Genomic DNA, 139,130 nt, shown 5'->3' with positions numbered 1-139,130 from the left:
GAGGCAGAGGGGACGGGGACGCTCAGCGCCCACCCACTCCCGCAGGAGCAGCGCACGCCATCAGCAGGGATCTCTGACCCGCTCCTTGCTGCCCCAGCGCCACAGAAACCAGCCGCTCTTCCCTCCTTTGCTGGGGCACGCACACCAGGGCGCCTGGCTAGCAGGGCCTCATCTCACAGCAGCAACAGCAGCTCAGGGAAAGCACACAATGGCCACTGCAGGCATCTCTGACATTGCCGCCAGCACAGCCTCCCCGCTCCAGCGCAGCCACATCCCTCGGGGTGTTACCCTGAAACACAGCAGCGGCCAGAGGAACTCATGGCAGCACCCAAAGGCTTCCTCCCAGCTCTGTCACCTGTGCCAGGGCTCAGACCAAGCCAGCTAGCCTGCAGGACTGACCGTGAGCAGAGCCACACACCACCTGCAAACACCCACTCTGGCCCAATATGCCAAAAGCCAAGTCCCACACAGCCCACAGAGGTGCCAGCGCTGCCCTCAGAAGGGGCCAGCTGCTCTTCTCTCCGGCACGCTTGGTGATAACTTGGACCCTGCTTCAGCCCGCTGCCCTGCTCTGCTGGCACCTCGCACCTCCCAGCCTGCCCGTGGCAGGGCTCTGGGCACAGGCTGACACCCACGCGCACAGCCCAGCACAGCCGGCCCTGTCGCTCTCACGAAGCACCCCGAGAAGCACAGCCTGACACACACAGCTCTCCACTCTCTCCTGAACCCAGGCTCCCCCTGACTCCCTCACCCAGGAGCTCCACACGGCCTCCGCGCTCCATCGCTCTGCGCACCGGGGCTCCCTTCAAACGGATGCGTTTCACCCGAGTGCCCCTGCCCAGGGCTCTTGGGCAGGCTCTGGCACGGGGCTCAAGGGAGGTCAGTGCCTGCTGACTGTGGCTCAGATCCCTCATCTTCATCTCACGGCCAGAGATGCTTCTGCAGCTAAGGAAACAGAACTGCTTGGCTGGCCGTCACGAGCACAGCGGGAAACTCCAGTTGCATAAGATGGCAAACCAGAGCACTTCCAAACCAGGTCTCTGCAGATTAACTTCTGCTTCACAGGGAGCATCGCCGCTATTTCAGTAAGACTCCATCTATAGGATAGCAGAAGCGGGGCGGTAGGGAGGCGGGACAAAAATTGGGAAAGCCAAACAGGGGCGAGAGGGGGCGGGCTAGGGAGGTCACGGGGTTCCGGGGCAGTCGGGTGTCTAGGTGGCGTGTGGTACATAAGGCTGTGTGACGCAGCAATAAATCAGCATTTGGAGCTAGATGCAATGTGTCCGTCTCTGCGTGTCCCTGTCCTGGGAGGGCAGATGAGACGGGTCTGAGCCCTAGTATTCGGGACCTCCTGAGGAGAGCAGCCCACAGAAGAACGCTACAAGTGGTGACCCCGACGTGATAAAGGCCCGGCTGGGTGAAGGGGTCTTTGAGGTAGCTGTGTGCTACAAGAGAAGAAGGACGGTTCCAGAGGAAGAAAGGAAGGGTTCTCGAAGTGGGTAGCGCGTGCTCTTCGGGAACGCGTGTGGCACCCGGGATAACCATGGCATCCATGGAGGCGGTGGTGAGCACGTTAAAGACATTAGCATCTCGTGCAGGCACGGAGGTGCATGGGAAACAGACGCGCGCGCTACTCCAGTGGATGATGCGGCGTGGTCTGGCTTCGAGTCCAGGGGGTGCCTGGACCGGAGCGTATTAGAAAAGGCGGGGGAGGAGTTGTTTCAATCGGCTTGTGCGGGAAACAAGGAGGCTGCAGGGCTAATCTCGGCATGGGGAGCTGTGCGAGATACCTTTAAGGCGCCAAGAGAGCACCGCGACACGCTAGCTGCCGCGGTCGTGGACCTCGCTGACCCGGGGGAAGGGACGGGAACACCCGCGGAAGGAAAGGAGAGCAAGAAGGGCGAGTCGGAGGACAAGTCGGGGAAAGGGGGGGTGGTCGAGGAAAACCCCGGAGAGCAGGAGACACTGTTAGCGCCGGCTGAAAAGGAAAAACACGCTCAGTATAGGGGTTCAACAAAAATAACTCTGTCGGGGGAATAGCAGGATTCCCAGGGTGGACGCACCCCGTTGCGGAGGGAAGGGGGATGGGGGGAGGCCCATTCCCCACTCCGTTCCCCACGCCGCCATTCTCCTCTTGGAGTCAGAGTCAGAAGGAGGGAACAAATCAGCCGTTAGACGCCTCGGCGCCACCGGCGTATTTGGGCCGGGGGGGGGAACAGGCGGATAAAAAGGGGGAACAACAGGAGGGAGAAGCGGGTGGGGGACAGGACTTGGTGAGGAAAATGATAGATCTTATGGGGCAACCGAGCGAGATGGTGGAAAAGGCCGAACAGGCAGCCCAGAGTGTCCAGCAAGCGGCTCAGAGAGCAGAAGCAGCAGAGGGGGTAAAGTTGGGGGAATTAGGGGATCTTGCAGAAAATTGGCGTTTGCGAGCGCGGGAATGCATTTTGGCGGGCTGCAGACTGGAAGCGGGGGGAGGGGACCTTCCCTTGTTATACCCGATTACCATGGGCCCGGGGGGGCCGGTGTGGAATCCTATAGATTATAAAATTCTGGTTCAGCTGCGAAAAGAGATAAAGGAGGGGGGCATACAAGGGGGGCCGGCTCAACTGCTCCTAGATAGGGTATTCCAAAACTGTCCGAGTGCTTTTGACTGCAGACAGATGGCCAGAGCAATATTCTCCCCGGCACAATGTATGCTTTGGGAAAACGCCTTCCAAGCAGCTTGTGAGGGCGCTTTCTTAGAGGCACAGCATAATCCTGCGCACCCCGCGTGTGGGGCCACGAAGGAGCAGCTAGCGGGGAGGGGGGCCTTCACAGACCCGCAGGTCCTGTGCCATCTGCCGGTGGGTACTTTGACGGCGACGGCGACTGCCGCTCGCAAGGCTTTTGACAAAATGGGAGCGCTTATAAGTAGTTGCCCTGCGTATACCCTGATGAAACAAAAACCGACGGAAAGTTTTGGGGCTTTCGTTGATCGGCTGTCTGCGGCTATAGAGGCGAGTAATTTAGATGATGGGGCAAAAACACAGTGCTAAAAGATCCCGTAGGAACAAACTGCATGCAGAGTTTTAAACAGGCACCGGCTCGTCTCCCATGGGAGGCAAGTCTCGGGGAATTGTTACAAGCTGGGGTAGATTTCGAAAAGCTACAAGAGGCAGCGCCGTTGGCGGCAGCCATCTCTGCAGCCTCTCAGCAGGGGGAGGAGGACCAAAGTGCTTTGGGTGTGGGGGAGAAGGACACCTGCAAAGAGAACGCCCCAACAAGGAAAGGTCGGGGTGCGATCGCCTGCCCGCTGCGGGGTCTGCGGGGGGCAGGGCCATCTGGCCCGGAGCTGCAAACAACGAAAGCAGGCCTCGGCGGTGGGGAAAGGTGCAGAGGGAAGGAATATCGTGGCAGGAAACGGGAGCCGCAGCCAACCGCGGGCCCATGTGGCTGCGACAAGATCACGGGCCCAGAACCGAGACCAAGCTACGACTCTGACGGCACCGCTCATTCCCTGGAGGGGACCCTGGCCGGGGCCCAACCAAGAGGAAAACTAACATGTGCCCCTATCACGGTCGCGCCCGGTGAAATTCGACTCGCGCGAATAACCTCTCCCATGGAGCCTGGATCAGTGGTATATGGGGCGGGAGCACACGCTTGGGGGGTGGACATCCCTCGTCAAATAACGAATGGACACACGGTGGTAGTAGAATCAGTAGGGCTAGAAGGGGAAATACCGGGAGAGTGCTTGTTAGTAGGCCTAGCCATGCAGGTGAAAGGCGCCCGACCCATGGTATTCCTACAGCTGACGTGCTCAGCGGGGCCTTGTAAGGATCCAACAACACGCGTTGCAGCAATGATCGACACGGGTGCGGACATCACCACGGTACCGGACAGTGTTTGGCCAAAACACTGGCCCCTGAGCACAGCACGACAGCTGGGAGGGTAGGCGGGATGGCGATTGCTAGGCAATCAGAGGTAATGATTACAATTCAGATAGAAGGAGAAAAGGGACAGGGCCGATGTCGGCCGTACGTCCTCCCGAGTTTGTCCATTTCGTTGGTGGGAAGGGATGTCCTCTCACAAATGCAAACACAAATTGTCACTGGGGAACATTTTTGTTAGGGGCCACTGGAGTGAGTTGCCAGCGGATGAAATGGGTTTCCGATAAGCCGGTCTGCATGGACCAGTGGCCCCTCACAAAAGAGAAGCTGGCAGCTTTGCACGAATTAGTGGACAGAGAAGTAAAAGCAGGACATTTAGTCCCTACCACGAGTCCATGGAACTGCCCGGTGTTCCTTATAAAGAAAAAGTCAGGTCAGTGGCGATTTTTGCATGACCTGAGAGCGGTAGCGCTGTGTTAGAAGCCATGGGCCCTTTACAACCTGGTCTTCCCTGGCCTTCCCTGTTACCGGATAATTGGCACACCCTAGTAATCGATCTAAAAGATTGTTTTTCCAGTATTCCGTTGCACCCAGATGACGCTCCAGGATTTGCGATGAGCATCCCCACTACCAATAATGCGGCACCCGCAAAAAGGTATCACTGGGTGGTGCTCCCACAAGGGATGACAAATTCACCCACCTTATGCCAGTTATGCATTGCTGCGATACTAGAGCCGCTCCGCCAGAAACATCCAGAGTGGGCTGTGTATCATTACATGGATGACATCCTGACAGCAGCCGACCCTTGGCCTAGCACTCTGCGTGCTGAGGTTGTAGGGACCTTGGAGTCAGCAGGACTCCAAGTAGCCCCCGGAAAAAGACAAGAGGGATGTCCCACGAACTACTTGGGGGCCCGCATTCAACAACGCTTTATCTCTCTGCAAAAGATAGTAATAGAAGACCCTAAAGTGCATACCTTAAATGACATGCAAAAACTGGTGGGGGCAATCCAATGGCTGCGGCAATTCGCCCTCTTTTCACCTGAAGAGATGAAGCCGTTCACAGACGAACTGGCAGGGACTCAAGATCTTGCAGCCCCGCATAGCTCGGCATAAAAACCTGCTGTCCACCTTGTTCCGCTGACTACAGGAAGGCGGACTACGGCGGTGGGACCCGCAAAAGGAGATGGGACGCCACATCATTCTGCAAAAAGAGGGAGCAATCGTACTCATATTTCAGGGTTTGCCGGAAGCACCCCTGATGTATGGGTATGTGGGAATTCCAAGAGTGGCGTTACCCCAGTGGTCAGCAGTACTGGCCGGAGCCATCTCCTGGGGCTGGAAAAAGATCACACAATTATGCGGGGAGGAACCTCAGAAAATCCAGGTAGAAATGGAGGCAACATCCCTCCACCATGTTATACAACATAGTACGGCAGTGCAAGCCGCCTTAGCCGACTGTCCTGGCCTGCTAATCGGCTCTGCGCCCACAAAAGTAGGCACAATCCTGGCGGTGGTTCGTGTCTTACCAAAAATACTCATTGCAACTCGGCCGGTAAATGGGCCGACGGTATTTACAGACGCCGCAGGAAAAACAGCAAAGTATGGGGTCGTTTGGTTGCAGAGGAAGCAATGGCAACAACGTGTGGTACATTCACCTGAAACCCCCTCAGTACAGCAGCTGGAACTCGCGGCAGTGTGCGCAGCGCTCCAGCAGTTCGCTGCCTGCCCGGTCAATACAGTGACAGATAGCCAATACTGCTTTTGCATGGCACAACTGTGTAAAGACTGCTGTGGGGCTCGCACCCCCACGGCGCTACGACTGTATCAGGCGCTGAGTGAACGTGCATGCCCCGTGTTTATCATGCACTGCAATAGTCACACCTCCTTACCTGGGTTTATAACAAAAGGAAACCGCAGAGCCCACAAAGCCTGCGCCATGGCCGTGGGAATCTCGTCCTTAGATCTCGCACGCGCCTCGCATGCTCAATTCCACCAGAGCGCAATTGCATTGCAAAATTTGTTCCATATTCCTTTAGCGCAAGCACGGCACATCATTCAAGAATGCGAGGCCTGCACGTCACTCCCCACTTTCCCTTCAGGAGTAAATCCCCGTGGCTTAAAACCGGGAGATCTCTGGCAAGGAGATGTCACGGAATACCCCATATTTGGTCGCTTTCGTTACCTTCATGTAGTGGTAGATACCTGCCGTGGAGCCATTTGGGCAACGGCCGAAACAGGGCAAACGGCAAGATGTTGGAGAAGGAGTTGCAGAAGGTCCAGAGGAGGGCCACAAAGATGATAAAAGGGCTGGAGCACCTCTCTTATGAGGACAGGCTGAGAGAGTTGGGGCTGTTCAGCCTGGAGAAGAGGAGGCTCCGGGGAGACCTGAGAGCGGTCTTCCAGTACCTCAAGGGGGCCTACAAGAAAGATGGGGAAAGGCTGTTCAGTAGGGCCTGTTGCGATAGGACAAGGAGTAATGGTTTTACAATAGAGGGGGGTAGATTTAGATTAGAAATTAGGAAAAAAATTTTTTACAATGCGAGTTATAGAACACTGGAACAGGTTGCCCAGAGAGGTGGTGATGCCCCATCCCTGGAAACGTTCAAGGCCAGGCTGGATGAGACTCTGAGCAGCCTGATCTAGTCGGGGATGTCCCTGCTCCTTGCAGGGGGGTTGGACTAGAAGACCTTTGAAGGTCCCTTCCAACCCTAACCATTCTATGATTCTATGATTCTATGACATTGTGTTTGAGGCCTCCGCGCGGCATTCGCGGTACTGGGAGTTCCAGTAGAAGTAAAAACCGATAACGGCCCCAGCTACCGCAGTCAGACCTTTGCTGCATTTTTGGCCAGGTGGGGGATACGACACTCTTTCGGTATCCCAGGTAATAGCCAGGGACAAGCAACAGTAGCAAGAGCCCATCGAACACTCAAACAGCGTCTACAATGCCTTAAAGAGGGGGGAGGACTAGAGAGGGAGGAGGGGTGTCCTCACGCAATGCTACATAGAGCACTGTCCTCGTTAAATCATCTGGAGGGACGCATTAAAGACCACTTTGGTGGCCCACAGCACCCTATAGGGATAGTGCGGGTAAGAGACCCCCTCTCAGGAATGTGGGACAAGAAGCCGGTGCCTTTGCTGGTAATGGGACGCGCTTATGGTTGCGTACAAACAGCATCAGGACCGAAACGGTATCCGGCCAGATGCATCCGGCCAGCTCTTGTGAATGCAACACCCAGCGACTAAGAAAACCTGTGAACGCATTTGTAAAAGCCCTAATAATGAAAGCCAAGAGTGTGTTTTGTCTTGACAGGTGAGCAGCCAACGCCTTCTGCTGGGACTGCCAGCAATCATGATCGTCCCAACAACAGCGACAAATTTCTGGGAGGAGTTTGCATCGTACACTCATGAGCATTAGGTTTGCCTGGCGCTGAAAAGCGTGGGAGCACCTTTCACCACTTGTGCCATCGGGGTACGCTTTAGCAACATCTCAGACCGACTAGGCAACGCAAGTCAATGGCTTACTTCACCACAGATACAAGTACGGAATATCAGAATGTCGGAGAGTGGAAATATGTCTGACCGGTACAGCAAAGACAAAAATGTCAAATGGTTCGCTAGCGTTTGGAAGATGAAAAACGAAAACTGCAATCATAACGACATATGTATATTCAAAGACTCGGATCGCTGGATTCAGAGGACTAAAGGCTGGATCGATAGGAGTGGATGGACTGATTATAGACAATTCAGTGGATTCGCTACGGCTGCCTTAATCCTCAGTGGGAAAGAGGTGCCAACAGGAGAAAACATCAGATGGCAGACCCTAGGGACGATGCGCCCAAAAGGTTCCACGGTGGGCTGGCTATGGTTCAACAGCACATAAGCGAAAACAACTCTCCCCATCAGTGAAGACGCCCGTTGGGAAGACATTGGCCCCAATGATTTAGAGTTTCTCGGCAGAATTGAGGGAATCTACAAAAACAGACGCTGTGCCACCATAATACAACTGACACTAACTAACGATCGGCCATTAAGACTGCCGGAAGGGATGTTCCTCATTTGTGGATCAGGCATGGTGTATCCGACCATTCCGCTGAGGCCTCGGGGCGGACCCTGCAGCAGCGGTTTCCTGGCCATAGCCCCAACAACCATAAGGGCGACCAAAAGCGCCGCAAGCAACAGAACAAGACGAGAAAGCATTCCATTAGACCCAACTTGCAACAACCAGATAAGCCTGACCGGAACGACACAGATGGTCTTCGAGACATTCTTCACGTGGCCGCAAATTGTGCGTAACACGGGCAACCTGAAAAACTCAGCGTGCTGGGCTTTGAAGAATGCCAATCGCACGGCCAGTGCGGTGAGCGCGCTAGCGGATGTCCTGGAAGGGCACAGCGAGGCGCTCATGACTCTAAAACTAGCTATGGACTATACACTGTCCAGACTGGGTATCGGTTGTGAAGACACAACAGAAGAAATAAAAAGAGAATACTGCTGCCTGGACTTTGACAAGAACGCCTCGACAGCCATCGAAAAGGTGCGGGAACAAGCAAAACAGATAGCAGAGTCAGGCAACAAAGCAAGAATCCAAAAAGACTGGGGGTGGTTCTCAGGGCTGTTCAGCCTGCCTGGGTGGTTGTCAAACGTAACATCTATGGGCTTGACGATTTTAGTAATCACCTTAACAGCAATGTGTTTACTGCCATCACTCTTAAAAATGCTGATGCGCGTGGTGGAAGGAGTCGCTATTAAAGTAGCTATGACCACTTATGCTATGGCAAATTATCAACCGCTACAGCAGAAGGACCAAGCATAAAGAGGGGGGAAATACAGGATAGCAGAAGCGGGGCGGTAGGGAGGCGGAACTAAAAGGGGGAAAGCCAAACAGGGGCGAGAGGGGGCGGGTTAGGGAGGTCGTGGGTTTTTGGGGCGGTCGGGTGTACAGGTGGCACGCGGTATATAAGGCTGTGTGACGCAGCAATAAATCGGCATTCGGAGCTAGATGCAATGTGTCCGTCTCTGCGAGTCCCTGTTCTGGGAGGGCAGACGAGATGGGTCTGAGCCCTAGTATTCGGGACCTCCTGAGGAGAGGAGCCCAGAGAAGAACGCTACAGGTATCAGATTGTCTCCACACAGGACACATCTCACTCCACAGCAAATGCTTTGGCATGACACTTACCCTGGCCTGCAAAGGAGAGCTCAGATGCAATGACCAATCCTGTACTCCCTGGGGGTTACAGCACACGAACCTCTGCTCTGCTGACACGCAAGGATTTGTTAATCTACCAGGGAACTGCACAGCCATGCTGGGACAAGGGGCACTGCCAGCACCCTGAAAAACCACCCTCTCTCCCGTTCTGAACTGTCTCTTCGCTTCTGCAGCATCAACTCGACGTGCACAGCACAGCCTGCACGACGCACACATCCTGACCAGCTGCCTTCACCAGCCAGGACCCTGAGAGCTCAGGCATCAGCCCCGTTGTCTGAAATGGTCCTGTGAACCTCCACCCAAGCCAAGCTGGATCAGCCTCCAGCTTCAGAACCTTCCCAGTGAAACAGTTCTGCCTGTTCATGCCCAGCTCTCACAAAGGCCTTTCAGCCTCTGGAAGAACAGAACCACGCATTGCATCCAAAGGTGCCAGACTGACGACAGGGAACCCACCGGAAGCAGAGGCAGGAATACCACCCCCCAGCCCCACCTTGGCTGCCTCCAGCCTCGCACCCAGTTCTCCAGCACACACACACTACTGGCTGCCAGGACAGGAAAAATCTTGGATGTACGGGATTACTGCTGTACTGCTACAGCACTGGCTGTAAGCCCCAGGTGTTACAGAGCACACTTTGGCTTCACTGAGTCCTTTCCCACCCTTCAGTCGGGGGGCAAGGCTGGACAACCTGGTACGAGCAATCTGCACCCTCCTGGAGCAGTCCAGCCTTGCTGTTTTCCCTAGGTGTACGCAGGAACCGCTCCCCAGAAAACCACCCACGGGTTTAAAACGCAAGGGGAGTCGCGGTGAGTCAGCTTTGCAGTCCCTTCCAGCTGGGCCAGCTGTTGCACTTCTCATCATAAGCCTTCACCGCATTTTATAGACAGAGCAAGCACAAATAATCTCACCCCTCATTGACAGGCTGAGCCAGAACATGCAAAAGGCCATGTGCAAGATGAGGAGGGCAACAGCAGCAGCAGCGAGGCAGGCAGCCTCTGTCCCCTCCACGTTTAACCCACAGCCTGGATGCAGTCACAAGGGCATCCCATGGGAAGAAAGGAAGAAGTTTTGGCAGTTTGTCTTTTGGGGAGCAAAGCTTGCTCCCTGTCCAGCTCTGCGGGGGAAGAAGGGGCTCCAGCTCCCAGGCCCTGACACGGAAAGCGCTGCCGCCCCCAGGTGCCTCTCAGGCAGCAGCAGAGCCCCCACTCTGCTCCACAGGCCACCTCACCCCTCAAATCCTCCCCCAGAAAAGCAGCTTGGTCGCAGGGGAAGGGATCCCACAGGAGGGGAGCACAACCTGCTCCCAGGAGAGCTCTGTCAGGCCCGAGGTGGCCCTGGCCCAGGCGCAGCCCTGCCTCTCTCCCCCCTCTCACACAAGGGGTGCCCCCACACCGCTGCGTGGGACAGGGGGTGTCAGCCCTCCGCGAGCTCCCCCACAGCCCTGGGTCTCTGCCCAGCTGCGCTCCCCAGCCCCTCCTCCCGACCCTCAGCAGCCTGGGCTCAGCGGCACCGACGGCTGCCCTCCCTCTTTCAGAGGGGACAAGATGCAGCCACGTCAGCACGGGGGTGCTCACCAGCATCCCTCACCTTTCCCACGCCGCGGGGACACCGAGGCACACTCACCCGCTTGATCCCAGCTCTCAGCCGGACTGTTGTCCTCGTTCCCGTAGCAACAAGGGCATCCCAACACCGCCATGGCGACAGCAGGGACACAGAGGGGAGGAGGTGGGTTTGGAACACCATGGCGGACACGGAGGCAGAGGGGACGGGGACGCTAGCGCCCACCCACTCCCGCAGGAGCAGCGCACGCCATCAGCAGGGATCTCTGACCCGCTCCTTGCTGCCCCAGCGCCACAGAAACCAGCCGCACCTCCCTCCTTTGCTGGGGCAGGCACACCAGAGCGCCTGGCTAGCAGGGCCTCATCTCACAGCAGCAACAGCAGCTCAGGGAAAGCACACAATGGCCACTGCAGGCATCTCTGACATTGCCGCCAGCACAGCCTCCCCGCTCCAGCACAGCCACATCCCTCGGGGTGTTACCCTGAAACACAGCAGCGGCCAGAGGAACTCATGGCAGGACCCAAAGGCTTCCTCCCAGCTCTATCACCTGTGCCAGGGCTCAGACCAAGCCAGCTAGCCTGCAGGACTGACCGTGAGCAGAGCCACACACCACCTGCAAACACCCACTCTGGCCCAATATGCCAAAAGCCAAGTCCCACACAGCCCACAGAGGTGCCAGCGCTGCCCTCAGAAGGGGCCAGCTGCTCTTCTCTCCGGCACGCTTGGTGATAACTTGGACCCTGCTTCAGCCCGCTGCCCTGCTCTGCTGGCACCTCGCACCTCCCAGCCTGCCCGTGGCAGGGCTCTGGGCACAGGCTGACACCCACGCGCACAGCCCAGCACAGCCGGCCCTGTCGCTCTCACGAAGCACCCCGAGAAGCACAGCCTGACACACACAGCTCTCCACTCTCTCCTGAACCCAGGCTCCCCCTGACTCCCTCACCCAGGAGCTCCACACGGCCTCCGCGCTCCATCGCTCTGCGCACCGGGGCTCCCTTCAAACGGATGCGTTTCACCCGAGTGCCCCTGCCCAGGGCTCTTGGGCAGGCTCTGGCACGGGGCTCAAGGGAGGTCAGTGCCTGCTGACTGTGGCTCAGATCCCTCATCTTCATCTCACGGCCAGAGATGCTTCTGCAGCTAAGGAAACAGAACTGCTTGGCTGGCCGTCACGAGCACAGCGGGAAACTCCAGTTGCATAAGATGGCAAACCAGAGCACTTCCAAACCAGGTCTCTGCAGATTAACTTCTGCTTCACAGGGAGCATCGCCGCTATTTCAGTAAGACTCCGTCCACGACACTGCAAACCCTGAGCCCTGGGCAAATCCCACGGGACGTCCAAGTGGCAAATACTTAAAAACAGCGCGTCGGCTATTCATCTTCCCCACGTTTCCTCTCAGACAAAAAGGCCTTGCCTCATGAACTGGCCCTGAGAAGCACCGCAGTCATTAACGCGCTTCCCCTGGGAGCGTGTGCACTGCGATCCTGAGCACGGCCTGAGCTCATCCTCCGCCCACCATCCTTTCAGCTCAGAGTCAGATGTTACCTGTGGGCCAATCCGTTTTTCCTTCTCTTCCCTACGCTGCTGCAGAGATGAGCCAGACACAGGGAAACACAGGGCTCCCAGGTCGGGTCAGCAGGGCAAGATATGACCTGCAGTTCTTCCCAGCCACTGCTTTCCGTCCGTCAGCCTCAGAGCAGCAGACAAAGGACAGCGCCTTCAGCCCCGTTTCACCAGGCAGACATTGCCATCTGGATACCACGGCCTGGTTATTTCCCTGCATGTTCTCATCCAGATGAAGACCCCGCAAGACCTGACAGAGGTTGCAGCAGCTTGAGGCAGGTCAGTCTTTCTGGCCGGGAGCTACATTAGCAGCAGAGAGAAGCACCTTCACCTCTTCTCTTCAGGGCAGCAGTATTCCCCTGGGAACTCCTCCTGGCTCATGACATGGGGCAGGGTCACACAGCCAAAGGATCTGTAGGCACAAGGCAGGGCTTCACACAAGGGCAGTTGGGCCAGGACCTGGAGAATTCAGATGGCTCAACAGCACAAATCCAGACCCAGAGGGGCCCTTCGGGGCCCACGAGCTTGGCAGAAGCGGCCGTTTCAGCCACAGGCACAGCTCTGTGTCCCCACAGACGCCGTGGCTGGCACTGCCCACACGCCAGCGCTCTCATTTCAAGGGACCCCACCTCCCTGGGGCTGAAGCAGCAGCAGCGGCCTCTGGCCTGGTCTGACACCAACCGACGGCGCTGCAGACGGAAAGGCTGGGGACGGATGGGCACACTGTGCGCTGCAGAGCACTGCGCCCAGCTGTTCTTGCAGGAGCACAGGCCAGCGGGTGAATTTGGCCTCAGCGCGCAAGAAATCCTCTTTCTTCTGCCGGCCAGGCCGCTGCGCTGCACAGCTCGGCCTCCATCTGATTGGCGGCCCGGGCTGTCACTCTCTGCAGGCACAGTGCCCGCCCTGCCCCGGGGCGATGCTTCCTGGGATTGGCTCTTTGCTCACTGTCAATCACGTGACTTGGCCCCGCCTACTCAAATGGCACTGGCTGTCCTGGGCCCACTGGCGCCCCCCTGACTTCTGGGCGGGCGTTGCCAGGCAACGGGCAGGGCCTCCCGCGTTTAGGCCCTCAGGATGGAATTTGGGCCCCCAGAAAAGGCCGGGGGTCAGAGCAGACGGGTTGGGACCCGAATAGTGAGGATTTTGGCCCTAAAAGTGGGGCGGTGGGCACTGACAGGATGGGCTGGTGCTACAAATGGCGCTTTGGGCCCTGAAAACGAGGGGAACCTCTTGGTTCCGACCCGAGCTGGCTTTGGTGCCCAATGGCTCCGCGCCGTGCACCACCCAGAGCCCTCAGCTGCTCCTCTGGGACACGCCTGCCAGCCCCGCCACCAGCTTTCCTGCCCTCCTTTTGACACCGCGGGTACGGGACAGCGAAATAAATTGCTGTGGGTAATGAAAGACACATTGTCCCTTAAAAATGAGACTTTCCAGATCACGACTCGGGGAGGCTGTGCCAGCCCAGAGCACACAGGAGGTGCCCACCTCTGTGCACGGGGACAAACTTGGCAGGATGCGAGTGCTTTTTCGTGCTGTGGGCTGTCTCAGGAGGGGGCAGGTTGCCTAACGCGCCTCTCCCCTTCCTCCCCTCCGGGTTCTTGTGCTCCAGTGGGGCAACGGGGGCTTTGCTGCAAGGACACCCCGGGTCAGCGTGACGCGCGGATCAAACTCTACAACTCGGAGTGAGTTACAAAGCAGGCATGTTTATTTGGCGCCGGGTGCGTGGGGGACCGCTCCTCCAAAAGCACGCACACCGACAGCACATTTTATCCAAAATTTATCTGGTGCAGGTACACACATCCATAGGATTGCACAATACAGACATACATGTGCCTGAGCGAGGCGGGGCTATTAAAAAACCACTTGCGTTAGCATTTCAGAGCTGTCTCTGGTGGTCGTTCCCTTCTCCAGGGGTCTGATCTTCCTGGAGATGAGCTTCAGTCGTTCACCCACGCTCTCCTTTCACTGGGGCATTTCAGCAGTTTCCCACTTCTGACCGAATCTGAACTGACATTCTGTCCGTTGCTAGACATATCAGTCCTTGACAAATACCAGTTTCTTGACAAATTCCAGTCCCTGACAAGCTGAAGTGAGTTTCAAGGCAAACAGGATTGCTAGGCATTGTCTAGCAGTCTCCCAAATCAAGCGATATTTCGCAAGCTGTCAGTCTCCCAAATCAAGCGATATTTCGCAGGCAGTCTCCTAAATCAAGCGATATTTCGCAGGCAGTCTCCTAAATCAAGCGATATTTCGCAAGCTGTCAGTCTCCCAAATCAAGCGATATTTCGCAGTCAGTCTCCCAAATCAAGCGATATTTCGCAGGCAGTCTCCTAAACCAAGCGATATTTCGCAGGCAGTCTCCTAAATCAAGTGATATTTCGCAGTCAATCTCCCAAATCAAGCGCTATTTCGCAGTCAGTCTCCCAAATCAAGGGATATTTCGCAGGCAGTCTCCTAAATCAAGCGATATTTCGCAGGCAGTCTCCTAAACCAAGCGATATTTCGCAGGCAGTCTCCTAAATCAAGTGATATTTCGCAGTCAATCTCCCAAATCAAGCGCTATTTCGCAGTCAGTCTCACAAATCAAGCGATATTTCGCAGGCAGTCTCCTAAATCAAGCGATATTTCGCAGTCAGTCTCCTAAATCAAGCGATATTTCGCAGTCAGTCTCCCAAATCAAGCGATATTTCACAGTCAGTCTCCCAAATCAAGCGATATTTCGCAGTCAATCTCCCAAATCAAGCGATATTTCGCAGTCAGTCTCCCAAATCAAGCGCTATTTCGCAGTCAGTCAGTTCCCTGTGCCCGCCCCGGGCACCCTCCTGCGGCCAGAAGGAAGGACGGAGCCCTCGCTCTCCCCAGGGGGGCCGACCACGGCCCCTCCCTTCTGTCCCGGGGGCTCCCCAGCGCTGCCAGGCCCCGCGGGGCTGCAGGGCCCAGCGCAGGCCGAGGCGCCAGGGCCTCCTGGGGCTCAGGGCAGCTTCAGGCGTCTCTGGAGCGCAGGCGCAGCTGCCCCCGGGCTCCTGCAGATGCACTTGTTTGCCTATTTGAGGGGAGGGCCCGGGGCTCTCAGGGAGGGAGCGTGGCCGAGGATGCGGCTCTCGCCGCGGGGAGCCAGGGGGTACAAAACCCAAACGCCCGCTCAGGCTGGGAGGCCCACAGGAAAGGTGGGAACAGCCAGGAGAGCTGGGCCGCCTGCCGGGGCGGGGCGTGCCGGCGGCACCAATCACGGCTGGCGGGAGAGCAGCACGCGCACGATTGATAAGCTGCCTGACCCATCACTTGATGGGAGGGGCAAGGGGCACATCCCACGCAGCCAATCAGAGGACGCAGCGCCTCAGGTGAAGGGCGGGCACTGCAGCCCAGCAGCCTGACCCCCCCCGGGGGCCAATCAGAGGCAGCATCCACACAGGGAAGGGCAGGCCCAAACCAGGGCAGAGTGACAGCCAAGGATCCAATCAGAGCAAGACGAGGGCAGAGTGACAGACCTAGGCAACAATCAGAGACAGAAAAGAGAGGAGTGACAGCCGAGCGAACCAATGAGAGGCAGAGGAGAGCAGAGTGACAGCCCAGCAGACCAATAAGAGCCAGCTAAGGGCAGAATGACAGCCCCGGGTACCAATCAGAGGCAGATGCGGGCAGAGTGACAGCCCAGGGCACCAATCAGAGCCGGCACCCCCGCAGGTGCAGGCCCGGGGCTGTGGCCGCCCGCTCCCCGACGGTGGCTGCGTGCCCCAGGCCGGCGCTGGCTCCTCAGATCCCCGCGGCCAGGGCGGCTCTGGGCGGAGCCTGGGCTGTGGCGGCGGCGCCAGGCCCGGCTGTGGGTGCTGCTGCGCGGTGCCCGGCCCGGGGAGGGCTGCTCGTGTTGGGGGGGCTGCCTGCTCTGGCCAGGGGGGCGCAGCTCGGGCTGCTGATGGCTCAGGCCCACGTTTGGGCACGCGCCACGGGCTCTCTCCTCGCCCGCAGCGTCCGAAACCAGGACAGCGAGTGTGTCCGTGGGTTCCAGAGGGGACAGCCAGGACAGCCGCTGCTCCTTGGGCTGGATGCTGGGACAGCGGGGTTTGCTGCAGCGGGGCTGGAGCAGAAGGTACCGGCTTCTGGTGGCTTCCCCAGGGTGACCCTGACTCACCAGTGCGCTCAGTCAGTGCAGCAGAGCTCAGAAGCGGTTTGGCTCTGAGCGCGTGTCGCGGCTGAGACTGCCTATTTACGTTTCAGCCGCTGCCTTGACTCATCCCGTCGCTCTGTGCGGCTGTGAAGTGACCTGAACGGCTTCCTGAAGGAAAGAGTGGCAGCAGCGGTCTCCGCAGCGTGAGGGGAAAGAATGAAGCAGCAGTTAGCAATTCCTAGAGTGCGATGAAGCTTAAAATGAATAACGACTGGCCTGGCCTGGTGGCCTGGCGCTGGAGTGAAGCAGTCCTTGGAAATCTACAGCTCTGAAGCTGAATTCCTGTCATTTCCTTTAGGCACCGCCTGCGCTTACAGCCCACTTGTAGATTTGTGTTGTCCCCCGGAAAGTGCAGGAGGTTTTGAGGACCCCACTACTGGGCCTTTTCACAGCAGAGATTAAACTGAAGCTGGGCTGACGATGTTTGAAATGGCCCGGACACAGCGTTTGGTTTGTTGAGCTGTTAACGCGGGTGCAGCAGGCGGTATGAATGGATGCACAGACACCTCCTTGCTGCAGGGTGAGCACCTCAAGTCCCAGAGGGGTCGGTCCTACTCTCAGGGCTACAGAAGAATTTTCCTGCTGCAAGGCTCAAGTGGCATCTGCTGTGCAATGGTCTGTGGTTCCATGGGAGCGGACAGATTTTTAAGAGCTCTTTCTGGTTACCTTACCCCAAGTCTGGGCATTAAGGTTCTGACGAAGCGTCTGCATGCGGACCCACGGGGTTTCCTCCTAGGCTGGGGGCAGAGGTGGAGGGTCAGAGCTACTCGTGCGGCAGGGACTGCGTTAAGCCCCTCCCCTCCTGTTGCAGGAATGGCCGCAGACAGAGGTGCTAGGAAACAAACATCCAACCTGTAACGAGTTAAGAAAGAAGAAGAGGTCTGGGAGAGGGCTGGGGCTGAAGTGGGTGAGTGCAGGTGACGTGTTGTGGGGGATTCGTGCTCCTCTCATTCTCTGTCCAGGTACCAGCAGCGGTCAGGGGGGCGTGGGGCACCTTTCCCCCCGGCAGCCCCCTGGGTTCTGGCTGGCTTGTTGGGCACGTTGTTGCCATCCATTGCTTTTTGCTTGTTGCTGCCCGCTTGCTGCCTGCTGCTCCTTGCCACCACCCCGTCCTTGTCTGGCTTCCCCTCCCACGGGGCTTCCGAGCGTTTTCCCACGTGGCACAGCCTCCTCTGCTTGGGTGAGCTGTTGTCCCACGGGGAGGTCTCTTGTGGCTTGGAGCCGCTGGCTGGCGCGGGGCGCTTGGCCTTCTTGCCGCCCGCCTGTCCTGCTGTGGGTGCCAGCTGGCAGGAGATGCTGGCCGGCAGCCGTAGCAAGCGAATTTGGGGCTTCCTCCGCAGCGCCTCCTCCAGCAGCTGGACCAGGCATGGCGGGTGATGCTGGGAGGAGCCGGGGGGGCTGGGCAGGGGACTCAGCAGTGGGATGCGCAGGGGGCTTAGATGGGGACCCTCTGAAAGGTACTTCAGAGGAGCCTTCCGGGGACTGTCCCCAGCACTGTCCTCTGAAGTCTCGGCGGAAATCTCTGGAGACCTCTCTGGAGAGCTCTCCGCAGAAGTCTCTGGCCAGCTCTCCCGGGAAGTCTCCCAGGGGCTCAGTGGCAGCCAGCTGGGAAGGTCTGCCGCCAGCCCGCCCTGCTTCCCCTCAGGGTCCTGCGAGGGGGAGGCCGCCACTCCCCAGAAGGGGTCGGTATCCCCCAGCATGGCTTTCGCCAGGCGGTCCTTGGGGCAGCCCCCCTCCAGCCTGGACTCCAAGAAGTCAGGGACTTGGTTGAAGGAGGTGCTGCTGGCCGGGCTGCCGGAGACATCGGGGAAGGTGGTTTTGCTGTCTGTCAGTGTCGCCTCCCGATCGGCAACACGGCTTAGGCGCCCGTCCATCTGCACACCTCCCTACGCAGGGACACAAGAGACGGACACATGGTGTCTAGCTCTGAATGCCAATTTACTGCTGCGTCACAAAGCCTTATATACCCCCCGCTACTCGTACACCCGACCGCCCCCTGACCCTGTGATCCCTAGATCCACCCCCTGGTGCTCGCAGGCACCTCCCACCCGCCTGGCCCTGTATCCCGCATCTCCCCCCTCTTTATGCCCTGCGGTGTACCCCCATTACCGTTTCATAATCTCTACATTCTTGTTGCTAGTTCCCAATTGAGCAAATTGCCTTTATTAGAGCTGCTTGTATGTGAGCGTTATCTCGGGTTTTTGTGCCTCTGACTCTTCACGCTCTTTATTTGTGTCAACATCTACCGGAAGCATCATAGAATGAATGCCTACAACGTGTTTGCGGATCATACCTTCCAGGAATCGGAGAAGCATAGGCAAAAGGCAAATAGTGAGGAGGCCAATGATAACCCACGTCAGTATGGTATCAATGAGTCCTGTGAGCCAGGTCCAGCTCCAAGAGAATCCATTTAGGTACCTAATTTTTTGTGAGGTATCGCCCAGTTCCTGGCCCATTGCCGTAGCACGAGCTAAGAGATTTTCGACTGTGCCGTTAGCGCGAACACAGCAGTAGGAAGCCAGGGCTGGCGGCAGCGATGCAGAGCAACCAGAGCCCAATGCAGTAAGAGCATAATCAATAGCCTGTGTATGTGCATCTTTCCAGATTTGCAACGCTGTCGTGAGCACATCAATAACTTCTTTCGTACGGTTTGCGTTCTTTGCCACAATGCAGGCAAGGCTATCAACATTATTGGCGGTCCAGGCCGAAAGGAGAGGAGGCAGAAACATGGAGAGGAAAATACGGAGGCCGGACTTCGGCAGGTTGACGCGCTCTTGGCAGTCTGCCGCGATGCTTGTTGTCTGTGTTGTAATCTCTCGCTTTTTTTCTGGCCGCCGTACGCTCGTCGGGCCAAAGTAACAGCCCAAGAGAACAGAGGCCGTAGGTTGTGTTCTTCGCTATCGTCTTCCAGCCAGTGCCGTTTGCACAGAATAGCCACCATGGCTCTGGGAGGCGGATGTTCTGTGGGGGTTGGTACCCAGGCACAAGCATAGAAGTCTCCACCTCACTGCCTTTGCTAGAGCTTTTCATCGGAAAAGACCATCTATGTACGCCGTCTGTCAGTAAAAAGTCTATAGGGCACTTCGACAGACCAGGCGGTCCTATCCAGAGCCATGGTACCGAGCGATTCTGGATCATGCCTTCCGTGATCCAAGGTGGTTGGAGCTCCGCGGCTGAAATGGGAGTAGCGTTCCTTAGCAGCTCAAAGGTGCCGCACAGATAACAGCCGCCCATGACACGTTTTTCTGACCTGGTCCATTTGCTGGCTGTACTGTTTACGTCACTGTGAAGTGTGATGTTGAAGCTGTTTGAATTTTCCCAGAGGACCGTGGCATTCCAGTTCGTTGAGAAATTGACCTGAACGTCCACCGTTGTGAAATTGTATTTGCAGTTCCAGAGGCTGACTCCTTTGGATATGTCAGCCAATGTGCATTTCTTGTAGCTGGCATCGCCTTCGATGCAGGTGCCATTAGGGGACGTGCGGAAACCTACTGCACAGGTGATGATTGGGTCAGCCAGGCCATGCATCAGAATACAGATGTCCGAGTGCCATTGCTCGGCATACCTCTGCCAATAACCCGCTTCCAGATCCCCACCACTTAAGAGCAGGAGTGGTATCATCTGAAACGACAGGAATATATGTTAGTAGCAAACAGCCTTGTTCATTATGAGTGGCTGTCGTGGTTTTGTTTAGGGAGGGGGGCCTAAGGTGGCAGCTTCTGTAGGAAACTGCTAGAAGTCGCTCCCCTTTGTTCAGTGGACTCAGCCGGGCCTAGGGCAGACCCGCTGCTGGCCAAGGCCGAGCCGATTGGTAGCAGAATGTTCCCTGATAACGCCTCTTCGATAACGTATTTAAGTAGGGGAAAACAGAACAAAAAGGGAGAAGAGAAGATGTGAAGAAGCTGAGCGGGGGGCAGAGAGGGGGAGGCGCGAGCCTTGTGGGCCTTGCAGGCCTCACCCTCTGGCCTCCCGCCAGGCAGCCGACTGGGCCCAACTCGGCCTGGCCTGGGTGCAAGAAGTGGAGAGGAGATGAGAAGTGAATAAGATGTAAAAAGATCCTGAGAGACATCTGCCAGCCTGTTGTGAGGAACGGCTGCAGACACCAAGGTCAGTGAAGAAGGAGGGGGAGGAGTAACGCGGCTCCTGGCCAAGATTCCCCTGCAGCCTGTGGTGACGACTATGGTGGAGCAGGTTGTCCCTCTGCAGCCCGTGGAGGTCCACGGAGGAGCAGAGATCCACTTGGAGCCCATGAAGGACCCTATACCGGGGGAGGTGGATGCCTGAAGGTGGCTGTGGTCCGTGAAGGGCCTGCTGGGACAGCCGTTCTGGAGAGACTGCACCCGTGGAAGAGATGACCCACGCCGGAGCAGTTTCACAAAGGACTGTGGCATATGGGAGGGATCCCACAATGGAGCAGGGGAGGAATGTGAGGAGTTCCTCCCCCGACCATGAAGCAGTGGCGTAAAACAACGTGTGGTGAACTGACCGCAACCCCCATTCCCTCTTCCCCCCTATGCTGCTCGCGGGGCGGGGGCGGGGGGCGAAGGTAGTAGAGATAATGTTAAGCTTGGGAAGAGGGAGGGGTGGAGGGAGGTTATCTTGTTCTCTGTCTCATTCTCCTGCTGTTTGTAGTAATAAATGAATAGTTTTCCCCAAGTTGAGTCTGTTTTGCCCGTAACGGTAAGTTTAATGATTTCTCCCAGTCCTTATCTCAAACCTCGAGCCGTTTTTCTTATATCATCTCTCCCTGTTCTCTCGGAGGGTGGGGGGAGTGAGAGAGAAACTGCGTAGTCTGGTCCCACTCGGGGCTGAACTACGACAGTGGCGGTCACCCAGTGCCGGCTTAACCCATCGAGCAGGATACCACCGTGGCCCCGCAGGGGTCTGCACACAGGCATATCCTCGTCCTAGGACCAGCAGGGGAACAGGGTCTGTGGTCCACGACCCGTCCTCTTTGAGGACAAAGACCATGCCCATGGGAGCCCTCTCCGTCAACTGATGGTCTTGGGCACGGCGTTCTAGGTGATTGAGACTGTACAGGGCACGTAGCAGTACCGCATGGGGACAAAGTTCAGGTCCCGTCAGGTTTCCCCCCTCTTTAAGAGCCCGTAGCCGTGTCTTCAGGGTCTGATGTGCCCGCTCAACATAGGCCTGACCCGTGCTGTTTCCAGGAATGCCAAACACGTGCCGGATTCCCCATGCAGTGCACCAATTCTCAAAGGTGGCACTGCGGTACCCGGGCCCATTATCCATTTTCAGTTCTTGTGGTGCTCCCAGAACCACGATGGCCATGCGAAGAGCCTTTACACAAAGATGCGCTGTTTGCCCTGTCAAGGCGGACGCCCATATCACTCCACTGCAAGTGTCTACTGCTACATGCAGATGGCGAAAGCGGCCAAATTCTGGGTAATCTGTGACGTCCATCTGCCATATCTCATTGGGGTGTAATCCTCTTGGGTTAACTGCCGGGGCAAATGCCGGTGCCATAGGGCATCCTGGGCATGCCTGTACTATTTCCCGGGCAGCAGGCAGGGGGAGGCCAAACATGCGGTGTAAAGCAAGGGCCGACTGGTGGAACTGAGCATGCGACTGCTTGGCTACCTGCAAGTCACAAAGGGCCACATAACAGACTGCATCGGCCTGAGCATTCCCTGCTGTAATGTAACCTGGGAGTTGGGTGTGGCTGTTGACATGCATAATAAAGACAGGATGTCGCCGGCGCGACAAGGCATTGTATAGCAATACTGCCGTCTGTGTTCGGGGTTCAGTGCAGGAACAACAGAGACGAGCAGAGCGAAGACAATACTGGCTATCGGTAACAAGGTTAAGGGGTTCATCCTGAAAAGCCTCCAAAGCTAAGCATACTGCTTTTAGCTCAAGCTGCTGCAATGAACAGGAAGGGTCTTCTTGTACCACAGATCTCCACTTGCCGCGGTCGAGCCAGGTAACAGCATAGCGTGCTGTTTTCCCTGCAGCGTCAGTGAACGCCGTGCGGCCTGCCACCGGTTGGTCTAAGACAGGCAGTATGGGCATCACCGTCGCCAGGGAGAACAGGTCTGCATAAGGTGTGCGTGGTGAGGCAGCGAAGCAGCCCTGATATCCCGCAAGAGCGGTTTGCACAGGCAAGGAGTATCGCAGCATGCTGTCTAAGGAGATCGGGTCTACCTCTACGGTGATTCGTTGAGGCTCTGACCCTGCAACAGCAAGTACCCGATCCCTAGCCCAGCGAAGCGCTAAGGCAAGTAGCGTATCCCACTGAGGCAAAGCAACTTTAGGTGCAGCGACATAGCCAAACAACAATGCGGCTTGAACCTCCCCCTGATGCAGCTCAATGACAGCTCCCGCCGCCTGTAGTAGGAGATGCGCTGGGATGCCCCGTGTGGCATCCCGCCACCGTAAGGCACTGCGTTGTAGGCGTTCAAAGAAAACAGCTAACAACTGTCGGTGTTTTGCTGTCAGTCTTCGTGGAGCTGCCAGATCCGTGTCACCTTTTAGGAGATCTGTCAATTCACGCATTTCCTGCGGACTTAAGGGAGCAAACTGCCGCAACCACTGTATACCGCCCACCAGTGTTTGTAGCTGATGGAGGGAGGTCACAGTCGTTGTAGGTACTAAGAGCTTTTGTGGTTTTACTATGCGGGGAGAGAGCTCAGTACCCAAATATTTAAACGGTGGCACTGTCTGCGTCTTTTCTTCTCCTATTGCAAGGCCAAAATGGGCCAAAACCTGTCTGATTGTGGTCAACAGGGCCGGAGGCAGACAGGCACTTGCGAAGAGGAGGTCATCCATATAATGGATGATAACTACATCAGGATAACGCTCTCTCACCGGCTGCAAAGCAGCATGTACAAACATTTGACAAATAGTTGGGGAATTTTTCATGCCTTGTGGCAGCACCACCCATTCGAAGCGCTGAGCCGGCGTCTGGTTGTTCACGGCAGGAATGGTCATGGCAAACCGCTTCATCTCTTCCGGATGTAGAGGAATGCTGAAAAAACAGTCTTTCAGGCCAATCACAAGACATTGCCAATCTTGGGGTAACATTGATGGAAGAGGTAAGCCTGGTTGCAATGCCCCCATTGCCTCCATGGTGGCATTGACCCCTCTCAAGTCGTGGAGAAGTCGCCACTTACCAGATTTCTTTTTTATGACAATACCGGGCTGTTCCAGGAGCTAGTTGATGGTATTAAATGCCCCTGCTGCACTTCTCTTTGTACAAGGTCCCATAGGGCAGTCAATTTTTCTTGGGGTAGGGGCCACTGAGGAATCCACAGAGGGTCATCCGATCGCCATTGCAGACGCCAACAAGGGATGTCCCCAGCGGCCCCCACTAAAACCCTGCGGAGGACCAAGATGTATGACAGTGCCAGCACCGACCATGGCGTCCTTGCCCAAAAGGGTGATCGGTATGCTCAGAACATAAGGACGCAATGGGCCGGAGGTGCGTGACACCCCGCCATCCTCCCACCGCAGGGTGAGGGGCAGAGCACTATGATGAGCCACGGATTTTCCTCCCACGCCCCCCACCGTTACTGATCCTGTGTCCAAAGGCCCATCTCGGGGCCAGTCAGTAGTTGAGATGGTAGTCACGTCAGCCCCAGTGTCTACCAAGAAGGTGATCGTAGCTTGAGCAGGTTTGTGGTGTCGTGAACCTACCAGAGAAACCTGAACCTGTACCTTGGGTCGAGTAGTCATGTCAAATGTCAGTGCAATCAAGGGTAAGGGTTTTTTCTCTTGAGTCTCTGTATGCAGGGATGTAACTGCCACCCTCTGTCCATCGGTTTTTTGTGGTGGTATTTCATACCACTGTTCAAGAGCCGTATGTCCCGCCACCCATGCCCTGGCCTCAACTTGATTGGTGAGGGGCCCTAGTGTAGAGGAGCCACCCCCCACCTGGGCTGCCTTTGTTGCTATTCTTGCTCGGGTTCGGGCCCCGCCCACGGGCCCGTCCATGCGGCTGCTTGTGGGGTCCAGGCGTTTTGCCGGGCAGGCGACCCCTTGTTCCGTCCGGCCCCCCCATTTCCCTGATCACCTCGGAACCTCTGCGGACACTCTCGTGCTCGATGAGGGCCTCCACACACCCAGCAAACGATGTTTCCTCGTCCTTTCTTCTTTGGGCACTCCTTTACTCGGTGACCTGCTTTTCCACAATTAAAACAAGTACCCCCCCCCCGCTGGAGCCAGTCAACTGCACTGCAAAAGCTTGCAAGGCCTCAGCTAGTGGTGCTGTTTCCTACGTGCGACCAAATTCGCACCCTCGCTGGATGATATCCCTCACACTAGCCGTAGCCAGGAGTGCTGCAAGAGCTTGCGTGTACGCCGCTAAGCAGTTTGTACGCAAGCAGTCTCGCACTAGCACTTCCTGTGCAGCTGCTGGGAAAGAGGACCCTGCTATTGCAGTTTGCACTCTGTCTGCGAAGTGGCCGAAAGTCTCATTTGAGCCTTGTCTTATATGGAGATAACTCGGTGTCCCTGAGAGCACAGGATTCATACGCTCAAAGGCTTGTCGCCCGAGCCCAGCTGCAGCAATCAGCACAGGAAGTGGCAACTCAACTTGATCTTGCGGAGCGAGCCAGGGTCCCGTGCCTAGCAACATATCTATGTGGGCCCCATAAATGGGATGGTCTGGCTCATCTCTCGCCTGCAATAGCAGCTTTTCCCCTTCCTCTCGCAGCATCTGCTCCCAGATGGGGACTTGAGCAGGAGTAAGGCAAGCACGAGCGCATTGTCGCCAATCAAATATTAATGGGCCGCCCATGGCGATGGTGTCCAACAGCAGTTGTGCAGAGGGTCCCATGATACGCCCTTCTGTCACACCTTTCCGCAACTGCATTAAAAGCTTGTAATCAAGCGGATTCCAAGCACGGTTTCCCCCTGGTTGGATCAGCCCTGGATATGCCGTTCGCGCTGGCCCCTCCTCAGGCTGCAGCGTGCAATCAGCAAGCACGCACTCCCGTGCGGTGATCGTCCAGCGTTCTGCTGCTGCTCGCTTCCTGTCCTTATTCGGTGCCCCCTCTTTGCACACCAAGCGCTTCATTTCTTCTCGTAACTCCTCTACCTTTTCCTCAAGCCTTTTCTCTCTTCCCTCTTTCTCCTGTATTTCTTCCCTTGCTCGCTCTGGGAGCAGCGCCTTATCCTCTCGCCCTGCTATCGGTACCCCATATGGCGGGGGCACTGAAGAGGGGACTCGTCCCCTTGGCTCCGGAGCCGGTGCCCTCTGGAGGCGCCTCGGGAATCTGGACCAATCCCCCTTTTCCCAAACCCCAGTACGCACCACCACCCTCTCTTCCCCACATCTGACACTCAGACGGCGCTGAAGGGCCAGAGGGGAGCGTGTGGAGCGGCACTGTAAATGGCTCCAGTAACGGCTCTCCGGCCCCCCTCCCGCCATCTTCTTCCCCGCCGCCATTTTCTTTTCCCTCCACGACTTTAGCTGGGACGCAAACCTTCTCACAATTTGTTCCCCCACCCTGTCCCTCCCCGCACCCTTGCCCATTGCCCGCCTTCTCGCTCGGTCGTCCTGCAACCGAGTGGGTGCTGGGGAGCGGTGCCTGGCGCCCGGACCCACTAACCCCTTTGGGCACGGCTCCTGCTGGTCCTTTGTTAGAGGGGTGGGAAGGGACATTCCTGGGCGGTTCCAAGCCTCAGGCCGCAGCAAAGCACATGCCGCCTGCCACGCACCCCTGCAGTCTTTTGCTTTCTCCAGCATGGCCCGGAGGGAGCCTAATGCCGGCAGAAGACCGGAGAGAGCCTCTTTGTTCCCAACACAGGCTCTCTGGAATAGTTCCTCTGCTGTTTGTTCGAGGGCCCCCTTACTCACACAGTGAGAAGGAGCGGCCGCTATACCTGTCCGCACCATCCAACGGAAGAGCGGGTCCAGGTCCTTCTTATGCACAGGGCTCTCCACCTGCTGCCCCACGCCTTTCAGCATACTCACCACTTGCTCCATCAAAGCCATATCGAGCAGCTGAAACAGAGACGCCTTACTGCGCGCCTCCCTCACCAATGCAGGCCTGCCTTATCACGTCGGGGTCACCAATTGTCACCTCTCGATCGGCAGCACGGCTTAGGCGCCTGTCCGTCTGCGCAACTCCCTACGCAGGTACACAAGAGACGGACACATGGTGTCTAGCTCTGAATGCCAGTTTACTGCTGCGTCACAAAGCCTTATATACCCCCCGCTACTCGTACACCCGACCGCCCCCTGACCCTGTGATCCCTAGGTCCGCCCCCTGGTGCTCGCAGGCACCTCCCACCCGCCTGGCCCTGTATCCCGCAGTCAGCATCGCCGCCACCACTTGCTCCTTGTTGCAGCCGCCTTCTGCCCTGCACTCCAAGAGGTGGGGGAGCTTGTTGAGGGAGGTGGTCAAGCGGGGGACACTGGCAACATCGGGGACAGCGTCCTCAGCATTCCCCAGCCCCGCTGCCCCCACTCACTCCTTGAGGCAGCTGCCCTCCGCCACGTACTCAGAGAGGTCGAGGAGCTCAGCAAGGGCCTCAGCAGTCAAGCTGGCGACATTGGCGGTCAAGGCGGTGTCCTGGCCGTCCCCTCGCTGCGTCTCAACAGCTTGGTCCTGGGGGCAGTCGCCAACCACCACGTCCCCCGAGAAGTTGTGGTGCTCAGGAAGGAAAGCAGTGCTGGCGAGGCTGTTGGGGAAAAGCAGGACGTGAGGGACGGTGCCCTGGCTGTCCCCCAGCCCTGCCAGTGCCACTTGCTCCTGTGGGCAGCTGCACTCAGCCACATACTTGGAGAGGTCGGGGAGCTCCTTGAGGAAGGCGGTAAAGTCGGGGACATGAGGGATGGTGTCCTTGCTGTCCCCCAGGCCTGCCAGCACCACTCCTTCTTGATGGCAGCCGCCCTCCGCCCCGTACTGGGAGAGGTCGGGGAGCTCGTGGAGGAAAGCGGCCAAGCTGGGGCTGTCGGGGACACTGGGGCCAGTGTCCTCAGTGTGCGCAGCGTGGGGTCGGCTGAGAGTGTTGTTGCTGGTGGCGTGCGCTGGCTGCTCCAGAAAGGGCTGGGTGAGAGCGGCTGGCCCCTTCTCGGGCACATGAGCAGGCTTGCCTGGAACTTCCAGCGTGCTCAGTGCTGCAGGAAAAGCAAACACAGCCGAGCCAGCCGCGGGGCGATGCAAGCTTTCCTCGGCTTGGCCACCCGCCTGCAGGCTCCGTCACCCCGCAAAGCTCAGCCTGGGGCTTTGCTGTGGTTCTGCCAGTGGGCAGAGCGAGGACAGGCTGGCGTGGGCTGGTGGCAGGGACGCTGTTCTTGGTGGTCTCCCCGTCCTCGCTGGAGGCCTGTGATGGCTTCTGGGTGCTGCCGGGCAGGGTGCGGAGCGCAGGGGGGCCCTGCACCCAATGCTGAGCTGCAGGGCGGCAGGGTGGCGGGGGCCCGTGGCAGGCAGCGATATGCAGCGGGCAGGAGCCTGTGGGGTAGAGGGGCTCACCCTGCACCACAGCCCACAGCCCCAGCCCCGTCGGCTGGTGGGACACCAGTGTCCCCCTCACCACCTGCTGTTCCCAGCCATGGGCACGGGGACAGGAAGCAGGCATGGAGGGGAGCTGCACCACGGGAGGGAGCTGCCAGCTTTCGGGGAGCTGCTGCAACTTCCCCGCGGCCCCCAGGGGCCCTGGCACCCCGTGCCAGACGCTGGCCTGTGGCACCTGGTAGGTGACGGGGTGGACCTGGGCAGGCTTACAGGACCCCGGCAGCTCTGGAACAGAGGGCAGCACACAGGCGGGGACCGGCGGCGGCACGCCCGGAACCATGAAGCTCACACCGGGCACCTTGGGCGGCATCGACAGCTGGAGAGGGAGCTTCTCTGTGGGGGAAGCAAAGCGGGGCGATGGGGTGAGCTGTTGGCAGGTGGGTCCGACAGGGGGTTACCTGGAGGGCAGGAGCCCCAGGAGGAGCTGGAGCCTGCTGCTGTACCTGCCATGGCAGCTGGTCAGAGTCAGGTTTCTGGGGGACAACCAGCCTGCGTCCCCATGGCGAACACTGCGCCAGCACCTGCTTCAGCCAGCCTTGCCAGGGTTTGACTTTTCCTACCACAGCAACTTCCCAGCTCAAGGATTTCCTGTCCCGCTGATGATTTCCTGTCCCCAGTGCTCATTTCCCATCCCCACAATGGATTCCCAACCTAGCCATGACTTCTCAGCCCTGTCACGGTTTCCTACTCCAACAGTCTCCCATCCCCACCATTTCCCACCCCAAGTGTGATTTTTGCGGGGAGGTGAATTTTCTGTCCAAGGGGAAGGGATGGGGCCAGCACCCGTGGCCTGGCCATGCCCACCTTTGTGTGCTGCTCCCTCCTGCCCTGGCAGTGGGGATGGGGCTGGTTTTGGCACTTTTGAGGTTTTGTGACCCTGTCCCTCTCTGCCCCAGTGGGGCAACTGCTGTTCACAGCTGTGGTGGAACTGGTGCCGGTACTGTGCGGACACGATGGGAGCTGTCACAAAAATGCGACAGCTGGCCCGTGCCATCCAAGCAGAGAGGCTGGGGCGCAAAGTACGGCATCACAAGAGGAATTCTTGCAGTTGTGCATCTGAATGCGCGCCCACACTCTGCTTGTTCTGCAAAGCAACTCCAATTCTGTGGCATCGTCAGCTGATTCTTTCTTGATCCAGGCATCCCTGGAGTCGCTCTTGCTGCAGTTCCCTGTCTCTGCTGCCAGAGAAGGGCTCAGGCACCTGGGAGTTGTCCTTGTCTCTCTTCTGGTAGAGACCTGAAGCAGCTTGCCCCCAGAACAGACCTTCTGGTGCAGAGAAAGCCCTAAAAATGTAGAGCAAGTGCTTGGACCCTCTTGGACCCAGAGAATGAATTGTCTGGCTCCTCTGAGAACCTCGTGCTGCAAACATTTCTGAACCTAACAAGGATGTGTATCCTGAAGGATTGTTTGTCCTGGCCAGAGTAACAGGGTTGCTTAAAACTGGGACCCTCATGCAAACAAGTAGAGGAAGTTGTCGGTCCTTGGTTTTTACTTTTTTGGGCAGGTGAGTGTCTGCGTTCCTTCTTGTCCTCATCTCCCTGACCTTTACCGGTTTTCCATAAAATATGTCAGAATATAGATGTGGAGAGCTGACTGACCCTACTCTCTTCTTGCTGTCTGAATCCCATCCTGACCTCCTGAGGCATTTATTTAGCAGGCTGGAACAGTCTCATGGCCTAGCTGCAGCTCCCCGGCCATGCCTTGACCTGCAGCCGTTCCTCTCACAGAAATCCTTCACAACAGGCAGGCAGACGCCTCTCAGGGTCTCTTCACATCTCATTCCCATCTCATCTCCTCTCCGCTCCTTGCAGCCGGGCCGGGCCGAGTCAGGCCCAGACGCCGCCCGACGGGAGGCCAGAGGGTGAGGGGTGCAGGGCTCGTGCCTCCGCCTCCCTGCCCCCGCTCAGCTCCTTCACATCTTCTCTTCTCTTTTTTTATTTTTTTTTTCCCCTTCTTAAATACGTTATCGCAGAGGCGTTATCACGGAACATTCTGGTACCAATTGGCTAGGCCCTGGCCAGCAGCAGGTCCGCCCTAGGCCCGGCCGAGTCCACTGGACAAGGGGGAAACTTCTAGAAGCTTCTTAGAGCAGCTGCCAGCGTAGTCCCCCCTCACTAAACAAAACCAGAACAGAACGTGGCACAGCACGGGAAGAGAGAATTTGCTCAATACCTGCTCAGGCAGAGAGAGAGCTGAGTTGCTTTGTGCTCAGTGGTTTGGCTTGGCTTTCAACACCAACTATGGACACTCAAAAACGGGCAAGCAGGCTAGCATCATAGGATCTATCCAAATTCAAATAAGGTTTATCATCACCAGCGGGCAGTGTCTAAGTTGACTGGAAGGACTGAAGAAGTCCGTTTTTAAGGTCTGTAGCAGCAAAACGCAGACATCCACATTTTCCCTTTCCTTTCTAACCTGCCCTTCCCGATGTTTTAGGCGCTGTTTTTGTACGGTTATATTGGGAACACAAACATTTCATAGAACTGTTTGTGAGTTTGAATACAATTCTGAGCATTGCCATTTCCCTGTCATTCAGTAAAACCACATTCAAGGCTATTTCCACCAAAAGCAACCTGACAGTCCTTCTCACAGGCCCTTCCAACCCAGCCCCTCATGTCAAAGACCTTTGAATGAGACTTCCAAACTCCTTGCACCAACAGCCAATGCGGACAGTCTAGAGCATCTCTAAAATCAGCTTCACTGAACACCGCCTGCAGTGTAAAGACTTCCCCAACAAAGACCTTCCAGCTGGAAGGAAATTCAGGTATCTGAGCAGTATTTCTTGCGTCATCTCCTACGTCTGTGTCCTGGTTTCAGCAGGGATGGAGTTAATTTTCGTCTCAGTAGCTGGTGTGCTTCGGATTTCATCTGTGAAGACTGTTGGCAAAAACACTCTGATGATAGGAGCTGTTGTGAAGGAGACCACGGACACTGTCTGGCTTGCCAAGTCTCGTTAAAGTCTCGTTAACGTGCAGATGTGGGAAGCTGGGCAGAAGACAGACAGAATAACTGGCCCAAGCTGGCCAAAGAGAGTATTCCATGCCATGAACGTCATCCTCAGCATAGAAGTGGGGGTTGCCCATGGGAGGGGGCATCCATTTGGGCATTCCATTCTGGCATGCACCCTTGGCATCCATCTTCTTTCCATCTCTCTTGCTTGCTGGCATCGTTCCCTCTCCCTTGCTGGCTTGCTCTCCCCCTTTGCTTGCTGCTCGGTGTCCTTTCGTGATCGCTGCTCGGGACGGGCTGTGTTGGTCATTCGGACATCGGGTGGTGAGAAATCCTACACTGTCCATTTTGTATATTTTGTAGATATTAATACCCTTATATTCTGTTATCCTTGTAGTTTTTAGTATTTCAGTAAACTGTTTTTATCTCAACCCACAAGTCTTCCTTTCTTCCCAGCTTCTCTCCCCCATCCCACTGGGCAGGGGGAGGGTGAGTGAGAAGCTGTGTGGTGACTTGGGCTAAACCACCACACTCTAGGACACAGAAGGGTTTCCCCCAGCTCCCGAATCTGGAGCTCGCTTCCAAAGCAGAAAGGCAATGAAAAAAACACTTGGCATGAATAATTGCAATCAAAATTCGTTAGCAAGCAGTCTCAAGATAGATCAGAAAGCCGAGCCACAGCCCATCAGCTGGAACCCTTGTCAGTGCAGCAGAGCCAACCCTGAGGAAAAAGGCACACAGCTTCTTCTGAAGAATACCAATCCGTGACGGCAAGCGCTGAGAATGAAAACGTTTGGGTAAGGATTAATAACAGGCTAGCAGATAAAAGTCCAGTGTGTGACAGGCTTGTCCTACCAGAGTGGCTGTCACGGCCAGGAGAAACTGCAGATCCTCCAGACAAAGCCCTTGCTGTTCAAGGAGCTTACAGCCACCGCACAAGGGGACCTGGATTGTCACACACGGTGACAAGGCCAAGGGAGCTGCGTGCAGGCCTCCCACGCGCGGCTTGGACCACGTTTGCAACTGAAGTCTCTCTCTGAACCAGGAAACAGCAACGGTAAAGACCGTCCAAGAAGGTGGGAACCCAGCACCACTCCCGCTGAACAGGCTGTTCCCGTGCCCCTGTAGCTGTCGCTCAACAAGGACGGACCCTCACGGCAAGACGAGGGAGCCGTGGCTCCGGAGAATGAACTCTCAAACCTCCCCAGACTTCTCCCTCCTCTGCCTCACACGTTTGTTCCATGTTTGGTACAGAAACCCAGAAACAGAAACATGTAAAACCTGCACTCATTTGCCGGCCAAATGAAAATATGCAATGGCCAGGCAAAACAACATCCCTTCATCTACTCAGAAAAATACAGATATCCTTCAAAACAAAAGCGCACTTGGATGAGCTGCACAGCAAAAGCTGTTCGATCCTGGGGATTTCCACACACGCAAACATGAACACACCCGTGTGCACAAGAAAGGCGGCACACAACTGGTGAACTGCTTGTTGGGGTGGCTGTGCCCCAAAGCCTTTTCTAAAGGACTGTTAGCAAGGAACGGCTGGCACACCCCGTCAGCTGCGTGTTCTGTTGGCCTCTCCTGGCTGGTGGAAAGGGTTCCTGCGCTTGAATGTCTCCTGAAGGTCCTGCTGGGTATAAGCGTCTACAGCCACCGGCTCATTCTGTTAGCAAATTTCATTCTTAAGAGCTGAAGCCAGCTCTGCTCCCATCAGGAGTCACAAGAGAGGGCTCGATGGCAATCCAAACTCTTGCCTAACGAGTGAGCACTGAACAGCCGCGGGCTGAGCGCAGCGCTGGCAGAAACGGCTCCGTTTGATCCTTCTGTCAGTGCCTGAAGGGCACAAAGAACTGGAACTCGGGAGATCAGCACGGCATTCGTGGGGATAGTTGCACAAATGAGATGGGAAAACCATTACCAGCCTTTGGCAAGGAAATTTGATCTCAGTCTTCACTCAGTAACGTGCTAAAAACCCCTGAAGAGACCGACACGCAAAGGCTACAAGTGATGTTGAGAGGCTGTGTTTTCAACTGGGAAAAGGGGGCAAGTGCTGACAAACAAACCCATTTCATACCACCCAGAACGGTAAGGCAAGGCACCCAGGATTGGCCCCGCTTCACCATGAAGGACTAACATGCTGAAAAGCAACCATAAATCAACGAGATCTCAAAAGACAGTTTTTCGGGATGGTCACAGGAAGCAATAGGGCTCTGGGGCTTCCGCTACCGGTCAACCCTTGCTGCCAGGGAGTCAAGGACTTGGTGTTATTCTGCATCCCAGCGCACCCAGCTCAGCTGCCAGAAATCAAGGTGTGTTTTTCTTTGCTCTGATTTTCTACATGGGCAATATTAATCTCTGGCCGCTAAGTCCCAAATTGTTTCTCTATTAGAATGCAACTCTGCAACATACTCTACTTTTACAACCACTAATTTGATGGATCCAGCTTAAATTAAGATGAATAGACACCAATGAGAACTCTTTTAATAGACTATGGGTGAGGGGCAGCTTTGTCCAGGGACCTCCCAAGGGGACACAGGTCACTGGGGAGGGGGGAGGCCCCTGAGGTGGTAGACCCAGGAGATGCCTGCCCCTCCCCGGGCAGGAGAGCAGCACCTTGCTGGTGAAAGGGGCCTCGTCAGCGTACAGGCCGCCCTCCAAGGAGATGGTGATGGAGGCGGTCTTCCTGGCACGCCAACTCTCAGGGCCCCTGATGGTGAAGGCCAGGTGCTCCACTGGGTCTGGAAAGGCCAGGGGCTGCGGGAAGAGGTTTTTGAAGGGGACGGAGGTAGTGGTGCCGCCGGCTGTGATGGTGAGGGGTCCCTGTGCCTTGAGCAGGAGGATGAGGCCGAAGAGGGATACGCAGGACTCCCCACCAAGCCGGATAGAGAGCTGCAGCCCGGCCCTGGCTCTGCACACTTGGTGGGGCTTGGAGGTCACCTCCATGCTCTTCTCTGACCTCCTCTGGCTGGCACGGGCCATGCTGATGGTTTTCGCTGACTGGAAGTTGGCCCAGTTGTTCTGCAGAGGAGAGAGAAGAGACAGTGGAGGGGCCGATCACCAAAGCAGAGCCAGCAGCTCGGGAAGGAACCGCTGGTCCCCTGCCATCATGCTGGCTGGGGTCCCTTTCCCTTGCCCATCACCCACCTGTACCCTCCCACCCCTCACACCACAGCCCTGGGGAGTGCTCGTGATGAATGGCCATAGGGGCTGCTGCCCAAACGTGCCCAGCAGGGACAACCCCGCACCCAAACGCTGGGGGACCTCAGCGCCCAGCTCTGGCAGCAGTGGAGAAGTGCTTTGGTTGCCCATCTGCAAAGGCACTGCCATGCACCCGCATTACTTTGTTTCGGGGGCACCCCCTGACCTTGAGAAACGCTGGTGCTCAGAGCAGGCTCGCAGGCCTCTGCGGAGATCTTGATGTTTTCGGTCTGAACGACCCCCAAGATGTCTTCTGCATCTGAAACCTGAGGTGACAAGAAACAAGCACTGCTTAGCCCCTTCTCCTCCATTCTTTTGCTAGACAATATCTGAGTCCTTGTCTCTACAGGCTGCTTCCCCCATGGCCTCCCCTGCGTGACAAGCGCTGTGAGCACACAAGCTTTCCTAACCTGTTCATCTCCCGGGCTGACCCTGCGGGGTTCTGCCGCAGTAAGAAACCCTGTCAGCCCAACTCTTCTCTCCGCCAGCAGCCGCGTGGCTGCTAAAGCACCCTGGGAAGCAAAGGGATCTTAAAGCCACCACAGGCGTGAGGTGTCCCAGAGCAGGGGGCATCGACAACCAACCCTCTCCTCTTCAATCACCCAGCGTCCTCACTGAAATGCATCCCCGAAACCATGGGGAACAGCCTCCCAGGGCGAGAGTTTGTCGCTCTCTGTCAAGAGCCCCAGACAGAGGCCAGGACGGGTGCAGCGAGCATGCCAAAGTCTGGACAACCCAAGGACAGCGTTCAACCTGGCACAGCAGCAAGGTGGTTGTAGCGCGGGCTCAGGGCGCAGCCTCATAACCCAGCCGTAAGCCCTGCAGAGGCAGCGGCTGGTTTTCTGGGGTGACGTGGATGCCCGGGGATGCAGCGCGTGTGCTGGCAAACCCAGCTGGAGGCAGCAGAAGCTGGGGTCGTAGCACCCCTGTCCCTGTCAGGCCCATCTCTTCCTGACTCCCCAATATACTTGCCCCATGGAGCTCAGCTACCAGGGCACCCGAGCAGTCACTTCGTCCCCAAGAGCCCCTTGCTGCTAAGGGCACGGCCCCCCAGCAGTGCAGGAAGGAAAGAATCTCTGGAAGCTCATCCTTTTGCCCTCTTTGCAGGGTACCCTTCAAGCAGCCTCCATCCCTAAGAGCACAGGGCTGATCACTCTGCCCTGCTCTGCCAGGGAGGGCACAGTCCCCCTCACCTCCAGCTGGATGGTCTTCAGAATGCTGAGAGCCTTTGTGGCCTTGAAATGCAGCTGCACAGCAAACTCCGTGTGGGGACCCACGATGCCGCTGTCTTCTGACACCGAGAAGTCCTCGCCCAGGTCTTCCAGCCCAATGAGCCGCCAGGCCACGGGCAGCGGTGTGCGGTTTTGCAGGGCCAGGGTCTCATTGTCCTTCCTGCAGACAAAAAGAGACACTCAGCACCAGCTGCTTGATGGGCATGTTAGTCTTGCAGTTGAATGGAACTTGGAGCAGCCCTGGCTGACAGCTCTCGTCCCCGGCGAGGGGCTGTGGGGTGACTGACCTGGGCAGAAGCAGCGTGTTGAATGACAGCTCCTTGGGGCTGACCCCCAGCTCCACCTGCACCCCCTGGCAGCACAGGCGGAAGACCACCGGCTCTGGGTTCCCCTGAACGCAGCAGATGAGCTTGTCTTCCACCAGGCCGGCTGAAGTGGGGTACGCCCAAACGCTCAGCTCCTAGCCCCGTCCCCGCAAGAACAAACACACAAGAGCATTCAGTCAGCAAGAGAAACAGCTCCTGGGCACTGCCACCGCTGCCTGTCCTACCTGCCTGTCTCCTACCTGCTTCTCGTTCGGTTGCAGCCTCATGCTGGGAGGCTCTAAAAGGAACGTGCTCTCCTGGAGATCGCGCTCAAAGGAGAAATGCACCTCTGCTTCCAAGGGGCTGACGTTCAGGATGGTTATCTTCTCGCAGTTGCTGGGATAGCGCAGCTCCTTGTACCTGTCCACAAAAGGGGAAAAGGCTGCAGAGGAGATGCCAGGACCACAGCCTTGATCACATCTTGAGGAAAGCACCGTGTCCGGGCAGCGGCAGGCTGCACTGGAAGACCATGTTCCCACGAGCAGGCTAAGAAAAAGGATCACTTTGGGGCACATTGCACGGAATATGGGTTCATCCTTGCGTTGCTTTGATGTCTGCCCCTATACTTGGTGCCTCCATGCCAGAGGTGTGACGATGCAGTCACGCACTCAAAGAGCGTTTTACAAAATCTAAATGGAAAGGCACCTGGAAAAATAACAGTATGCCAGGCACATGGCTTCTTCCACCTTCTGTGTGAGCATCAGCTGCTAACTCAGGGCTGGGAGCACGTACCCGTCTCTTGGCTTCCCACACAGCAGCGGTCCAAAGTGGAAAACACCCGTGTCCATGACATACTTCTTGGAGATGATGTCCTCATCCTCCTTGCTCTCCCTCTGGTGGGGAAACACCAGCCTGGGGAGAGAAACAGGGAATGAGGAGCTGTGAGATGCTCCTAGGTAGGAAACCTGGTCAGAAAGCCATAACCCTTCTGGGTGGCTGAGGTACCAGGACTGGTTCCCAGCTCCAAGCACGGGAAGATGCTGGGCTGCTCAGGCAGCACGCTGTGCCCAAGCCAGAAGGTCACAGGGGTACAAGGGGCAGCCCTGGCTCTGAGTTCAGGGGGAGCCATGCGTGAGGGCTCCCACGCGCCAGCCTTACCGCGGGTCCTGGCTGATGGCGGGATACAGGCAGGTGCCCCTGCAGGGCAGCTGGTACAGACGCTTTGTCCCCAGGATCTCAAAATGCAGCGTCTGCTCAAACTGGCCCGGTTCCGTGGAGCTGAAGTGGACCTTCAGTTGCACCTCACCGTGGGCAGGCACTATCCACCGACAGCTGCTCAGCCTGGCAATTAAAAAGGAGATTTCAAACACTGGGAAGAAGCAAATGAGGAACGGAGGGTTGTGGACTTGCCATGCCATGGAGGCACCGGCCGAGGGTGCCTGCAGAGCTGGAGATGAGGGACCTTGTCTGGCGAGATGGCTGCGAAGCAGAGGGGTCACCTCCTGCCTCACAGCTCGCCTGACAGGTCTCCCTGGGGATGGAACCGTGTCCACATCACTTTGGTCCAACCTGGGAGGACATGTGGGTGCTCCTGTGTCCGGCCTCTGGAGATCTCTGCTGCCCCGGCTGGAGCTGCGCTTCTTCCTCAGAGTCTTCGGGCTACCCACAGCTTTCTCCTTCCTCGACCGCCCCCTTGTTGGAGTGACCTGTTTCTTGGAGGTCTTAACAGCAAGGGGAGAGAGAGAAGAGAGAGAGAGGTCAGACCTGCCTGGAGACATCCCACCCTGGAAAGAAAGCTGTGGCTCTTTTCTCTCATGATAAAGAACCATCCTATTTCTCAGCAGAGAGACAGCACAGCTGTCTCTTTTGGACAGACAGAAGGGATGCCTGCAGACACGTGGCCCCGTCATGATTTGACCGCCCTTCCACAGTGATTCTTTTCCATCTCGCCTGCCCCCCGTGCCCCCATGCAGCCTGGCCCCTGTCCTGAAACCTTCACTGCGGGCACAGCGGGGGCATCCACGACACTTACAGTCGCCGCCTGTTCTCCTTCCGCAACAGCACCTTCTGGCACAACAAGCTGGAAGTGCTGGAGGGCTTCTCCTGCTGCAGGGGCCGTTCGCTTCTCCGGGTAGCGGATCACGGAGTACAAAGCAGGAGGGGGAATGGGAGGCCCAGAGGGACCCAGTCCCAGCTCATCCAAGATCTAAAGCAGAAGAGAAAACTCTCTTTATACTCCCGTCACCTTCAACCTCCCACTTCCTTAAAGGCACTGAGCTTTTGGCAATGGGGTTTTTAAAATTATTATTTCTAGGGAGTACAGTGCTTTTTTACGCCCAGTGGGGTGGGCAGGCTCCAGAGCAGTGCCAGGACCTACAGCTGAGACCTAGAGAGAAATCTCTCCTCTGAGTGACTCAGCTGAAGGCAACACCGACCATGAGCTGCCCTGCCCTGGAACCATCTGGAATGATTTCCACACTGGGAAACTGAACGGACAGGATGCTTGAAGAGAGAGCACTCCCGCTTTGCACCCGTCTGAGGGATGGTGAGAACCTCTCCAGCCACGGGGCTGCTCCGGAGCCGTTGTGGAACAGTGGCCTGGACAAGGCTCTGTGCCCTTGTCCGTGGGACGCAATGCACCAGGGCAGAGCATGGCAGGCTCAGCACCTGAGCTTCACAGGGCTTTACCTGCTCTGCCACTGGCAGCTTGCTGCTCTCCAGGATCTTCCTGGTCACATCTTCTGAGCCCAGTGCTTCGATGGTCAAGCAGGGCACCCTGCCACGCTGGCCTCTGCATGACCCTTCTGCACCTTCCCCTTCCAGCTCAGATAACGCGGAGTCCTCAAGAGCCTCCAGATTTTTTAGCCGCTCCTTCTTCGTGCGCTTCTTCTCCACGCGCTCTTTCTTGGAGCAATCCTTCTCCAGGCGCTCTTTCTTCACACCCTCTTTCTCCAGGCGCTCTTTCTTGGTGCTCTCCTTCTCCATGCGCTCTTTCTTCACAGACTCCTCCAGGCGCTCTTTCTTCCTGCACTCCTTTTCCAGTGTCACCTGATGCTCTTTCCCTCTGTTTTGCTGGCTCCCGTGGCTCAAGGCAGGCTGGCGCCGGGCTTCTGCTTTGTGCCGCACCTCCGCTTGGTTCAGAGGGGACAGCAGGATACCCTGAACCCTGTCCCAGAATGACAAGATATGCGCCACATACTTCTGCGATGCCTCATAGATCTTAAACCTCAGGGCCAAGTTCTCGCTGTCACTCAGAGCCCCCTGTTCTGCGTCTGAGTGTTGCACACGCACGGCTGGGCAGGCATCCATCAGGGAAACCTTGCTCTGCTTTCTCTTCTCTTCCTTGTCACTCCCAACAGCGCCTGAGTGCTTCTTTACAGATCCTCTCTTGTCTACCCCTTTGGTGGCATCCAACTGGTTGCTGGTGGAAATGCTGGTGTTGCTGGCGGATGCGTTCGTGTTCTGGGCAGGAGGAGCAGGAAAAAGCAGTGAGCATTTCAAAGCACCAACTCAGATGCTGCAGGGCAGTGATGATCTTTGCAACAGCACCCCAAGCCTCGCCTGAGACCTGTGCTGGGTGCTCCACAAATCCCAATCCAGAACACAGCTGGTACCCAGGGTAGCTCAACTGAAACCAAACTCCCCAGTGCCAGACTGATGGGGAGTCCTGCCCACCAGATGAAAAGTAGAAAAGCTTCTCCGAACCAAAGCGGGAAATTAAAACACCTCCGTACCCCTGTGCAGTCCTCTGGGCTCCATTCTGGTGTGCTGAGCGTCCCTGTGCCTGGCTGACACTTGAGGAAGTCTGGTTGAATACCTAAGGCCTGGCGGGATCTCCTGCCAGGCATGTAGCAAAAGACACCCCATCCCAGACGGATCATGGCCCAGAGGTGTAAGTCATGTGCAGAGTGGGGAGAAATGCTGGACTAAAACTATCTAGGGCTTCACAGTGAATGTCTGGAGTTATGTGAAGCCAAGACTCAAAGGCAGCATGATCCCACAAATGCAGCTCCCCAGCAAACCCATGGGAAAACATCCCTGGCGAAGCAGCAGCATGAGCAAACACCGGCTCTTGTTTCCCAGCACAACCCCACGTGTTACTCACTGAGGCCCATTCCTGGGCCCAGCGCCGCGTGTGGCTGCTGGCTTCTCGGGGAATGGTACAGCTCCGTGGGAAGAAGCTCCCCAGGGCTTTTACTCATCTCTACAAACACAGCCACCCACCTGTCTGACTCCAGGCTGCATTTTCTTCCCTGAAGCGTTAACTTGGTCTTTTCCAAGCTCGCTCCTACTCCTCTTGGAATTCTCCAGCTCTTGTTCCTTCTTCAGGGGTTCCAGCTCCTGACGGTGCTTTTCGTCAGGCTGCTCCATCGCCCTTCAGGAAGCCAAACAGAAAACAGCCCTGTGAGTCACCACCAGAAATGTGGGCTCGCTGCAATCCCAGCTGGCCCTGCACGCCATTCATTGACCCTGAGGCCAGACAGAACTCTTAGGCCATCGCCATGGACTTCCCTCAACCTGGGGAGCCTGGCAACATCCAAAGGGCGGCAAGGTGAGAGGGGTCCTCCAGGGCCAGCCAAATCTAGGCTTTGCTGTCCTAAAGTCTAAATTGTGCTGCTTCTCCAATCAGGTCCACCTGGACCCCTCCAGCACACTGCCAAGGACGGATCCACCATCTCTGCGCACTGATGCCAGAAGCCCTCTCTTGCTCTCCCAGTTTCAACCAGCTCACAAATCACTAACGCCTCCTTATCCCTGCGCCAACACCTACGAGGCTTATCCAGCCCTTCTCCCTGGGCATAGCCTGCTCCTTACTGAGGACACTCACATCAGTCAGAAAGCAAAGGTAACTCCCCTCCTGCAAAACAGGCTCTCATCAACCAGGCTTCCTGCTGGAACCCAGCCGTCACCACGGGAAACTTGTGCCGTCTCTCCTGGAAATCAAGATTGGAAGCAGCCCTAGCCATCTCCTCCCAGAGCAACAAACTGGGGCCTGTGCTGACAGAAAAGCTGAAACGCATGCTCACTTGAAGCAGGTCCCCCTCCCAGTTTAACACTTCCCCTGTGCATCCTCCTGGACAGGGCTGCTTTGCTGGGTCACAGCTTCTCCCAGGCTCCCCTGCTGCTGCAGGCGAAGGGGAGCCGAAGAGACACCAGCTTCTATGGCTGGCGGCGCTCAGTCAGGAAAACCCTGGGAGATCAGCGTTGCACGGGCTTCACCTACAGCAGGACTGCTCTCTACACCAAGGCAGCACAGCTGCACCTCACACCAGCCCACACCACAGCCCCTCTGGTTTGGTGAGGAAGGGGGATGAAGAAGATGGCCATCCACAGCATTAACTCAGAGACACTTGTGGGTGCAGCGGCAAGGCAAGCACAGAGCCCAGCTGCCTGCAGCCAGCGTCTATGCCAGAGGGCTCACTGCTGAATCGGAGAGAAGATGTTCTCTTCTCTCCCAGCGCAAAGTCCCTCCCCTGTCGGGAGCCAGGGAGGTGGAACTGGCCATCCTTGTGCGGCTTGGAATAGACACTTTTGGCGTTTGCTCTGAAAGCCCTCTTAGCTCAACCAAGGTCTCTGGAGCAGGGAAGGCCCTGAGGGACACTATCCTGGGGAGTTGTCCATGGAAGGCTTACAGACCTCCTCCTCCTCTTACGCCGGGCTTGTAGGAGCCTCTGATTAAATTGAGTTTTCTCTTCCTCCATGAGGGCATCGTACTCCTCCTCATCCATCTCCCAGAGACGTGCTTCCTCCCTCCTGGCAGCTTCTTCCCGCTCCCGTTCTTCAGCACAGACCAGAGGTGAAACCATTAGCCACTGCAAGTTCTGGAGGAGCTGCAAGGATTCACAGCTCTGTCCCGACCCAGCCTATCATCCTGCCAGGCCATCCTGGGGAGCTCATATCCCTGCTCCAGCGTTCAGAGAATCCCCCAAACTGTCGCCTGTACCTTGCCTGGCTCACGTGCACCAGCGCTGTGGACAGCTGGAGGGTGGGTAGTTACTGAGCCACAACAGCTTGCACTTGTGCCCAAGCTTTAATGGCAGAGACCAAGGGGAATCTTACAGCCTCAGCTCTGCTGTGTTTAAGCAACTGTGAGCTGAGTGCTGGCTACACTGAGGCAAAAGGCGGAAGGATTCATAAAACCGTTTCTTACAAGCTCTGCTGGTGACACAGATACACACGGGTAAGGTTGAGGGCTTGAGAGAAGATTGGAAAGGCGCGGAGATGAAGATTCTTACCTTCCTGCTCTTTCGCGGCTGTCTCCCTGGCTTTCAAAGAAGCATAATCCCGGAACAGGTTCACAAAATAGATGTGAGGCCGATTTCCCACAGCTTTGAGCAGGCAGAGGAGCGCAGATGCCGTGCTGCATGCAAAGCAGGTCTCCAGGCCATCAAACACCACTCCCTGGAAGCAGTCGCTCAGCTGTGAATCAAGTGGCAAAGGAAGAGAAAGTCAGCGATGGCACGCGTTGGGCTCTCAGCTACTCAGTCAGCCCAAACGGCAAAGGGCAGCGCGTCGTCGTTCCAAGAGCATCGGCTCAGACAAGCTCTGATCTTTCCCTGCGCTCTGCCGGCTTCTAGCATCTGCAGCTTGACCCAGGCGTGCCTGCACGCAGCCCAGGACTTCTCCAACAGCAGATACAGATCCCCTCCTCTGCAAACTGTACCTCACCGCCTGTCTCTCTGTAGCAGGAACGTATCATTTGCCCCCACCCCACGTACCTGCAGCCTTTCCGAGAGGATGGCCACCAGCAAGTCCTCAGGCAGCACGCAGCTCATCAAGCCCAGCTCTCCCGCTGCGCTGTCACTGATGCTCAGCCATCGCTGCGCAGGAACGCAGGGAAGGGCTGAGCTGAGCTCAGAACTCAATGAGCCCTGCAACATTGAACACCACGAGAGAAATAAACCACCTTGGAACCCCCTGAACATTTCCAGCTGCTGGGCTTGCAGCTCAGGTCTCTCGCTCGCAAGACAATAGACCCAAAGGGCAGGCCAGCAGCTCCAGGGGACAACCCTGGGGGTCACATCCCTTGGCCACAAGAGACCCAAGCTTGCAAGCCCCTGGCACAGCGTCCCACAGCTTTGCTCACCACCTGCAGCCACTTTGCCAACAAACCATACGACTCAGTCGAGTTTTTCTGGCAGAACACAGGTTTTTGTTCCCACCCCACGCCATCCCCAACCTGCCCAGCTGCCTCTCTGCACTATCGTTCCCCACACCAGGCTCTGGGTGACACAGAGCCCCGCCACGGTAAGCAGCCCCTGCACTTTTAACAAGGCCTGTAGCGACAGGAAAACACGTAACGGTTTTACACTCAAAGAGGGGACATTCAAACTAGACAGAAGGAAGACATTTTTCATGATGAGAGCGCTGGAACATCGGAACAGGTTGTCCAGAGAGGTGGTGGATGCCCCATCCCTGGAATCATTCAAGGCCAGGTTGGACGGGGCTCTGAGCAACCTGATGTGGTTGGAGATGTCCCTGCTCCCTGCAGGGGGTTGGGCTGGGTGGCCTTTAAAGGTCCCCTCCCGCCCCAACCCCTCTAAGATTCTATGATTCTCAAAGGCAACAGAAAGGTGCCATGCACTAAGCTGTGCCGATCACGCTTCACCCGGGAGCCTGTCAGGTCCATTACATGCTGTTTCTGGGACAGGCGCTCCTTTTTCTTTGTCTTGGCCGCTGCAGAGCTTTGGGAACCTACAGACTGCAGGCTGACTTTGTTGGCAGAGGGCGACTGGCTCCTGTCTGGGCTGCGCTTGCCATGGGCCCGGAACTGCCGGCGGCGGGAGGCATCTGCGTTTTGACCTGTGGAGGGGACAAACGGCTCAGTGGGGCTGGCGACGGGCGCTGTGGGGAGCAAGCAGGCACCTCGCACCTCCATGAGCACAGCCTTGTGCCCTGGTAGGGACACAGCACTTGTCCCCCAGCCTGCCTGGCACTGGCAGCACTGCTCCCAGAAGCAGCTCCCTCCCTGCTTCTCTTATTAGCACGAGAAAGCACACCACCTGAAACTAGATTGGAAAGCTAGAGAGCTTTTAATTCACAGCCCCGTGTCCGTCCCAACAAACGTGCACACAAGTAACACCTTTTCCACAGTCACTCCCCCTATGGGTCAAGCCAAGGATTTGTCCTCCAGGACTATTGTTTCTGTACCTTGCCCCCATCCTACATTCTCAGATAGAGACCGTAACACGCAGCCCTGCCCCAGCTGCATCACCCATCTCTGCTGGAGCTAAATCCTCCACATGGGATAACCCCACCGGGGACCCAGGCCCTTCTTCCTTCCACCAGCTCCCAACCCAGCCAAGTTCAAAGCTGAGCAACGCAAAACTGCCCCCACCACAGACAGGGTCTGGCCTCACCCTGCAGAGCTTGGGGCACCAGCTGCCCAATAAAGTTTCCTTAAAGTCTCCGGTCTCACAACGGAGAACAGCACAACTGGCACGAGCTGCCTAACCTGACAGCCTGTATAGGAACATCTCTGGAGAAAAGAGCTCATCTGCAGCATCTCTCTCATCTGAAACTGCCCCAGAAGGTGATCCTTCCCTTCCTCTCATGTTTGTGAAGCCACACTCAAAGTCAGTCGTCTAATGCTTCATGAGCCACTTTAGAGACCTTTTTCCTTCTTAAAGTGGGCAGCAGTTCTGCCTGACGGCCCTGAGGAGCAAGCTGGATTCAGCTTTGAGGAAACAGGAGAACTCTCAGTAAGACACAAACAAGTGTGCTTCACTGCTCCTAGAAAAAGGAACCCGTGCCAAGAAGCTCAGGAGCAGGAAAAGTGCCCCTGCCGGATCCCGGAAAATAGAGAATTTTTTTAATACCCAGAGATGTTTGAAGAAACGGCTTTGCATTTCTACACGCTGCAGCCATGTTCCCCAAGAGACCCAAGGGCTGTCAAGCTGCTTCTCTGGAGCAAGGGAGGTGGATGGTCATGGTGGGTTTCTGAAGCGCTGCTGGGGGTCCAGCGTTTCTCCTTACCCGCACGCTCTGTCTCCTTGCGGCTCTTCTGCTCGATGGCAGCCCTGATGCACAGCTCCCGGGCACACAGCCCTGCTGAGCTGCTCCTCTTCGAGATGGCTTCCTCCACCACGGCATCGATGGACAAGCAGGCAGCGCCATAGTATTTGGACAGCGCGACCGCTGCCGTGGTCTTGCCTTGAGAGAGAGGAAGACTGCTTGGTGACACTTGCACATGAGGCATTGTCAGGGACAGGCTCTGGAAATGCCCCAAAAAGTATTTCACATTTTCAAGGGCAGGGGGAAAGCACGTGCCCCTTAAGGAGAGACCATGAGGGAGGCAGCCTGAGCATGGTTAGAAATGTGGATCATCTCCACCTCATCTTCAGCTGAGGACTTTGTCCCTTGTGGTGACCTCGACCCTGGGCCAGAACACTGCTTCCAGCCCTGTCCCACCACCACTCAGACTATTATTCGCTAGCCTGTGCTGCTCGCTGCTGTCTCAGGCAACCTCTGGGCACACTTTGAGGGTCAGTGTGGGCTAGGGACTGCTCCCACGAGGCAACATGGACCCGAGGCAATGTGGTCCCACAAAGCAACAGGAACATGGCCACACTGCTTGCGGGAACGAGAGCCCAGCTCCTAGCAGGGACACAAGATGAGCCACACCACCTGCACCAGCTAGGTGAAGGCCTGAGGCTGCTTCATGTACCAGCAGAGCTGTGGCTCACCTTGCTTCACTTCACTTGGTCAACCAAGCACCGTGGTCCACCAGGAGATATATGTCTCTCCTGCTGCCCCCCATCCTGGCAGCCACGGCCTGCCGCTCACGTACCTGTCAGGGGTGCCCCATGGACGATGACGACGATCCCTCTCCGGTTTCGGGCTGCGCGCCCTTCTGCAGAGAGATCGATGCCAAGGTGGTGGGCAATGGCCTTAGTGACAGGGCTGTTGTCCAGTTCTCCCGCTGCCTCCTTGCTGCTGGCGGTGCTTTGCTGATGCTCTCCTGTGCAGAAGCAGGTAGAAAAGTCGGTCTCCTGCCTACCTGTCATCCTGATCATCCTCCCATCCCCTCAGGTCCTGGGAGAGGAGACTGCTGAAACCAACGTCACACCCAAGATCTCACCATGCCCTTCCTTTAGACTTGTGCAGATCAGGGTCAGCCCTAGATGCTGGTGAAGGTGCCTCTTCAGGGTACAGGAAATGGGGTGGCAGAATGGGGTGGCAGAAAGAGAACAAAGCAAGCAGCCAGCAATGCCTGAAAGGCCTGGGCCAAATCTTTCATGAACTGTCGTCATGGGAGATTGGTCTCAGGTCCTGCTGAGTAAGGGGACACAGGCAGAACCAGGCATCTTACTCAGTCCCAAGGCAGATCGCAAGCTGAGGATCAAGCCATTATCCAAAAGCCGGATGCTTGAGGAATATTACTAGCAGGACATCTGGCCGGGCTCTGAATTCACCAGAACAGCATTTACAACGAGTTCCCACCTTTGACCTCAGGAGGTCACCAAAAGACAACTCAGCTTGCAATGCCACGTAGGACAGCGAGCGCCCTGCCCTGCCCTGCCTAGCAAAGGGAACAGCATCATCCTGATCCCAGCAGCTCCTGGGGGCAAACATGCTCATGTGGCAAAGCTGGGGAAAACCTCCCTGGCCTCTCCCTTGTCCCTGCCCCAGACTCCTCCCGGGATCCTGCAGACTTCCCAGAGAAGAGCGCATTCCGGGCCTACAGGAGTGAAGGTGGCCCCAGGCTGCAGGGAAGTGATGGAGCTGACACTCAAGTCCTCCACTGAGACCCCTTTGCCACAATGGACATAAACCAGGTGACGAGCTTAGGGTTGTTATCTGTCCCGCATCTTTTCTCAACGCCTTCCTCCTCCTCTTCTCCACATTCAGCTTTAGAGTCCACCTTGTTGGACTGGCTTTCATCAAAAATGGAGGAGGGAACGACCGAGCTGTGGGATGAGATGGTGTGAATGATCCCAGCAGAGTGCTTCCCTCCTTGAGCTGACAGAGACCGGACACTTTCAAAGTTTGCTCAGCAGGAAGGACACAGGGAGGGAAGAAGAGAGTGAACATGCTCAGGCATCTGCTCTTTGCCATTTGACACTTTGCGCAGCCACATGCAAAAGACACAAAATTGCCCAAGGAGGGAGACTCCCAAGGCACAGGGAAGTCTGTCCAGGCTCTGGCTGCCCTCAGGGGAATTTTGAGCTTGTGCTTTTGTTGCTGGGAAGAAACAAATCGGACATAGCCAGTGGTATTAGACCTGGTCCGACTGTCTGAAGAACTCATCCCATCCTACTCTTTGTGGATGAGGGACACAAGGGGACATCCTGACTACTGCCCCAGTCCACGGCAGGCAGATACGAGCTTGCTTTGGCTGCACTCAGGGCTGGCAGAGGATGCGTGTTACAAGCCACAGATTTCCACCTGGAAATTCCTCCACCAAGCTAGGGAATGGGAAGCTGCTAAAAGCATGGGCTTTCCATGGACAACGAGGTCATGGGGAGCTCAGGGTGTGTGGGCTGAGCTCCCTGCTGTGGCCACACTCAGGAGAGCCAATGCCAATCCCTCACCGTTGTCCTGGCCTGCTGCTTCCCCAGTCCTGGACTGTGCCTGCTCCTCTTCCAGCCTCTTCTGGTCCTCATAGTACTCCAGCACCTCTGGGGGCAGCTTCTCACCCAGGGCACGTGGTGGCAGCAACAAGGTGTTGTGGCGATCGTAATCCTTCAGCGTCCGCAGGATCTGTGTGCATAGGGAAAAAAAAACGTAGGTGGGATGTGATTCTTGACCTTCATCACACGAATAGACTCCCCAGCCAACCCATCTTCTCCCTCATTCCTTCCTCCCAACGGCACGGACTATCCAAGCCCCTACACACCTGCCAGCAGAGGTGGCCAACCCTGAAATGCCACCAGGCTTTGCCCTGGGGACTGCCTCCACCTCCCTGGCACGAGCCTGGGAAGGCTGGAGCGCTAGGAAGCGACGGGAGTGTGCGCATGGGACCAGACCTTCCCTCTCACCTGCTCCTCAGCAAGGTACTGCTGGTCGAACTCCAGGGAGTAAAACTCGATGGGGAAATCGCACGGGTTCTTCACCACCACTGTCCCCTCTGCCCCGCGGCTGCACGGCAGCGATGGTCCCAGCTCCAGCACCGAGGGGCTGAACTCCAGCTGTGGCTGCAGCCCATGCCCCGACATCTGCAGCTCGAGCTGCTGGCTGCTCTGGCAAATGTTAATCTTCACCTTGCTTCTGTAGGATTTCTGCAAAGAGAGAAGCACAGAAAGCTCCTCCATGAAGCCCCAGGTGACAGGGCCTCCCATTCAAGCCCTCCCCAAGGTCAGACTGCCTGGGAACATGCAGACAGGCTGGGCCAGGGCCATGGGGACTGCTGGCAGCACAGCACTGCAGGTGACTGTCCTGCCGTGCCCAGGAGGGTGTCTGGCGGCTGTTTTGTCTGCTGGTACCAGCAGCGGGATTAGCCTCGATGGGCCCTTCCAGCGTTATCCCCTGTGAGCACGCCACGTGCTCTGCACCAGGGCAATGCAGCCTGCAAATACGTCCTGGCAAGGGGGAAGATGATGGGAAAGAGGCAGAGTTCCCCATCATGCACCCACAGGTAGCCACACTGCAGTGCCCTGATGCTCGCTGTGCAAGCTCCCCATGGGGATTTCAAAGCCCCTCTCAGAAGGCTGTGCTGCAAGGGAAACCGAGGCACAGTGGGGACGGGGCTTGCAGAAAGCTCCATGCGGAGGTAGACCTCATCTCCTCCTCCCCACGCTGGGCTCTCGTTACCACACTGCCCTGACAGACCTCCTGGGGGTGAGTGAGCAGGATGAGTCCTGGTGTGCAGGGGAACCGCATATTTGTTTATCAGATGGACCTAAATTGGTCTATCAGGTGTTTCTGCCTCGCCAATCTCACCTCTTCCACAGGTGAAAACCTGACTTGCACGTGGCATCGCTGTCCTGGAGCGAGGACTCCAGCTGGGGGCAGCACCTCGAAGACACAGGGCTTGGCCTTCAACTCCTGGAGCAGCTTCCGATGCATGCGCACCGACAAACGTTTGTCCACCTGAGCACAGAAACCAATCGTGTGAGGTCTCCTTGGTCTGTGAGGACAGACTCTCGGTTCCTGCAGTGCTCTGAGATACTGTCATGGTGCTGCGAGCACCCACGTCCAAACCAGCCACAGCCACCACTGGCCTAGAACTGGAGGGAAAATGTGCAGGCAGGGTGCGCAGATGCACTGTCAGAAGAGGAGCAATGGGTGAAGCTGGCAAAGAAGTGAAGCATCAGCTAGTGAACAGGTGCAGGCAAACCAGATTTGCTCTGTACCTCTAAAGCTTCCTCAGGTGGGCTGTAGCCCAAGGGCTCAGGCAGCCACAGGCGCAGAAAGGGCAAGAGGGGCAAAGAAAGCCCAACCACGACGTTACGCGTTCCACGGAGTCTGTGCTTTACCTTCTTAACAGGCTCACTCCTGGTGGTGAACCATTTGCAGGGGACCTGGAGTGGATTGTGGAGCTGGATGGTTTCTTCCTGGCACTGTCCGCACTGGACAGTGGAGAACTCCACTGTATCCTTGGAGAGGCAGAGGGACGGCACAGCAACGTTGGCACGGAGACGGACGTGAAATGTGGGGCCCCCTGTTACCTAGTGAAGGACAGAGCATCCCGCTGAAAGCCCAGGTGACATCTGCTGCTGTCCCAAGCTGCCACCTGCCCTGAAAGGTGGTGAGGGAGGTGAGGAAGCATGCGATACCTTGATGGGCAGGAGCATGTCCACCTCTCCCAGCGGCAGCTTGGCACTTTGTGGGTCGAAGCGCACCTCAAAAGTCTCTGTCTCCCAGCAGGGCAGACGTTTCACACGGGCAGGCTCCACACTGAAACCTTGAGCAGATGAAAATAAAGCAGCTGAGAGGCACAACCCACATCAATGTGTCACAAGCGTGTTAAGGCCATTCGAGTGTCCTGGCTGCTGGCTCTCTGAAGGACCCCTTGGCTTCTCCGGAGAAGCCTGCCACTCTTTCTCCCTTCTCACCACACACGGACAAAGGGTTTTCACAGCCAGAATCCAAGGTCCACACGGTAAAAAGGAAATCTATCATTTCAGGACCTCCAGCAATTTCTTCTTCAGGCATCCCACGGAAGGATGCACAGACCTCTCCAAAGGGGAATTTCCAACTAAGATCCCTCCATGCCATGGTGCTCCCTGGAAAACAACTTAGAGGAGACACCTGACCACCCCTCAGACACAGCGAGTCACCGTTGGATGGCAGTGCAGCCTTACCTCAAAGGCCTGCTTCAGAAGCCTGTTTCCATACAACACAGGACCTCACAGGCCACGTTCTCAATAAAGGCTGAACACAAGCGTGACATCTTTATGAACTCTAAGCAATGCACTTCCAAACCCCAAAGAGTCCGTCTGCTTGTAACACAAGCCCAGAGTGCACAAAGAAACTCAGATGACACTCCTGGCAGTCAAGAGCAGAGGTTGCTGAGAGGGGACCACGCTGATCAGCCCATCTAGCCCCCAGGGAAGTGTTAGGGCAGTCACAGGCAGGCCAGGTCTCTGGGTCCTGCTGGCCAGGAGAAGTCAGGCTCCAAAGCAGCAGGTAGAGAGGGTCGCAAGGAGGAAGAACTAGACAAAGAAGCACTCAAAAAACTCCCCATGGCCAGCAGCTGAAGCTACTTTGTCAGACAAGGCTCCTTCAAGCCCACGAGAAGTCTCTCCAGCACTGGTTACCTGTGTCACGCAGGACCTGTCCATCGGCGTGGAAGGACACAGGGAAGTGGCCAGTGTTGGTGATCTTCACGCTGTGCGTGTGGATGTCACCAGGAATGACGGAGCCAAGGTCCAGGATGTACTCGGGCAGCTGAGCCCTGAAAGGACGAGTAAGGACAGTTCTTAAACCACAGCCTGGCTACGTTTCCAAGTGGGTGGACGATGCAAAAAATGTGGGTATTTCTGTGTCCACTGCTGTAGAAACTCAGCTCTAGTCAGTGAATCCCAAGGCCTGACTATCTGGTAGTAAGACTTTGGCAAGTCCCAGGGAGTGTAGGTTCTAGGCTTCCTCAACTAGCAAAGGGACCTTAAAATAAAGTTACTTTAAAATGGATACTGGTCACCGCTCATGTGCTATGAAAAGCCACTGCAGACAAGTTCACTGGACCTCCACTGGTCTCCGTGGAACTGCTGAGCCAGGGGTACAGCCCAAGCCTGAACTTGCTTCAGGACCCTGAAATAGGATTTGCCCCCACCGCTCTGCAATCAGATCTGTCCCCAAAACAGCAGCAGCAGGGCTGCGCCTCTGGCTGTTACCCTCGGGGTGCCTGGAGATAGGCTATGGGAGTCCCCACTGACTTGAGAAGGCTCTGACGAGCACGCTGGTCAAAGGCTGTCTCCTCCGGGGGATGGGAGGCAAGAGCTTTCTGCTGTGCCAGGGCGTGTTCCTCTACCAGCATCTGCTCCATCTGCATCTGCAGCCGAGTGTCCAACTGATGACAAGGAAAGACAGTGGCTGGTTAGCAAAGGTCCTTCCCAAGGCACAACCCTGTCTCTGAAACAGGATCCCAGCCTGCTCTTGTGGAGAGGGGTGATGGGGTCCTCCTGGCTCACTGCTCAGTGTCTGTGACACCTCCTGCTCTCTTAGCCAGGACCTTATCTCTAGGGAAATGAACTCCAGCGCCTTCGCCTGCCCGTCACTGTTACAAAAGCTGATCTCGTCAGAGAGGCAGACGGACAAGCCAGGAACCTTCCAGTGCTCCGAGTGCCTACGCACAGCCGGTGCCAAAGCAGCTTGGACAAAAGCTCTCTTGAAAAGGGAACCTTTTGTTGGGCCGGTGCCACTTGGAGCTGAGCACCGACAGCACAACCCCAGGGCACAAGTCAGGCTGCTGCGATTAACTCTGTAAACCTGGCAGGGCTTGGGTTCAGAGAATCCTAGAATCCTGGAATGGTTTGGGTTGGAAAGGAACTTCAGAAATCATCCAGTCCAACCCCCTGCAGCGAGCAGGGACATCTCCAACCAGATCAGCTTGCTCAGAGCCCTGTCCAGCCTGACCTTGAAGGTCTCCAGGGATGGGGCATCCACCACCTCTCTGGGCAACCTGGGCCACTGCTTCAACACTCTCATCATAAAAAAAATTCTCCTTATTCCTGGTGTGAATCTGGCCTCTTGTAGTTAAAAACAATGACCCCTTGTCCTGTCATGCTGCAGGCCCTGTTAAACAGATTGTCCCGATTGTTGTGAGCCACAGACACCCCAGCCATGACCTGCAGCGCCAGCACAAAGAACCATCAATTCGATGCCTTGAGCAGGGTCTTCAGGATCCCTCCCTGGGGCAGTCAGGAAGCTGGTGCATCTATGGGAGGGACAATGCCCCGAGGTGGGCAGCCCATGGGCAATGCTGAGTTGATGCATGACCATGGGCAGGTGTGGGCAGGGAGGTCCCAAGTGCCAGCAGGACCCCAGGAAGCCTGCTGTGGGGTGCAAGGGGCCCAAAGGACACAGGGGGAGCACCGTGTGCCAAAGAGGGAAGCAGTTGTTCCTCACCAGACTCTGCGAGTTGTCCATGGGTGGCTCCGCTGCCGCAGCCTCCCTCAGAACAACTGCTTCGTCCCTCTGGCTGTCTTTTTCCACCTTTTCTTTCGCCTCTTTGAGCAGCTTCTCATATTTTTCATTTCCTGAAGGAAGAGAACATCCACAAATACAAGTGTGGGCACAGCGCCATTCCCATTCAAGCTGGGAAGCCCCATTCCCCTAACGCTGGCCTCTCCCAGAAACACATTCCTCAAGCAAGATGCCCTAGGGACATATAACATGGGGGAAAAAAACCCCAGGGCCTTCCTGGGGAGCAGACGGGCAGTGCTTACCTTTGACGTTCCTGGGCAGGTCCAAGCAGATCCTGGGAAAGCTCCCCTCTCCTTTCAGGGAAATTTCTTCTGGCTCCAGGTGAGCCACTCGGATCTGGAAAGTCCTGCAGAAGCCTCCAGGCACTCCCGGCAGGTAATAGACTTTGAGAACTTTCCGCGTGCCAGGTCCAACATAACCCTGCAGAGCGCGGGAGAAGAGGGAGGGAATGCACCAAAGAGGCTTTGGTGGAGGGATGGCTCAGACGATAGACATGCTGCCAAGAGAAGGCATGTTCTCCAGGCTGAGAAAGGGTCAGACAACATGGCCTTCTGGCCTTCTTCTGTCCCAAAGCTCACATCTCCTGCACCAGGATGCACTGTGTCCTTCAGAGGGCTCCTAAGGCTGCATCCCCACAGCACTGCCTGCCCTTTGCTCAGCGTGAGCACAGCTCTTCTGCTCACGAGGTGTGCCCTCTGCCAGCCAGAGCCAAGCTGAGGGAAGAAAGGCTCTTTTGCCAGCCGCTACGCAAGATGAGGGAAGTGCCCGCACTCTCAGACGGGCCGGCAGCTCCTGTCCCAGCACGTCAGTGGTGCCCAGGCTGGTGTTGAGCGCCGACGTATTCACAGATCCCAACCAAACGTCTCCTGCCTGTGTGGTTGCACCCAGGGTGCTCGAGTCTCTCCAGACTCACAGTGATCTGCAAACGTACATCTCTGGAGAAGCAGGAGCCCAGTGCAGGAGGAGATCCAGGGAAGAAGGTGCTGCCAGGAAGGCCACCTCCTCTCTGGGCTTCCAGAAGGGCTGTCGGAGTCCCGGGCTGGGCTGACGCCAGCCAGGTCAGGAGCAACTACAAGCAGACAGCACCACTGCTCGAGGTGACAGGACATGGTCTCAGCTTTTGCAGGTCGCCCTCTACACACTGGGCTGGACCCTCAGCTCCCGGCTCCCCTCCACGCTGCAGGGAGAAGCTGCTGAGCGGGACACATCCTGCCACTTGGTCTCCTGTGCCCTTACTGCAGCACACAACACAGCTGCAGCGAAAGCCAGCCCTGCCAAGCTGCCCGGGCCCATGAAGCAACTACAGCAACCACTGCCCGGGCCCAAGCAGAGCTGTGCTTTCGGGAGCTCGCGGGAAGGGGGCATCAGCGTCTCAGCCCTTTTCGGAGACAGGCATGAGGAAATGTGAAAGCCATTTGGCTTCCTCTTCCCATTGCACAAAGGGACATAGATAGGAACACTGCTTCAGCTCAAAGACACCCACGCAGAACGGAGAAGCTGGGATGGTGGGGTGCTGCAAACTCCTCTCCTTGCTATTCCACAGCCCCGCTCCTCCCTGGCCCCCCTCACTGCCCCACAAAGCTGCTGCAGAGCAGCAAAGCTGGAGCAGTGAGGGACCAGTACAGGGGCTGTCACCATTTCTGGCAAAGGACCTTCACGCCCAAACAAGAAAGTATTTCAGTCTCCCCTGCTTAGTGCTGGCAGGGGGCAGGCAGGGTTTGTGCAGGCTCGCACCAGGAATAAGTCCTGTCCAATCACACAACCGGGGGAAGGCGACCCTCAGCAGAGTCTGCGCCATCCGGCTCCAGCGCCAGCATGAGCAGAGAGCTCAGCAGCTGGGGGCCAGAGAGCTCCCCAAGCACTCGTGCCTCCCGCCGGTGGGTGCTGTGTGACAGCAGGGCCACCCGCCAGCAGCGGCCGTTAAGGAACTCTCTCAGGCCCGCACCTGCTTGACCCTCTCTGCCCCCCAGCAGCAGTTGCTTACAGCCCTGTCTCTCCTGGCTGCTTCTGTGGGTCTTGTCTTTTTTCCCTTTTTTCCTTCTCACCCTCTCCTGGGCAGCCTGAGACAGGCCCAGGGTTCATCGCTTGTGCTACTCACCGTGCTGGGCACAACCAGGGGCACGCCGGGCAGCGGGCTGTCTGCAGTGGCCGTGCTGGGGCTTAGCACCGCGTAGGTGATTCCCACCTTGCCGCTGTTCTGCAGGGTGAGCTCTGCTTCCGCGACTTTGTGAAACGGCTGAAGAGAGGGCAGAGGAGCGGGAAGTTACACACACCAGTCTGCTGCTGGGAGTCTCCTGCTGCTTGCATTGGGATGAGAGCAAATGAACACAACGCAAGAGAGAAGCAGGGACTGCAGAGAAGATACAGGCACTTGACTCTCCCAGGTCAGGCTGGGGAGCCCACAGCCACAGGGTAGCTCTTAGCCCTGCACAGGAACAGAGAGTGATGGCGGCATGCAGAGGGGCAATACCAACCATAGACAGATCAGTAATCAAGAAACCAAAGAGGATGCCAGCCCTCTGCACTTCAAGGTGTCATCTAACAGCTGGCTGAAAGAAAGGAGGAGGCACCAAGACATTTCAGAAGAACAGGCACCCGCACGCAAGTATTTGCAGAGCTTGCAGTGACAGCGACAAAGGGAGATGGACGTGCAACATGTACAGGGCCAACAGCTGGAAATATCTGGGGGGTTTTGAGCTGAAAAGAAGCAAAGCAGGGATCATTGTGGGACATTCTCTCCAGCTACAGTGACGGAAGCCCAAGTTCACTTCCTCCCTGGTTTACTGTGTTGGTTAATCAAGAGCATGGAAAGAGAGCATCTCCTTGGACCTCAGGCTTTAGGAGCGGATCAGTGGATGGATGTCTTGGGGCATGTCCCCCTGGAGATCACCTCTGGGATCCTGCCTGCCCCAGGAGGCAGCATGAGTGACCTTGAAGAGGAGGAACTGCCAATTTTGGGGGAGCAGGTGTGGAGATGGCCATCAAAACCCAGCCTGGATGCAGGACATATCACTCAAAAAGTAGCTGGGAAGGGGAGAGAGCCCTGGACCTAGGTGGGCAGCAACGCGCTGGTGGTGGTTTCGTGACAAGGACCTCTGCCAAGAAAAGTGCACGGTACCTGCAGCCCGTAGTAAATCTCCATGACGTCTAGGTGGTAGCTGATGAGCGAAGCCTCCCCACTCAACGCCATCTTGTAGGTCGGGCCTCCCTCCACCCTGCACAGCGCCATGGCGCGGGCAACAATGTTGGCGTGGCCAAAGAAAGTGAAGGTGACTCGCTGGCTCTCGCCTGGCTGCAGCACACCGTGCAGCGGCAGGATGTCGAAAACCTGGAAGCGAGGGAGGAGAGATCAAGATGTCGAGCACTGAAATGGGTGCAGAAGGGGAGCCGTGGCTTGGAGAAAAGGACAGACATGGCTGGAGGGACCTCTCCCTCAAACACAGGCAAAATCATCCTCATCTCAGCCTGCATCCATTCCACTTTCCAGCACAGTAACCACGGGAAAAATTTTCTCCCTTGCTCACTCATTAAGGCATTCATTAATACACTACACTGAAGTACTTTGGAGGTCTCCTGGCAGCAACAAATTCTCTCTGCTGCCTTTAGAAACAGGTTTTACTGCCTTTAGAGAAACACAAAGACTTGGAGGTGAGAGCCCTAGGAGCCCCTAGGAAGACTCCAGCCCAGCTCCTCTGACTCCTGATGCTTTGCACTCTCTCTCTGATTTGCATGCTGCTCTGTCTCAAGACGCTACAGCAAAATCTACTGCAGAAATTTCCTGCTGACCACTCGATTAGAGACAAGATGGATAATGCCCTCCATGGGTGCAGCAGAGGTAATGCCCTCCATCAATCCTATGACACGTCCCGCACAGCCTCTCCAGTGACCAGTCGCTGCAGCAGTGCTGTGGGATGTGCTTGGAGGGGTGCAAAGCTGCTCTGTGAGCAGCATCGAGAGCCACCCGTGGGAGCGGGAGCTGCGTAACTGCTTGCCACACTGGAAATGCAGGAGAGAGACACATTCCTACTTACATCCTCCGCTCTCAAGGCGAGGGGCTCTGCCTCCCCCAGCTGCGTCAGTTCCTTCATCCTCACCGGGCTCTGAGTCTTGATCCTCGCCACGCTGCCCGGGGATGACGTGCCTCGCTGCTGGAATAGCGCTGGTGCGGGCAGCTGGTAACTGGTTGCAAGGAGAAGTGGAAGAGGACAGAGGTGAACGCCTTGTGGGGAGGTAAGAAGCGCAGCAAGAAAAGACACATGAACTGTGCAAAAAGGTGACACTGAGACACAAAGGGGCAGATCTGGACAGCGATGAGCTACAACAGACCCCCCAGTGCCCTCCTGAAAGCACCCACCCCTGCAGACCGTGCCTTCCACACCCAGAGGGCCTAAGTGAGAGAATCTGCAGCTCTACTGGATATTTCTCCTGAAATTTCCCTTGACAATTACCCACAGCTGTAGGTCCGTCCAAACAAGCAGCAGTGCTGGTAGCGTTCTCTAAGTGCGATCAGGCCGGAGCAGGGATGGAGCCCGCTTGTACTTAAACCCTAGTCTAATTCAGCAGGAGATGGCAGGGGCCTCCAAGCAGAGCTTACAGCCCTGCTCCTCCTTCCCTGCCCACGTCCCTCCACCTGCTCTTGCAGACTTCCCTCTGCCTTTTAGGGTCTGTTCTTGAAGGCGCCGTGCATCAAGAAGGGCCACACTGAAGACTTGTTGTTACTTGGTAAGGCTCAGCTGTGAACGGGCTACCCCAGTTCCCAGGACTTCTCCCCCAAGCCCTGCTCGGAGCAACAGCTCATTTCCAGGTCCAACAGCTCGTCTCCTCCGGGCCAGATCCCAGTTCCCTCAACAAAACTGTTTCGTGGTGATCTCTTGTATTTGGAATAGCAGCACTTCCATGTCCAATGGTAAACTTGGCTTCGTTTCCTACAGCGTTACAGCAACATCGTTTGCTGCTGTAATTAAAACTGTCCAGACCAGACGTTTGCTCTGTGCAGAGAGGCCACAGCGGGAGGAACTGCTAGCAATGTGTTGAGAAATAGGCTCCAGCGCAACTGGAAGACTGGTCCTGGGCTTGGAACCCACAGGCCAGCGCTGGACAGCCCTGCTCGCCAGGGATGCTCAGACAAGTCCTCCCGCCAACATCTACAGCTGTACCCGAAGCCACAGCAGAACCTGCCGTTTGCTGTGAAACACTCAAGAGCTGGTTCGTGAAGGTGACGTGCACGTTAACAGATGGAAACTCACTTCACCAAGGTGCTGTTTGCCTCAGGCCACCAAGCTCTGAGAAAGCAGCTTTCCACGCCAGCTTTCCTTCCCAGGGGAACCAGTACAGAGGCTACAGCCAAACAGCAGCAAGAGGCTGGGACAGCAGCACAGCGTGCTGGTGGCAGTGCCGTTGTAGCTTCTTAGTACGGGACGACAACAAACAGAGTTGGCCGGGAAGGAAAAGAGGCCACATGATACATCTGCTTGTCCAAGTGCCTAAGCATGGCTTTGTAGCTCCAGAAATAAAGCAGGATTCTAGCTTACGGCTCTGCAAAACGTGCTGGTAGTATCTACAGCCCCAGCTTGGCTGGAGAACATTGTCTCCTTCCCAGCATCAAACTGGTGAAGATCACCTGTTTGCTGAGCATCTCCCCTGACCACAGCTGGCAGGTGTTATTTCCACAAGGCAAAGTGGAAAGCAATTTGTCAGGTCCCAGGCAAACAGCCTTGGTCTTTGCCAAGGACAGGCAGGACATCAGGAAGAAGAGCTTCAAGGAGAGGGCAGAGGTGCACATACCTCCTCCGGCTCACGTGGCTGTTTGGCAGGAGCATCCAGTGGTACCGGACAGGAAGCGGGCTGCAGTTGGTCGTCTCGACGTAACGCTCCTCTTCGGTGTCATTCAAGATGCCGCCAAAGTCCAGGGCCGTGGTCTGGATGCGGAGACTGGGAAAGTAGACCTCTCCCCTAACGGGGACCAGCTCCACATGCGGGTGCTCTAGAAACTGTATCTTCAGAGTCTTCTCTGCTACCCGGCTATTCAAATCCTTTTCATAAGCAGGGTTAAAGCCGATGAAGAGATGAAGCTCCTCCCCTACCTCCAGCTTCATGGGCTGCAAGGAGATGAAAAGCATTCACCACCAGCTGATGAAGTCCCAAGGTCTGAGGGCATAAAACGTGTCAATGCTCAAAGTGTGACCCCTGCGTGGGCTTCAGGTCATGCTTCATTTTCTGGACAGTGTGCACCTGACCGCAAGCACCACAGCAGTCTTCTCTGAGACTGCCTCAGGCTCACATCTCTGTGCTCTGCATCGATAGCGATACAAGGGGGAAAGAAATATTGTTCTACTGTACTCGGAACCCACCAAAGCTGTATGCTGAGTACATCACCAAAGGAGCACTCTAGCAAGCCAGGGCCTTTTCCCCTGACTCTAGAAAAACTTCTTTATCCTCACACTCAACACAAGCACAACAGCACTGCGTCCTCACCCTTGCCGGGGCTAGTCACCAGCACGGCACAGAAGTGGTGGCCGTGCCTACAACAACACGTGTTTAGCAGGGTCCACGTCCCACACCTTCCACTAACAGCAGGGCAGGCACCAGGCTGAAGGCAGAGCTGCCCTCCAAGAGAGCAAGCAGCTCCAGAAGTGGTCTGAGGATGGCGGCTGGAGAGCTGGGACGGCTTCCAAGAGACGCCTTTACTACCCAGCTTGCCCAGACCTAGTTGCCTGCTGCCTTCTCTCCATGTCTTAGAGCCAGGTGTGTTTCCCCAATTCAGATGATATTCTGTTTCCTTCAGCAGCTCGTCTCAAATCTGATTTAGTTCAGGCCAGTCTACTGCTGACTCTAAAGTATCAACTTCTCTACTGGAGGGCCTCCCACCAGAAACGCGCCACCACACTCCTCCCTCTCCAACACCCACCAGCAGGAAGGTCCACGGCTGCTCACCTGGACATCTGCAGGGAGGGGCTGCCGGTGCGCATCGCAGATGAAGAAGGGTTGCTCTAAGGCCAGGACAAGGCTGACTGGCAGGGAGGAGTCGTTTTTTAAAGAAAGAGACTTGTACTGAAGGCAAAGGACATCACTGGGTTGCTACAGAAACAGAAGACAAGGGGAAAAAGTCAAGTTCAAGTGGCCATGGACCTCCTTCCCTTTCTGACGCATTGCAACTTTTTCAACCCCAGACATGCATACATCTCTATTTACGATTTTCATTAGTTTGTATCCTTCCAAAAGTTTTTCCTCTAAGACTATCAGATGCTCTCCATGTTCAGAAACTGCAGCATCCCGTGTGGGGACAGCGGAGGGAATAGGATTTACCCTGTAGTGGAGAGCCTGCAGTAGCCTGAGGTTAGTTTGGAACATTTACACGCACACACAGTCAGCGAGAAACCTCAGCTGCCCGGTAGCAACCTGTCTCCTGAGGCCCCTGCTACAGGGGGCATTGCTCTGGGTTTCCTGCATGGTTTATAGAAACCAGACAGTGTCTGGGAAACTAGTGCTGTGCGTGCTGATATCAAACAGCTGCAGTGCCATAGCCCTCCATAAATCGGAGCGCGTGGCGTCAAGCACACCACAGGCAGACATCAGGGAGAGCTGAAAAGCTTCTCATTAAATCTGCCAGCTCACAGGATTTTGTGCTTCTCAGGATGCCTGGGAACCAGAGGAGACACCTGAAAACACAGAAACTAAACACTGAAATATCTTATCTTTGTCAGACACCTCATGGGAGAGGGAAAGTTCACGCAGGAGTTGGGATCCAGAGACTAAAGGGCACCTGCTTTGGGTTGTTCTCAGCGCTGCAGCTGAAGACGTCTGCAGGTCCTTTGAAGAAGGTGAGTGTTGGGGAAATGCGAAGAGCTAGCATCCATACCAACGTCAGAGAAGGCAAAGAGAGACAAGAGATGACAGGTTTTGCTCATCACCCTGAGGAGCTGACAGCAATCTCAGTTTTCCTCTGCTTCCCTACAGGACTGCTGTTCAGACTTCGCCGTGCCTTGGAGGATCCTCAAGAACCTCCCTTCACACTGACTGCAGAACCTTGTGTCTCTCTGGATGTGGCCATGATCCCCTTCAGCGCAGCAGCTGTCATCTCAGTTTTACTTGGCTGAAGTTAAAAAAAAGTCCCGTCTCTGACTTGGAGAAGCTCTTTCATTTCCTCCTTGAGCACAAGCACACGCACCCCACAGGCTTTCAGGCCTCGGCCACGCTATTAAATGCCAGGATGCAGTCCCGAGACTTACCTTCTCCACCCGGAAAGTGATTGCCCTGGAGGACATTTGCAGGACGGGAGCAATGAACTCGCACGTGACGTCCATGTGCATTATCTGCCTCTTCCTTCCCTCCCTTCCCACGATGGCGTGACACAGCAGCCGCTCCTTCACCACCTGTGTGCAAGAGTCGCAGGTCACCCGGCGGGTGCTAGCACGGCATCCAGAACACACCCTGCATTTACCATCACCCAGCCACGGACCGTACTGCTGCCATGAAGTGACAGCCACTGGTCTCCTCAAGAGCCCCCTTTTCTTTTGATGCTGCTTCCTATTTATTCTGCACGCCAGTGTCCATAATGCTACACCCCAACGTCCACAAAAGGCACCTGTGAGTCACCTGCTGCCTACAGCCGTAATAATCCCTGCCACAAAGGATTATTGCTTTGATGTGCCCCCTTGCTAAGCACAATACGTACGGAGAGCTGTTGGAGCTGATTAAAAATATAGAACCATATGAAGGGAAGGAGGTGCTGGAAGGGCCAACGCCAGCAGACCCTGCCTTGGAAGCTTAGTGGAAAGGATCCATGGAAAAACCCAAGGAGCCAGCCTGCTTTCAGGTCAAGAGGGGATCACTCGTGTACTCTGCCCTCCTAAAGCACCCCAGGAAAGAGAGGTCTTGGCCTTCACAAGAAAAGCCTCTGCTTAAGCCGGATGCTCTTACATTCAAGACTTTTTCCTCATTTCCCATGGTTTCACTTCTCCAATTCCTCCTTTCATTTCTCACTCTTCCCTCTTGTACAACACCACAACCCAACTCCTCCTCTGAGCCTACAGCCTTCCAAATCATCTGTGTCGCACGGGCAAGGCAGGGAGTTGGGCTTCTGACCAGCCTGAGGAGTATTAAGTTCTCAAGACCCAAGGAAGGTGGAAAGCCCACTCCCAGAGTCTTGGCTTTGACTGCAGGAGCCACAAAGCCACAGCTGTGCCCACAGATGCCCTTTCAGCTTTCCAGGCAAGACACCCTCACCAGTGCCCTGAGCACTTTATTTCCTTTCTGGTACCTTTGTCTCCTCTTCAGCTAAACCTGTGGGCTCAGAGCTGCACTGGGACAGTCTCATCACAGTCAGCGAGGGGAGTAATCAAGTCTTCTTCAAGCTACCACTGAGGCAACGCTTTCAAACAACCTTCAAACCACTCATACCAGCAGGAGCTTAATGCAGATTTAGTTCCCATTCCCTTAAACATCTGTGCCCAGGAATGCTGCAGGCAGGGAATGCGCAGCAGGGTTAGCCGGCAGCTTCTCTGCGGAGCTGGATTTCCCCTGGAAAGAAGGGGCCTGGGAGGAGAACAGCCAGCAATCCTGCTGACATTTCCCTCTCTGAGCTGCCATCCAAGGGTGCTGCAAGACCTGGCTGCCCTTGGGACAGCGGGGCTGGCTGCGAGACTGGGGCAGGCAGTTATGGAAACACTGACAAAAGTCAAGCTGTCAAATACAGTGATCCCTGGGAACAGTTTCCCATGTGGGGACCGTCACTGTGATCACCAGAGCTGGCACAATGTGCTTGTTTTTCTCCTCCAGGACTTAGAGCTAGAGCAGCCCTCTGTCCATCTTTGTCTACAGAGGAAAAAAATGTCGTTCCCAGACACTCCCTCCCTTCACCGGTGTTTTGTTTTATTCGCTGCTTCCCCCAGAAGCTTTGCATTTTTTTTTTGCATTTTTCTTTACTTTCTGCCTGTGCTCCTAGTCAAAGTGTAGCATCTTTTCTCTGCCTTTCCCTTCCACCTCAGCACGTGACACCTCGTAACCTGCCGTTTGCCCCTGAGCTAGTAATGCTTCCTTCTGCCCATCTTTTGCTAGCAGCAAGGTGGGTTTATGGTAGCTACAGAAACATGAAAAAGCCTTAGCAACTGATGGTGGCCAGCAAGGAAAGCAACTGGTACCGCCATGGTGGCAGCTTGCTTGTGCCACTACAACAGTTCCTTGAAAGCACTTGCTCATTTTCTCAGGGAAATGTCAAGGGGCTGCAGAAGAAGTCCCAGCGCAGGTGATCTGATGGGAAAGGCTCAGCCCTCGGGGCAACCTCACCTGGGGAGTGCTGGAGAAGCCTTCCAGCACCATCTCCATGCTCTGGCCTGGCATCAGCTCCATCCTCAGAGGATGGAGCTTAAACACAGGGCAGGCAGGCTTGCGGCTCTGCAAGGAAGCTTTGCCCTTGGTGTCTGTGATGGCAGGCAGACGGTCACACTGGTGAGATGGGGCAAAACCTTCCATTGTCCCACAGAGATGATGAGTGTGTCCTCCTTTCTTCATTGTCTTGAAAGAGTAACAGCAGCACGGAACCAAGCTAGAAGAGAAGCAGAGATGGAAAATGTCATGGGAGCTGCCATTTCCAAGGAGTCCCTCAGCCTCAGCACCCCCACGGCCTTAGCGCACTGCACACTGCGCAATAAAGCCACCTCCAAAAAGGCTGACCCAGCTCAGAGCTTCAGCAAAAGCCAGACCTTGGCTGCCCCTAAGTTCATCACCATCCACTAGCTGGTCTGTTTGCCTCACGGAAGGAAAGCTGCGTGAAGAACATCATCTCAGTTGCTGTGGACAGAGCAACACCAGCCTTTGGCGCTTGAGACCCAGAGCATTTTTCCAAGGTGCTTCCTGCAGGTCTCGCTGCTTCGGATGCCGAGCTGGCCTGTCCTGGCTGCCTGGATGGCGGAACAGCTTGGCTGCCATTTCACCTTCCCCTTGGGAGCTGCTGCCTCAGCTGGCTTCCTCTGAAGATGCTATTTGGGAGCTGCAGGGTTTGCAGCCTCATCTGCCCACCTGGATGCTGGGCTGGCCCCCGTGGTGGGGTCCCTGCCCTGGCACCAATGTTATCCACATCGGCCCCCCATCCCTTAGGGAACAGCCAACCGCCACTGCCCCACACCTACCGCCCTTTGCCTCAACAGTGCAGCTGCTTTGAGCTTTAGGAAGACGCACTGTGAGAACACAGGATCAACAGACGTTTCCCCGAGATTAACGCTGCAGTGACATTGTAAGATAAATAACTACAGCTAGACAGAAAGCAAAATGAATATGCAATGGAAATGGATTCCTTCGTGTACAAGAAACACTCACTGTGTCTTTTAATAGATTCACCTCAATAACCCGGTTTTGCCCACCCAAGGGATGCCCATCCTCAGGAGAAGGTTATTTCCCCCTCCAGTCTCTCTTCTGGAGCGCGCGCCAAGGGAAGCTACTTTATCGCTGCTGGCTCCCCAACAAGGGTGGCCAGGTTTGCACAAAGGCTCAAGGGCAGAGGAAGCCAGGACTGCTCAAATCCCACCGCAGCAGCCACGTGGCCGGGCGATACTGCTGAGAGCATGAAGAACAGCTCTGCAAAACCGGTTGATCAAAAGCACCAAAGTCTTCTTTCCCAAGAGTTAGGTAGCGCTTCTCAACAGCCCCTGAAGGACTGAAGCACTCACTTCTGTTTCTGGAAGACGACAACCAAAGCAAAACCTGTCAGCAGAGCTCTGCCTGCTCCCCCAGAGACCACAGCCACTGAGCCTCCTGAAACCACCCAACCATCAGCACCAGATGCAGTTTTGTCTCAGAGGCCAGGGATCCACACAACCCCAGGAAGGCAGACAAGAGAAGTGGCCTCAGCGACCACGTAGGATCCCACCAACCCTCTTCTCTTGTCTCTGCATCCCGTGCGGAGCCCATCACTAGCCTCAGAGGCACCCACTGCTCTGCCATCAGCCAAGGGCTACCCAGCCAACACCTTCATACCCAGCTGGCAGCTGGCAGGTTTTCATTGACATTAATGTACAACTTCTCCTGGGATTCATGCTGACACAGGGGAGCTCGCTTGAAAAGGAGACCTGATGGCTCTGCTCCGGAGGTGAATCTGCAAGGCTGCTAACTGGCAAAGCTCATTTATCAAAGCTTGCCAACGAGCCACGCAGGACGTGGCACCCGACAAACTCTTACAGAGGAATGGTGCTAGGCTGTCTGGATGGAGCCAGGCGTTGCATTCCCCAGGGGGACCCAGCGCAGACCACCATGCCCTGCCAGGCCAACGGCCCACTCCACAGGAGCACGATTTCCCTTTTGTTATCACCTTTTATTCCAGTTCCTCTGTGCTTTCTCCCTGCGGCACTGTCACCCTGCAATTCAGTGCAAAAGCTCCAGCACAGCTGAGAGAATGACCAGGAGCCTGGTGTTAAACCTTCCTGCTCGCTCTTTAAACAAACGCCGACTCTCAGCTGACACTGAGGTGGACCAAGCTCCCTTCCAAGAGGCTGCTGGAGATCCACAGCTCCACATGCTGTCATGTACAGCTATGGCTCCTGCCTTAAGGCCTTACACTACGACTGTCTCTTCTCCCAGCATTTCCCTCTGCTCTCCTGCCTTCCCAACTTGCACAAGCTCTGCCTTTTTATTCACTCTTGGCCGGGCATCTGGCCCACATTTCATTTTGGGTCACAATGCATCAGAGCTCCCACGCAGCTGGCGACTTTGGAAGGGAAGAGCAGAACCCAAAGGACTATGAGTGGATCCCCAGGGCAGCAGCCAGCAGCCAGACGCGCGGTCAGAGCTGACTGTGCATGGCTGAATCCAGAGCAGCAGGTGAGCGAAGCCGTACCACTCCTGAGGGGCTCCTGTCAAGAGCCCATTCCAAGTTCCTGGAAATCACAGGAAGACTCCTGTGGGGATCAGATTGTCTGAGAAATCTGCACCCTCCTGGAGCAGTCCAGCCTTGCTGTTTTCCCTAGGTGTACGCAGGAACCGCTCCCCAGAAAACCACCCACGGGTTTAAAACGCAAGGGGAGTCGCGGTGAGTCAGCTTTGCAGTCCCTTCCAGCTGGGCCAGCTGTTGCACTTCTCATCATAAGCCTTCACCGCATTTTATAGACAGAGCAAGCACAAATAATCTCACCCCTCATTGACAGGCTGAGCCAGAACATGCAAAAGGCCACGTGCAAGATGAGGAGGGCAACAGCAGCAGCCGCGAGGCAGGCAGCCTCTGTCCCCTCCATGTTTAACCCACAGCCTGGATGCAGTCACAAGGGCATCCCATGGGAAGAAAGGAAGAAGTTTTGGCAGTTTCTCTTTTGGGGAGCAAAGCTTGCTCCCTGTCCAGCTCTGCGGGGGAAGAAGGGGCTCCAGCTCCCAGGCCCTGACACGGAAAGCGCTGCCGCCCCCAGGTGCCTCTCAGGCAGCAGCAGAGCCCCCACTCTGCTCCACAGGCCACCTCACCCCTCAAATCCTCCCCCAGAAAAGCAGCTTGGTCGCAGGGGAAGGGATCCCACAGGAGGGGAGCACAACCTGCTCCCAGGAGAGCTTTGTCAGGCCCGAGGTGGCCCTGGCCCAGGCGCAGCCCTGCCTCTCTCCCCCCTCTCACACAAGGGGTGCCCCCACACCGCTGCGTGGGACAGGGAATGTCAGCCCTCCGCGAGCTCCCCCACAGCCCTGGGTCTCTGCCCAGCCGCGCTCCCCAGCCCCTCCTCCCGACCCTCAGCAGCCTGGGCTCAGCGGCACCGACGGCTGCCCTCCCTCTTTCAGAGGGGACAAGACGCAGCCACGTCAGCACGGGGGTGCTCACCAGCATCCCTCACCTTTCCCACACCGCGGGGACACCGAGGCACACTCACCCGCTTGATCCCAGCTCTCAGCCGGACTGTTGCCCTCGTTCCCGTAGCAACAAGGGCATCCCAACACCGCCATGGCAACAGCAGGGACACAGAGGGGAGGAGGTGGGTTTGGAACACCATGGCGGACACGGAGGCAGAGGGGACGGGGACGCTCAGCACCCACCCACTCCCGCAGGGGCAGCGCACGCCATCAGCAGGGATCTCTGACCCGCTCCTTGCTGCCCCAGCGCCACAGAAACCAGCCGCACTTCCCTCCTTTGCTGGGGCACGCACACCAGGGCGCCTGGCTAGCAGGGCCTCATCTCACAGCAGCAACAGCAGCTCAGGGAAAGCACACAATGGCCACTGCAGGCATCTCTGACATTGCCGCCAGCACAGCCTCCCCGCTCCAGCACAGCCACATCCCTCGGGGTGTTACCCTGAAACACAGCAGCGGCCAGAGAAACTCATGGCAGCACCCAAAGGCTTCCTCCCAGCTCTATCACCTGTGCCAGGGCTCAGACCAAGCCAGCTAGCCTGCAGGACTGACCGTGAGCAGAGCCACACACCACCTGCAAACACCCACTCTGGCCCAATATGCCAAAAGCCAAGTCCCACACAGCCCACAGAGGTGCCAGCGCTGCCCTCAGAAGGGGCCAGCTGCTCTTCTCTCCGGCACGCTTGGTGATAACTTGGACCCTGCTTCAGCCCGCTGCCCTGCTCTGCTGGCACCTCGCACCTCCCAGCCTGCCCGTGGCAGGGCTCTGGGCACAGGCTGACACCCACGCGCACAGCCCAGCACAGCCGGCCCTGTCGCTCTCACAAAGCACCCCGAGAAGCACAGCCTGACACACACAGCTCTCCACTCTCTCCTGAACCCAGGCTCCCCCTGACTCCCTCACCCAGGAGCTCCACACGGCCTCCGCGCTCCATCGCTCTGCGCACCGGGGCTCCCTTCAAACGGATGCGTTTCACCCGAGTGCCCCTGCCCAGGGCTCTTGGGCAGGCTCTGGCACGGGGCTCAAGGGAGGTCAGTGCCTGCTGACTGTGGCTCAGATCCCTCATCTTCATCTCACGGACAGAGATGCTTCTGCAGCTAAGGAAACAGAACTGCTTGGCTGGCCGTCACGAGCACAGCGGGAAACTCCAGTTGCATAAGATGGCAAACCAGAGCACTTCCAAACCAGGTCTCTGCAGATTAACTTCTGCTTCACAGGGAGCATCGCCGCTATTTCAGTAAGACTCCGTCCACGACACTGCAAACCCTGAGCCCTGGGCAAATCCCACGGGACGTCCAAGTGGCAAATACTTAAAAACAGCGCGTTGGCTATTCATCTTCCCCACGTTTCCTCTCAGACAAAAAGGCCTTGCCTCAAGAACTGGCCCTGAGAAGCACCGCAGTCATTAACGCGCTTCCCCTGGGAGCGTGTGCACTGCGATCCTGAGCACGGCCTGAGCTCAGCCTCCGCCCACCATCCTTTCAGCTCAGAGTCAGATGTTACCTGTGGGCCAATCCCTTTTTCCTTCTCTTCCCTACGCTGCTGCAGAGATGAGCCAGACACAGGGAAACACAGGGCTCCCAGGTCGGGTCAGCAGGGCAAGATATGACCTGCAGTTCTTCCCAGCCACTGCTTTCCGTCCGTCAGCCTCAGAGCAGCAGACAAAGGACAGCGCCTTCAGCCCCGTTTCACCAGGCAGACATTGCCATCTGGATACCACGGCCTGGTTATTTCCCTGCATGTTCTCATCCAGATGAAGACCCCTCAAGACCTGACAGAGGTTGCAGCAGCTTGAGGCAGGTCAGTCTTTCTGGCCGGGAGCTACATTAGCAGCAGAGAGAAGCACCTTCACCTCTTCTCTTCAGGGCAGCAGTATTCCCCTGGGAACTCCTCCTGGCTCATGACATGGGGCAGGGTCACACAGCCAAAGGATCTGTAGGCACAAGGCAGGGCTTCACACAAGGGCAGTTGGGCCAGGACCTGGAGAATTCAGATGGCTCAACAGCACAAATCCAGGCCCAGAGGGGCCCTTCGGGGCCCACGAGCTTGGCAGAAGCGGCCGTTTCAGCCACAGGCACAGCTCTGTGTCCCCACAGACGCCGTGGCTGGCACTGCCCACACGCCAGCGCTCTCATTTCAAGGGACCCCACCTCCCTGGGGCTGAAGCAGCAGCAGCGGCCTCTGGCCTGGTCTGACACCAACCGACGGCGCTGCAGACGGAAAGGCTGGGGACGGATGGGCACACTGTGCGCTGCAGAGCACTGCGCCCAGCTGTTCTTGCAGGAGCACAGGCCAGCGGGTGAATTTGGCCTCAGCGCGCAAGAAATCCTCTTTCTTCTGCCGGCCAGGCCGCTGCGCTGCACAGCTCGGCCTCCATCTGATTGGCGGCCCGGGCTGTCACTCTCTGCAGGCACAGTGCCCGCCCTGCCCTGGGGCGATGCTTCCTGGGATTGGCTCTTTGCTCACTGTCAATCACGTGACTTGGCCCCGCCTACTCAAATGGCACTGGCTGTCCTGGGCCCACTGGCGCCCCCCTGACTTCTGGGCGGGCGTTGCCAGGCAACGGGCTGGGCCTCCCGCGTTTAGGCCCTCAGGGTGGAATTTGGGCCCCCAGAAAAGGCCGGGGGTCAGAGCAGACGGGTTGGGACCCGAATAGTGAGGATTTTGGCCCTAAAAGTGGGGCGGTGGGCACTGACAGGATGGGCTGGTGCTACAAATGGCGCTTTGGGCCCTGAAAACGAGGGGAACCTCTTGGTTCCGACCCGAGCTGGCTTTGGTGCCCAATGGCTCCGCGCCGTGCACCACCCAGAGCCCTCAGCTGCTCCTCTGGGACACGCCTGCCAGCCCCGCCACCAGCTTTCCTGCCCTCCTTTTGACACCGCGGGTATGGGACAGCGAAATAAATTGCTGTGGGTAATGAAAGACACATTGTCCCTTAAAAATGAGACTTTCCAGATCACGACTCGGGGAGGCTGTGCCAGCCCAGAGCACACAGGAGGTGCCCACCTCTGTGCACGGGGACAAACTTGGCAGGATGCGAGTGCTTTTTCGTGCTGTGGGCTGTCTCAGGAGGGGGCAGGTTGCCTAACGCGCCTCTCCCCTTCCTCCCCTCCGGGTTCTTGTGCTCCAGTGGGGCAACGGGGGCTTTGCTGCAAGGACACCCCGGGTCAGCGTGACGCGCGGATCAAACTCTACAAGTCGGAGTGAGTTACAAAGCAGGCATGTTTATTCGGCGCCGGGTGCGTGGGGGATCGCTCCTCCAAAAGCACGCACACCGACAGCACATTTTATCCAAAATGTATCCGGTGCAGGTACACACATCCATAGGATTGCACAATACAGACATACATGTGCCTGAGCGAGGCGGGGCTATTAAAAAACCACTTGCGTTAGCATTTCAGAGCTGTCTCTGGTGGTCGTTCCCTTCTCCAGGGGTCTGATCTTCCTGGAGATGAGCTTCAGTCGTTCACCCACGCTCTCCTTTCACTGGGGCATTTCAGCAGTTTCCCACTTCTGACCGAATCTGAACTGACATTCTGTCCTTTGCTAGACATATCAGTCCTTGACAAATACCAGTTTCTTGACAAATTCCAGTCCCTGACAAGCTGAAGTGAGTTTCAAGGCAAACAGGATTGCTAGGCATTGTCTAGCAGTCTCCTAAACCAAGCGATATTTCGCAAGCTGTCAGTCTCCCAAATCAAGCGCTATTTCGCAGTCAGTCTCCCAAATCAAGCGCTATTTCGCAGGCAGTCAATCTCCTAAATCAAGCGATATTTCGCAAGCTGTCAGTCTCCTAAATCAAGCGCTATTTCGCAGTCAGTCTCCCAAATCAAGCGATATTTCGCAGTCAGTCTCCTAAATCAAGCGATATTTCCAAGTCAGTCTCCTAAATCAAGCGATATTTCGCAGTCAATCTCCTAAATCAAGCGATATTTCGCAGTCAGTCTCCCAAATCAAGCGCTATTTCGCAGTCAGTCAGTTCCCTGTGCCCGCCCCGGGCACCCTCCTGCGGCCAGAAGGAAGGACGGAGCCCTCGCTCTCCCCAGGGGGGCCGACCACGGCCCCTCCCTTCTGTCCCGGGGGCTCCCCAGCGCTGCCAGGCCCCGCGGGGCTGCAGGGCCCAGCGCAGGCCGAGGCGCCAGGGCCTCCTGGGGCTCAGGGCAGCTTCAGGCGTCTCTGGAGCGCAGGCGCAGCTGCCCCCGGGCTCCTGCAGATGCACTTGTTTGCCTATTTGAGGGGAGGGCCCGGGGCTCTCAGGGAGGGAGCGTGGCCGAGGATGCGGCTCTCGCCGCGGGGAGCCAGGGGGTACAAAACCCAAACGCCCGCTCAGGCTGGGAGGCCCACAGGAAAGGTGGGAACAGCCAGGAGAGCTGGGCCGCCTGCCGGGGCGGGGCGTGCCGGCGGCACCAATCACGGCTGGCGGGAGAGCAGCACGCGCACGATTGATAAGCTGCCTGACCCATCACTTGATGGGAGGGGCAAGGGGCACATCCCACGCAGCCAATCAGAGGACGCAGCGCCTCAGGTGAAGGGCGGGCACTGCAGCCCAGCAGCCTGACCCCCCCGGGGGCCAATCAGAGGCAGCATCCACACAGGGAAGGGCAGGCCCAAACCAGGGCAGAGTGACAGCCAAGGATCCAATCAGAGCAAGACGAGGGCAGAGTGACAGACCTAGGCAACAATCAGAGCCAGAAAAGAGAAGAGTGACAGCCCAGCGAACCAATGAGAGGCAGAGGAGGGCAGAGTGACAGCCCAGCAGACAAATCAGAGCCAGCTAAGGGCAGACTGACAGCCCCGGGTACCAATCAGAGCCAGAAAAGACAAGAGTGACAGCCCAGGGCACCAATCAGAGCTGGCACCCCCGCAGGTGCAGGCCCGGGGCTGTGGCCGCCCGCTCCCCGACGGTGGCTGCGTGCCCCAGGCCGGCGCTGGCTCCTCAGATCCCCGCGGCCAGGGCGGCTCTGGGCGGAGCCTGGGCTGTGGCGGCGGCGCCAGGCCCGGCTGTGGGTGCTGCTGCGCGGTGCCCGGCCCGGGGAGGGCTGCTCGTGTTGGGGGGGCTGCCTGCTCTGGCCAGGGGGGCGCAGCTCGGGCTGCTGATGGCTCAGGCCCACGTTTGGGCACGCGCCACGGGCTCTCTCCTCGCCCGCAGCGTCCGAAACCAGGACAGCGAGTGTGTCCGTGGGTTCCAGAGGGGACAGCCAGGACAGCCGCTGCTCCTTGGGCTGGATGCTGGGACAGCGGGGTTTGCTGCAGCGGGGCTGGAGCAGAAGGTACCGGCTTCTGGTGGCTTCCCCAGGGTGACCCTGACTCACCAGTGCGCTCAGTCAGTGCAGCAGAGCTCAGAAGCGGTTTGGCTCTGAGCGCGTGTCGCGGCTGAGACTGCCTATTTACGTTTCAGCCGCTGCCTTGACTCATCCCGTCGCTCTGTGCGGCTGTGAAGTGACCTGAACGGCTTCCTGAAGGAAAGAGTGGCAGCAGCGGTCTCCGCAGCGTGAGGGGAAAGAATGAAGCAGCAGTTAGCAATTCCTAGAGTGCGATGAAGCTTAAAATGAATAACGACTGGCCTGGCCTGGTGGCCTGGCGCTGGAGTGAAGCAGTCCTTGGAAATCTACAGCTCTGAAGCTGAATTCCTGTCATTTCCTTTAGGCACCGCCTGCGCTTACAGCCCACTTGTAGATTTGTGTTGTCCCCCGGAAGGTGCAGGAGGTTTTGAGGACCCCACTACTGGGCCTTTTCACAGCAGAGATTAAACTGAAGCTGGGCTGAAGATGTTTGAAATGGCCCGGACACGGCGTTTGGTTTGTTGAGTTGTTAACGCGGGTGCAGCAGGCGGTATGAATGGATGCACAGACACCTCCTTGCTGCAGGGTGAGCACCTCAAGTCCCAGAGGGGTCGGTCCTACTCTCAGGGCTACAGAAGAATTTTCCTGCTGCAAGGCTCAAGTGGCATCTGCTGTGCAATGGTCTGTGGTTCCATGGGAGCGGAAGATTTTTAAGAGCTCTTTCTAGTTTCCTTACCCCAAGTCTGGGCATTAAGGTTCTGACCAAGCGTCTGCATGCGGACCCACGGGGTTTCCTCCTAGGCTGGGGGCAGAGGTGGAGGGTCAGAGCTACTCGTGCGGCAGGGACTGCGTTAAGCCCCTCGCCTCCTGTTGCAGGAATGGCCGCAGACAGAGGTGCTAGGAAACAAACATCCAACCTGTAACGAGTTAAGAAAGAAGCAGAGGTCTGGGAGAGGGCTGGGGCTGAAGTGGGTGAGTGCAGGTGACGTGTTGTGGGGGATTCGTGCTCCTCTCATTCTCTGTCCAGGTACCAGCAGCGGTCAGGGGGGCGTGGGGCACCTTTCCCCCCGGCAGCCCCCCGGGTTCTGGCTGGCTTGTTGGGCACGTTGTTGCCATCCATTGCTTTTTGCTTGTTGCTGCCCGCTTGCTGCCTGCTGCTCCTTGCCTCCACCACGTCCTTGTCTGGCTTCCCCTCCCACGGGGCTTCCGAGCGTTTTCCCACGTGGCACAGCCTCCTCTGCTTGGGTGAGCTGTTGTCCCACGGGGAGGTCTCTTGTGGCTTGGAGCCGCTGGCTGGCGCGGGGCGCTTGGCCTTCTTGCCGCCCGCCTCTCCTGCTGTGGGTGCCAGCTGGCAGGAGATGCTGGCTGGCAGCAGCGGCAAGCGAATTTGGGGCTTCCTCCGCAGCGCCTCCTCCAGCAGCTGGACCAGGCATGGCGGGTGATGCTGGGAGGGGCCGGGGGGCTGGGCAGGGGACTCAGCAGTGGGATGCGCAGGGGGCTTAGATGGGGACCCTCTGAAAGGTACTTCAGAGGAGCCTTCCGGGGACTGTCCCCAGCACTGTCCTCTGAAGTCTCGGCGGAAATCTCTGGAGACCTCTCTGGAGAGCTCTCCGCAGAAGTCTCTGGCCAGCTCTCCTGGGAAGTCTCCCAGGGGCTCAGTGGCAGCCAGCTGGGAAGGTCTGCCGCCAGCCCGCCCTGCTTCCCCTCAGGGTCCTGCGAGGGGGAGGCCGCCACTCCCCAGAAGGGGTCGGTATCCCCCAGCATGGCTTTCGCCAGGCGGTCCTTGGGGCAGCCCCCCTCCAGCCTGGACTCCAAGAAGTCAGGGACTTGGTTGAAGGAGGTGCTGCTGGCCGGGCTGCCGGAGACATCGGGGAAGGTGGTTTTGCTGTCTGTCAGTGTCGCCTCCCGATCGGCAACACGGCTTAGGCGCCCGTCCATCTGCACACCTCCCTACGCAGGGACACAAGAGACGGACACATGGTGTCTAGCTCTGAATGCCAATTTACTGCTGCGTCACAAAGCCTTATATACCCCCCGCTACTCGTACACCCGACCGCCCCCTGATCCTGTGATCCCTAGGTCCACCCCCTGGTGCTCGCAGGCACCTCCCACCCGCCTGGCCCTGTATCCCGCATCTCCCCCCTCTTTATGCCCTGCGGTGTACCCCCATTACCGTTTCATAATCTCTACATTCTTGTTGCTAGTTCCCTAATTGAGCAAATTGCCTTTATTAGAGCTGCTTGTATGTGAGAGTTATCTCGGGTTTTTGTGCCTCTGACTCTTCACGCTCTTTATTTGTGTCAACATCTACCGGAAGCATCATAGAATGAATGCCTACAACGTGTTTGCGGATCATACCTTCCAGGAATCGGAGAAGCATAGGCAAAAGGCAAATAGTGAGGAGGCCAATGATAACCCACGTCAGTATGGTATCAATGAGTCCTGTGAGCCAGGTCCAGCTCCAAGAGAATCCATTTAGGTACCTAATTTTTTGTGAGGTATCGCCCAGTTCCTGGCCCATTGCCGTAGCAGGAGCTAAGAGATTTTCGACTGTGCCGTTAGCGCGAACACAGCAGTAGGAAGCCAGGGCTGGCGGCAGCGATGCAGAGCAACCAGAGCCCAATGCAGTAAGAGCATAATCAATAGCCTGTGTATGTGCATCTTTCCAGATTTGCAACGCTGTCGTGAGCACATCAATAACTTCTTTCGTACGGTTTGCGTTCTTTGCCACAATGCAGGCAAGGCTATCAACATTATTGGCGGTCCAGGCCGAAAGGAGAGGAGGCAGAAACATGGAGAGGAAAATACGGAGGCCGGACTTCGGCAGGTTGACGCGCTCTTGGCAGTCTGCCGCGATGCTTGTTGTCTGTGTTGTAATCTCTCGCTTTTTTTCTGGCCGCCGTACGCTCGTCGGGCCAAAGTAACAGCCCAAGAGAACAGAGGCCGTAGGTTGTGTTCTTCGCTATCGTCTTCCAGCCAGTGCCGTTTGCACAGAATAGCCACCATGGCTCTGGGAGGCGGATGTTCTGTGGGGGTTGGTACCCAGGCACAAGCATAGAAGTCTCCACCTCACTGCCTTTGCTAGAGCTTTTCATCGGAAAAGACCATCTATGCACGCCGTCTGTCAGTAAAAAGTCTATAGGGCACTTCGACAGACCAGGCGGTCCTATCCAGAGCCGTGGTACCGAGCGATTCTGGATCATGCCTTCCGTGATCCAAGGTGGTTGGAGCTCCGCGGCTGAAATGGGAGTAGCATTCCTTAGCAGCTCAAAGGTGCCGCACAGATAACAGCCGCCCATGACACGTTTTTCTGACCTGGTCCATTTGCTGGCTGTACTGTTTACGTCACTGTGAAGTGTGATGTTGAAGCTGTTTGAATTTTCCCAGAGGACCGTGGCATTCCAGTTCATTGAGAAATTGACCTGAACGTCCACCGTTGTGAAATTGTATTTCCAGTTCCAGAGGCTGACTCCTTTGGATATGTCAGCCAATGTGCATTTCTTGTAGCTGGCATCGCCTTAGATGCAGGTGCCATTAGGGGACGTGCGGAAACCTACTGCACAGGTGATGATTGGGTCAGCCAGGCCATGCATCAGAATACAGATGTCCGAGTGCCATTGCTCGGCATACCTCTGCCAATAACCCGCTTCCAGATCCCCACCACTTAAGAGCAGGAGTGGTATCATCTGAAACGACAGGAATATATGTTAGTAGCAAACAGCCTTGTTCATTATGAGTGGCTGTCGTGGTTTTGTTTAGTGAGGGGGGCCTAAGGTGGCAGCTTCTGTAGGAAACTGCTAGAAGTCGCTCCCCTTTGTTCAGTGGACTCAGCCGGGCCTAGGGCGGACCTGCTGCTGGCCAGGGCCGAGCCAATTGGTAGCAGAATGTTCCCTGATAACGCCTCTGCGATAACGTATTTAAGTAGGGGAAAACAGAACAAAAAGGGAGAAGAGAAGATGTGAAGAAGCTGAGCGGGGGGCAGAGAGGGGGAGGCGCAAGCCTTGTGGGCCTTGCAGGCCTCACCCTCTGGCCTCCCGCCAGGCAGCCGACTGGGCCCAACTCGGCCTGGCCTGGGTGCAAGAAGTGGAGAGGAGATGAGAAGTGAATAAGATGTAAAAAGATCCTGAGAGACATCTGCCAGCCTGTTGTGAGGAATGGCTGCAGACACCAAGGTCAGTGAAGAAGGAGGGGGGGGAGTAACGCGGGTCCTGGCCAAGATTCCCCTGCAGCCTGTGGTGACGACCATGGTGGAGCAGGTTGTCCCCCTGCAGCCCATGGAGGTCCACGGAGGAGCAGAGATCCACTTGGAGCCCATGAAGGACCCTATACCGGGGGAGGTGGATGCCTGAAGGCAGCTGTGGCCCATGGAGGGCCCGCTGGGACACCCGTTCTGGAGAGACTGCACCCGTGGAAGAGATGACCCACGCCGGAGCAGTTTCACAAAGGACTGTGGCCCATGGGAGGGACCCCACAACGGAGCAGGGGAGGAATGTGAGGAGTTCCTCCCCCGACCATGAAGCAGTGGCGTAAAACAACGTGTGATGAAGTGACCGCAACCCCCATTCCCTCTTCCCCCCTATGCTGCTCGCGGGGGTGGGGGCGGGGCGAAGGTAGTAGAGATAATGTTAAGCTTGGGAAGAGGGAGGGGTGGAGGGAGGTTATCTTGTTCTCTGTCTCATTATCCGGCTGTTTGTAGTAATAAATGAATAGTTTTCCCCAAGTTGAGTCTGTTTTGCCCGTAACGGTAAGTTTAATGATTTCTCCCAGTCCTTATCTCAAACCTCGAGCCGTTTTTCTTATATCATCTCTCCCTGTTCTCTCGGAGGGTGGGGGGAGTGAGAGAGAAACTGCGTAGTCTGGTCCCACTCGGGGCTGAACTACGACAGTGGCGGTCACCCAGTGCCGGCTTAACCCATCGAGCAGGATACCACCGTGGCCCCGCAGGGGTCTGCACACAGGCATATCCTCGTCCTAGGACCAGCAGGGGAACAGGGTCTGTGGTCCACGACCCGTCCTCTTTGAGGACAAAGACCATGCCCATGGGAGCCCTCTCCGTCAACTGATGGTCTTGGGCACGGCGTTCTAGGTGATTGAGACTGTACAGGGCACGTAGCAGTACCGCATGGGGACAAAGTTCAGGTCCCGTCAGGTTTCCCCCCTCTTTAAGAGCCCGTAGCCGTGTCTTCAGGGTCTGATGTGCCCGCTCAACATAGGCCTGACCCGTGCTGTTTCCAGGAATGCCAAACACGTGCCGGATTCCCCATGCAGTGCACCAATTCTCAAAGGTGGCACTGCGGTACCCGGGCTCATTATCCATTTTCAGTTCTTGTGCTCCCAGAACCGCGATGGCCATGCGAAGAGCCTTTACACAAAGATGCGCTGTTTGCCCTGTCAAGGCGGACGCCCATATCACTCCACTGCAAGTGTCTACTGCTACATGCAGATGGCGAAAGCGGCCAAATTCTGGGTAATCTGTGACGTCCATCTGCCATATCTCATTGGGGTGTAATCCTCTTGGGTTAACTGCCGGGGCAAATGCCGGTGCCGTACGGCATCCTGGGCATGCCTGTACTATTTCCCGGGCAGCAGGCAGGGGGAGGCCAAACATGCGGTGTAAAGCAAGGGCCGACTGGTGGAACTGAGCATGCGACTGCTTGGCTACCTGCAAGTCACAAAGGGCCACATAACAGACTGCATCGGCCTGAGCATTCCCTGCTGTAATGTAACCTGGGAGTTGGGTGTGGCTGTTGACATGCATAATAAAGACAGGATGTCGCCGGCGCGACAAGGCATTGTATAGCAATACTGCCGTCTGTGTTCGGGGTTCAGTGCAGGAACAAGAGAGACGAGCAGAGCGAAGACAATACTGGCTATCGGTAACAAGGTTAAGGGGTTCATCCTGAAAAGCCTCCAAAGCTAAGCATACTGCTTTTAGCTCAAGCTGCTGCAATGAACAGGAAGGGTCTTCTTGTACCACAGATCTCCACTTGCCGCGGTCGAGCCAGGTAACAGCACAGCGTGCTGTTTTCCCTGCAGCGTCAGTGAACGCCGTGCAGCCTGCCACCGGTTGGTCTAAGACAGGCAGTATGGGCATCACCGTCGCCAGGGAGAACAGGTCTGCATAAGGTGTGCGTGGTGAGGCAGCGAAGCAGCCCTGATATCCCGCAAGAGCGGTTTGCACAGGCAAGGAGTATCGCAGCATGCTGTCTAAGGAGATCGGGTCTACCTCTACGGTGATTCGTTGAGGCTCTGACCCTGCAACAGCAAGCACCCGATCCCTAGCCCAGCGAAGCGCTAAGGCAAGTAGCGTATCCCACTGAGGCAAAGCAACTTTAGGTGCAGCGACATAGCCAAACAACAATGCGGCTTGAACCTCCCCCTGATGCAGCTCAATGACAGCTCCCGCCGCCTGTAGTAGGAGATGCGCTGGGATGCCCCGTGTGGCATCCCGCCACCGTAAGGCACTGCGTTGTAGGCGTTCAAAGAAAACAGCTAACAACTGTCGGTGTTTTGCTGTCAGTCTTCGTGGAGCTGCCAGATCCGTGTCACCTTTTAGGAGATCTGTCAATTCACGCATTTCCTGCGGACTTAAGGGAGCAAACTGCCGCAACCACTGTATACCGCCCACCAGTGTTTGTAGCTGATGGAGGGAGGTCACAGTCGTTGTAGGTACTAAGAGCTTTTGTGGTTTTACTATGCGGGGAGAGAGCTCAGTACCCAAATATTTAAACGGTGGCACTGTCTGCGTCTTTTCTTCTCCTATTGCAAGGCCAAAACGGGCCAAAACCTGTCTGATTGTGGTCAACAGGGCCGGAGGCAGACAGGCACTTGCGAAGAGGAGGTCATCCATATAATGGATGATAACCACATCAGGATAACGCTCTCTCACCGGCTGCAAAGCAGCATGTACAAACATTTGACAAATAGTTGGGGAATTTTTCATGCCTTGTGGCAGCACCACCCATTCGAAGCGCTGAGCCGGCGTCTGGTTGTTCACGGCAGGAATGGTCATGGCAAACCGCTTCATCTCTTCCGGATGTAGAGGAATGCTGAAAAAACAGTCTTTCAGGTCAATCACAAGACATTGCCAATCTTGGGGTAACATTGATGGAAGAGGTAAGCCTGGTTGCAACGCCCCCATTGCCTCCATGGTGGCATTGACCCCTCTCAAGTCGTGGAGAAGTCGCCACTTACCAGATTTCTTTTTTATGACGAATACCGGGCTGTTCCAGGAGCTAGTTGATGGTATTAAATGCCCCTGCTGCACTTCTCTTTGTACAAGGTCCCATAGGGCAGTCAATTTTTCTTGGGGTAGAGGCCACTGAGGAATCCACAGAGGGTCATCCGATCGCCATTGCAGACGCCAACAAGGGATGTCCCCAGCGGCCCCCACTAAAACCCTGCGGAGGACCAAGATGTATGACAGTGCCAGCACCGACCATGGCGTCCTTGCCCAAAAGGGTGATCGGTATGCTCAGAACATAAGGATGCAATGGGCCGGAGGTGCGTGACACCCCGCCATCCTCCCACCGCAGGGTGAGGGGCAGAGCACTATGATGAGCCACGGATTTTCCTCCCACGCCCCCCACCGTTACTGATCCCGTGTCCAAAGGCCCATCTCGGGGCCAGTCAGTAGTTGAGATGGTAGTCACGTCAGCCCCAGTGTCTACCAAGAAGGTGATCGTAGCTTGAGCAGGTTTGTGGTGTCGTGAACCTACCAGAGAAACCTGAACCTGTACCTTGGGTCGAGTAGTCATGTCAAATGTCAGTGCAATCAAGGGTAAGGGTTTTTTCTCTTGAGTCTCTGTATGCAGGGATGTAACTGCCACCCTCTGTCCATCAGTTTTTTGTGGTGGTATTTCATACCCCTGTTCAAGAGCCGTATGTCCCGCCACCCATGCCCCGGCCTCAACTTGATTGGTGAGGGGCCCTAGTGTAGAGGAGCCACCCCCCACCTGGGCTGCCTTTGTTGCTATTCTTGCTCGGGTTCGGGCCCCGCCCACGGGCCCGTCCATGCGGCTGCTTGTGGGGTCCAGGCGTTTTGCCGGGCAGGCGACCCCTTGTTCCGTCCGGCCCCCCCATTTCCCTGATCACCTCGGAACCTCTGCGGACACTCTCGTGCTCGATGAGGGCCTCCACACACCCAGCAAACGATGTTTCCTCGTCCTTTCTTCTTTGGGCACTCCTTTACTCGGTGACCTGCTTTTCCACAATTAAAACAAGTACCCCCCCCCCGCTGGAGCCAGTCAACTGCACTGCAAAAGCTTGCAAGGCCTCAGCTAGTGGTGCTGTTTCCTACGTGCGACCAAATTCGCACCCTCGCTGGATGATATCCCTCACACTAGCCGTAGCCAGGAGCGCTGCAAGAGGTTGCTTGTACGCCGCTAAGCAGTTTGTACGCAAGCAGTCTCGCACTAGCACTTCCTGTGCAGCTGCTGGGAAAGAGGACCCTGCTATTGCAGTTTGCACTCTGTCTGCGAAGTGGCCGAAAGTCTCATTTGAGCCTTGTCTTATATGGAGATAACTCGGTGTCCCTGAGAGCACAGGATTCATACGCTCAAAGGCTTGTCGCCCGAGCCCAGCTGCAGCAATCAGCACAGGAAGTGGCAACTCAACTTGATCTTGCGGAGCAAGCCAGGGTCCCGTGCCTAGCAACATATCTATGTGGGCCCCATAAATGGGATGGTCTGGCTCATCTCTCGCCTGCAATAGCAGCTTTTCCCCTTCCTCTCGCAGCATCTGCTCCCAGATGGGGACTTGAGCAGGAGTAAGGCAAGCACGAGCGCATTGTCGCCAATCAAATATTAATGGGCCGCCCATGGCGATGGTGTCCAACAGCAGTTGTGCAGAGGGTCCCATGATACGCCCTTCTGTCACAGCTTTCCGCAACTGCATTAAAAGCTTGTAATCAAGCGGATTCCAAGCACGGTTTCCCCCTGGTTGGATCAGCACTGGATATGCCGTTGGCGCTGGCCCCTCCTCAGGCTGCAGCGTGCAATCAGCAAGCACGCACTCCCGTGCGGTGATCGTCCAGCGTTCTGCTGCTGCTCGCTTCCTGTCCTTATTCGGTGCCCCCTCTTTGCACACCAAGCGCTTCATTTCTTCTCGTAACTCCTCTACCTTTTCCTCAAGCCTTTTCTCTCTTCCCTCTTTCTCCTGTATTTCTTCCCTTGCTCGCTCTGGGAGCAGCGCCTTATCCTCTCGCCCTGCTATCGGTACCCCATATGGCGGGGGCACTGAAGAGGGGACTCGTCCCCTTGGCTCCGGAGCCAGTGCCCTCTGGAGGCGCCTCGGGAATCCGGACCAATCCCCCTTTTCCCAAACCCCAGTACGCACCACCACCCTCTCTTCCCCACATCTGACACTCAGACGGCGCTGAAGGGCCAGAGGGGAGCGTGTGGAGCGGCACTGTAAATGGCTCCAGTAACGGCTCTCCGGACCCCCTCCCGCCATCTTCTTCCCCGCCGCCATTTTCTTTTCCCTCCACGACTTTAGCTGGGACGCAAACCTTCTCACAATTTGTTCCCCCACCCTGTCCCTCCCCGCACCCTTGTCCATTGCCCGCCTTCTCACTCGGTCGTCCTGCAACCGAGTGGGTGCTGGGGAGCGGTGCCTGGCGCCCGGACCCACTAACCCCTTTGGGCACGGCTCCTGCTGGTCCTTTGTTAGAGGGTTGGGAAGGGACATTCCTGGGCGGTTCCAAGCCTCAGGCCGCAGCAAAGCACATGCCGCCTGCCACGCACCCCTGCAGTCTTTTGCTTTCTCCAGCATGGCCCGGAGGGAGCCTAATGCCGGCAGAAGACCGGAGAGAGCCTCTTTGTTCCCAACACAGGCTCTCTGGAATAGTTCCTCTGCTGTTTGTTCGAGGGCCCCCTTACTCACACAGTGAGAAGGAGCGGCCGCTATACCTGTCCGCACCATCCAACGGAAGAGCGGGTCCAGGTCCTTCTTATGCACAGGGCTCTCCACCTGCTGCCCCACGCCTTTCAGCATACTCACCACTTGCTCCATCAAAGCCATATCGAGCAGCTGAAACAGAGACGCCTTACTGCGCGCCTCCCTCACCAATGCAGGCCTGCCTTATCACGTCGGGGTCACCAATTGTCACCTCTCGATCGGCAGCACGGCTTAGGCGCCTGTCCGTCTGCGCAACTCCCTACGCAGGTACACAAGAGACGGACACATGGTGTCTAGCTCTGAATGCCAATTTACTGCTGCATCACAAAGCCTTATATACCCCGCGCTACTCGTACACCCGACCGCCCCCTGACCCTGTGATCCCTAGGTCCGCCCCCTGGTGCTCGCAGGCACCTCCCACCCGCCTGGCCCTGTATCCCGCAGTCAGCATCGCCGCCACCACTTGCTCCTTGTTGCAGCCGCCTTCTGCCCTGCACTCCAAGAGGTGGGGGAGCTTGTTGAGGGAGGTGGTCAAGCGGGGGACACTGGCAACATCGGGGACAGCGTCCTCAGCATTCCCCAGCCCCGCTGCCCCCACTCACTCCTTGAGGCAGCTGCCCTCCGCCACGTACTCAGAGAGGTCGAGGAGCTCAGCGAGGGCCTCGGCAGTCAAGCTGGCGACATTGGCAGTCAAGGCGGTGTCCTGGCTGTCCCCTCGCTGCGTCTCAACAGCTTGGTCCTGGGGGCAGTCGCCAACCACCACGTCCCCCGAGAAGTTGTGGTGCTCAGGAAGGAAAGCAGTGCTGGCGAGGCTGTTGGGGAAAAGCAGGACGTGAGGGACGGTGCCCTGGCTGTCCCCCAGCCCTGCCAGTGCCACTTGCTCCTGTGGGCAGCTGCACTCAGCCACATACTTGGAGAGGTCGGGGAGCTCCTTGAGGAAGGCGGTAAAGTCGGGGACATGAGGGATGGTGTCCTTGCTGTCCCCCAGGCCTGCCAGCACCACTCCTTCTTGATGGCAGCCACCCTCCGCCCCGTACTGGGAGAGGTCGGGGAGCTCGTGGAGGAAAGCGGCCAAGCTGGGGCTGTCGGGGACACTGGGGACAGTGTCCTCAGGGTGCGCAGCGTGGGGTCGGCTGAGCGTGTTGTTGCTGGTGGCGTGCGCTGGCTGCTCCAGAAAGGGCTGGGTGAGAGCGGCTGGCCCCTTCTCGGGCACATGAGCAGGCTTGCCCGGAACTTCCAGCGTGCTCAGTGCTGCAGGAAAAGCAAACACAGCCGAGCCAGCCGCAGGGCGATGCAAGCTTTCCTCAGCCTGGCCACCCGCCTGCAGGCTCCGTCACCCCGCAAAGCTCACCCTGGGGCTTTGCTGTGGTTCTGCCAGTGGGCAGAGCAAGGACAGGCTGGCGTGGGCTGGTGGCAGGGACGCTGTTCTTGGTGGTCTCCCCGTCCTCGCTGGAGGCCTGTGATGGCTTCTGGGTGCTGCCGGGCAGGGTGCGGAGCGCAGGGGGGCCCTGCACCCAATGCTGAGCTGCAGGGCGGCAGGGTGGCGGGGGCCCGTGGCAGGCAGCGATATGCAGCGGGCAGGAGCCTGTGGGGTAGAGGGGCTCCCCCTGGACCACAGCCCACAGCCCCAGCCCCGTGGGCTGGTGGGACACCAGTGTCCCCCTCACCACCTGCTGTTCCCAGCCATGGGCACGGGGACAGGAAGCAGGCATGGAGGGGAGCTGCACCACGGGAGGGAGCTGCCAGCTTTCGGGGAGCTGCTGCAACTTCCCCGCGGCCCCCAGGGGCCCTGGCACCCCGTGCCAGACGCTGGCCTGTGGCACCTGGTAGGTGACGGGGTGGACCTGGGCAGGCTTACAGGACCCCGGCAGCTCTGGAACAGAGGGCAGCACACAGGCGGGGACCGGCGGGGGCACGCCCGGAACCATGAAGCTCACACCAGGCACCTTGGGCGGCATCGACAGCTGGAGAGGGAGCTTCTCTGTGGGGGAAGCAAAGCGGGGCGATGGGGTGAGCTGTTGGCAGGTGGGTCCGACAGGGGGTTACCTGGAGGGCAGGAGCCCCAGGAGGAGCTGGAGCCTGCTGCTGTACCTGCCATGGCAGCTGGTCAGAGTCAGGTTTCTGAGGGACAACCAGCCTGCATCCCTATGGCGAACACTGCGCCAGCACCTGCTTCAGCCAGCCTTGCCAGGGTTTGACTTTTCCTACCACAGCAACTCCCCAGCTCAAGGATTTCCTGTCCCGCTGATGATTTCCTGTCCCCAGTGCTCATTTCCCTTCCTCACAATGGATTCCCAACCCAGCCATGACTTCTCAGCCCTGTCACGGTTTCCTACTCCAACAGTCTCCCATCCCCACCATTTCCCACCCAAGTGTGATTTTTGCGGGGAGGTGAATTTTCTGTCCAAGGGGAAGGGATGGGGCCAGCACCCGTGGCCTGGCCATGCCCACCTTTGTGTGCTGCTCCCTCCTGCCCTGGCAGTGGGGATGGGGCTGGTTTTGGCACTTTTGAGGTTTTGTGACCCTGTCCCTCTCTGCCCCAGTGGGGCAACTGCTGTTCACAGCTGTGGTGGAACTGGTGCCGGTACTGTGCGGACACGATGGGAGCTGTCACAAAAATGCGACAGCTGGCCCGTGCCATCCAAGCAGAGAGGCTGGGGCGCAAAGTACGGCATCACAAGAGGAATTCTTGCAGTTGTGCATCTGAATGCGCGCCCACACTCTGCTGTTCTGCAAAGCAACTCCAATTCTGTGGCATCGTCAGCCGATTCTTTCTTGATCCAGGCATCCCTGGAGTCGCTCTTGCTGCAGTTCCCTGTCTCTGCTGCCAGAGAAGGGCTCAGGCACCTGGGAGTTGTCCTTGTCTCTCTTCTGGTAGAGACCTGAAGCAGCTTGCCCCCAGAACAGACCTTCTGGTGCAGAGAAAGCCCTAAAAATGTAGAGCAAGTGCTTGGACCCTCTTGGACCCAGAGAATGAATTGTCTGGCTCCTCTGAGAACCTCGTGCTGCAAACATTTCTGAACCTAACAAGGATGTGTATCCTGAAGGATTGTTTGTCCTGGCCAGAGTAACAGGGTTGCTTAAAACTGGGACCCTCATGCAAACAAGTAGAGGAAGTTGTCGGTCCTTGGTTTTTACTTTTTTGGGCAGGCGAGTGTCTGCGTTCCTTCTTGTCCTCATCTCCCTGACCTTTACCGGTTTTCCATAAAATACGTCAGAATATAGATGTGGAGAGCTGACTGACCCTACTCTCTTCTTGCTGTCTGAAGCCCATCCTGACCTCCTGAGGCGTTTATTTAGCAGGCTGGAACAGTCTCATGCCCTAGCTGCAGCTCCCCGGCCATGCCTTGACCTGCAGCCGTTCCTCTCACAGAAATCCTTCACAACAGGCAGGCAGACGCCTCTCAGGGTCTCTTCACATCTCATTCCCATCTCATCTCCTCTCCGCTCCTTGCAGCCGGGCCGGGCCGAGTCGGGCCCAGACGCCGCCCGACGGGAGGCCAGAGGGTGAGGGGTGCAGGGCTCGTGCCTCCGCCTCCCTGCCCCCGCTCAGCTCCTTCACATCTTCTCTTCTCTTTTTTTTTTTTTTTTTTTTTCCCCTTCTTAAATACGTTATCGCAGAGGCGTTATCACGGAACATTCTGGTACCAATTGGCTAGGCCCTGGCCAGCAGCAGGTCCGCCCTAGGCCCGGCCGAGTCCACTGGACAAGGGGGAAACTTCTAGAAGCTTCTTAGAGCAGCTGCCAGCGTAGTCCCCCCTCACTAAACAAAACCAGAACAGAACGTGGCACAGCACGGGAAGAGAGAATTTGCTCAATACCTGCTCAGGCAGAGAGAGAGCTGAGTTGCTTTGTGCTCAGTGGTTTGGCTTGGCTTTCAACACCAACTATGGACACTCAAAAACGGGCAGGCAGGCTAGCATCTTAGGATCTATCCAAATTCAAATAAGGTTTATCATCACCAGCGGGCAGTGTCTAAGTTGACTGGAAGGACTGAAGAAGTCCGTTTTTGAGGTCTGTAGCAGCAAAACGCAGACATCCACATTTTCCCTTTCCTTTCTAACCTGCCATTCCCGATGTTTTAGGCGCTGTTTTTGTACGGTTATATTGGGAACACAAACATTTCATAGAACTGTTTGTGAGTTTGAATACAATTCTGAGCATTGCCATTTCCCTGTCATTCAGTAAAACCACATGCAACGCTATTTCCACCAAAAGCAACCTGACAGTCCTTCTCACAGGCCCTTCCAACCCAGCCCCTCATGTCAAAGACCTTTGAATGAGACTTCCAAACTCCTTGCACCAACAGCCAATGCGGACAGTCTAGAGCATCTCTAAAATCAGCTTCACTGAACACTGCCTGCAGTGTAAAGACTTCCCCAACAAAGACCTTCCAGCTGGAAGGAAATTCAGGTATCTGAGCAGTATTTCTTGCGTCATCTTCTACGTCTGTGTCCTGGTTTCAGCAGGGATGGAGTTAATTTTCGTCTCAGTAGCTGGTGTGCTTTGGATTTCATCTGTGAAGACTGTTGGCAAAAACACTCTGATGATAGGAGCTGTTGTGAAGGAGACCACGGACACTGTCTGGCTTGCCAAGTCTCGTTAAAGTCTCGTTAACGTGCAGATGTGGGAAGCTGGGCAGAAGACAGACAGAATAACTGGCCCAAGCTGGCCAAAGAGAGTATTCCATGCCATGAACGTCATCCTCAGCATAGAAGGGGGGGTTGCCCATGGGAGGGGGCATCCATTTGGGCATTCCATTCTGGCATGCACCCTTGGCATCCATCTTCTTTCCATCTCTCTTGCTTGCTGGCATCGTTCCCTCTCCCTTGCTGGCTTGCTCTCCCCCTTTGCTTGCTGCTCGGTGTCCTTTCGTGATCGCTGCTCGGCTGTGTTGGTCATTCGGACATCGGGTGGTGAGAAATCCTACACTGTCCATTTTGTATATTTTGTAGATATTAATATCCTTATATTCTGTTATCCTTGTAGTTTTTAGTATTTCAGTAAACTGTTTTTATCTCAACCCACAAGTCTTCCTTTCTTCCCAGCTTCTCTCCCCCATCCCACTGGGCAGGGGGAGGGTGAGTGAGAAGCTGTGTGGTGACTTGGGCTAAACCACCACACTCTAGGACACAGAAGGGTTTCCCCCAGCTCCCGAATCTGGAGCTCGCTTCCAAAGCAGAAAGGCAATGAAAAAAACACTTGGCATGAATAATTGCAATCAAAATTCGTTAGCAAGCAGTCTCAAGATAGATCAGAAAGCCGAGCCACAGCCCATCAGCTGGAACCCTTGTCAGTGCAGCAGAGCCAACCCTGAGGAAAAAGGCACACAGCTTCTTCTGAAGAATACCAATCCGTGACGGCAAGCGCTGAGAATGAAAACGTTTGGGTAAGGATTAATAACAGGCTAGCAGATAAAAGTCCAGTGTGTGACAGGCTTGTCCTACCAGAGTGGCTGTCACGGCCAGGAGAAACTGCAGATCCTCCAGACAAAGCCCTTGCTGTTCAAGGAGCTTACAGCCACCGCACAAGGGGACCTGGACTGTCACACACGGTGACAAGGCCAAGGGAGCTGCGTGCAGGCCTCCCACGCGCGGCTTGGACCACGTTTGCAACTGAAGTCTCTCTCTGAACCAGGAAACAGCAACGGTAAAGACCGTCCAAGAAGGTGGGAACCAAGGGGCACCCCCGCTGAACAGGCTGTTCCCGTGCCCCTGTAGCTGTCGCTCACCAAGGACGGACCCTCACGGCAAGACGAGGGAGCCGTGGCTCCGGAGAATGAACTCTCAAACCTCCCCAGACTTCTCCCTCCTCTGCCTCACACGTTTGTTCCATGTTTGGTACAGAAACCCAGAAACAGAAACATGTAAAACCTGCACTCATTTGCTGGCCAAATGAAAATATGCAATGGCCAGGCAAAACAACATCCCTTCATCTACTCAGAAAAATACAGATATCCTTCAAAACAAAAGCGCACTTGGATGAGCTGCACAGCAAAAGCTGTTCGATCCTGGGGATTTCCACACACGCAAACATGAACACACCCGTGTGCACAAAAAAGGCGGCACACAACTGGTGAACTGCTTGTTGGGGTGGCTGTGCCCCAAAGCCTTTTCTAAAGGACTGTTAGCAAGGAACGGCTGGCACACCCCGTCAGCTGCGTGTTCTGTTGGCCTCTCCTGGCTGGTGGAAAGGGTTCCTGCGCTTGAATGTCTCCTGAAGGTCCTGCTGGGTATAAGCGTCTACAGCCACCGGCTCATTCTGTTAGCAAATTTCATTCTTAAGAGCTGAAGCCAGCTCTGCTCCCATCAGGAGTCACAAGAGAGGGCTCGATGGCAATCCAAACTCTTGCCTAACGAGTGAGCACTGAACAGCCGCGGGCTGAGCGCAGCGCTGGCAGAAACGGCTCCGTTTGATCCTTCTGTCAGTGCCTGAAGGGCACAAAGAACTGGAACTCGGGAGATCAGCACGGCATTCGTGGGGATAGTTGCACAAATGAGATGGGAAAACCATTACCAGCCTTTGGCAAGGAAATTTGATCTCAGTCTTCACTCAGTAACGTGCTAAAAACCCCTGAAGAGACCGACACGCAAAGGCTACAAGTGATGTTGAGAGGCTGTGTTTTCAACTGGGAAAAGGGGGCAAGTGCTGACAAACAAACCCATTTCATACCACCCAGAACGGTAAGGCAAGGCACCCAGGATTGGCCCCGCTTCACCATGAAGGACTAACATGCTGAAAAGCAACCATAGATCAACGAGATCTCAAAAGACAGTTTTTCGGGATGGTCACAGGAAGCAATAGGGCTCTGGGGCTTCCGCTACCGGTCAACCCTTGCTGCCAGGGAGTCAAGGACTTGGTGTTATTCTGCATCCCAGCGCACCCAGCTCAGCTGCCAGAAATCAAGGTGTGTTTTTCTTTGCTCTGATTTTCTACATGGGCAATATTAATCTCTGGCCGCTAAGTCCCAAATTGTTTCTCTATTAGAATGCAACTCTGCAACATACTCTACTTTTACAACCACTAATTTGATGGATCCAGCTTAAATTAAGATGAATAGACACCAATGAGAACTCTTTTAATAGACTATGGGTGAGGGGCAGCTTTGTCCAGGGACCTCCCAAGGGGGCACAGGTCACTGGGGAGGGGGGAGGCCCCTGAGGTGGTAGACCCAGGAGATGCCTGCCCCTCCCCGGGCAGGAGAGCAGCACCTTGCTGGTGAAAGGGGCCTCGTCAGCGTACAGGCCGCCCTCCAAGGAGATGGTGATGGAGGCGGTCTTCCTGGCACGCCAGCTCTCAGGGCCCCTGATGGTGAAGGCCAGGTGCTCCACTGGGTCTGGAAAGGCCAGGGGCTGCGGGAAGAGGTTTTTGAAGGGGACGGAGGTAGTGGTGCCGCCGGCTGTGATGGTGAGGGGTCCCTGTGCCTTGGGCAGGAGGATGAGGCCGAAGAGGGATACGCCGGACTCCCCACCAAGCCGGATAGAGAGCTGCAGCCCGGCCCTGGCTCTGCACACTTGGTGGGGCTTGGAGGTCACCTCCATGCTCTTCTCTGACCTCCTCTGGCTGGCACGGGCCATGCTGATGGTTTTCGCTGACTGGAAGTTGGCCCAGTTGTTCTGCAGAGGAGAGAGAAGAGACAGTGGAGGGGCTGATCACCAAAGCAGAGCCAGCAGCTCGGGAAGGAACCGCTGGTCCCCTGCCATCATGCTGGCTGGGGTCCCTTTCCCTTGCCCATCACCCACCTGTACCCTCCCACCCCTCACACCACAGCCCTGGGGAGTGCTCGTGATGAATGGCCATAGGGGCTGCTGCCCAAACGTGCCCAGCAGGGACAACCCCGCACCCAAACGCTGAGGTCAGCGCCCAGCTCTGGCAGCAGTGGAGAAGTGCTTTGGTTGCCCATCTGCAAAGGCACTGCCATGCACCCGCATTACTTTGTTTCGGGGGCACCCCCTGACCTTGAGAAACGCTGGTGCTCAGAGCAGGCTCGCAGGCCTCTGCAGAGATCTTGATGTTTTCGGTCTGAACGACCCCCAAGATGTCTTCTGCATCTGAAACCTGAGGTGACAAGAAACAAGCACTGCTTAGCCCCTTCTCCTCCATTCTTTTGCTAGACAATATCTGAGTCCTTGTCTCTACCGGCTGCTTCCCCCATGGCCTCCCCTGCGTGACAAGCGCTGTGAGCACACAAGCTTTCCTAACCTGTTCATCTCCCGGGCTGACCCAGCGGGGTTCTGCCGCAGTAAGAAACCCTGTCAGCCCAACTCTTCTCTCCGCCAGCAGCCGCGTGGCTGCTAAAGCACCCTGGGAAGCAAAGGGATCTTAAAGCCACCACAAGCATGAGGTGTCCCAGAGCAGGGGGCATCGACAACCAACCCTCTCCTCTTCAATCACCCAGCGTCCTCACTGAAATGCATCCCCGAAACCATGGGGAACAGCCTCCCAGGGCGAGAGTTTGTCGCTCTCTGTCAAGAGCCCCAGACAGAGGCCAGGACGGGTGCAGCGAGCATGCCAAAGTCTGGACAACCCAAGGACAGCGTTCAACCTGGCACAGCAGCAAGGTGGTTGTAGCGCGGGCTCAGGGCGCAGCCTCATAACCCAGCCGTAAGCCCTGCAGAGGCAGCGGCTGGTTTTCTGGGGTGACGTGGATGCCCGGGGATGCAGCGCGTGTGCTGGCAAACCCAGCTGGAGGCAGCAGAAGCTGGGGTCGTAGCACCCCTGTCCCTGTCAGGCCCATCTCTTCCTGACTCCCCAATATACTTGCCCCATGGAGCTCAGCTACCAGGGCACCCGAGCAGTCACTTCGTCCCCAAGAGCCCCTTGCTGCTAAGGGCACGGCCCCCCAGCAGTGCAGGAAGGAAAGAATCTCTGGAAGCTCATCCTTTTGCCCTCTTTGCAGGGTACCCTTCAAGCAGCCTCCATCCCTAAGAGCACAGGGCTGATCACTCTGCCCTGCTCTGCCAGGGAGGGCACAGTCCCCCTCACCTCCAGCTGGATGGTCTTCAGAATGCTGAGAGCCTTTGTGGCCTTGAAACGCAGCTGCACAGCAAACTCCGTGTGGGGACCCACGATGCCGCTGTCTTCTGACACCGAGAAGTCCTCGCCCAGGTCTTCCAGCCCAATGAGCCGCCAGGCCACGGGCAGCGGTGTGCGGTTTTGCAGGGCCAGGGTCTCATTGTCCTTCCTGCAGACAAAAAGAGACACTCAGCACCAGCTGCTTGATGGGCATGTTAGTCTTGCAGTTGAATGGAACTTGGAGCAGCCCTGGCTGACAGCTCTCGTCCCCGGCGAGGGGCTGTGGGGTGACTGACCTGGGCAGAAGCAGCGTGTTGAACGACAGCTCCTTGGGGCTGACCCCCAGCTCCACCTGCACCCCCTGGCAGCACAGGCGGAAGACCACCGGCTCTGGGTTCCCCTGAACGCAGCAGATGAGCTTGTCTTCCACCAGGCCGGCTGAAGTGGGGTACGCCCAAACGCTCAGCTCCTAGCCCCATCCCCGCAAGAACAAACACACAAGAGCATTCAGTCAGCAAGAGAAACAGCTCCTGGGCACTGCCACCGCTGCCTGTCCTACCTGCCTGTCTCCTACCTGCTTCTCGTTCGGTTGCAGCCTCATGCTGGGAGGCTCTAAAAGGAACGTGCTCTCCTGGAGATCGCGCTCAAAGGAGAAATGCACCTCTGCTTCCAAGGGGCTGACGTTCAGGATGGTTATCTTCTCGCAGTTGCTGGGATAGCGCAGCTCCTTGTACCTGTCCACAAAAGGGGAAAAGGCTGCAGAGGAGATGCCAGGACCACAGCCTTGATCACATCTTGAGGAAAGCACCGTGTCCGGGCAGCGGCAGGCTGCACTGGAAGACCATGTTCCCACGAGCAGGCTAAGAAAAAGGATCACTTTGGGGCACATTGCACGGAATATGGGTTCATCCTTGCGTTGCTTTGATGTCTGCCCCTATACTTGGTGCCTGCATGCCAGAGGTGTGACGATGCAGTCACGCACTCAAAGAGCGTTTTACAAAATCTAAGTGGAAAGGCACCTGGAAAAATAACAGTATGCCAGGCACATGGCTTCTTCCGCCTTCTGTGTGAGCATCAGCTGCTAACTCAGGGCTGGGAGCACGTACCCGTCTCTTGGCTTCCCACACAGCAGCGGTCCAAAGTGGAAAACACCCGTGTCCATGACATACTTCTTGGAGATGATGTCCTCATCCTCCTTGCTCTCCCTCTGGTGGGGAAACACCAGCCTGGGGAGAGAAACAGGGAATGAGGAGCTGTGAGATGCTCCTAGGTAGGAAACCTGGTCAGAAAGCCATAACCCTTCTGGGTGGCTGAGGTACCAGGACTGGTTCCCAGCTCCAAGCACGGGAAGATGCTGGGCTGCTCAGGCAGCACGCTGTGCCCAAGCCAGAAGGTCACAGGGGTACAAGGGGCAGCCCTGGCTCTGAGTTCAGGGGGAGCCATGCGTGAGGGCTCCCACGCGCCAGCCTTACCGCGGGTCCTGGCTGATGGCGGGATACAGGCAGGTGCCCCTGCAGGGCAGCTGGTACAGACGCTTTGTCCCCAGGATCTCAAAATGCAGCGTCTGCTCAAACTGGCCCAGTTCCGTGGAGCTGAAGTGGACCTTCAGTTGCACCTCACCGTGGGCAGGCACTATCCACCGACAGCTGCTCAGCCTGGCAATTAAAAAGGAGATTTCAAACACTGGGAAGAAGCAAATGAGGAACGGAGGGTTGTGGACTTGCCATGCCATGGAGGCACCGGCCGAGGGTGGCTGCAGAGCTGGAGATGAGGGACCTTGTCTGGCGAGATGGCTGCGAAGCAGAGGGGTCACCTCCTCCCTCACAGCTCGCCTGACAGGTCTCCCTGGGGATGGAACCGTGTCCACATCACTTTGGTCCAACCTGGGAGGACATGTGGGTGCTCCTGTGTCCGGCCTCTGGAGATCTCTGCTGCCCCGGCTGGAGCTGCGCTTCTTCCTCAGAGTCTTCGGGCTACCCACAGCTTTCTCCTTCCTCGACCGCCCCCTTGTTGGAGTGACCTGTTTCTTGGAGGTCTTAACAGCAAGGGGAGAGAGAGAAGAGAGAGAGAGGTCAGACCTGCCTGGAGACATCCCACCCTGGAAAGAAAGCTGTGGCTCTTTTCTCTCATGATAAAGAACCATCCTATTTCTCAGCAGAGAGACAGCACAGCTGTCTCTTTTGGACAGACAGAAGGGATGCCTGCAGACACGTGGCCCCGTCATGATTTGACCGCCCTTCCACAGTGATTCTTTTCCATCTCGCCTGCCCCCCGTGCCCCCATGCAGCCTGGCCCCTGCCCTGAAACCTTCACTGCGGGCACAGCGGGGGCATCCACGACACTTACAGTCGCCGCCTGTTCTCCTTCCGCAACAGCACCTTCTGGCACAACAAGCTGGAAGTGCTGGAGGGCTTCTCCTGCTGCAGGGGCCGTTCGCTTCTCCGGGTAGCGGATCACGGAGTACAAAGCAGGAGGGGGAATGGGAGGCCCAGAGGGACCCAGTCCCAGCTCATCCAAGATCTAAAGCAGAAGAGAAAACTCTCTTTATACTCCCGTCACCTTCAACCTCCCACTTCCTTAAAGGCACTGAGCTTTTGGCAATGGGGTTTTTAAAATTATTATTTATAGGGAGTACAGTGCTTTTTTACGCCCAGTGGGGTGGGCAGGCTCCAGAGCAGTGCCAGGACCTACAGCTGAGACCTAGAGAGAAATCTCTCCTCTGAGTGACTCAGCTGAAGGCAACACCGACCATGAGCTGCCCTGCCCTGGAACCATCTGGAATGATTTCCACACTGGGAAACTGAACGGACAGGATGCTTGAAGAGAGAGCACTCCCGCTTTGCACCCGTCTGAGGGATGGTGAGAACCTCTCCAGCCACGGGGCTGCTCCGGAGCCGTTGTGGAACAGTGGCCTGGACAAGGCTCTGTGCCCTTGTCCGTGGGACGCAATGCACCAGGGCAGAGCATGGCAGGCTCAGCACCTGAGCTTCACAGGGCTTTACCTGCTCTGCCACTGGCAGCTTGCTGCTCTCCAGGATCTTCCTGGTCACATCTTCTGAGCCCAGTGCTTCGATGGTCAAGCAGGGCACCCTGCCACGCTGGCCTCTGCATGACCCTTCTGCACCTTCCCCTTCCAGCTCAGATAACGCGGAGTCCTCAAGAGCCTCCAGATTTTTTAGCCGCTCCTTCTTCGTGCGCTTCTTCTCCACGCGCTCTTTCTTGGAGCAATCCTTCTCCAGGCGCTCTTTCTTCATACCCTCTTTCTCCAGGCGCTCTTTCTTGGTGCTCTCCTTCTCCATGCGCTCTTTCTTCACAGACTCCTCCAGGCGCTCTTTCTTCCTGCACTCCTTTTCCAGTGTCACCTGATGCTCTTTCCCTCTGTTTTGCTGGCTCCTGTGGCTCAAGGCAGGCTGGCGCCGGGCTTCTGCTTTGTGCCGCACCTCCGCTTGGTTCAGAGGGGACAGCAGGATACCCTGAACCCTGTCCCAGAATGACAAGATATGCGCCACATACTTCTGCGATGCCTCATAGATCTTAAACCTCAGGGCCAAGTTCTCGCTGTCACTCAGAGCCCCCTGTTCTGCGTCTGAGTGTTGCACACGCACGGCTGGGCAGGCATCCATCAGGGAAACCTTGCTCTGCTTTCTCTTCTCTTCCTTGTCACTCCCAACAGCGCCTGAGTGCTTCTTTACAGATCCTCTCTTGTCTACCCCTTTGGTGGCATCCAACTGGTTGCTGGTGGAAATGCTGGTGTTGCTGGCGGATGCGTTCGTGTTCTGGGCAGGAGGAGCAGGAAAAAGCAGTGAGCATTTCAAAGCACCAACTCAGATGCTGCAGGGCAGTGATGATCTTTGCAACAGCACCCCAAGCCTCGCCTGAGACCTGTGCTGGGTGCTCCACAAATCCCAATCCAGAACACAGCTGGTACCCAGGATAGCTCAACTGAAACCAAACTCCCCAGTGCCAGACTGATGGGGAGTCCTGCCCACCAGATGAAAAGTAGAAAAGCTTCTCCGAACCAAACCGGGAAATTAAAACACCTCCGTACTCCTGTGCAGTCCTCTGGGCTCCATTCTGGTGTGCTGAGCGTCCCTGTGCCTGGCTGACACTTGAGGAAGTCTGGTTGAATACCTAAGGCCTGGCGGGATCTCCTGCCAGGCATGTAGCAAAAGACACCCCATCCCAGACGGATCATGGCCCAGAGGTGTAAGTCATGTGCAGAGTGGGGAGAAATGCTGGACTAAAACTATCTAGGGCTTCACAGTGAATGTCTGGAGTTATGTGAAGCCAAGACTCAAAGGCAGCATGATCCCACAAATGCAGCTCCCCAGCAAACCCATGGGAAAACATCCCTGGCGAAGCAGCAGCATGAGCAAACACCGGCTCTTGTTTCCCAGCACAACCCCACGTGTTACTCACTCAGGCCCATTCCTGGGCCCAGCGCCGCGTGTGGCTGCTGGCTTCTCGGGGAATGGTACAGCTCCGTGGGAAGAAGCTCCCCAGGGCTTTTACTCATCTCTACAAACACAGCCACCCACCTGTCTGACTCCAGGCTGCATTTTCTTCCCTGAAGCGTTAACTTGGTCTTTTCCAAGCTCGCTCCTACTCCTCTTGGAATTCTCCAGCTCTTGTTCCTCCTTCAGGGGTTCCAGCTCCTGACGGTGCTTTTCGTCAGGCTGCTCCATCGCCCTTCAGGAAGCCAAACAGAAAACAGCCCTGTGAGTCACCACCAGAAATGTGGGCTCGCTGCAATCCCAGCTGGCCCTGCACGCCATTCATTGACCCTGAGGCCAGACAGAACTCTTAGGCCATCGCCATGGACTTCCCTCAACCTGGGGAGCCTGGCAACATCCAAAGGGCGGCAAGGTGAGAGGGGTCCTCCAGGGCCAGCCAAATCTAGGCTTTGCTGTCCTAAAGTCTAAATTGTGCTGCTTCTCCAATCAGGTCCACCTGGACCCCTCCAGCACACTGCCAAGGACGGATCCACCATCTCTGCGCACTGATGCCAGAAGCCCTCTCTTGCTCTCCCAGTTTCAACCAGCTCACAAATCACTAACGCCTCCTTATCCCTGCGCCAACACCTACGAGGCTTATCCAGCCCTTCTCCCTGGGCATAGCCTGCTCCTTACTGAGGACACTCACATCAGTCAGAAAGCAAAGGTAACTCCCCTCCTGCAAAACAGGCTCTCATCAACCAGGCTTCCTGCTGGAACCCAGCCGTCACCACGGGAAACTTGTGCCGTCTCTCCTGGAAATCAAGATTCGAAGCAGCCCTAGCCATCTCCTCCCAGAGCAACAAACTGGGGCCTGTGCTGACAGAAAAGCTGAAACGCATGCTCACTTGAAGCAGGTCCCCCTCCCAGTTTGACACTTCCCCTGTGCATCCTCCTGGACAGGGCTGCTTTGCTGGGTCACAGCTTCTCCCAGGCTCCCCTGCTGCTGCAGGCAAAGGGGAGCCGAAGAGACACCAGCTTCTATGGCTGGCGGCGCTCAGTCAGGAAAACCCTGGGAGATCAGCGTTGCACGGGCTTCACCTACAGCAGGACTGCTCTCTACACCAAGGCAGCACAGCTGCACCTCACACCAGCCCACACCACAGCCCCTCTGGTTTGGTGAGGAAGGGGGATGAAGAAGATGGCCATCCACAGCATTAACTCAGAGACACTTGTGGGTGCAGCGGCAAGGCAAGCACAGAGCCCAGCTGCCTGCAGCCAGCGTCTACGCCAGAGGGCTCACTGCTGAATCGGAGAGAAGATGTTCTCTTCTCTCCCAGCGCAAAGTCCCTCCCCTGTCGGGAGCCAGGGAGGTGGAACTGGCCATCCTTGTGCGGCTTGGAATAGACACTTTTGGCGTTTGCTCTGAAAGCCCTCTTAGCTCAACCAAGGTCTCTGGAGCAGGGAAGGCCCTGAGGGACACTATCCTGGGGAGTTGTCCATGGAAGGCTTACAGACCTCCTCCTCCTCTCACGCCGGGCTTGTAGGAGCCTCTGATTAAATTGAGTTTTCTCTTCCTCCATGAGGGCATCGTACTCCTCCTCATCCATCTCCCAGAGACGTGCTTCCTCCCTCCTGGCAGCTTCTTCCCGCTCCCGTTCTTCAGCACAGACCAGAGGTGAAACCATTAGCCACTGCAAGTTCTGGAGGAGCTGCAAGGATTCACAGCTCTGTCCCGACCCAGCCTATCATCCTGCCAGGCCATCCTGGGGAGCTCATATCCCTGCTCCAGCGTTCAGAGAATCCCCCAAACTGTCGCCTGTACCTTGCCTGGCTCACGTGCACCAGCGCTGTGGACAGCTGGAGGGTGGGTAGTTACTGAGCCACAACAGCTTGCACTTGTGCCCAAGCTTTAATGGCAGAGACCAAGGGGAATCTTACAGCCTCAGCTCTGCTGTGTTTAAGCAACTGTGAGCTGAGTGCTGGCTACACTGAGGCAAAAGGCAGAAGGATTCATAAAACCGTTTCTTACAAGCTCTGCTGGTGACACAGATACACACGGGTAAGGTTGAGGGCTTGAGAGAAGATTGGAAAGGCGCGGAGATGAAGATTCTTACCTTCCTGCTCTTTCGCGGCTGTCTCCCTGGCTTTCAAAGAAGCATAATCCCGGAAGAGGTTCACAAAATAGATGTGAGGCCGATTTCCCACAGCTTTGAGCAGGCAGAGGAGCGCAGATGCCGTGCTGCATGCAAAGCAGGTCTCCAGGCCATCAAACACCACTCCCTGGAAGCAGTCGCTCAGCTGTGAATCAAGTGGCAAAGGAAGAGAAAGTCAGCGATGGCACGCGTTGGGCTCTCAGCTACTCAGTCAGACCAAACGGCAAAGGGCAGTGCGTCGTCGTTCCAAGAGCATCGGCTCAGACAAGCTCTGATCTTTCCCTGCGCTCTGCCGGCTTCTAGCATCTGTAGCTTGACCCAGGCGTGCCTGCACGCAGCCCAGGACTTCTCCAACAGCAGATACAGATCCCCTCCTCTGCAAACTGTACCTCACCGCCTGTCTCTCTGTAGCAGGAACGTATCATTTGCCCCCACCCCACGTACCTGCAGCCTTTCCGAGAGGATGGCCACCAGCAAGTCCTCAGGCAGCACGCAGCTCATCAAGCCCAGCTCTCCCGCTGCGCTGTCACTGATGCTCAGCCATCGCTGCGCAGGAACGCAGGGAAGGGCTGAGCTGAGCTCAGAACTCAATGAGCCCTGCAACATTGAACACCACGAGAGAAATAAACCACCTTGGAACCCCCTGAACATTTCCAGCTGCTGGGCTTGCAGCTCAGGTCTCTCGCTCGCAAGACAATAGACCCAAAGGGCAGGCCAGCAGCTCCAGGGGACAACCCTGGGGGTCACATCCCTTGGCCACAAGAGACCCAAGCTTGCAAGCCCCTGGCACAGCGTCCCACAGCTTTGCTCACCACCTGCAGCCACTTTGCCAACAAACCATACGACTCAGTCGAGTTTTTCTGGCAGAACACAGGTTTTTGTTCCCACCCCACGCCATCCCCAACCTGCCCAGCTGCCTCTCTGCACTGTCGTTCCCCACACCAGGCTCTGGGTGACACAGAGCCCCGCCACGGTAAGCAGCCCCTACACTTTTAACAAGGCCTGTAGCGACAGGAAAACACGTAACGGTTTTACACTCAAAGAGGGGACATTCAAACTAGACAGAAGGAAGACATTTTTCATGATGAGAGCGCTGGAACATCGGAACAGGTTGTCCAGAGAGGTGGTGGATGCCCCATCCCTGGAATCATTCAAGGCCAGGTTGGACGGGGCTCTGAGCAACCTGATGTGGTTGGAGATGTCCCTGCTCCCTGCAGGGGGTTGGGCTGGGTGGCCTTTAAAGGTCCCCTCCGCCCAAACCCCTCTAAGATTCTATGATTCTCAAAGGCAACAGAAAGGTGCCATGCACTAAGCTGTGCCGATCACGCTTCACCCGGGAGCCTGTCAGGTCCATTACATGCTGTTTCTGGGACAGGCGCTCCTTTTTCTTTGTCTTGGCCGCTGCAGAGCTTTGGGAACCGACAGACTGCAGGCTGACTTTGTTGGCAGAGGGCGACTGGCTCCTGTCTGGGCTGCGCTTGCCATGGGCCCGGAACTGCCGGCGGCGGGAGGCATCTGCGTTTTGACCTGTGGAGGGGACAAACGGCTCAGTGGGGCTGGCGACGGGTGCTGTGGGGAGCAAGCAGGCACCTCGCACCTCCATGAGCACAGCCTTGTGCCCTGGTAGGGACACAGCACTTGTCCCCCAGCCTGCCTGGCACTGGCAGCACTGCTCCCAGAAGCAGCTCCCTCCCTGCTTCTCTTATTAGCACGAGAAAGCACACCACCTGAAACTAGATTGGAAAGCTAGAGAGCTTTTAATTCACAGCCCTGTGTCCGTCCCAACAAACGTGCACACAAGTAACACCTTTTCCACAGTCACTCCCCCTATGGGTCAAGCCAAGGATTTGTCCTCCAGGACTATTGTTTCTGTACCTTGCCCCCATCCTACATTCTCAGATAGAGACCGTAACACGCAGCCCTGCCCCAGCTGCATCACCCATCTCTGCTGGAGCTAAATCCTCCACATGGGATAACCCCACCGGGGACCCAGGCCCTTCTTCCTTCCACCAGCTCCCAACCCAGCCAAGTTCAAAGCTGAGCAACGCAAAACTGCCCCCACCACAGACAGGGTCTGGCCTCACCCTGCAGAGCTTGGGGCACCAGCTGCCCAATAAAGTTTCCTTAAAGTCTCCGGTCTCACAACGGAGAACAGCACAACTGGCACCAGCTGCCTAACCTGACAGCCTGTATAGGAACATCTCTGGAGAAAAGAGCTCATCTGCAGCATCTCTCTCATCTGAAACTGCCCCAGAAGGTGATCCTTCCCTTCCTCTCATCTTTGTGAAGCCACACTCAAAGTCAGTCATCTAATGCTTCATGAGCCACTTTAGAGACCTTTTTCCTTCTTAAAGTGGGCAGCAGTTCTGCCTGACGGCCCTGAGGAGCAAGCTGGATTCAGCTTTGAGGAAACAGGAGAACTCTCAGTAAGACACAAACAAGTGTGCTTCACTGCTCCTAGAAAAAGGAACCCGTGCCAAGAAGCTCAGGAGCAGGAAAAGTGCCCCTGCCGGATCCCGGAAAATAGAGAATTTTTTTAATACCCAGAGATGTTTGAAGAAACGGCTTTGCATTTCTACACGCTGCAGCCATGTTCCCCAAGAGACCCAAGGGCTGTCAAGCTGCTTCTCTGGAGCAAGGGAGGTGGATGGTCATGGTGGGTTTCTGAAGCGCTGCTGGGGGTCCAGCGTTTCTCCTTACCCGCACGCTCTGTCTCCTTGCGGCTCTTCTGCTCGATGGCAGCCCTGATGCACAGCTCCCGGGCACACAGCCCTGCTGAGCTGCTCCTCTTCGAGATGGCTTCCTCCACCACGGCATCGATGGACAAGCAGGCAGCGCCATAGTATTTGGACAGCGCGACCGCTGCCGTGGTCTTGCCTTGAGAGAGAGGAAGACTGCTTGGTGACACTTGCACATGAGGCATTGTCAGGGACAGGCTCTGGAAATGCCCCAAAAAGTATTTCACATTTCCAAGGGCAGGGGGAAAGCACGTGCCCCTTAAGGAGAGACCATGAGGGAGGCAGCCTGAGCATGGTTAGAAATGTGGATCATCTCCACCTCATCTTCAGCTGAGGACTTTGTCCCTTGTGGTGACCTCGACCCTGGGCCAGAACACTGCTTCCAGCCCTGTCCCACCACCACTCAGACTATTATTTGCTAGCCTGTGCTGCTCGCTGCTGTCTCAGGCAACCTCTGGGCACACTTTGAGGGTCAGTGTGGGCTAGGGACTGCTCCCACGAGGCAACATGGACCCGAGGCAATGTGGTCCCACAAAGCAACAGGAACATGGCCACACTGCTTGCGGGAATGAGAGCCCAGCTCCTAGCAGGGACACAAGATGAGCCACACCACCTGCATCAGCTAGGCGAAGGCCTGAGGCTGCTTCATGTACCAGCAGAGCTGTGGCTCACCTTGCTTCACTTCACTTGGTCAACCAAGCACCGTGGTCCACCAGGAGATATATGTCTCTCCTGCTGCCCCCCATCCTGGCAGCCACGGCCTGCCGCTCACGTACCTGTCAGGGGTGCCCCATGGACGATGACGACGATCCCTCTCCGGTTTCGGGCTGCGCGCCCTTCTGCAGAGAGATCGATGCCAAGGTGGCGGGCAATGGCCTTAGTGACAGGGCTGTTGTCCAGTTCTCCCGCTGCCTCCTTGCTGCTGGCGGTGCTTTGCTGATGCTCTCCTGTGCAGAAGCAGGTAGAAAAGTCGGTCTCCTGCCTACCTGTCATCCTGATCATCCTCCCATCCCCTCAGGTCCTGGGAGAGGAGACTGCTGAAACCAACGTCACACCCAAGATCTCACCATGCCCTTCCTTTAGACTTGTGCAGATCAGGGTCTGCCCTAGATGCTGGTGAAGGTGCCTCTTCAGGGTACAGGAAATGGGGTGGCAGAATGGGGTGGCAGAAAGAGAACAAAGCAAGCAGCCAGCAATGCCTGAAAGGCCTGGGCCAAGTCTTTCATGAACTGTCGTCATGGGAGATTGGTCTCAGGTCCTGCTGAGTAAGGGGACACAGGCAGAACCAGGCATCTTACTCAGTCCCAAGGCAGATCGCAAGCTGAGGATCAAGCCATTATCCAAAAGCCGGATGCTTGAGGAATATTACTAGCAGGACATCTGGCCGGGCTCTGAATTCACCAGAACAGCATTTACAACGAGTTCCCACCTTTGACCTCAGGAGGTCACCAAAAGACAACTCAGCTTGCAATGCCACGTAGGACAGCGAGCGCCCTGCCCTGCCCTGCCTAGCAAAGGGAACAGCATCATCCTGATCCCAGCAGCTCCTGGGGGCAAACATGCTCATGTGGCAAAGCTGGGGAAAACCTCCCTGGCCTCTCCCTTGTCCCTGCCCCAGACTCCTCCCGGGATCCTGCAGACTTCCCAGAGAAGAGCGCATTCCGGGCCTACAGGAATGAAGGTGGCCCCAGGCTGCAGGGAAGTGATGGAGCTGACACTCAAGTCCTCCACTGAGACCCCTTTGCCACAATGGACATAAACCAGGTGACGAGCTTAGGGTTGTTATCTGTCCCGCATCTTTTCTCAACGCCTTCCTCCTCCTCTTCTCCACATTCAGCTTTAGAGTCCACCTTGTTGGACTGGCTTTCATCAAAAATGGAGGAGGGAACGACCGAGCTGTGGGATGAGATGGTGTGAATGATCCCAGCAGAGTGCTTCCCTCCTTGACCTGACAGAGACCGGACACTTTCAAAGTTTGCTCAGCAGGAAGGACACAGGGAGGGAAGAAGAGAGTGAACATGCTCAGGCATCTGCTCTTTGCCATTTGACACTTTGCACAGCCACATGCAAAAGACACAAAATTGCCCAAGGAGGGAGACTCCCAAGGCACAGGGAAGTCTGTCCAGGCTCTGGCTGCCCTCAGGGGAATTTTGAGCTTGTGCTTTTGTTGCTGGGAAGAAACAAATCGGACATAGCCAGTGGTATTAGACCTGGTCCGACTGTCTGAAGAACTCATCCCATCCTACTCTTTGTGGATGAGGGACACAAGGGGACATCCTGACTACTGCCCCAGTCCACGGCAGGCAGATACGAGCTTGCTTTGGCTGCACTCAGGGCTGGCAGAGGATGCGTGTTACAAGCCACAGATTTCCACCTGGAAATTCCTCCACCAAGCTAGGGAATGGGAAGCTGCTAAAAGCATGGGCTTTCCATGGACAACGAGGTCATGGGGAGCTCAGGGTGTGTGGGCTGAGCTCCCTGCTGTGGCCACACTCAGGAGAGCCAATGCCAATCCCTCACCATTGTCCTGGCCTGCTGGTTCCCCAGTCCTGGACTGTGCCTGCTCCTCTTCCAGCCTCTTCTGGTCCTCATAGTACTCCAGCACCTCTGGGGGCAGCTTCTCACCCGGGGCACGTGGTGGCAGCAACAAGGTGTTGTGGCGATCGTAATCCTTCAGCGTCCGCAGGATCTGTGTGCATAGGGAAAAAAAAACGTAGGTGGGATGTGATTCTTGACCTTCATCACACGAATAGACTCCCCAGCCAACCCATCTTCTCCCTCATTCCTTCCTCCCAACGGCACGGACTATCCAAGCCCCTACACACCTGCCAGCAGAGGTGGCCAACCCTGAAATGCCACCAGGCTTTGCCCTGGGGACTGCCTCCACCTCCCTGGCACGAGCCTGGGAAGGCTGGAGCGCTAGGAAGCGACGGGAGTGTGCCCATGGGACCAGACCTTCCCTCTCACCTGCTCCTCAGCAAGGTACTGCTGGTCGAACTCCAGGGAGTAAAACTCGATGGGGAAATCGCACGGGTTCTTCACCACCACTGTCCCCTCTGCCCCGCGGCTGCACGGCAGCGATGGTCCCAGCTCCAGCACCGAGGGGCTGAACTCCAGCTGTGGCTGCAGCCCATGCCCCGACATCTGCAGCTCGAGCTGCTGGCTGCTCTGGCAAATGTTAATCTTCACCTTGCTTCTGTAGGATTTCTGCAAAGAGAGAAGCACAGAAAGCTCCTCCATGAAGCCCCAGGTGACAGGGCCTCCCATTCAAGCCTTCCCCAAGGTCAGACTGCCTGGGAACATGCAGACAGGCTGGGCCAGGGCCATGGGGACTGCTGGCAGCACAGCACTGCAGGTGACTGTCCTGCCGTGCCCAGGAGGGTGTCTGGCGGCTGTTTTGTCTGCTGGTACCAGCAGCGGGATTAGCCTCGATGGGCCCTTCCAGCGTTATCCCCTGTGAGCACGCCACGTGCTCTGCACCAGGGCAATGCAGCCTGCAAATACGTCCTGGCAAGGGGGAAGATGATGGGAAAGAGGCAGAGTTCCCCATCATGCACCCACAGGTAGCCACACTGCAGTGCCCTGATGCTCGCTGTGCAAGCTCCCCATGGGGATTTCAAAGCCCCTCTCAGAAGGCTGTGCTGCAAGGGAAACCGAGGCACAGTGGGGACGGGGCTTGCAGAAAGCTCCATGCGGAGGTAGACCTCATCTCCTCCTCCCCACGCTGGGCTCTCGTTACCACACTGCCCTGACCGACCTCCTGGGGGTGAGTGAGCAGGATGAGTCCTGGTGTGCAGGGGAACCGCATATTTGTTTATCAGATGGACCTAAATTGGTCTATCAGGTGTTTCTGCCTCGCCAATCTCACCTCTTCCACAGGTGAAAACCTGACTTGCACGTGGCATCGCTGTCCTGGAGCGAGGACTCCAGCTGGGGGCAGCACCTCGAAGACACAGGGCTTGGCCTTCAACTCCTGGAGCAGCTTCCGATGCATGCGCACCGACAAACGTTTGTCCACCTGAGCACAGAAACCAATCGTGTGAGGTCTCCTTGGTCTGTGAGGACAGACTCTCGGTTCCTGCAGTGCTCTGAGATACTGTCATGGTGCTGCGAGCACCCACGTCCAAACCAGCCACAGCCACCACTGGCCTAGAACTGGAGGGAAAATGTGCAGGCAGGGTGCGCAGATGCACTGTCAGAAGAGGAGCAATGGGTGAAGCTGGCAAAGAAGTGAAGCATCAGCTAGTGAACAGGTGCAGGCAAACCAGATTTGCTCTGTACCTCTAAAGCTTCCTCAGGTGGGCTGTAGCCCAAGGGCTCAGGCAGCCACAGGCGCAGAAAGGGCAAGAGGGGCAAAGAAAGCCCAACCACGACGTTACGCGTTCCACGGAGTCTGTGCTTTACCTTCTTAACAGGCTCACTCCTGGTGGTGAACCATTTGCAGGGGACCTGGAGTGGATTGTGGAGCTGGATGGTTTCTTCCTGGCACTGTCCGCACTGGACAGTGGAGAACTCCACTGTATCCTTGGAGAGGCAGAGGGACGGCACAGCAACGTTGGCACGGAGACGGACGTGAAATGTGGGGCCCCCTGTTACCTAGTGAAGGACAGAGCATCCCGCTGAAAGCCCAGGTGACATCTGCTGCTGTCCCAAGCTGCCACCTGCCCTGAAAGGTGGTGAGGGAGGTGAGGAAGCATGCGGTACCTTGATGGGCAGGAGCACGTCCACCTCTCCCAGCGGCAGCTTGGCACTTTGTGGGTCGAAGCGCACCTCTAAAGTCTCTGTCTCCCAGCAGGGCAGACGTTTCACACGGGCAGGCTCCACACTGAAACCTTGAACAGATGAAAATAAAGCAGCTGAGAGGCACAACCCACATCAATGTGTCACAAGCGTGTTAAGGCCATACGAGTGTCCTGGCTGCTGGCTCTCTGAAGGACCCCTTGGCTTCTCCGGAGAAGCCTGCCACTCTTTCTCCCTTCTCACCACACACGGACAAAGGGTTTTCACAGCCAGAATCCAAGGTCCACACGGTAAAAAGGAAATCTATCATTTCAGGACCTCCAGCAATTTCTTCTTCAGGCATCCCACGGAAGGATGCACAGACCTCTCCAAAGGGGAATTTCCAACTAAGATCCCTCCATGCCATGGTGCTCCCTGGAAAACAACTTAGAGGAGACACCTGACCACCCCTCAGACACAGCGAGACACCGTTTGATGGCAGTGCAGCCTTACCTCAAAGGCCTGCTTCAGAAGCCTGTTTCCATACAACACAGGACCTCACAGGCCACGTTCTCAATAAAGGCTGAACACAAGCGTGACATCTTTATGAACTCTAAGCAATGCACTTCCAAACCCCAAAGAGTCCGTCTGCTTGTAACACAAGCCCAGAGTGCACAAAGAAACTCAGATGACACTCCTGGCAGTCAAGAGCAGAGGTTGCTGAGAGGTGACCACGCTGATCAGCCCATCCAGCCCCCAGGGAAGTGTTAGGGCAGTCACAGGCAGGCCAGGTCTCTGGGTCCTGCTGGCCAGGAGAAGTCAGGCTCCAAAGCAGCAGGTAGAGAGGGTCGCAAGGAGGAAGAACTAGACAAAGAAGCACTCAAAAAACTCCCCATGGCCAGCAGCTGAAGCTACTTTGTCAGACAAGGCTCCTTCAAGCCCACGAGAAGTCTCTCCAGCACTGGTTACCTGTGTCACGCAGGACCTGTCCATCGGCGTGGAAGGACACAGGGAAGTGGCCAGTGTTGGTGATCTTCACGCTGTGCGTGTGGATGTCACCAGGAATGACGGAGCCAAGGTCCAGGATGTACTCGGGCAGCTGAGCCCTGAAAGGACGAGTAAGGACAGTTCTTAAACCACAGCCTGGCTACGTTTCCAAGTGGGTGGACGATGCAAAAAATGTGGGTATTTCTGTGTCCACTGCTGTAGAAACTCAGCTCTAGTCAGTGAATCCCAAGGCCTGACTATCTGGTAGTAAGACTTTGGCAAGTCCCAGGGAGTGTAGGTTCTAGGCTTCCTCAACTAGCAAAGGGACCTTAAAATAAAGTTACTTTAAAATGGATACTGGTCACCGCTCGTGTGCTATGAAAAGCCACTGCAGACAAGTTCACTGGACCTCCACTGGTCTCCGTGGAACTGCTGAGCCAGGGGTACAGCCCAAGCCTGAACTTGCTTCAGGACCCTGAAATAGGATTTGCCCCCACCGCTCTGCAACCAGATCTGTCCCCAAAACAGCAGCAGCAGGGCTGCGCCTCTGGCTGTTACCCTCGGGGTGCCTGGAGATAGGCTATGAGAGTCCCCACTGACTTGAGAAGGCTCTGACGAGCACGCTGGTCAAAGGCTGTCTCCTCCAGGGGATGGGAGGCAAGAGCTTTCTGCTGTGCCAGGGCGTGTTCCTCTACCAGCATCTGCTCCATCTGCATCTGCAGCCGAGTGTCCAACTGATGACAAGGAAAGACAGTGGCTGGTTAGCAAAGGTCCTTCCCAAGGCACAACCCTGTCTCTGAAACAGGATCCCAGCCTGCTCTTGTGGAGAGGGGTGATGGGGTCCTCCTGGCTCACTGCTCAGTGTCTGTGACACCTCCTGCTCTCTTAGCCAGGACCTTATCTCTAGGGAAAAGAACTCCAGCGCCTTCGCCTGCCCGTCACTGTTACAAAAGCTGATCTCGTCAGAGAGGCAGACGGACAAGCCAGGAACCTTCCAGTGCTCCGAGTGCCTGCGCCCAGCCGGTGCCAAAGCAGCTTGGACAAAAGCTCTCTTGAAAAGGGAACCTTTTGTTGGGCCCGTGCCACTTGGAGCTGAGCACCGACAGCACAACCCCAGGGCACAAGTCAGGCTGCTGCGATTAACTCTGTAAACCTGGCAGGGCTTGGGTTCAGAGAATCCTAGAATCCTGGAATGGTTTGGGTTGGAAAGGAACTTCAGAAATCATCCAGTCCAACCCCCTGCAGCGAGCAGGGACATCTCCAACCAGATCAGCTTGCTCAGAGCCCTGTCCAGCCTGACCTTGAACGTCTCCAGGGATGGGGCATCCACCACCTCTCTGGGCAACCTGGGCCACTGCTTCAACACTCTCATCGTAAAAAAATTCTCCTTATTCCTGGTGTGAATCTGGCCTCTTTTAGTTAAAAACAATGACCCCTTGTCCTGTCGCTGCAGGCCCTGTTAAACAGATTGTCCCCATTGTTGTGAGCCACAGACACCCCAGCCATGACCTGCAGCGCCAGCACAAAGAACCATCAATTCGATGCCTTGAGCAGGGTCTTCAGGATCCCTCCCTGGGGCAGTCAGGAAGCTGGTGCATCTATGGGAGGGACAATGCCCCGAGGTGGGCAGCCCATGGGCAATGCTGAGTTGATGCATGACCATGGGCAGGTGTGGGCAGGGAGGTCCCAAGTGCCAGCAGGACCCCAGGAAGCCTGCTGTGGGGTGCAAGGGGCCCAAAGGACACAGGGGGAGCACCCTGTGCCAAAGAGGGAAGCAGTTGTTCCTCACCAGACTCTGCGAGTTGTCCATGGGTGGCTCCGCTGCCGCAGCCTCCCTCAGAACAACTGCTTCGTCCCTCTGGCTGTCTTTTTCCACCTTTTCTTTCGCCTCTTTGAGCAGCTTCTCATATTTTTCATTTCCTGAAGGAAGAGAACATCCACAAATACAAGTGTGGGCACAGCGCCATTCCCATTCAAGCTGGGAAGCCCCATTCCCCTAACGCTGGCCTCTCCCAGAAACACATTCCTCAAGCAAGATGCCCTAGGGACATATAACATGGGGGAAAAAAAAAACCCCAGGGCCTTCCTGGGGAGCAGACGGGCAGTGCTTACCTTTGACGTTCCTGGGCAGGTCCAAGCAGATCCTGGGAAAGCTCCCCTCTCCTTTCAGGGAAATTTCTTCTGGCTCCAGGTGAGCCACTCGGATCTGGAAAGTCCTGCAGAAGCCTCCAGGCACTCCCGGCAGGTAATAGACTTTGAGAACTTTCCGCGTGCCAGGTCCAACGTAACCCTGCAGAGCGCGGGAGAAGAGGGAGGGAATGCACCAAAGAGGCTTTGGTGGAGGGATGGCTCAGACGATAGACATGCTGCCAAGAGAAGGCATGTTCTCCAGGCTCAGAAAGGGTCAGACAACATGGCCTTCTGGCCTTCTTCTGTCCCAAAGCTCACATCTCCTGCACCAGGATGCACTGTGTCCTTCAGAGGGCTCCTAAGGCTGCATTCCCACAGCACTGCCTGCCCTTTGCTCAGCGTGAGCACAGCTCTTCTGCTCACGAGGTGTGCCCTCTGCCAGCCAGAGCCAAGCTGAGGGAAGAAAGGCTCTTTTGCCAGCCGCTACGCAAGATGAGGGAAGTGCCCGCACTCTCAGACGGGCCGGCAGCTCCTGTCCCAGCACGTCAGTGGTGCCCAGGCTGGTGTTGAGCGCCGACGTATTCACAGATCCCAACCAAACGTCTCCTGCCTGTGTGGTTGCACCCAGGGTGCTCGAGTCTCTCCAGACTCACAGTGATCTGCAAACGTACATCTCTGGAGAAGCAGGAGGAGATCCAGGGAAGAAGGTGCTGCCAGGAAGGCCACCTCCTCTCTGGGCTTCCAGAAGGGCTGTCGGAGTCCCGGGCTGGGCTGACGCCAGCCAGGTCAGGAGCAAGTACAAGCAGACAGCACCACTGCTCAAGGTGACAGGACATGGTCTCAGCTTTTGCAGCTCGCCCTCTGCACACTGGGCTGGACCCTCAGCTCCCGGCTCCCCTCCACGCTGCAGGGAGAAGCTGCTGAGCGGGACACATCCTGCCACTTGGTCTCCTGTGCCCTTACTGCAGCACACAACACAGCTGCAGCGAAAGCCAGCCCTGCCAAGCTGCCCGGGCCCATGAAGCAACTACAGCAACCACTGCCCGGGCCCAAGCAGAGCTGTGCTTTCGGGAGCTCGCGGGAAGGGGGCATCAGCGTCTCAGCCCTTTTCGGAGACAGGCATGAGGAAATGTGAAAGCCATTTGGCTTCCTCTTCCCATTGCACAAAGGGACATAGATAGGAACACTGCTTCAGCTCAAAGACACCCACGCAGAACGGAGAAGCTGGGATGGTGGGGTGCTGCAAACTCCTCTCCTTGCTATTCCACAGCCCCGCTCCTCCCTGGCCCCCCTCACTGCCCCACAAAGCTGCTGCAGAGCAGCAAAGCTGGAGCAGTGAGGGACCAGTACAGGGGCTGTCACCATTTCTGGCAAAGGACCTTCACGCCCAAACAAGAAAGTATTTCAGTCTCCCCTGCTTAGTGCTGGCAGGGGGCAGGCAGGGTTTGTGCAGGCTCGGACCAGGAATAAGTCCTGTCCAATCACACAACCGGGGGAAGGCGACCCTCAGCAGAGTCTGCGCCATCCGGCTCCAGCGCCAGCATGAGCAGAGAGCTCAGCAGCTGGGGGCCAGAGAGCTCCCCAAGCACTCGTGCCTCCCGCCGGTGGGTGCTGTGTGACAGCAGGGCCACCCGCCAGCAGCGGCCGTTAAGGAACTCTCTCAGGCCCGCACCTGCTTGACCCTCTCTGCCCCCCAGCAGCAATTGCTTACAGCCCTGTCTCTCCTGGCTGCTTCTGTGGGTCTTGTCTTTTTTCCCTTTTTTCCCTCTCACCCTCTCCTGGGCAGCCTGAGACAGGCCCAGGGTTCATCGCTTGTGCTACTCACCGTGCTGGGCACAACCAGGGGCACGCCGGGCAGCGGGCTGTCTGCAGTGGCCGTGCTGGGGCTTAGCACCGCGTAGGTGATTCCCACCTTGCCGCTGTTCTGCAGGGTGAGCTCTGCTTCCGCGACTTTGTGAAACGGCTGAAGAGAGGGCAGAGGAGCGGGAAGTTACACACACCAGTCTGCTGCTGGGAGTCTCCTGCTGCTTGCATTGGGATGAGAGCAAATGAACACAACGCAAGAGAGAAGCAGGGACTGCAGAGAAGATACAGGCACTTGACTCTCCCAGGTCAGGCTGGGGAGCCCACAGCTACAGGGTAGCTCTTAGCCCTGCACAGGAACAGAGAGTGATGGCGGCATGCAGAGGGGCAATACCAACCATAGACAGATCAGTAATCAAGAAACCAAAGAGGATGCCAGCCCTCTGCACTTCAAGGTGTCATCTAACAGCTGGCTGAAAGAAAGGAGGAGGCACCAAGACATTTCAGAAGAACAGGCACCCGCACGCAAGTATTTGCAGAGCTTGCAGTGACAGCGACAAAGGGAGATGGACGTGCAACATGTACAGGGCCAACAGCTGGAAATATCTGGGGGGTTTTGAGCTGAAAAGAAGCAAAGCAGGGATCATTGTGGGACATTCTCTCCAGCTACAGTGACGGGAAGCCCAAGTTCACTTCCTCCCTGGTTTACTGTGTTGGTTAATCAAGAGCATGGAAAGAGAGCATCTCCTTGGACCTCAGGCTTTAGGAGCGGATCAGTGGATGGATGTCTTGGGGCATGTCCCCCTGGAGATCACCTCTGGGATCCTGCCTGCCCCAGGAGGCAGCATGAGTGACCTTGAAGAGGAGGAACTGCCAATTTTGGGGGAGCAGGGGTGGAGACGGCCATCAAAACCCAGCCTGGATGCAGGACGTATCACTCAAAAAGTAGCTGGGAAGGGGAGAGAGCCCTGGACCGAGGTGGGCAGCAACGCGCTGGTGGTGGTTTCGTGACAAGGACCTCTGCCAAGAGAAGTGCACGGTACCTGCAGCCCGTAGTCAATCTCCATGACGTCTAGGTGGTAGCTGATGAGCGAAGCCTCCCCACTCAACGCCATCTTGTAGGTCGGGCCTCCCTCCACCCTGCACAGCGCCATGGCGTGGGCAACAATGTTGGCGTGGCCAAAGAAAGTGAAGGTGACTCGCTGGCTCTCGCCTGGCTGCAGCACACCGTGCAGCGGCAGGATGTCGAAAACCTGGAAGCGAGGCAGGAGAGATCAAGATGTCGAGCACTGAAATGGGTGCAGAAGGGGAGCCGTGGCTTGGAGAAAAGGACAGACATGGCTGGAGGGACCTCTCCCTCAAACACAGGCAAAATCATCCTCATCTCAGCCTGCATCCATTCCACTTTCCAGCACAGTAACCACGGGAAAAATTTTCTCCCTTGCTCACTCATTAAGGCATTCATTAATACACTACACTGAAGTACTTTGGAGGTCTCCTGGCAGCAACAAATTCTCTCTGCTGCCTTTAGAAACAGGTTTTACTGCCTTTAGAGAAACACAAAGACTTGGAGGTGAGAGCCCTAGGAGCCCCTAGGAAGACTCCAGCCCAGCTCCTCTGACTCCTGATGCTTTGCACTCTCTCTCTGATTTGCATGCTGCTCTCTCTCAAGACGCTACAGCAAAATCTACTGCAGAAATTTCCTGCTGACCACTCGATTAGAGACAAGATGGATATGCCCTCCATGGGTGCAGCAGAGGTAATGCCCTCCATCAATCCTATGACACGTCCCGCACAGCCTCTCCAGTGACCAGTCGCTGCAGTAGTGCTGTGGGATGTGCTTGGAGGGGTGCAAAGCTGCTCTGTGAGCAGCGTCGAGAGCCACCCGTGGGAGCGGGAGCTGCGTAACTGCTTGCCACACTGGAAATGCAGGAGAGAGACACATTCCTACTTACATCCTCTGCTCTCAAGGCGAGGGGCTCTGCCTCCCCCAGCTGCCTCAGTTCCTTCATCCTCACCGGGCTCTGAGTCTTGATCCTCGCCACGCTGCCCGGGGATGACGCGCCTCGCTGCTGGAATAGCGCTGGTGCGGGCAGCTGGTAACTGGTTGCAAGGAGAAGTGGAAGAGGACAGAGGTGAACGCCTTGTGGGGAGGTAAGAAGCGCAGCAAGAAAAGACACATGAACTGTGCAAAAAGGTGACACTGAGACACAAAGGGGCAGATCTGGACAGCGATGAGCTACAACAGACCCCCCAGTGCCCTCCTGAAAGCACCCACCCCTGCAGACCGTGCCTTCCACACCCAGAGGGCCTAAGTGAGAGAATCTGCAGCTCTACTGGATATTTCTCCTGAAATTTCCCTTGACAATTACCCACAGCTGTAGGTCCGTCCAAGCAAGCAGCAGTGCTGGTAGCGTTCTCTAAGTGCGATCAGGCCGGAGCAGCGATGGAGCCCGCTTGTACTTAAACCCTAGTCTAATTCAGCAAGTGATGGCAGGGGCCTCCAAGCAGAGCTTACAGCCCTGCTCCTCCTTCCCTGCCCACCTCCCTCCACCTGCTCTTGCAGACTTCCCTCTGCCTTTTAGGGTCTGTTCTTGAAGGCGCCCTGCATCAAGAAGGGCCACACTGAAGACTTGTTGTTACTTGGTAAGGTTCAGCTGTGAACGGGCTACCCCAGTTCCCAGGACTTCTCCCCCAAGCCCTGCTCGGAGCAACAGCTCATTTCCAGGTCCAACAGCTCGTCTCCTCCGGGCCAGATCCCAGTTCCCTCAACAAAACTGTTTCGTGGTGATCTCTTGTATTTGGAATAGCAGCACTTCCATGTCCAATGGTAAACTTGGCTTTGTTTCCTACAGCGTTACAGCAACATCGTTTGCTGCTGTAATTAAAACTGTCCAGACCAGACGTTTGCCCTGTGCAGAGAGGCCACAGCGGGAGGAACTGCTAGCAATGTGTTGAGAGATGGGCTCCAGCGCAACTGGAAGACTGGTCCTGGGCTTGGAACCCACAGGCCAGCGCTGGACAGCCCTGCTCGCCGGGGATGCTCAGACAAGTCCTCCCGCCAACATCTACAGCTGTACCCGAAGCCACAGCAGAACCTGCCGTTTGCTGTGAAACACTCGAGCTGGTTCGTGAAGGTGACGTGCACGTTAACAGATGGAAACTCACTTCACCAAGGTGCTGTTTGCCTCAGGCCACCAAGCTCTGAGAAAGCAGCTTCCCACGCCAGCTTTCCTTCCCAGGGGAACCAGTACAGAGGCTACAGCCAAACAGCAGCAAGAGGCTGGGACAGCAGCACAGCGTGCTGGTGGCAGTGCCGTTGTAGCTTCTTAGTACGAGACAACAACAAACAGAGTTGGCAGGGAAGGAAAAGAGGCCACATGATACATCTGCTTGTCCAAGGGCCTAAGCATGGCTTTGTAGCTCCAGAAATAAAGCAGGATTCTAGCTTACGGCTCGGCAAAACGTGCTGGTAGTATCCTACAGCCCCAGCTTGGCTGGAGAACATTGTCTCCTTCCCAGCATCAAACTGGTGAAGATCACCTGTTTGCTGAGCATCTCCCCTGACCACAGCTGGCAGGTGTTATTTCCACAAGGCAAAGTGGAAAGCAGTTTGTCAGGTCCCAGGCAAACAGCCTTGGTCTTTGCCAAGGACAGGCAGGACATCAGGAAGAAGAGCTTCAAGGAGAGGGCAGAGGTGCACATACCTCCTCCGGCTCACGTGGCTGTTTGGCAGGAGCATCCAGTGGTACCGGACAGGAAGCGGGCTGCAGTTGGTCATCTCGACGTAACGCTCCTGTTCGGTGTCATTCAAGATGCCGCCAAAGTCCAGGGCCGTGGTCTGGATGCGGAGACTGGGAAAGTAGACCTCTCCCCTAACGGGGACCAGCTCCACATGCGGGTGCTCTAGAAACTGTATCTTCAGAGTCTTCTCTGCTACCCGGCTATTCAAATCCTTTTCATAAGCAGGGTTAAAGCTGATGAAGAGATGAAGCTCCTCCCCTACCTCCAGCTTCATGGGCTGCAAGGAGATGAAAAGCATTCACCACCAGCTGATGAAGTCCCAAGGTCTGAGGGCATAAAACGTGTCAATGCCCTCAGTGTGACCCCTACGTGGGCTTCAGGTCATGCTTCATTTTCTGGACAGTGTGCACCTGACCGCAAGCACCACAGCAGTCTTCTCTGAGACTGCCTCAGGCTCACATCTCTGTGCTCTGCATCGATAGCAATACAAGGGGGAAAGAAATATTGTTCTACTGTACTCGGAACCCACCAAAGCTGTATGCTGAGTACATCACCAAAGCAGCACTCTGGCAAGCCAGGGCCTTTTCCCCTGACTCTAGAAAAACTTCTTTATCCTCACACTCAACACAAGCACAACAGCACTGCGTCCTCACCCTTGCCGGGGCTAGTCACCAGCACGGCACAGAAGTGGTGGCCGTGCCTACAACAACACGTGTTTAGCAGGGTCCACGTCCCACACCTTCCACTAACAGCAGGGCAGGCACCAGGCTGAAGGCAGAGCTGCCCTCCAAGACAGCAAGCAGCTCCAGAAGTGGTCTGAGGATGGCGGCTGGAGAGCTGGGACGGCTTCCAAGAGACGCCTTTACTACCCGGCTTGCCCAGACCTAGTTGCCTGCTGCCTTCTCTCCATGTCTTAGAGCCAGGTGTGTTTCCCCAATTCAGATGATATTCTGTTTCCTTCAGCAGCTCGTTTCAAATCTGATTTAGTTCAGGCCAGTCTACTGCTGACTCTAAAGTATCAACTTCTCTACCGGAGGGCCTCCCACCAGAAACGCGCCACCACACTCCTCCCTCTCCAACACCCACCAGCAGGAAGGTCCACGGCTGCTCACCTGGACATCTGCAGGGAGGGGCTGCCGGTGCGCATCGCAGATGAAGAAGGGTTGCTCTAAGGCCAGGACAAGGCTGACTGGCAGGGAGGAGTCGTTTTTTAAAGAAAGAGACTTGTACTGAAGGCAAAGGACATCACTGGGTTGCTACAGAAACAGAAGACAAGGGGAAAAAATCAAGTTCAAGTGGCCATGGACCTCCTTCCCTTTCTGACGCATTGCAACTTTTTCAACCCCAGACATGCATACATCTCTATTTACGATTTTCATTAGTTTGTATCCTTCCAAAAGTTTTTCCTCTAAGACTATCAGATGCTCTCCATGTTCAGAAACTGCAGCATCCCGTGTGGGGACAGCGGAGGGAATAGGATTTACCCTGTAGTGGAGAGCCTGCAGTAGCCTGAGGTTAGTTTGGAACATTTACACGCACACACAGTCAGCGAGAAACCTCAGCTGCCCGGTAGCAACCTGTCTCCTGAGGCCCCTGCTACAGGGGGCATTGCTCTGGGTTTCCTGCATGGTTTATAGAAACCAGACAGTGTCTGGGAAACTAGTGCTGTGCGTGCTGATATCAAACAGCTGCAGTGCCATAGCCCTCCATAAATCGGAGCGCGTGGCGTCAAGCACACCACAGGCAGACATCAGGGAGAGCTGAAAAGCTTCTCATTAAATCTGCCAGCTCACAGGATTTTGTGCTTCTCAGGATGCCTGGGAACCAGAGGAGACATCTGAAAACACAGAAACTAAACACTGAAATATCTTATCTTTGTCAGACACCTCATGGGAGAGGGAAAGTTCACGCAGGAGTTGGGATCCAGAGACTAAAGGGCACCTGCTTTGGGTTGTTCTCAGCGCTGCAGCTGAAGACGTCTGCAGGTCCTTTGAAGAAGGTGAGTGTTGGGGAAATGCGAAGAGCTAGCATCCATACCAACGTCAGAGAAGGCAAAGAGAGACAAGAGATGACAGGTTTTGCTCATCACCCTGAGGAGCTGACAGCAATCTCAGTTTTCCTCTGCTTCCCTACAGGACTGCTCTTCAGACTTCACCGTGCCTTGGAGGATCCTCAAGAACCTCCCTTCACACTGACTGCAGAACCTTGTGTCTCTCTGGATGTGGCCATGATCCCCTTCAGCGCAGCAGCTGTCATCTCAGTTTTACTTGGCTGAAGTTAAAAAAAAGTCCCGTCTCTGACTTGGAGAAGCTCTTTCATTTCCTCCTTGAGCACAAGCACACGCACCCCACAGGCTTTCAGGCCTCGGCCACGCTATTAAATGCCAGGATGCAGTCCCGAGACTTACCTTCTCCACCCGGAAAGTGATTGCCCTGGAGGACATTTGCAGGACGGGAGCAATGAACTCGCACGTGACGTCCATGTGCATTATCTGCCTCTTCCTTCCCTCCCTTCCCACGATGGCGTGACACAGCAGCCGCTCCTTCACCACCTGTGTGCAAGAGTCGCAGGTCACCCGGCGGGTGCTAGCACGGCATCCAGAACACACCCTGCATTTACCATCACCCAGCCACGGACCGTACTGCTGCCATGAAGTGACAGCCACTGGTCTCCTCAAGAGCCCCCTTTTCTTTTGATGCTGCTTCCTATTTATTCTGCACGCCAGTGTCCATAATGCTACACCCCAACGTCCACAAAAGGCACCTGTGAGTCACCTGCTGCCTACAGCCGTAATAATCCCTGCCACAAGGGATTATTGCTTTGATGTGCCCCCTTGCTAAGCACAATACGTACGGAGAGCTGTTGGAGCTGATTAAAAATATAGAACCATATGAAGGGAAGGAGGTGCTGGAAGGGCCAACGCCAGCAGACCCTGCCTTGGAAGCTTAGTGGAAAGGATCCATGGAAAAACCCAAGGAGCCAGCCTGCTTTCAGGTCAAGAGGGGATCACTCGTGTACTCTGCCCTCCTAAAGCACCCCAGGAAAGAGAGGTCTTGCCCTTCACAAGAAAAGCCTCTGCTTAAGCCAGATGCTCTTACATTCAAGACTTTTTCCTCATTTCCCATGGTTTCACTTCTCCAATTCCTCCTTTCATTTCTCACTCTTCCTTCTTGTACAACACCACAACCCAACTCCTCCTCTGAGCCTACAGCCTTCCAAATCATCTGTGTCGCACGGGCAAGGCAGGGAGTTGGGCTTCTGACCAGCCTGAGGAGTATTAAGTTCTCAAGACCCAAGGAAGGTGGAAAGCCCACTCCCAGAGTCTTGGCTTTGACTGCAGGAGCCACAAAGCCACAGCTGTGCCCACAGATGCCCTTTCAGCTTTCCAGGCAAGACACCCTCACCAGTGCCCTGAGCACTTTATTTCCTTTCTGGTACCTTTGTCTCCTCTTCAGCTAAACCTGTGGGCTCAGAGCTGCACTGGGACAGTCTCATCACAGTCAGCGAGGGGAGTAATCAAGTCTTCTTCAAGCTACCACTGAGGCAACGCTTTCAAACAACCTTCAAACCACTCATACCAGCAGGAGCTTAATGCAGATTTAGTTCCCATTCGCTTAAACATCTGTGCCCAGGAATGCTGCAGGCAGGGAATGCGCAGCAGGGTTAGCCGGCAGCTTCTCTGCGGAGCTGGATTTCCCCTGGAAAGAAGGGGCCTGGGAGGAGAACAGCCAGCAATCCTGCTGAAATTTCCCTCTCTGAGCTGCCATCCAAGGGTGCCGCAAGACCTGGCTGCCCTTGGGACAGCGGGGCTGGCTGCGAGACTGGGGCAGGCAGTTATGGAAACACTGACAAAAGTCAAGCTGTCAAATACAGTGATCCCTGGGAACAGTTTCCCACGTGGGGACCGTCACTGTGATCACCAGAGCTGGCACAATGTGCTTGTTTTTCTCCTCCAGGACTTAGAGCTAGAGCAGCCCTCTGTCCATCTTTGTCTACAGAGGAAAAAAATGTCGTTCCCAGACACTCCCTCCCTTCACCGGTGTTTTGTTTTATTCGCTGCTTCCCCCAGAAGCTTTGCATTTTTTTTTGCATTTTTCTTTACTTTCTGCCTGTGCTCCTAGTCAAAGTGTAGCATCTTTTCTCTGCCTTTCCCTTCCACCTCAGCACGTGACACCTCGTAACCTGCCGTTTGCCCCTGAGCTAGTAATGCTTCCTTCTGCCCATCTTTTGCTAGCAGCAAGGTGGGTTTATGGTAGCTACAGAAACATGAAAAAGCCTTAGCAACTGATGGTGGCCAGCAAGGAAAGCAACTGGTACCGCCATGGTGGCAGCTTGCTTGTGCCACTACAACAGTTCCTTGAAAGCACTTGCTCATTTTCTCAGGGAAATGTCAAGGGGCTGCAGAAGAAGTCCCAGCGCAGGTGATCTGATGGGAAAGGCTCAGCCCTCGGGGCAACCTCACCTGGGGAGTGCTGGAGAAGCCTTCCAGCACCATCTCCATGCTCTGGCCTGGCATCAGCTCCATCCTCAGAGGATGGAGCTTAAACACAGGGCAGGCAGGCTTGCGGCTCTGCAAGGAAGCTTTGCCCTTGGTGTCTGTGATGGCAGGCAGACGGTCACACTGGTGAGATGGGGCAAAACCTTCCATTGTCCCACAGAGATGATGAGTGTGTCCTCCTTTCTTCATTGTCTTGAAAGAGTAACAGCAGCACGGAACCAAGCTAGAAGAGAAGCAGAGATGGAAAATGTCATGGGAGCTGCCATTTCCAAGGAGTCCCTCAGCCTCAGCACCCCCACGGCCTTAGCGCACTGCACACTGCGCAATAAAGCCACCTCCAAAAAGGCTGACCCAGCTCAGAGCTTCAGCAAAAGCCAGACCTTGGCTGCCCCTAAGTTCATCACCATCCACTAGCTGGTCTGTTTGCCTCATGGAAGAAAAGCTGCGTGAAGAACATCATCTCAGTTGCTGTGGACAGAGCAACACCAGCCTTTGGCGCTTGAGACCCAGAGCATTTTTCCAAGGTGCTTCCTGCAGGTCTCGCTGCTTCGGATGCCGAGCTGGCCTGTCCTGGCTGCCTGGATGGCGGAACAGCTTGGCTGCCATTTCACCTTCCCCTTGGGAGCTGCTGCCTCAGCTGGCTTCCTCTGAAGATGCTATTTGGGAGCTGCAGGGTTTGCAGCCTCATCTGCCCACCTGGATGCTGGGCTGGCCCCCGTGGTGGGGTCCCTGCCCTGGCACCAATGTTATCCACATCGGCCCCCCATCCCTTAGGGAACAGCCAACCGCCACTGCCCCACACCTACCGCCCTTTGCCTCAACAGTGCAGCTGCTTTGAGCTTTAGGAAGACGCACTGTGAGAACACAGGATCAACAGACGTTTCCCCGAGATTAACGCTGCAGTGACATTGTAAGATAAATAACTACAGCTAGACAGAAAGCAAAATGAATATGCAATGGAAATGGATTCCTTCGTGTACAAGAAACACTCACTGTGTCTTTTAATAGATTCACCTCAATAACCCGGTTTTGCCCACCCAAGGGATGCCCATCCTCAGGAGAAGGTTATTTCCCCCTCCAGTCTCTCTTCTGGAGCGCGCGCCAAGGGAAGCTACTTTATCGCTGCTGGCTCCCCAACAAGGGTGGCCAGGTTTGCACAAAGGCTCAAGGGCAGAGGAAGCCAGGACTGCTCAAATCCCACCGCAGCAGCCACGTGGCTGGGCGATACTGCTGAGAGCATGAAGAACAGCTCTGCAAAACCGGTTGATCAAAAGCACCAAAGTCTTCTTTCCCAAGAGTTAGGTAGCGCTTCTCAACAGCCCCTGAAGGACTGAAGCACTCACTTCTGTTTCTGGAAGACGACAACCAAAGCAAAACCTGTCAGCAGAGCTCTGCCTGCTCCCACAGAGAGACCACAGCCACTGAGCCTCCTGAAACCACCCAAACATCAGCACCAGATGCAGTTTTGTCTCAGAGGCCAGGGATCCACACAACCCCAGGAAGGCAGACAAGAGAAGTGGCCTCAGCGACCACGTAGGATCCCACCAGCCCTCTTCTCTTGTCTCTGCATCCCGTGCGGAGCCCATCACTAGCCTCAGAGGCACCCACTGCTCTGCCATCAGCCAAGGGCTACCCAGCCAACACCTTCATACCCAGCTGGCAGCTGGCAGGTTTTCATTGACATTAATGTACAACTTCTCCTGGGATTCATGCTGACACAGGGGAGCTCGCTTGAAAAGGAGACCTGATGGCTCTGCTCCGGAGGTGAATCTGCAAGGCTGCTAACTGGCAAAGCTCATTTATCAAAGCTTGCCAACGAGCCGCGCAGGACGTTGCACCCGAGAAACTCTTACAGAGGAATGGTGCTAGGCTGTCTGGATGGAGCCAGGCGTTGCATTCCCCAGGGGGACCCAGCGCAGACCACCATGCCCTGCCAGGCCAACGGCCCACTCCACAGCAGCACGATTTCCCTTTTGTTATCACCTTTTATTCCAGTTCCTCTGTGCTTTCTCCCTGCGGCACTGTCACCCTGCAATTCAGTGCAAAAGCTCCAGCACAGCTGAGAGAATGACCAGGAGCCTGGTGTTAAACCTTCCTGCTCGCTCTTTAAACAAACGCCGACTCTCAGCTGACACTGAGGTGGACCAAGCTCCCTTCCAAGAGGCTGCTGGAGATCCACAGCTCCACATGCTGTCATGTACAGCTACGGCTCCTGCCTTAAGGCCTTACACTACGACTGTCTCTTCTCCCAGCATTTCCCTCTGCTCTCCTGCCTTCCCAACTTGCACCAGCTCTGCCTTTTTATTCACTCTTGGCCGGGCATCTGGCCCACATTTCATTTTGGTTCACAATGCATCAGAGCTCCCACGCAGCTGGCGACTTTGGAAGGGAAGAGCAGAACCCAAAGGACTATGAGTGGATCCCCAGGGCAGCAGCCAGCAGCCAGACGCGCGGTCAGAGCTGACTGTGCATGGCTGAATCCAGAGCAGCAGGTGAGCGAAGCCGTACCACTCCTGAGGGGCTCCTGTCAAGAGCCCATTCCAAGTTCCTGGAAATCACAGGAAGACTCCTGTGGGGATCAGATTGTCTGAGAAATCTGCACCCTCCTGGAGCAGTCCAGCCTTGCTGTTTTCCCTAGGTGTACGCAGGAACCGCTCCCCAGAAAATCACCCACGGGTTTAAAACGCAAGGGGAGTCGCGGTGAGTCAGCTTTGCAGTCCCTTCCAGCTGGGCCAGCTGTTGCACTTCTCATCATAAGCCTTCACCGCATTTTATAGACAGAGCAAGCACAAATAATCTCACCCCTCATTGACAGGCTGAGCCAGAACATGCAAAAGGCCACGTGCAAGATGAGGAGGGCAACAGCAGCAGCCGCGAGGCAGGCAGCCTCTGTCCCCTCCACGTTTAACCCACAGCCTGGATGCAGTCACATCAGCATCCCTTGGGAAGAAAGGAAGAAGTTTTGGCAGTTTGTCTTTTGGGGAGCAAAGCTTGCTCCCTGTCCAGCTCTGCGGGGGAAGAAGGGGCTCCAGCTCCCAGGCCCTGACACGGAAAGCGCTGCCGCCCCCAGGTGCCTCTCAGGCAGCAGCAGAGCCCCCACTCTGCTCCACAGGCCACCTCACCCCTCAAATCCTCCCCCAGAAAAGCAGCTTGGTCGCAGGGGAAGGGATCCCACAGGAGGGGAGCACAACCTGCTCCCAGGAGAGCTTTGTCAGGCCCGAGGTGGCCCTGGCCCAGGCGCAGCCCTGCCTCTCTCCCCCCTCTCACACAAGGGGTGCCCCCACACCGCTGCGTGGGACAGGGGGTGTCAGCCCTCCGCGAGCTCCCCCACAGCCCTGGGTCTCTGCCCAGCCGCGCTCCCCAGCCCCTCCTCCCGACCCTCAGCAGCCTGGGCTCAGCGGCACCGACGGCTGCCCTCCCTCTTTCAGAGGGGACAAGACGCAGCCACGTCAGCACGGGGGTGCTCACCAGCATCCCTCACCTTTCCCACACCGCGGGGACACCGAGGCACACTCACCCGCTTGATCCCAGCTGTCAGCCGGACTGTTGCCCTCGTTCCCGTAGCAACAAGGGCATCCCAACACCGCCATGGCGACAGCAGGGACAGAGAGGGGAGGAGGCGGCTTCGGAACAACATGGCGGACACGGAGGCAGAGGGGACGGGGACGCTAGCGCCCACCCACTCCCGCAGGAGCAGCGCACGCCATCAGCAGGGATCTCTGACCCGCTCCTTGCTGCCCCAGCGCCACAGAAACCAGCCGCACTTCCCTCCTTTGCTGGGGCACGCACACCAGGGCGCCTGGCTAGCAGGGCCTCATCTCACAGCAGCAACAGCAGCTCAGGGAAAGCACACAATGGCCACTGCAGGCATCTCTGACATTGCCGCCAGCACAGCCTCCCCGCTCCAGCACAGCCACATCCCTCGGGGTGTTACCCTGAAACACAGCAGCGGCCAGAGAAACTCATGGCAGCACCCAAAGGCTTCCTCCCAGCTCTATCACCTGTGCCAGGGCTGAGACCAAGCCAGCTAGCCTGCAGGACTGACCGTGAGCAGAGCCACACACCACCTGCAAACACCCACTCTGGCCCAATATGCCAAAAGCCAAGTCCCACACAGCCCACAGAGGTGCCAGCGCTGCCCTCAGAAGGGGCCAGCTGCTCTTCTCTCCGGCACGCTTGGTGATAACTTGGACCCTGCTTCAGCCCGCTGCCCTGCTCTGCTGGCACCTCGCACCTCCCAGCCTGCCCGTGGCAGGGCTCTGGGCACAGGCTGACACCCACGCGCACAGCCCAGCACAGCCGGCCCTGTCGCTCTCACGAAGCACCCCGAGAAGCACAGCCTGACACACACAGCTCTCCACTCTCTCCTGAACCCAGGCTCCCCCTGACTCCCTCACCCAGGAGCTCCACACGGCCTCCGCGCTCCATCGCTCTGCGCACCGGGGCTCCCTTCAAACGGATGCGTTTCACCCGAGTGCCCCTGCCCAGGGCTCTTGGGCAGGCTCTGGCACGGGGCTCAAGGGAGGTCAGTGCCTGCTGACTGTGGCTCAGATCCCTCATCTTCATCTCACGGCCAGAGATGCTTCTGCAGCTAAGGAAACAGAACTGCTTGGCTGGCCGTCACGAGCACAGCGGGAAACTCCAGTTGCATAAGATGGCAAACCAGAGCACTTCCAAACCAGGTCTCTGCAGATTAACTTCTGCTTCACAGGGAGCATCGCCGCTATTTCAGTAAGACTCCGTCCACGACACTGCAAACCCTGAGCCCTGGGCAAATCCCACGGGACGTCCAAGTGGCAAATACTTAAAAACAGCGCGTTGGCTATTCATCTTCCCCACGTTTCCTCTCAGACAAAAAGGCCTTGCCTCAAGAACTGGCCCTGAGAAGCACCGCAGTCATTAACGCGCTTCCCCTGGGAGCGTGTGCACTGCGATCCTGAGCACGGCCTGAGCTCAGCCTCCGCCCACCATCCTTTCAGCTCAGAGTCAGATGTTACCTGTGGGCCAATCCCTTTTTCCTTCTCTTCCCTACGCTGCTGCAGAGATGAGCCAGACACAGGGAAACACAGGGCTCCCAGGTCGGGTCAGCAGGGCAAGATATGACCTGCAGTTCTTCCCAGCCACTGCTTTCCGTCCGTCAGCCTCAGAGCAGCAGACAAAGGACAGCGCCTTCAGCCCCGTTTCACCAGGCAGACATTGCCATCTGGATACCACGGCCTGGTTATTTCCCTGCATGTTCTCATCCAGATGAAGACCCCTCAAGACCTGACAGAGGTTGCAGCAGCTTGAGGCAGGTCAGTCTTTCTGGCCGTGAGCTACATTAGCAGCAGAGAGAAGCACCTTCACCTCTTCTCTTCAGGGCAGCAGTATTCCCCTGGGAACTCCTCCTGGCTCATGACATGGGGCAGGGTCACACAGCCAAAGGATCTGTAGGCACAAGGCAGGGCTTCACACAAGGGCAGTTGGGCCAGGACCTGGAGAATTCAGATGGCTCAACAGCACAAATCCAGGCCCAGAGGGGCCCTTCGGGGCCCACGAGCTTGGCAGAAGCGGCCGTTTCAGCCACAGGCACAGCTCTGTGTCCCCACAGACGCCGTGGCTGGCACTGCCCACACGCCAGCGCTCTCATTTCAAGGGACCCCACCTCCCTGGGGCTGAAGCAGCAGCAGCGGCCTCTGGCCTGGTCTGACGCCAACCGACGGCGCTGCAGACGGAAAGGCTGGGGACGGATGGGCACACTGTGCGCTGCAGAGCACTGCGCCCAGCTGTTCTTGCAGGAGCACAGGCCAGCGGGTGAATTTGGCCTCAGCGCGCAAGAAATCCTCTTTCTTCTGCCGGCCAGGCCGCTGCGCTGCACAGCTCGGCCTCCATCTGATTGGCGGCCCGGGCTGTCACTCTCTGCAGGCACAGTGCCCGCCCTGCCCTGGGGCGATGCTTCCTGGGATTGGCTCTTTGCTCACTGTCAATCACGTGACTTGGCCCCGCCTACTCAAATGGCACTGGCTGTCCTGGGCCCACTGGCACCCCCCTGACTTCTGGGCGGGCGTTGCCAGGCAACGGGCTGGGCCTCCCGCGTTTAGGCCCTCAGGATGGAATTTGGGCCCCCAGAAAAGGCCGGGGGTCAGAGCAGACGGGTTGGGACCCGAATAGTGAGGATTTTGGCCCTAAAAGTGGGGCGGTGGGCACTGACAGGATGGGCTGGTGCTACAAATGGCGCTTTGGGCCCTGAAAACGAGGGGAACCTCTTGGTTCCGACCCGAGCTGGCTTTGGTGCCCAATGGCTCCGCGCCGTGCACCACCCAGAGCCCTCAGCTGCTCCTCTGGGACACGCCTGCCAGCCCCGCCACCAGCTTTCCTGCCCTCCTTTTGACACCGCGGGTATGGGACAGCGAAATAAATTGCTGTGGGTAATGAAAGACACATTGTCCCTTAAAAATGAGACTTTCCAGATCACGACTCGGGGAGGCTGTGCCAGCCCAGAGCACACAGGAGGTGCCCACCTCTGTGCACGGGGACAAACTTGGCAGGATGCGAGTGCTTTTTCGTGCTGTGGGCTGTCTCAGGAGGGGGCAGGTTGCCTAACGCGCCTCTCCCCTTCCTCCCCTCCGGGTTCTTGTGCTCCAGTGGGGCAACGGGGGCTTTGCTGCAAGGACACCCCGGGTCAGCGTGACACGCGGATCAAACTCTACAAGTCGGAGTGAGTTACAAAGCAGGCATGTTTATTCGGCGCCGGGTGCGTGGGGGATCGCTCCTCCAAAAGCACGCACACCGACAGCACATTTTATCCAAAATTTATCTGGTGCAGGTACACACATCCATAGGATTGCACAATACAGACATACATGTGCCTGAGCGAGGCGGGGCTATTAAAAAACCACTTGCGTTAGCATTTCAGAGCTGTCTCTGGTGGTCGTTCACTTCTCCAGGGGTCTGATCTTCCTGGAGTTGAGCTTCAGTCGTTCACCCACGCTCTCCTTTCACTGGGGCATTTCAGCAGTTTCCGACTTCTGACCGAATCTGAACTGACATTCTGTCCTTTGCTAGACATATCACTCCTTGACAAATACCAGTTTCTTGACAAATTCCAGTCCCTGACAAGCTGAAGTGAGTTTCAAGGCAAACAGGATTGCTAGGCATTGTCTAGCAGTCTCCCAAATCAAGCGATATTTCGCAGGCAGTCTCCTAAATCAAGCGATATTTCGCAGGCAGTCAGTCTCCCAAATCAAGCGATATTTCGCAGTCAGTCTCCCAAATCAAGCGATATTTCGCAGTCAGTCTCCTAAATCAAGCGATATTTCGCAGGCAGTCAGTCTCCCAAATCAAGCGATATTTCGCAGTCAGTCTCCTAAATCAAGCGATATTTCGCAGGCAGGCAGTCTCCCAAATCAAGCGCTATTTCGCAGGCAGTCTCCTAAATCAAGCGATATTTCGCAGTCAGTCAGTCTCCTAAATCAAGCGATATTTCGCAGGCAGTCTCCTAAATCAAGCGATATTTCGCAGTCAATCTCCTAAATCAAGCGATATTTCGCAGGCAGTCTCCCAAATCAAGCGATATTTCGCAGTCAGTCTCCTAAACCAAGCGATATTTCGCAGTCAGTCTCCTAAATCAAGCGATATTTAGCAGGCAGTCTCCTAAATCAAGCGCTATTTCGCAGTCAGTCTCCCAAATCAAGCGATATTTCGCAGGCAGGCAGTCTCCCAAATCAAGCGATATTTCGCAGGCAGTCTCCCAAATCAAGCGATATTTCGCAGTCAGTCTCCCAAATCAAGCGCTATTTCGCAGTCAGTCTCCCAAATCAAGCGATATTTCGCAGTCAGTCTCCCAAATCAAGCGATATTTCGCAGTCAGTCTCCCAAATCAAGCGATATTTCGCAGGCAGTCTCCCAAATCAAGCGCTATTTCGCAGTCAGTCAGTTCCCTGTGCCCGCCCCGGGCACCCTCCTGCGGCCAGAAGGAAGGACGGAGCCCTCGCTCTCCCCAGGGGGGCCGACCACGGCCCCTCCCTTCTGTCCCGGGGGCTCCCCAGCGCTGCCAGGCCCCGCGGGGCTGCAGGGCCCAGCGCAGGCCGAGGCGCCAGGGCCTCCTGGGGCTCAGGGCAGCTTCAGGCGTCTCTGGAGCGCAGGCGCAGCTGCCCCCGGGCTCCTGCAGATGCACTTGTTTGCCTATTTGAGGGGAGGGCCCGGGGCTCTCAGGGAGGGAGCGTGGCCGAGGATGCGGCTCTCGCCGCGGGGAGCCAGGGGGTACAAAACCCAAACGCCCGCTCAGGCTGGGAGGCCCACAGGAAAGGTGGGAACAGCCAGGAGAGCTGGGCCGCCTGCCGGGGCGGGGCGTGCCGGCGGCACCAATCACGGCTGGCGGGAGAGCAGCACGCGCACGACTGATAAGCTGCCTGACCCATCACTTGATGGGAGGGGCAAGGGGCACATCCCACGCAGCCAATCAGAGGACGCAGCGCCTCAGGTGAAGGGCGGGCACTGCAGCCCAGCAGCCTGACCCCCCCCGGGGGCCAATCAGAAGCAGCATCCACACAGGGAAGGGCAGGCCCAAACCAGGGCAGAGTGACAGCCAAGGATCCAATCAGAGGAAGACGAGGGCAGAGTGACAGACCTAGGCAACAATCAGAGCCAGAAAAGAGAAGAGTGACAGCCCAGCGAACCAATGAGAGGCAGAGGAGGGCAGAGTGAAAGCCCAGCAGACCAATCAGAGCCAGCTTAGGGCAGAATGACAGCCCCGGGTACCAATCAGAGGCAGATGCGGGCAGAGTGACAGCCTAGGGCACCAGTCAGAGCCGGCACCCCCGCAGGTGCAGGCCCGGGGCTGTGGCCGCCCGCTCCCCGACGGTGGCTGCGTGCCCCAGGCCGGCGCTGGCTCCTCAGATCCCCGCGGCCAGGGCGGCTCTGGGCGGAGCCTGGGCTGTGGCGGCGGCGCCAGGCCCGGCTGTGGGTGCTGCTGCGCGGTGCCCGGCCCGGGGAGGGCTGCTCGTGTTGGGGGGGCTGCCTGCTCTGGCCAGGGGGGCGCAGCTCGGGCTGCTGATGGCTCAGGCCCACGTTTGGGCACGCGCCACGGGCTCTCTCCTCGCCCGCAGCGTCCGAAACCAGGACAGCGAGTGTGTCCGTGGGTTCCAGAGGGGACAGCCAGGACAGCCGCTGCTCCTTGGGCTGGATGCTGGGACAGCGGGGTTTGCTGCAGCGGGGCTGGAGCAGAAGGTACCGGCTTCTGGTGGCTTCCCCAGGGTGACCCTGACTCACCAGTGCGCTCAGTCAGTGCAGCAGAGCTCAGAAGCGGTTTGGCTCTGAGCGCGTGTCGCGGCTGAGACTGCCTATTTACGTTTCAGCCGCTGCCTTGACTCATCCCGTCGCTCTGTGCGGCTGTGAAGTGACCTGAACGGCTTCCTGAAGGAAAGAGTGGCAGCAGCGGTCTCCGCAGCGTGAGGGGAAAGAATGAAGCAGCAGTTAGCAATTCCTAGAGTGCGATGAAGCTTAAAATGAATAACGACTGGCCTGGCCTGGTGGCCTGGCGCTGGAGTGAAGCAGTCCTTGGAAATCTACAGCTCTGAAGCTGAATTCCTGTCATTTCCTTTAGGCACCGCCTGCGCTTACAGCCCACTTGTAGATTTGTGTTGTCCCCCGGAAGGTGCAGGAGGTTTTGAGGACCCCACTACTGGGCCTTTTCACAGCAGAGATTAAACTGAAGCTGGGCTGAAGATGTTTGAAATGGCCCGGACACGGCGTTTGGTTTGTTGAGTTGTTAACGCGGGTGCAGCAGGCGGTATGAATGGATGCACAGACACCTCCTTGCTGCAGGGTGAGCACCTCAAGTCCCAGAGGGGTCGGTCCTACTCTCAGGGCTACAGAAGAATTTTCCTGCTGCAAGGCTCAAGTGGCATCTGCTGTGCAATGGTCTGTGGTTCCATGGGAGCGGAAGATTTTTAAGAGCTCTTTCTAGTTTCCTTACCCCAAGTCTGGGCATTAAGGTTCTGACCAAGCGTCTGCATGCGGACCCACGGGGTTTCCTCCTAGGCTGGGGGCAGAGGTGGAGGGTCAGAGCTACTCGTGCGGCAGGGACTGCGTTAAGCCCCTCCCCTCCTGTTGCAGGAATGGCCGCAGACAGAGGTGCTAGGAAACAAACATCCAACCTGTCACGAGTTAAGAAAGAAGCAGAGGTCTGGGAGAGGGCTGGGGCTGAAGTGGGTGAGTGCAGGTGACGTGTTGTGGGGGATTCGTGCTCCTCTCATTCTCTGTCCAGGTACCAGCAGCGGTCAGGGGGGCGTGGGGCACCTTTCCCCCCGGCAGCCCCCCGGGTTCTGGCTGGCTTGTTGGGCACGTTGTTGCCATCCATTGCTTTTTGCTTGTTGCTGCCCGCTTGCTGCCTGCTGCTCCTTGCCTCCACCCTGTCCTTGTCTGGCTTCCCCTCCCACGGGGCTTCCGAGCGTTTTCCCACGTGGCACAGCCTCCTCTGCTTGGGTGAGCTGTTGTCCCACGGGGAGGTCTCTTGTGGCTTGGAGCCGCTGGCTGGCGCGGGGCGCTTGGCCTTCTTGCCGCCCGCCTCTCCTGCTGTGGGTGCCAGCTGGCAGGAGATGCTGGCCGGCAGCAGCGGCAAGCGAATTTGGGGCTTCCTCCGCAGCGCCTCCTCCAGCAGCTGGACCAGGCATGGCGGGTGATGCTGGGAGGAGCCGGGGGGGCTGGGCAGGGGACTCAGCAGTGGGATGCGCAGGGGGCTTAGATGGGGACCCTCTGAAAGGTACTTCAGAGGAGCCTTCCGGGGACTGTCCCCAGCACTGTCCTCTGAAGTCTCGGCGGAAATCTCTGGAGACCTCTCTGGAGAGCTCTCCGCAGAAGTCTCTGGCCAGCTCTCCCGGGAAGTCTCCCAGGGGCTCAGTGGCAGCCAGCTGGGAAGGTCTGCCGCCAGCCCGCCCTGCTTCCCCTCAGGGTCCTGCGAGGGGGAGGCCGCCACTCCCCAGAAGGGGTCGGTATCCCCCAGCATGGCTTTCGCCAGGCGGTCCTTGGGGCAGCCCCCCCTCCAGCCTGGACTCCAAGAAGTCAGGGACTTGGTTGAAGGAGGTGCTGCTGGCCGGGCTGCCGGAGACATCGGGGAAGGTGGTTTTGCTGTCTGTCAGTGTCGCCTCCCGATCGGCAACACGGCTTAGGCGCCCGTCCATCTGCACACCTCCCTATGCAGGGACACAAGAGACGGACACATGGTGTCTAGCTCTGAATGCCAATTTACTGCTGCGTCACAAAGCCTTATATACCCCGCGCTACTCGTACACCCGACCGCCCCCTGATCCTGTGATCCCTAGGTCCGCCCCCTGGTGCTCGCAGGCACCTCCCACCCGCCTGGCCCTGTATCCCGCATCTCCCCCCTCTTTATGCCCTGCGGTGTACCCCCATTACCGTTTCATAATCTCTACATTCTTGTTGCTAGTTCCCTAATTGAGCAAATTGCCTTTATTAGAGCTGCTTGTATGTGAGAGTTATCTCGGGTTTTTGTGCCTCTGACTCTTCACGCTCTTTATTTGTGTCAACATCTACCGGAAGCATCATAGAATGAATGCCTACAACGTGTTTGCGGATCATACCTTCCAGGAATCGGAGAAGCATAGGCAAAGGGCAAATAGTGAGGAGGCCAATGATAACCCACGTCAGTATGGTATCAATGAGTCCTGTGAGCCAGGTCCAGCTCCAAGAGAATCCATTTAGGTACCTAATTTTTTGTGAGGTATCGCCCAGTTCCTGGCCCATTGCCGTAGCACGAGCTAAGAGATTTTCGACTGTGCCGTTAGCGCGAACACAGCAGTAGGAAGCCAGGGCTGGCGGCAGCGATGCAGAGCAACCAGAGCCCAATGCAGTAAGAGCATAATCAATAGCCTGTGTATGTGCATCTTTCCAGATTTGCAACGCTGTCGTGAGCACATCAATAACTTCTTTCGTACGGTTTGCGTTCTTTGCCACAATGCAGGCAAGGCTATCAACATTATTGGCGGTCCAGGCCGAAAGGAGAGGAGGCAGAAACATGGAGAGGAAAATACGGAGGCCGGACTTCGGCAGGTTGATGCGCTCTTGGCAGTCTGCCGCGATGCTTGTTGTCTGTGTTGTAATCTCTCGCTTTTTTTCTGGCCGCCGTACGCTCGTCAGGCCAACGTAACAGCCCAAGAGAACAGAGGTCGTAGGTTGTGTTCTTCGCTATCGTCTTCCAGCCAGTGCCGTTTGCACAGAATAGCCACCATGGCTCTGGGAGGCGGATGTTCTGTGGGGGTTGGTACCCAGGCACAAGCATAGAAGTCTCCACCTCACTGCCTTTGCTAGAGCTTTTCATCGGAAAAGACCATCTATGCACGCCGTCTGTCAGTAAAAAGTCCATAGGGCACTTCGACAGACCAGGCGGTCCTATCCAGAGCCATGGTACCGAGCGATTCTGGAGCATGCCTTCCGTGATCCAAGGTGGTTGGAGCTCCGCGGCTGAAATGGGAGTAGCGTTCCTTAGCAGCTCAAACGTGCCGCACAGATAACAGCCGCCCATGACACGTTTTTCTGACCTGGTCCATTTGCTGGCTGTACTGTTTACGTCACTGTGAAGTGTGATGTTGAAGCTGTTTGAATTTTCCCAGAGGACCGTGGCATTCCAGTTCGTTGAGAAATTGACCTGAACGTCCACCGTTGTGAAATTGTATTTGCAGTTCCAGAGGTTGACTGCTTTGGATATGTCAGCCAATGTGCATTTCTTGTAGCTGGCATCGCCTTAGATGCAGGTGCCATTAGGGGACGTGCGGAAACCTACTGCACAGGTGATGATTGGGTCAGCCAGGCCATGCATCAGAATACAGATGTCCGAGTGCCATTGCTCGGCATACCTCTGCCAATAACCCGCTTCCAGATCCCCACCACTTAAGAGCAGGAGTGGTATCATCTGAAACGACAGGAATATATGTTAGTAGCAAACAGCCTTGTTCATTATGAGTGGCTGTCGTGGTTTTGTTTAGGGAGGGGGGCCTAAGGTGGCAGCTTCTGTAGGAAACTGCTAGAAGTCGCTCCCCTTTGTTCAGTGGACTCAGCCGGGCCTAGGGCAGACCCGCTGCTGGCCAAGGCCGAGCCGATTGGTAGCAGAATGTTCCCTGATAACGCCTCTGCGATAACGTATTTAAGTAGGGGAAAACAGAACAAAAAGGGAGAAGAGAAGATGTGAAGAAGCTGAGCGGGGGGCAGAGAGGGGGAGGCGCGAGCCTTGTGGGCCTTGCAGGCCTCACCCTCTGGCCTCCCGCCAGGCAGCCGACTGGGCCCAACTCGGCCTGGCCTGGGTGCAAGAAGTGGAGAGGAGATGAGAAGTGAATAAGATGTAAAAAGATCCTGAGAGGCGTCTGCCAGCCTGTTGTGAGGAACGGCTGCAGACACCAAGGTCAGTTCAGAAGGAGGGGGAGGAGTAACGCGGCTCCTGGCCAAGATTCCCCTGCAGCCTGTGGTGACGACTATGGTGGAGCAGGTTGTCCCTCTGCAGCCCGTGGAGGTCCACGGAGGAGCAGAGATCCACTTGGAGCCCATGAAGGACCCTATACCGGGGGAGGTGGATGCCTGAAGGTGGCTGTGGTCCGTGAAGGGCCTGCTGGGACAGCCGTTCTGGAGAGACTGCACCCCGTGGAAGAGATGACCCACGCCGGAGCAGTTTCACAAAGGACTGTGGCATATGGGAGGGACCCCACAACGGAGCAGGGGAGGAATGTGAGGAGTTCTTCCCCCGACCATGAAGCAGTGGCGTAAAACAACGTGTGATGAACTGACCGCAACCCCCATTCCCTCTTCTCCCCTATGCTGCTCGCGCGGGGGGGGGTGGGGGCGGGGCGAAGGTAGTAGAGATAATGTTAAGCTTGGGAAGAGGGAGGGGTGGAGGGAGGTTATCTTGTTCTCTGTCTCATTCTCCTGCTGTTTGTAGTAATAAATGAATAGTTTTCCCCAAGTTGAGTCTGTTTTGCCCGTAACGGTAAGTTTAATGATTTCTCCCAGTCCTTATCTCAAACCTCGAGCCGTTTTTCTTATATCATCTCTCCCTGTTCTCTCGGAGGGTGGGGGGAGTGAGAGAGAAACTGCGTAGTCTGGTCCCACTCGGGGCTGAACTACGACAGTGGCGGTCACCCAGTGCCGGCTTAACCCATCGAGCAGGATACCACCGTGGCCCCGCAGGGGTCTGCACACAGGCATATCCTCGTCCTAGGACCAGCAGGGGAACAGGGTCTGTGGTCCACGACCCGTCCTCTTTGAGGACAAAGACCATGCCCATGGGAGCCCTCTCCGTCAACTGATGGTCTTGGGCACGGCGTTCTAGGTGACTGAGACTGTACAGGGCACGTAGCAGTACCGCATGGGGACAAAGTTCAGGTCCCGTCAGGTTTCCCCCCTCTTTAAGAGCCCGTAGCCGTGTCTTCAGGGTCTGATGTGCCCGCTCAACATAGGCCTGACCCGTGCTGTTTCCAGGAATGCCCAAACACGTGCCGGATTCCCCATGCAGTGCACCAGTTCTCAAAGGTGGCACTGCGGTACCCGGGCTCATTATCCATTTTCAGTTCTTGTGGTGCTCCCAGAACCGCGATGGCCATGCGAAGAGCCTTTACACAAAGATGCGCTGTTTGCCCTGTCAAGGCGGACGCCCATATCACTCCACTGCAAGTGTCTACTGCTACATGCAGATGGCGAAAGCGGCCAAATTCTGGGTAATCTGTGACGTCCATCTGCCATATCTCATTGGGGTGTAATCCTCTTGGGTTAACTGCCGGGGCAAATGCCGGTGCCGTACGGCATCCTGGGCATGCCTGTACTATTTCCCGGGCAGCAGGCAGGGGGAGGCCAAACATGCGGTGTAAAGCAAGGGCCGACTGGTGGAACTGAGCATGCGACTGCTTGGCTACCTGCAAGTCACAAAGGGCCACATAACAGACTGCATCGGCCTGAGCATTCCCTGCTGTAATGTAACCTGGGAGTTGGGTGTGGCTGTTGACATGCATAATAAAGACAGGATGTCGCCGGCGCGACAAGGCATTGTATAGCAGTACTGCCGTCTGTGTTCGGGGTTCAGTGCAGGAACAAGAGAGACGAGCAGAGCGAAGACAATACTGGCTATCGGTAACAAGGTTAAGGGGTTCATCCTGAAAAGCCTCCAAAGCTAAGCATACTGCTTTTAGCTCAAGCTGCTGCAATGAACAGGAAGGGTCTTCTTGTACCACAGATCTCCACTTGCCGCGGTCGAGCCAGGTAACAGCATAGCGTGCTGTTTTCCCTGCAGCGTCAGTGAACGCCGTGCGGCCTGCCACCGGTTGGTCTAAGACAGGCAGTATGGGCATCACCGTCGCCAGGGAGAACAGGTCTGCATAAGGTGTGCGTGGTGAGGCAGCGAAGCAGCCCTGATATCCCGCAAGAGCGGTTTGCACAGGCAAGGAGTATCGCAGCATGCTGTCTAAGGAGATCGGGTCTACCTCTACGGTGATTCGTTGAGGCTCTGACCCTGCAACAGCAAGCACCCGATCCCTAGCCCAGCGAAGCGCTAAGGCAAGTAGCGTATCCCACTGAGGCAAAGCAACTTTAGGTGCAGCGACATAGCCAAACAACAATGCGGCTTGAACCTCCCCCTGATGCAGCTCAATGACAGCTCCAGCCGCCTGTAGTAGGAGATGCGCTGGGATGCCCCGTGTGGCATCCCGCCACCGTAAGGCACTGCGTTGTAGGCGTTCAAAGAAAACAGCTAACAACTGTCGGTGTTTTGCTGTCAGTCTTCGTGGAGCTGCCAGATCCGTGTCACCTTTTAGGAGATCTGTCAATTCACGCATTTCCTGCGGACTTAAGGGAGCAAACTGCCGCAACCACTGTATACCGCCCACCAGTGTTTGTAGCTGATGGAGGGAGGTCACAGTCGTTGTAGGTACTAAGAGCTTTTGTGGTTTTACTATGCGGGGAGAGAGCTCAGTACCCAAATATTTAAACGGTGGCACTGTCTGCGTCTTTTCTTCTCCTATTGCAAGGCCAAAACGGGCCAAAACCTGTCTGATTGTGGTCAACAGGGCCGGAGGCAGACAGGCACTTGCGAAGAGGAGGTCATCCATATAATGGATGATAACTACATCAGGATAACGCTCTCTCACCGGCTGCAAAGCAGCATGTACAAACATTTGACAAATAGTTGGGGAATTTTTCATGCCTTGTGGCAGCACCACCCATTCGAAGCGCTGAGCCGGCGTCTGGTTGTTCACGGCAGGAATGGTCATGGCAAACCGCTTCGTCTCTTCCGGATGTAGAGGAATGCTGAAAAAACAGTCTTTCAGGCCAATCACAAGACATTGCCAATCTTGGGGTAACATTGATGGAAGAGGTAAGCCTGGTTGCAATGCCCCCATTGCCTCCATGGTGGCATTGACCCCTCTCAAGTCGTGGAGAAGTCGCCACTTACCAGATTTCTTTTTTATGACGAATACCGGGCTGTTCCAGGAGCTAGTTGATGGTATTAAATGCCCCTGCTGCACTTCTCTTTGTACAAGGTCCCATAGGGCAGTCAATTTTTCTTGGGGTAGGGGCCACTGAGGAATCCACAGAGGGTCATCCGATCGCCATTGCAGACGCCAACAAGGGATGTCCCCAGCGGCCCCCACGAAAACCCTGCGGAGGACCAAGATGTATGACAGTGCCAGCACCGACCATGGCGTCCTTGCCCAAAAGGGTGATCGGTATGCTCAGAACATAAGGACGCAATGGGCCGGAGGTGCGTGACACCCCGCCATCCTCCCACCGCAGGGTGAGGGGCAGAGCACTATGATGAGCCACGGATTTTCCTCCCACGCCCCCCACCGTTACTGATCCCGTGTCCAAAGGCCCATCTCGGGGCCAGTCAGTAGTTGAGATGGTAGTCACGTCAGCCCCAGTGTCTACCAAGAAGGTGATCGTAGCTTGAGCAGGTTTGTGGTGTCGTGAACCTACCAGAGAAACCTGAACCTGTACCTTGGGTCGAGTAGTCATGTCAAATGTCAGTGCAATCAAGGGTAAGGGTTTTTTCTCTTGAGTCTCTGTATGCAGGGATGTAACTGCCACCCTCTGTCCATCGGTTTTTTGTGGTGGTATTTCATACCCCTGTTCAAGAGCCGTATGTCCCGCCACCCATGCCCCGGCCTCAACTTGATTGGTGAGGGGCCCTAGTGTAGAGGAGCCACCCCCCACCTGGGCTGCCTTTGTTGCTATTCTTGCTCGGGTTCGGGCCCCGCCCGCGGGCCCGTCCATGCGGCTGCTTGTGGGGTCCAGGCGTTTTGCCGGGCAGGCGACCCCTTGTTCCGTCCGGCCCCCCCATTTCCCTGATCACCTCGGAACCTCTGCGGACACTCTCGTGCTCGATGAGGGCCTCCACACACCCAGCAAACGATGTTTCCTCGTCCTTTCTTCTTTGGGCACTCCTTTACTCGGTGACCTGCTTTTCCACAATTAAAACAAGTACCCCCCCCCCCGCTGGAGCCAGTCAACTGCGCTGCAAAAGCTTGCAAGGCCTCAGCTAGTGGTGCTGTTTCCTACGTGCGACCAAATTCGCACCCTCGCTGGATGATATCCCTCACACTAGCCGTAGCCAGGAGCGCTGCAAGAGCTTGCGTGTACGCCGCTAAGCAGTTTGTACGCAAGCAGTCTCGCACTAGCACTTCCTGTGCAGCTGCTGGGAAAGAGGACCCTGCTATTGCAGTTTGCACTCTGTCTGCAAAGTGGCCGAAAGTCTCATTTGAGCCTTGTCTTATATGGAGATAACTCGGTGTCCCTGAGAGCACAGGATTCATACGCTCAAAGGCTTGTCGCCCGAGCCCAGCTGCAGCAATCAGCACAGGAAGTGGCAACTCAACTTGATCTTGCGGAGCGAGCCAGGGTCCCGTGCCTAGCAACATATCTATGTGGGCCCCATAAATGGGATGGTCTGGCTCATCTCTCGCCTGCAATAGCAGCTTTTCCCCTTCCTCTCGCAGCATCTGCTCCCAGATGGGGACTTGAGCAGGAGTAAGGCAAGCACGAGCGCATTGTCGCCAATCAAATATTAATGGGCCGCCCATGGCGATGGTGTCCAACAGCAGTTGTGCAGAGGGTCCCATGATACGCCCTTCTGTCACAGCTTTCCGCAACTGCATTAAAAGCTTGTAATCAAGCGGATTCCAAGCACGGTTTCCCCCTGGTTGGATCAGCACTGGATATGCCGTTCGCGCTGGCCCCTCCTCAGGCTGCAGCGTGCAATCAGCAAGCACGCACTCCCGTGCGGTGATCGTCCAGCGTTCTGCTGCTGCTCGCTTCCTGTCCTTATTTGGTGCCCCCTCTTTGCACACCAAGCGCTTCATTTCTTCTCGTAACTCCTCTACCTTTTCCTCAAGCCTTTTCTCTCTTCCCTCTTTCTCCTGTATTTCTTCCCTTGCTCGCTCTGGGAGCAGCGCCTTATCCTCTCGCCCTGCTATCGGTACCCCATATGGCGGGGGCACTGAAGAGGGGACTCGTCCCCTTGGCTCCGGAGCCGGTGACCTCTGGAGGCGCCTCGGGAATCCGGACCAATCCCCCTTTTCCCAAACCCCAGTACGCACCACCACCCTCTCTTCCCCACATCTGACACTCAGACGGCGCTGAAGGGCCAGAGGGGAGCATGTGGAGCGGCACTGTAAATGGCTCCAGTAACGGCTCTCCGGCCCCCCTCCCGCCATCTTCTTCCCCGCCGCCATTTTCTTTTCCCTCCACGACTTTAGCTGGGATGCAAACCTTCTCACAATTTGTTCCCCCACCCTGTCCCTCCCTGCACCCTTGTCCGTTGCCCGCCTTCTCGCTCGGTCGTCCTGCAACCGAGTGGGTGCTGGGGAGCGGTGCCTGGCGCCCGGACCCACTAACCCCTTTGGGCACGGCTCCTGCTGGTCCTTTGTTAGAGGGTTGGGAAGGGACATTCCTGGGCGGTTCCAAGCCTCAGGCCGCAGCAAAGCACATGCCGCCTGCCACGCACCCCTGCAGTCTTTTGCTTTCTCCAGCATGGCCCGGAGGGAGCCTAATGCCGGCAGAAGACCGGAGAGAGCCTCTTTGTTCCCAACACAGGCTCTCTGGAATAGTTCCTCTGCTGTTTGTTCGAGGGCCCCCTTACTCACACAGTGAGAAGGAGCGGCCGCTATACCTGTCCGCACCATCCAACGGAAGAGCGGGTCCAGGTCCTTCTTATGCACAGGGCTCTCCACCTGCTGCCCCACGCCTTTAAGCATACTCACCACTTGCTCCATCAAAGCCATATCGAGCAGCTGAAACAGAGACGCCTTACTGCGCGCCTCCCTCACCAATGCAGGCCTGCCTTATCACGTCGGGGTCACCAATTGTCACCTCTCGATCGGCAGCACGGCTTAGGCGCCCGTCCGTCTGCGCAACTCCCTACGCAGGTACACAAGAGACGGACACATGGTGTCTAGCTCTGAATGCCAATTTACTGCTGCGTCACAAAGCCTTATATACCCCCCGCTACTCGTACACCCGACCGCCCCCTGACCCTGTGATCCCTAGGTCCGCCCCGTGGTGCTCGCAGGCACCTCCCACCCGCCTGGCCCTGTATCCCGCAGTCAGCATCGCCGCCACCACTTGCTCCTTGTTGCAGCCGCCTTCTGCCCTGCACTCCAAGAGGTGGGGGAGCTTGTTGAGGGAGGTGGTCAAGCGGGGGACACTGGCAACATCGGGGACAGCGTCCTCAGCATTCCCCAGCCCCGCTGCCCCCACTCACTCCTTGAGGCAGCTGCCCTCCGCCACGTACTCAGAGAGGTCGAGGAGCTCAGCGAGGGCCTCGGCAGTCAAGCTGGCGACATTGGCGGTCAAGGCGGTGTCCTGGCCGTCCCCTCGCTGCGTCTCAACAGCTTGGTCCTGGGGGCAGTCGCCAACCACCACGTCCCCCGAGAAGTTGTGGTGCTCAGGAAGGAAAGCAGTGCTGGCGAGGCTGTTGGGGAAAAGCAGGACGTGAGGGACGGTGCCCTGGCTGTTCCCCAGCCCTGCCAGTGCCACTTGCTCCTGTGGGCAGCTGCACTCAGCCACATACTTGGAGAGGTCGGGGAGCTCCTTGAGGAAGGCGGTAAAGTCGGGGACATGAGGGATGGTGTCCTTGCTGTCCCCCAGGCCTGCCAGCACCACTCCTTCTTGATGGCAGCCGCCCTCCGCCCCGTACTGGGAGAGGTCGGGGAGCTCGTGGAGGAAAGCGGCCAAGCTGGGGCTGTCGGGGACACTGGGGACAGTGTCCTCAGGGTGCGCAGCGTGGGGTCGGCTGAGCATGTTGTTGCTGGTGGCGTGCGCTGGCTGCTCCAGAAAGGGCTGGGTGAGAGCGGCTGGCCCCTTCTCGGGCACATGAGCAGGCTTGCCCGGAGCTTCCAGCGTGCTCAGTGCTGCAGGAAAAGCAAACACAGCCGAGCCAGCCGCGGGGCGATGCAAGCTTTCCTCGGCTTGGCCACCCGGCTCCGTCACCCCGCAAAGCTCACCCTGGGGCTTTGCTGTGGTTCTGCCAGTGGGCAGAGTGAGGACAGGCTGGCGTGGGCTGGTGGCAGGGACGCTGTTCTTGGTGGTCTCCCCGTCCTCGCTGGAGGCCTGTGATGGCTTCTGGGTGCTGCCGGGCAGGGTGCGGAGCGCAGGGGGGCCCTGCACCCAATGCTGAGCTGCAGGGCGGCAGGGTGGCGGGGGCCCGTGGCAGGCAGCGATATGCAGCGGGCAGGAGCCTGTGGGGTAGAGGGGCTCCCCCTGGACCACAGCCCACAGCCCCAGCCCCGTCGGCTGGTGGGACACCAGTGTCCCCCTCACCACCTGCTGTTCCCAGCCATGGGCACGGGGACAGGAAGCAGGCATGGAGGGGAGCTGCACCACGGGAGGGAGCTGCCAGCTTTCGGGGAGCTGCTGCAACTTCCCCGCGGCCCCCAGGGGCCCTGGCACCCCGTGCCAGACGCTGGCCTGTGGCACCTGGTAGGTGACGGGGTGGACCTGGGCAGGCTTACAGGACCCCGGCAGCTCTGGAACAGAGGGCAGCACACAGGCGGGGACCGGCGGCGGCACGCCCGGAACCGTGAAGCTCGCACCGGGCACCTTGGACGGCATCGACAGCTGGAGAGGGAGCTTCTCTGTGGGGGAAGCAAAGCGGGGCGATGGGGTGAGCTGTTGGCAGGTGGGTCCGACAGGGGGTTACCTGGAGGGCAGGAGCCCCAGGAGGAGCTGGAGCCTGCTGCTGTACCTGCCATGGCAGCTGGTCAGAGTCAGGTTTCTGGGGGACAACCAGCCTGCATCCCTATGGCGAACACTGCGCCAGCACCTGCTTCAGCCAGCCTTGCCAGGGTTTGACTTTTCCTACCACAGCAACTCCCCAGCTCAAGGATTTCCTGTCCCGCTGATGATTTCCTGTCCCCAGTGCTCATTTCCCATCCCCACAATGGATTCCCAACCCAGCCATGACTTCTCAGCCCTGTCACGGTTTCCTACTCCAACAGTCTCCCATCCCCACCATTTCCCACCCCAAGGGTGATTTTTGCGGGGAGGTGAATTTTCTGTCCAAGGGGAAGGGATGGGGCCAGCACCCGTGGCCTGGCCATGCCCACCTTTGTGTGCTGCTCCCTCCTGCCCTGGCAGTGGGGATGGGGCTGGTTTTGGCACTTTTGAGGTTTTGTGACCCTGTCCCTCTCTGCCCCAGTGGGGCAACTGCTGTTCACAGCTGTGGTGGAACTGGTGCCGGTACTGTGCGGACACGATGGGAGCTGTCACAAAAATGCGACAGCTGGCCCGTGCCATCCAAGCAGAGAGGCTGGGGCGCA

The 139,130-nt window shown here is 56.7% G+C and overlaps 2 protein-coding genes across 2 annotated transcripts; both read right to left on the bottom strand.

Moving 5' to 3' along the window:
* Positions 1–26,545: 26,545 nt before the first annotated feature.
* Positions 26,546–66,035, bottom strand: LOC147600346 (axonemal central pair apparatus protein HYDIN-like). The gene is made up of 41 exons (XM_086751236.1): positions 65,963–66,035; positions 62,852–62,915; positions 62,412–62,670; positions 60,356–60,499; positions 59,061–59,204; positions 57,912–58,225; positions 56,159–56,306; positions 55,246–55,455; positions 54,226–54,363; positions 52,370–52,547; positions 52,050–52,180; positions 50,858–50,991; positions 50,240–50,376; positions 49,256–49,383; positions 48,956–49,147; positions 48,420–48,569; positions 47,519–47,758; positions 47,072–47,240; positions 46,344–46,529; positions 45,328–45,504; positions 44,514–44,690; positions 43,147–43,340; positions 42,257–42,409; positions 41,774–41,957; positions 41,175–41,316; positions 39,762–39,912; positions 38,586–38,999; positions 38,226–38,453; positions 37,531–37,743; positions 37,056–37,258; positions 36,696–36,878; positions 36,330–36,449; positions 35,798–35,957; positions 35,516–35,692; positions 35,194–35,388; positions 34,159–34,266; positions 33,416–33,820; positions 28,789–28,854; positions 27,521–28,214; positions 26,802–27,450; positions 26,546–26,690 (listed from the first exon to the last, which is right to left on the bottom strand). Exons 1-41 carry the CDS (start codon positions 66,033–66,035, stop codon positions 26,546–26,548), a joined length of 8,277 nt encoding a protein of 2,758 aa, XP_086607362.1.
* A 15,430-nt stretch (positions 66,036–81,465) lies between these two features.
* Positions 81,466–120,932, bottom strand: LOC147600345 (axonemal central pair apparatus protein HYDIN-like). The gene is made up of 41 exons (XM_086751235.1): positions 120,860–120,932; positions 117,747–117,810; positions 117,307–117,565; positions 115,252–115,395; positions 113,957–114,100; positions 112,808–113,121; positions 111,056–111,203; positions 110,144–110,353; positions 109,123–109,260; positions 107,280–107,457; positions 106,957–107,087; positions 105,768–105,901; positions 105,150–105,286; positions 104,166–104,293; positions 103,866–104,057; positions 103,330–103,479; positions 102,429–102,668; positions 101,982–102,150; positions 101,254–101,439; positions 100,238–100,414; positions 99,424–99,600; positions 98,057–98,250; positions 97,168–97,320; positions 96,685–96,868; positions 96,086–96,227; positions 94,673–94,823; positions 93,497–93,910; positions 93,137–93,364; positions 92,442–92,654; positions 91,967–92,169; positions 91,607–91,789; positions 91,241–91,360; positions 90,709–90,868; positions 90,427–90,603; positions 90,105–90,299; positions 89,070–89,177; positions 88,331–88,735; positions 83,708–83,773; positions 82,471–83,134; positions 81,722–82,370; positions 81,466–81,610 (listed from the first exon to the last, which is right to left on the bottom strand). Exons 1-41 carry the CDS (start codon positions 120,930–120,932, stop codon positions 81,466–81,468), a joined length of 8,247 nt encoding a protein of 2,748 aa, XP_086607361.1.
* Between the last annotated feature and the right edge of the window lie 18,198 nt (positions 120,933–139,130).

Source organism: Chlamydotis macqueenii, chromosome 6 (genome assembly GCF_036417535.1).
Source record: "Chlamydotis macqueenii isolate bChlMac1 chromosome 6, bChlMac1.mat, whole genome shotgun sequence".
NCBI lineage: Eukaryota > Metazoa > Chordata > Aves > Otidiformes > Otididae > Chlamydotis > Chlamydotis macqueenii.
The sequence above is the reverse complement of the archived record's forward strand: the minus strand, read 5'-3'. Positions and strand labels throughout refer to the sequence as shown.

Excerpts from the sequence above, each read along its gene's own strand:
- LOC147600346 (XM_086751236.1), bottom strand. The coding sequence starts at position 66,035 with ATGGCGGTGTTGGGATGCCCTTGTTGCTACGGGAACGAGGGCAACAGT. Across the intron at positions 42,410-43,146 it reads TGGACCTGACAGGCTCCCGG|GGCTCATTGAGTTCTGAGCT; the intron begins GTGAAGCGTGAT and ends TCAATGTTGCAG. Across the intron at positions 38,454-38,585 it reads ACAGAGGGAAAGAGCATCAG|GATTGCTCCAAGAAAGAGCG; the intron begins GTGACACTGGAA and ends CGCCTGGAGAAG.
- LOC147600345 (XM_086751235.1), bottom strand. The coding sequence starts at position 120,932 with ATGGCGGTGTTGGGATGCCCTTGTTGCTACGGGAACGAGGGCAACAGT. Across the intron at positions 97,321-98,056 it reads TGGACCTGACAGGCTCCCGG|GGCTCATTGAGTTCTGAGCT; the intron begins GTGAAGCGTGAT and ends TCAATGTTGCAG. Across the intron at positions 94,824-96,085 it reads CGGCGTGAGAGGAGGAGGAG|GGCGATGGAGCAGCCTGACG; the intron begins GTCTGTAAGCCT and ends GGCTTCCTGAAG.